Source organism: Monodelphis domestica, chromosome 1, assembly GCF_027887165.1.
Source record: "Monodelphis domestica isolate mMonDom1 chromosome 1, mMonDom1.pri, whole genome shotgun sequence".
NCBI lineage: Eukaryota > Metazoa > Chordata > Mammalia > Didelphimorphia > Didelphidae > Monodelphis > Monodelphis domestica.
Window position 1 is genome coordinate 106,682,261 of NC_077227.1, and position 144,179 is coordinate 106,826,439.

The window sequence follows — 144,179 nt, forward strand, 5'->3', positions numbered from 1 at the left end:
GAAAGAAGGAGAGGGAGAGAAGGAAAGAGAGGGAAAAGGAAAAAGGTTAACTCAACCTTCTGGCAGAGCCAGAGGGAGTTTAGGACCAAAGGCCAAGGTAGAAAGGAGAATCAGTCCTTGACTCATGTGACTGATCTGAAAGAAAGCTGTCTGCAGGCCTCCTCACTCCTCAAGTTCCTAGCACCCACTGCTGCCCAGCTCTGTCCCCAGGAAGTGCATGAACTCCAGAGGCTGTTCTCTACCTCACTTCCTCTGCCTCACAAGTACCAATGGTGGCTCAAGCTTGGCTTAGGACAGCCCAGGTGGGCAGTTAGTTATTTCTGATTTGTCATTGACTAGCACATGCCCATGTAGTGTGGGTGTGCACAATTTTGTGTGCTAGACCAAGCAAGATGGAGATTTAAAAATCACAGTACTAAGTCATAAAAAAGTGACAAACAAATGCAGAAAAACAGAAATAATCAATGCAACATTTTCAGATCATAATGCAATAAAAATAATGATCAATAAGGGTACATGGAAGGCCAAATAAAAAATTCATTGGAAATTAAATAATATGATTCTCCATAATTGGTTAGAGAACAAATCATAGAAACAATTAATAATTCCATTGAAGAAAATGACAGTGATGAGACATCCTTTCAAAATCTATGGGATGCAGCCAAAGCAGTCCTCAGGGGAAAATTTATATCCTTGAATTCATATATTAACAAATTAGGGAGGGCAGAGGTCAATGAATTAGACATGCAAATCAAAAAAATTGAAAGCAAATAAATTAAATATCCCCAGAAGAAAAATAAATTAGAGATCCTAAAAATTAAGGGAGAAATTTATAAAATTGAAAGTGAAAGAACTATTGAACTAATAAATAAGAGTAGAGACTGGGATTTTGAAAAAACAAACAAAATAGACAAAGAATTGGTCAATCTAATAAAAAAAGTAAAGAAGAAAACCAAATTAACAGTATCATAGTTGAAAAGGGAGACCTCACCTCCAATGAAGAGGAAATTAAGGCAATCATTAAAAACTATTTTGCCCAATTATATGGCAACAAATATACCAATCTAGGTGATATAGATGAATATTTATAAAAATATAAATTGTCTAGATTAACAGAAGAAGAAATGGAATTCTTAAATAATCCCATATCAGAAAAAGAAATTGAACAAGCCATCAAAGAACTCCCTAAGAAAAAATCCCCAGGGTCTGATGGATTCACAAGTGAATTGATGGATTCACAAGTGAATTCTATCAAACATTCAAAGAACAGCTAATCCCAATACTATACAAACTATTTGACATAATAAGCAAAGAGGGAGTTCTACCAAATTACTTTTATGACACAAATATTGTACTGATTCCAAAGCCAGGCAGGTCAAAAACAGAGAAAGAAAACTATAGACCGATCTCCTTAATGAACATAGATGCAAAAATCTTAAATAGGATACTAGCAAAAAGACTCCAGCAAGTGATCAGGAGGGTTATTCTCTATGATCAGGTTGGATTTATACCAGGAATGCAAGGATGGTTCAATATCATGAAAACCATCCACATAATTGACCACATCAACAAGCAAACCAACAAAAATCACATGATTATCTCAATAGACGCAGAAAAAGCCTTTGACAAAATACAACACTCATTCCTATTGAAAACACTAGAAAATATAGAAATAGAAGGATCTTTCCTAAAAATAATAAACAGTATCTATCTATAACCATCAGCCAATATCATCTGTAATGGGGATAAACTAGATGCATTCCCAATAAAATCAGGAGTGAGACAAGGATGCCCATTATCACCTCTATTATTTAACATTGTATGAGAAACACTAGCAGTAGCAATTAGAGAAGAAAAAGAAATTGAAGGTATTAAAATTGGCAATGAAGAGACCAAGCTAGCACTCTTTGTGGATGATATGATGGTCTACATAAAGAATCCTAGAGAACCAACTAACAAGCTAGTGGAAATAATCAACAACTTTAGCAAAGTTGCAGGATACAAAATAAACCCACATAAGTCATCAGCATTTTTATATATCTCCAACACATCTCAGCAGCAAAAATTAGAAAGGGAAATTCCATTTAAAATCACCTTGGACAATATAAAATATTTAGGAATCTATCTGCCAAGACAAACACAGGAACTATATGAACACAACTAGAAAACTATTTCCACACAATTAAAACTAGATCTCAGCAGCTGGACAAACATTAACTGCTCATGGGTAGGACGAGCTAACATAATAAAAATGACCATCCTACCCAAACTTATTTACTTATTTAGTGCCATACCCATCAAACTACCAAAAAACTTTTTACTGAATTAGAAAAACCATAACAAAGTTCATTTGGAAGAACAAAAGACCAAGGATATCCAGGGAAATAATGAAAAAAATGCAAAGGAAGGTGACCTTGCAGTCCCAGATCTCAAACTATACTATAAAGCAGTGGTCATCAAAACAATATGGTACTGACTAAGAGACAGAAAGGAGGATCAGTGGAATAGACTTGGGGTAAGTGACCTCAGCAAAACACTCTATGATAAGCCCAAGGATCCCAGCTTTTGGGACCAAAATCCACTATTTGATAAAAACTGCTGGGAAAATTGGAAGACAGTGTGGGAGAGATTAGGTTTGGATCAACATCTCACACCCTACACCAAGATAAACTCAGAATGGGTGAAACACTTGAAAAAAAGAAGGAAACTATAAGTAAATTATGTGAACATAGAATACTATACATGTCAGACCTTTGGGAAAGAAAAGATTTTAAAACCAAGCAAGACAGAAAAAGTCACAAAATGTAAAATAAATAATTTTGATTATATCAAATTAAAAAGGTTTTGTATAAACAAAACTAATGTAACCAAAATTAGAAGGGAAGTAATAAATTGGGAAACAATCTTTATAATAAAAACCACTGACAAAGGTCTAATTACTCAAATTTACAAAGAGCTAAATCAATTGTACAAAAAGTCAAGCCATTCTCCACTTGATAAATGGGCAAGGGACATGAATAGGCAATTTTCAGTCAAAGAAATCAAATCTATTAATAAGTACATGAAAAAGTGTTCTAAATCTCTTATAATCAGAGAGAGATGCAAATCAAAACAACTCTGAGGTATCACCTCACACCTAGCAGATTGGCCAACATGACAGCAATGGAAAATAATGAAAGCTGGAGGGGATGTGGCAAAGTTGGGACATTAATTCATTGCTGGTGGAGTTGTGAACTGATCCAACCATTCTGGAGGACAATTTGGAACTATGCCCAAAGGGCAATAAAAGACTGCCTACCTTTTGACCCAGCCATAACACTGCTGGGTTTGTATCCCAAATAGATAATAAGGAAAAAGACTTGTACAGTAATATTCACAGCTACGCTCTTTGTGGTGGCAAAAAATTGGGAAATGAGGGGATGCCCTTCAATTGGGGAATGGCTGAACAAATTGTGGTATATGTTGTCATTGGAATACTATTGTGCTCAAAGGAATAATAAAATGGAGGAATTCCATGGGAACTGCAACAACCTCCAGGAAGTGATGCAGAGCGAAAGGAGCAGAACCAGAACATTGTACACAGATACTGATACACTGTGGTACAATTGAATGTAATGGATTTCTCCATTAGTGGCAATGCAGTGATCCAGACCAACCCAGAGGGATCTATGAGAAAGAACACTATCCACATTCAAAGGGAAAACTGTGGGAGTAGAAAAACAGAAGAAAAACAACAGCTTTGTTACATTGGGTTGAGGGGGATATGATTGGGGATATAGACCCTAAGTGAACATTCTAGTGCAGACATCAACAGCATGGAAATAGGTTCTGATCAAGGACACATGTAATACCCAGTGGAATTGCGTGTAGGCAACAGGAAGGGCAAGGGGTGTGATTTTTAAATCTCCATCTGGCTTGGTCTAGCACACAAAATTGTGCACACCCACACTACACGGGTATGTGCTAGTTGATGACAAATCAGAAATAACTGACTGCCCACCTGGGCTGTCCTAAGCCAAGCTTGAGCCACCATTGGCACTTGTGAGGCACAGGAAGTGAGGTAGAGAACAGCCTCTGGAGTTCACTCACTTCCTGTGGACAGGGCTAGGTGCTAGTTTGTTCTAGGAATTCGAGCAGGGAGGAGGCCCGCAGATAGCTTTCCTCCAGATCGGTGACATGAGTCAAGGACTGATTCCCTTGTCTACCTTGGTCTTCCAGGCCTGAATTCCCTCTGGCTCTGCCAGAAGGTTGAGTTAGCCTTTTTCCTTTTCCCCTTCTTTCCTTCTCTCCCTGTCCTTCTTTCTTACTCCCATTGTAATTAAACCACAATAAAACTCCATACTGGCTTGAGTGTTCATTTAGAAATTTCATAAGTGAATTCCTTGGCAATGTTAAATTAATATTATATCAATCTTTAAAAGTGATTTCACTATCACAGAGGAGGGGAGGGAGGAATAGAATATGGTTTTTGTAACCAAGGAATAATGTTTGAAATTGACCAAATAAAATTAAAAAAAAAGAAAGAAAGAAAGCAATAGTAAACTGGAGGAATTCCATGTGAACTGGAACAACCTCCAGGAAATGATGTGGAGTGAAAGGAGCAGAACCAAAGAACATTGTACACAGAGACACATACACTGTGGTACAATCTAATGTAATGGACTTCTCTACTAGCAATAGTGTAATATTCCAGGACAATTCTGAGGGACTTATGAGAAGGGATGCTATCCACATCCAGAGAAAGAACTGTGGGAGTAGAAACACAGAAGAAAAACAACTGCTTGATCACATTGTTCAATGGGGATATGACTGGGGACATAGGATCGCCGTCATACAAATATTAATAATATCGAAATAGGTCTTGATCAATGACACATGTAAAACCCAGTTGAATTGTGTGTTGGCTCTGGGAGGGGGATGGAAGGAGGAGAGGGAAAGAACATGAATCATGCAACCATGGAAAAATATTTTAATTAATTAATTAAACTTAAAAAACTCCATGTCACCTCTACATTTATTGATACTATAATGAAAATAAAAATTAAAAGCCAGTTAAATAAAAAAAACTCATTTTAAATTACCTTCAGAGCAAAAATGATTATTATATTATATAATAACAAAATATGAACAAACTAAACTTCAAATATATAATATGTAAAAAAAAATTATTCAGGGCAACTAAATGCTCAGTGGATAGAGAGCCATGCCTAGAGATGAGAGAGGTCCTGTGTCCTTTCAGAAACTTTTTAACTGTGTGACTATGGGCAAGTCACTTAACCTCAATGGCCTTGCCTTTACTGCTTTTCTGCCTGAGAATCCATACTTATGTTGATTTTAAGACCCAAGGGCTAAAAAAAAATTAAAAAAGAGAGAAAAAGAAAGAGAAAGAGAAAAAAGAAAAAGTAAAATAAAGAATCCCACTAATAGTTGCCTGATACCTTATAGATGTTTGTTAATTTTTTTCCCTGAGTTTTGAATCAATTTGTTGAAGTTAAAGTGCTTTGTATCTAATATTGAACTGTATTAAAGGCATTGTAGGGCCTAAAAAAATTTTTGTAGCAAGATCAAGGAAGGAGAACTTCCTGACATTCTTCCTTACTTGATTTTAGTTTTGATGTAAAACAAAACAAAACAAAACAAAACAAAACAACCATATAGTAAACTAGGAGGTATGACATGAGAAATTTGTTGATATAGTGGTGTGCCTAGCAAGTGATGACTGAAAAAAATTTTTAAATCACAGAACCATAGGATGTTTGACCTAGAGGGGACCTTAGAGATAACTTATTTTATCTTTCTTTTCTTTTATAGGTGAGGAAACTGAGGACCAGTGGGGGAAATTTTAATGTCTATGCTTACAGAACTACTAATGATCAATCTGGGACTACTCAGCTCTCCTGGCTTCTCCAATCCTCTTTCTACTATAGTCTCTTTCTCCCGCTTTAATTAAAAAGTAATTCTAATCTTTAATATATTCTTATATCACCTTCATTTCCAAATATGTCCCTAATTCTTTCCCTATTCAGAGAGCCACATTGAATAAGAAAGAATAATTTCAAAAAGAACAAATCGGTTCAACAAAATGGACCAACAACTTGACTAGATCTGAAATGTATTCTCTGCTTCAAACCATAATACTTCCCTCGCCTTTGCAAAGAGAGGGAGGTACATTTTCTCATCTTTTCTCTCAGGCCACAATTAATCATCAGAATTGCATAGTGTTCAGTTTCTTCTATTTCTTTCCATTGATATTGTTGTAATCTTCATGTATATTGTTTTCCTGATTTTTTTTTAAACCCTTACCTTCCGACTTGGAATCAATACTGTGTATTGGCTTCAAGGCAGAAGAGTGGTAAGGGCTAGGCAATGGGGGTCAAGTGACTTGCCCAGGGTCACACAGCTGGGAAGTGTATGAGACCAGATTTGAACCTAGGACCTCCCATCTCTAGGCCTGGCTCTCAATCCACTGAGCTACCCAGCTGCCCCCTGTTTTCTTGATTTTGTTTACTTCACTCTGCAACTTTGCATTCTTCATAATAATTTCTTAGTCCTAGTAATATTTATTTAGTACTATATATGCTATATATAATAGTAACAAATGATCTTTGTATTAATAAGCCATAATTGGTTTTGGCTATTCCCTATTTCATAGATATCTATTTTTTTTCTTGTTCTTTGCCACCACAAAAACTGATACAATAAATGTTTTGTTGTGTGAGTCATTCTTTTTTTTTTAACTTCCTTGAGGTTTCAAATACATATTGGTGGGGGATCTCTGGGTCAAAGAGTATGAGCAAATAATTTTTTTAAAAAGCATAATATTCCTTGACCACTCAAACTCTTTTGGGATGAAATGTTGCAAAAACACATGATTCTTAAAAGTCCCTTAATCAAACTTTCCCTCTTAACATTGAAACCTTTTCTCCATTGAAATCCCAATCTAATGTTTTATTAGATTATAGAGCTGTCCTTCTGTTTTTGAAGCCTATTCTGGCAGAGCTGGAGCTTTAACAGGTCTTGCCAAATTTAAAAGGCTTTGAGTATAGTCCTGTTGATAGATTACGTCTGTCATCTTAGGACTAACCTAGTAAAGTATGGATAAGCATATCACTCCAAGGCTCACCACTTAGGTCCACACTAAAGATCATTTACTCAAGTATAGAGAAGCTGTGATCTTGTATGTTTAGAGGGAGTCCCCACATTGATAAAAAAAATGTTTTTAAAAGTACTGAAGCATGGAAATCTCTGTATTTTCAGACATTGTATGTTTTTTATTCACTTACACTTAGCTCATCAATATCCTGTTGCACAAGAATGAGTTGGTGTCCAAGAAATCTTCTGGGCCTCTTCATCTTTTATTTGAACCAGAAAGCCTGACTTTGCCAAGAGTAAATGGAACTCAGACATAAAGAGGTCCGAGTTCAATTTTCACTGAACACAAAATTTGAGTCAGTTCTTTACTAACTTTGCCAAATGCCTTTTCTCCCTCCTTAATTCATGGGACATATTTTTGGCAGAGCCTACACTCCTAAAAGTTGGCTTCTCTTCTCTCGTTCCTTCCTTGGGTGTAACTTAATAAGCCCATCCTTTAGTTAACATTTCAAAAAAGCACCCATAGGAGTTCTTCCAGGAAAGTACTAAGCTTGCAAGAGAGTATCATCACTGGGGTCTCCCCTCCATCCTTGATCTTCATCATAGATATCTTGAGAGGCTTGAAAAGCTTAATACTTTTTGTGGCTATAAAAATGTGTGCTCTCTGACAACAGTTTCTGAAAGGAAAGGTGAGTTCATCATAAAGGATGTGACAATTCACAACAAATGATCAATCATGTTACCAATTATTATCAGAGAAAGGGCAGAGGCTATTCCTTTGTTCATCCTGGAATACATGGCAAAGAAGTGACTGGTACTATAGCTCCTGGCTCTAGGTTTCCAACTTTCTCTGGAGAGGCATAAGCTAACAAATCAGTTCATATCTCCAAGACCCTGTTTCTTCATTGGTAACACTGGCTGCTCTATCTGCCTCACAGGGTTGTCATTACATATGTAATCTATTATCAAATGCAGGTCATACATAAAAATACTTTACGTCTTGCAAATGGATGTACAAATGAAATTTATGCCCATTATCTTTGTAGTACTTATAGGTCCTCTATTCATTCCTCCAAACTTCCATAGCACTGGCTAGTCAGGTCTCCATAATTTTTTTCCCCCATCATGGTGCTAGGGGCAACCCTGAAGGGATAGAGCTTTCCTCTTCTACTGCTGTTCATTCACCTCCATCTGGCTAATATCATTGCCAGTTTATATTTCTCCACAGCATCTCACCAATAATTATAATATAATTTAGCTAATTAACATCAATTAGATCTTACAAAGGGCCTTTTACTGATAAGATGTAATAAGCCCTAAAGTACAAAAACATTGACTCTGAACCAGAGCACACTCTCTCCTCTATGCACCTACTTGGTCCCTGGGAGAGTGGGCTCAAGCTTAACTGGTACTGGACATTCCTATTGCTAAGTTCACTTCTAGGTACATGAGTTATTCCCTTGTTTGTAGGATATGGTATTGTCTCTACTGTCAGAAAGATTCATAGCTATGCTGGGTCATGTGGGTCATTCCTCAGAGCTGGCTATTCACTGAGATTGTAGACACTGGTAAATTCTTGACTATAAACTCGTATCTGGACTTCTGTTGGCTTTCCAACCTTTCACAGCCCACAAAGTTGTAATCTGGTCATTTCTAACTCCAATACTTATTCCCTCACAATTAGAAAAGAATAGATGTAACAGGAATAGAACATATATAAACACTATGTGCATGGCCTCCAGGTAGTCTGAGTCAGGGGAGAGGTTGTGCCAGCTAGAGACTTACAGCAATGTTTACCTCTAGGAAAGAGAGGGAAGCTTTTCATCCGTTCAATCTTTTTGTATGTATATCCTATTCTGGCTCAATAGTCAATGAAAAGTCTTTTTAATTACTATATAGTCAGTCACCAGGATGTTTTGAAGTGAGTACAGTACTTTTTAACATGAATTTCTAAAAGCAGGCTTCCACACAAGTCAATACTAGCTAGAGCTGTGTTGGCATGTGTACCAGAGGGAACTGCTCCCCTCCCCCTCTCCATACCACTGTGGACATTTCTCACATGACTCACCCCTCTGCCCAGCAGCCCAATGGGAACACTTCCTCCCTCTCCTGTCTGGGGTAAGGGAAGGGGCTCACATGCTGTGTGAGGGTTGCAGTTTTGGGCACTTGAGCTCTAAAAGGTTTGCCATTGCTGATCTATTTTGTGTATGCTTTAAGCACTGGGCTCTCATTGGCAAATCTCCTGTTATATCTCTGACAGGGACAAAAGGTCTTCTAGGGTTCTCATTCATTCTCTTAAAAAAAATGTCTTACTACCATTAGGGTAGTCTGGCATGATTAGTCTAAAGAACACTGCGTTTGGAGTTAAAAGATCTGGATATGACAATTCTGAGAGAACAATAAGAACACCATCCACATTCAGAGGAAGAATTGTGAGAATAGAAACACAGAAGAAAAGCAACTCCTTGATCACATGGGTTGATGGAGATATGATTGGGGATATAGACTCTAAATGATCACACTAGTGCAAATATCAATAATATGAAAATAGTTCCTGATCAATGACACATGTAAAACCCAGTGGAATTGTGTTTTGGCTATGGGATGGAGGTGGAGGTAGGGGAGGGAAAGAACAACAATCTTTTAACAATGGAAAAATATTCTAAATTATTTAATTAAATAAAATTGTCCAAAACTTAAAAAAAAAGACCTGGATATGAATTCTGGTTCTAGACTTAATGTTGGTGGGAGACAAGTTCTTTAACCTCTCTGGACCTTGCTTTTATTACCTGTAAAGTTGGGGTACTTCTACTTGTCTAAGAAGTCCTACTCTGATTACTCATTGTGAAACAGAGGTGACCTTGATTTCTTAGAGGCTTTGCCAGATCATAATTTCTGGCAAGTTCTCTCAGGCTGCAGGAATAGACTCAGTGATGGTGTAAGCCTTTTGTCTGAGGAACAAGCTAAATCAGTTTGAAGAGGCCTGTTATTGGTTAGCTTCTAGATGAACTTTTTTTTTCAGACAGCAACTTCTGACAAATTCTACTAAGGTGCAGATGAGATATTATCTGCCTAGTGGAGGTTGTACTCCACTGACTAATCACAAATCCTTGAAATATGGAAATATTACTTCCACTTTGTCTTTGTGACTTTAGGGTTTGATTTGATTCAATTCATTTCAATTCAACAAGCATTAACTTTATTCTCATTTTATTCTATAGTTATTTTAATTTTGATCCTCTCATTGCTGCACTGTACTTTTCCCTATAATTAAGAAAATCATTTAATTAAAGCCAACTGCCATAGTGAACATGCCTCATACCATACACTATATTACATAGCCCTAGTCTCTACATCTCCTTGGAGAGGAGGAATGTGCTTCCACTGTAGTTCTCCAAGATTTATTACCAAGATTATTCTTGACAATTCATGTTTGCTTGCCTTTAGTGTTATCATTTCCATTATTGTTATCTTAGACAATTGTCATTTTTCTTCAATCTGCATTATTCCATATGTCTTCCCATCTTTCCTCAAGTTCCTTAATTTGCCATTTCTTATGGTACAAGAATACTGTTACATTTACATGCCATCATTTCAGCAAACATGTAGGAAGCACTTAAATAAGGCACTCTGGCCTATGTATTAGGGATACCAAGACAAAACTAACAAAGAGTTTCTGACTTCAAGGACCTTCTATTCAAAGTATCAAATGCTACAACATGTACAGAGATAATAAAACAATTGATACTTTGAGGCCAGAACCTGGGGGTGGATGGGTAAAGAGCTTCATTCAAAGGTTTATCTATGCTGAGTCCTGGAGAAAGCTAAGGTTATAGAAAGAAGAAAATGCATTATAGATATGGGGGATGCCCTGTGCAGGTACAGGATGCTGAGTTCAAGGAACAGCCAGTTGGTTAGTTTGGCTAAGATGTAGCTGTCAGTGAGGTGGTCATTGTTTGGATTTGTTATAAAGAGCTGCATTTAAATCTGGTTGCAGACACTATCTGTACAAGTCTAAGCAAGTCCTTTGACTCCCTCAGCCTCCATGCCTCATCTGTAAAATGAGGGGGCAGATTCGTTGGTCTCTTGGGTCTATTCTAGACCTAAATTATCATGTTGAGCAGTTGAGTATATGAAGCAAAATAATATAAAGTGAATTGGGAATGATAAGCTGGAGCCAGATTGTAGAGGGCTTTAGATATGAAGATGAGGAATTAGGTTTGTTTGGTTTTCTTTTTTTCAAACCTGGAAGTAAAAGGGAGCCACTGATGATTTCTGACCATGATGTAGTCAGACTTTTGCTTTAGGAAGATTCTTTTGGCAATTGTGTATAGGATAAATTGGAAAGAGGAAGAGTTATTGAAATTTATTGCAATACTTCAAATGTGAAATTCACTTAACTATACATCTCAGTTTCTTCATTTATAAAATGTGAGTATTGGATTAGATGACCCCCTGGGGTTCCTTCCAACTCTATGATCTTTTGGTTCTTTCATGTTTGATTCTGTATTGAGGCCCTGGCACTGGAGTGGGAACCATGTTAGTAGAAAGGGGAAGATAGAAGAGATATCATGGAGGAAGAATGGACAAATCTAAGCAACTGATTAAATATGGGTGAGGGATGCAGTGAAGAGTCGACAATGACAATAAAGTTAGAGAACTGGTTTACTGGAAGCAAAGTGTAGTACCTCTGACAAAAATATGGAAGGTAGGGGGAAGGAACAGTTTGGGGAACAGTAAATGTGTTTTGTTTTGGACATGATGAGTTTAAGATGCCTGGGGACATGCAAGTGTCTAGCAGGCAGCTGGTGACTTAGGTTTGGAATTCACAAGAGAGACTGGCACAGGGTAAATGGATTTGGATGTAATTGACATAGAGATAATTACTGAATCCCTGAGAACTGATGAGATCACCAAGAGAGAAGGGGTATAGAGAGAACAGGGTCTGGGAGAGACCTCTGGGGGATACCCATTATTTTGGGGAGGAAGATGGATAAAGATGTAGCCATGGATACAGACTAGTAAGATGAAAATCAAGAGAGAGTGTAAGAAAATTCAAGGGAAGAGTATATATAGGAAATGGTAACAGTCCTCTGTGTGAAAAGATAAAGAGAGATTAGAAAGAATGAAGACTGAAGCATTTATAAATACTATATCACTGATAATCTGGGAGAGAAGTTTCAGCTGAGTGGCAATCAGATTTCAAGGTAAGAAGTGAGTGGGAGGTGAGAAAATGGAGGCTGAAAAGCCCCTCCTCCCCGCCAAGCACAAGAGTTCTTAACTTATTTTAGTCATCTAGCTGCTCCCAAACTATTTTTAAAAGCAAGTTCATAGACCTCAGGTTAAAAACACCTGCCTGAAATTTTTCAGAGGAAGAAATCCCAAGCTATCAATAGACTTATAAAAAATGTTCTGATAACACTAATAATCCGAGAAAAACAAATTAAAACCATTCTGAAGTATTACCTCATACCCATCAGATTGCTAAAATGACAAAACAACAACAACAACAAAAAAAAACCACAATGAAAAACCAGAAAACAATAAATGTTGGAGGGGCTGTGGGAAAACAGGTATAACAATGCACTTTTTTTTTTTTTTGAGCTATGAACTAGACTAACCATTCTGGAAATCAATTTGGAACTACACTCTCAAAACTATTAAACTGGATATCCTTTGCCCCAGCAATATTGATTCTAGGTCTATATTCCAAAGAGATCAAAGAAAGAGGGAAAAGACATGTATGTACAAAAATATTTATAGAATCTCTTTGTGATGGTAAAGAATTAGAAACTGGGGGGGGGGATACCCATCAATTGTGGAACAACTGAATAAGTTATGGCATATGAATGAGATAAAATGCTATTGTCCTGAAGGAAATGAAGGGGATAGTTTCAGAAAGATTTGTATGAACTGATGAAAAGTAAAGTGAACAGAACCAGAACAATGTACCCAGTACAAGTACATGTAAAAATAAAAATCAACTTTGAAAGACTCTGATAACCACAAATCCAGAGTACTCATAATGAAACATGCTATCTACCTCCAGATAGACAATTGATAGATTCAGGATGTAAATTGAAGCATATTTTCTTTTTTTTCCTTTATCATCTTATTATTTTTAGACAACTCTAATATGGAAATTTGTTTTGTGAGACTATGTATATATATATATATATTTAATGAGTTTAATTTTTTTTTGCCTTCTCAACAGGTAAGGGAAAGGGAGAGGAGAATTCAGAATTGAAAATAAAATTGAATTAAAAATAATTCTTGTCCAGACTGTGACAGGGATTAAAAATATGAGAGTCTGAGGTTTTATAAAACTGAGTTTTATTTTAAGGATATGATTCTTTCCTGGTACCTCAAAAAGCAGAGCTACATTTACAGGTGGCAGGGAAGGAGCAAGAAGATAAAATTGGAGATATCAAGAGAAACAAGTTCTTAGAGAAAACAAGTATAGGGATGGGAACATGGGTCTAAGTAGCAGGATTGGACCTAATGAGGAGAATGGTCACTTTTTGGTAGAGACTAGAGTAAAAAAACAAAACAAAACAGAGAGAATGAAGAATGATGAAGAGGGCTATTTAAGTGTAGAATAGCAGAGAAGATGACAATGGACTATCTCCTTTTTCAGTTAAACAAGAGACAAAGTCCTCTGCTGAATTGGAAGTTGTGTGAATTTAAGTGTACCTCCTATTCTCCCTGATTCACCTCATTAAACAGGATGCCATCGAGCCCTATGACTAAAATGCCATATGGCTACCTGAAGTCTTGATTTGCAGAAGTCCCCTTGGGTGATGAGTCAAGACTCTAGGAATGGGGACCTGGACTGAAGTTAAGCCTGGCCAATCAGAGATGCTGGAGGAGAGATGTAAATGATATGAAAGGGGACAGGGCCAATATCAGGCTCTCTTTGGCTTAGGACTCTCTCTCACTTCTCTGTAGTGTTTGCTCAGTACTTGTCTTGTCTTCGCCAATTGCCACTTGGTTTCTTAGGCCATAGCCAGAAGCTGTAGCCAAGGAAGCATTTTCATTAGGGTGCCGGGTGCCCAAATGTTCTCTCCAGCTCTCACTCTCTCTCTCTCTCTCTCTCTCTCTCTCTCTCTCTCTCTCTCTCTCTCTCTCTCTCTCTCTCTTTTCTCTCTTTCAACTTTTACTAATAAATAATTATAAAACTATAAATTAATATATAGTCTAGAGATTTTTACTCATAACAAAGGGGAGGGTTCAGTACAGGAGGATTAAAGAGAGACTAGAAAGCTTAGAATAGCTGCTGCATGTGATCAGGAAAGAATGAAAGAAGGTTTGTCATGTAGCAATGAGAGTTCAGGTGAGAGCAGGTAACACAAATCAATTGGTATTTTCCAAAATGGCAATGAGCTTTGGGTGAGTGGAGCAGAGAGGATAGCCAATGTGGACAATCTAGGGCTAAGATTTGGCAAAGCTTAAGCAGCAGTATGATGAGGAGACAAGGGAATCAGGAGTTGAACAGATTAACTATTACCATTTCAAAGGAGGAAAGTGATGTAATATAGATATGGCATTGGACTAAATTCCACCTCAGACACTTAGTAGCTGTGTGATTCTGGGGAAATCATTTAGCCTTTCTGTGCCTTCCTTATCTTCAATATGAGGTGGTTAAACTTGATGGCTTGTAAACTCTATGCTATGATCTTATGATCCCATGAAGTCAAAGTACATATGATGAATTTGAAGAGTTAGGCAAGGGCTAGAGTGACTTAAGATCAAGATGAAGACAGGTTTAGGGAAAATGAAGCTGAGGCAGAGATAAAAGGATAGGAGGTTGTGATCAAAGACAGGAATGTTAGAAATGTAGATTGTAGAGACAGAATAATTATAGGTTAGGCTATATGATCATTCTTGTATGTGGTGAGGTCAAGTAAAGTTTCAGGAGCTGGATAGGATGATGAACCAGGGTTGTAAGGGAAGTCAGGGGAAACCATGAAGTGTTACAATGTAAATGTACATTGTGTTATTTACTTTACATGGAACTAAAATGGCATTTGTGAAATATTCATTTGTTTGTATGTATATATACACATACATGTGTTATTGTATACCATGTATATCCCTCATCAAATTTCAAATATTCAATTCAGTAAGCATTAAGTGCCTACTATGTAAATCTGTTCTAGGCATGGGAGATATGAAGACAAAGTTGAAATAGTCCTTGCCTTCAAGGAGCTTTCATTCTACCAGGGAACTAGAATACGATCAGAAGCCAAAATAAAGTATAGACAAAGTAACATCAAGGATAGAATACAAATAACTGTGGGGATTTGGTCAGGAAAGATCTTTTGTAGGAAAGGGGAATCTCTCCTATGGTAGGAAAAAACATCCCTCCACCTTTTTTGTTTTTTTTTTTGAGTTACATTTTCCTCATTTGTAAAGAGATAAGAATCCTTGTTTTCTGGCATCTATATATCTTTATACACACATATGAGATAAGTATACTTTCTCTGACTTGTTTCTTTGGTTAAAAAGGGGAAAAAAACCCCCTACCTGCCCTACCTCAAAGCAGTAAATATTTTGTCCCCAGGGTTTTAGTTAGGGCTGTTTTATGAACCGCAAAGGAGATAAATGTGGGCTTATATATATAAATAGTTAGGACCAGGGCTCCATAACTGGGGGCTGTGTCCTCCAATAGGCCCTTCCCCCAGGCCAAGGGAAGAACATACACTGAATCACCGGGTTAAAACTAGGCTGGCCTGGAAAATCCTCTAGCGACCTACAGAGAGCCAACTCCATTATAAACACATTCCAAAGTATTCATCTCCAGTGTGGGTGTATATAACAGTGCCCTGGTTTCTTTTAATCCTAGACATTATTCCCTTTTCTTTAGCCCTGAAATCGGTCTCTGAAATCCCACCATTTCAGCTCTGCATAGGGCCTCTCCTCTCCAGCCTAGCTAAACTCTCCTTTCCAAGCAGGAAGTAATTGAGAAGGCATAACCGTTCATCTTTTGTGTCCCTTTTTTTCTGATTCCTGAGCTGTAAGGAGGGCATGCATCCAGAACCTAGAAAGGTTCTTCTTTTTTCTTTTTCCTATTCTTTTTAAAAAGGGGATTAGCCTCCATTCACACTGCAGAAAAGCCAGCAGACACTCGCGTAAAGTACATCATGCAAGTTCAAGGCCGACTCTATATAAACCTTTGGATCTAGCCCTCCGCGGGGTAATTTCGGGGTAAGGCGGATAGTCACATGGATAAGGTTCGCTGACGTCACAGAGAGGGGGCGTGGCCCGGTCTTGAAGACGGGGCTAGATCCCTACGTTCCTTCCCCTCAGGCTCGATCAGCTGGTCTGCGCTTCCCTGACGTGGGCTAGGGCACGTCACTGCTGCATGGCCGCCTCCTCCGGAAAGCCGGCCCGGCAAGTGGAGAGGTGAGCGGAGCGTAAGGCGCTGTGGAATTCGGAGTCACCCAGCCTGGGTTACATTGGGGCATCAGGGGGTTGCGGTGCAGCGCGGTCGGGGCCAGGGAGAAAGGCGAGTGCAGCTGGCCTGGGGTAGAAATGCAGCGTTTGTAGCTCGGGCCTTGCGCTGTCTGCAAGCGTGCAGTCCATTTCTCAGGGAGGCCTCTAGCTGCTTTGAACGGCCCGGCTCATCTGGCAGGCTCTTTGCAATCAGATCTTGGGTGGAATGGAGGGAAGAAAGGGCAGGCTAATTGTGGACCAGCCTTACCTGGCCACTGGGGAGTAGGAAGTGCTCCACCCTTTACTTTGATGTAGGTCTAGTAGAAATGGGAGGGTCAGAGCAAGGAAGATTGGTTTCATTTGTGGCACTGTGGCACCTCTCTTCTTCGTGGGGGAATGCTAATCTTGCTGTTGAATCGCAGAATTTATTGAAACAGAATCTTAGAATTGGAAGGAGCCTTCGAAATCATCTTTACAGATGGGAAAACTGAGACAAACACTGGTGAAATGGTTTGCTCAGGGTAGCACACAGTGACATCATCATCTAGAACCCGAAACTGTTCGCTCCTCAATCCAGTGTGGTAGTTCAAACCCAGGCAATGAAATCACCCGACTTGAAAAGTCAGCCTTGTGATGGCTTTATAGGAAGAGCATAGAATGTTAGTGCTTAGGGACTTTAGAAATTTAGCCCAATTTCTTCGTTTTACAGAGGGGAAAACAGAGACCCAGAATTATGAAGTGACTTGCCTATGGCCACTCAGTGAATGAGTAGAACTTAGGTCTCTTGATACCTATTTAGTGCACTTCACATAGTATCATAAGTCATTTCAATCCTTTTCAGAACAGGAAGGGGTCAAATCAGTCAAATCAGACTGATTGTCTCCATTGAAGTAGTAGTATAGTGTGGGGGCTCTTCCTCATTAGTCCAGCTCTGTAGTTTTCTCTCAGGAGGGATGTTGTTAAAGGTGAACACAGATAATAATTCTCTAACTTTTTATTGGTAAAGAGAGTTTCGTTCTTCTCAAGGGAAGAGTTTTTTTGTTTTTTAGATTAGTGCTTTCTAAGACACATAGAAAATAGAAGATTGGGTTACAACTCCTAAAGGCAGAAAAGCTAGCTAAAGGCCTGCATAACTTGGAAAACGGGATTTTCTGCCTCCTGAATAGAGGGATTGGTTGAACCTTCTTAGATACTTGAAGGATTTCTTGGCAACTTTAGGTTGTGAACTGTGAGTCATTTTTAATAGGTCACAGGGAACTTGACCCAAACAAAGAAGGGACTTTGGAAACAGAGAATCTAATCCTTTCATTTTACAGATGACAAAACGGGCCCAGGGAGAAGTGTCTTGGTCATGTTAAGCAGAAAAGTGATTTTAACCCAGATTCTCTCCAGTGGTAAAAAAAAAAAGTGGAAATAATTTTTTAAAAAGTTTGCAATTCAGTTATTATGCAAAGACATTGAATTCTAAAGACATTGAATTCTAACCACTGAAGTTGTGTGTGTGTGTGTGTGTGTGTGTGTTTTTTTGTCATATGAGACTTCTATTATAAAACTATAGGCATTGAGTTTCTCAAGTATTGGGAAGCCAGTATGGTAACAGAGGAAAGGAATCTAGACAATGGAGTCTAGTTTCAACTTTGTCACTCAATAATGTGTTATCTTAGGTAAGTCACTTAACCTTTGGGAGTTATAAGCTCAATAAGTAGATTAAACTAGATGTCTCTGAGAGCTCTAATGTATGATTCTTACATGGTAAAAATTCATACAGTAATGATGTGGTCATTTCATTCCGTTCAGTTCTCATGTGAAGAGATTTGCAATCAATATCTAGAGCTATTTCCTTAAGAACTGATCTCTGGATTCATTTATCTAATCACAGATTGAAATCCAAAGGAGGAATTTTTCCTGACTCAGGGAAGAATATTTCCAGTTCAGATTGGTGCTGACACTGACTAAAGTTTCCCTTGCTTATCGTGGTCAAAGTCTACAAAGTGCCATTTCTCTTCCCTGGGCAAAAGTCTTCAAACCTGTCTACAAAGAAGAGTAAGGGCAGCTGAATCTAAGGCAGAGGGATTGGTGTCCAAAGAAAATCAGGTGACTATTCTAAATTTAATCAGGTATGGACCTCTTTCCAGGATTTCTGGGTTGTGTTGATTAAGAAGGAATTGGGAAAGGGGAATTACTCTTGATGACCAACATGAACCCAGGAAATTTAAAAAGTTGGTCATTGACTTTATGAATAATTGCCTGAGGTTAACAATTTTTTTTAAAGCAAATGTTGAAGGTGGAAAAATAGGTAATTGTGTCCTAGGACACAGGAAATTTAGGGCATTTGGAAGTTGCCTGACTTAAAAAAATTTATGTTGGAGAACCATGGACTTGAGTGCTGTTTTGACTATTTTAGAAAACCAGAATCCAGTGAACATTTAAAACTGGGAAGTGGTCCTGGGTTCAAATGTGGCCTCAGACACTTCCTAGCTGTATGACCTGGGCAAGTTACTTAATCTCAATTGCTTAGCCCTTACCACTTTTCTGCCTTGGAACCAATACTTGTATAGATTCTATGACAGATGGTAAAGGTTTAAAAACTATGAAGTTGGTGATGTCTCCTCTGTACACTCTTTACAAATATTTTGGTAATATATATGTGGGGGGATAGGACACAATTTAGCATTTTAGGCTTCCAAATTAGAAAAGACAAAAGAAAAAGAAATAATTTCCTTTTTCCTTGAAGACTTTCTCTAGACAGCTTTCTTAAGGTCTGCCTGGAGAATCTTTTGGGCTGTTTGCCCCATACTAAATGGCCCCAGATTTCTGTACTTGAGGAAATCTTACTCTATATTATAATTATATATTGTAAATATATATTGCTTATTATATTTTTTATCTCTTCAATGTAGGCTGTGAGTTTGTTCCTTCTATTGTCACAAAAATAGCTTTCATGCTACTTTAATTTATTGCCGATAGGAATGTCAGATAAACTGAGTTTAACTTGTCCAGAGTTGAACAGCTATTAAGTCTAAAAGGCTAGGCTGGGCTCAGGTCTTCACTGCCTCAAAAACAAACTAATGAAAATCCTAGATAGCAGGAGAGTGGTTAGATAGACTATTAGGAATGGAAAGGACCTTGAGCTCAACTGTACCATCTGCATTGGAAAATGGAAGTAGAAACGAATGCCTACAGAGATAAAGTAACTTAGGTGCCCAAAGTTTTATTCCCAGTCCCTTAAGTTTTGCATTGTATTATACTGCCTTTCAGTGATGGGGGCTTGTTTAGGGGAACCAACTACTTTTTAAAAGCTATTAAAGTTGTTCTGGAGAGAAGGCTGTTGATATACTTGTTTATTGTGCATCTGAATGGATCTCTAGCCCTTAGGGTCTGAGTAACCAGCCATCCTTTCTGCTTCAGTGGCAACCCCCAGCTAAGGCTTCCTATAACATTTCTCTTGCTGTAAAATGCACAATTTTGAGGAGGTTGAAAAGTTAGGGAATCCCATTTACAAGGAAACTTAATTAATATGATTTTTTCAAAAGGTTATCCTCTTTTAAGGCATGGCCTAAATGGCTCTCTGAACCCTATGTTAAATTTTGGATTTATCTTTTTTTTTTTGGTATTGGGCCTTTCCACTTTTGTACATTTGTCTTATTTCTTAAGAATAATGGGATTTCTTTGAGAACATGGGCAGATAGTATAACTTTCTCCACTGTGGTTTCGAGATAAATTTATATATAAAATAAATGGTAAATTTTGGGGAGTTTTGCAGAAGCTGTAGACAACATGCAAAGGCTAGCAGATGACCTAGAAAAAGTTTAGAAATTCAGAAATGGGGGGCAGCTGGGTAGCTCAGTGGATTAAGAGCCAGGCCTAGAGATGGCAGGCCTCAGACACTTCCTAGCTGTGTGACCCTGGGGCAAGTTATTTAACCCCCATTGGGTAGCCCTTACCACTCTTCTGCCTTGGAACCAATATATAGTATTGATTCTAAGAGAGAAGGTAAGGGTTGTTTTTTTTTTTAAAGAAATTTAGAAATGCATAACTTATATGTACAGTATTGTATAATATCAACATAGTTTATCTTTTAATACCATAAATATACACAACTTCTTTTTTCAAGTTAAAATAAGTAAAAAGTTAAAGTTTTTGAAAGGAACACAAAAGCCAACAGAGATATACAAAGTCTAGAAATGTTATCATTGACCTACATGTAGCCTATAACTAAATATTTAACCCTAATTTTACAATAAAGTACTGTAAACATCCCATAAAAGAAAAAAAGAAAAAACTCCAGACTTCTTCTCTGGAATGAAGGGAGAGTCAAAAAATTTTACATGGATTTTCAGATCATGGGGCCTCCGTGCCCCTAACCTTGGCCATGTGGAAAGGTTACTATAAATAAAAAATGTAACAAAGGTAGCTTCAACATGAATCTTCTCCTTTAAGTATGTGAAATTTATCTCCACAAGTAGGAGCCTGTGTCTAATTTGCTATCTTTGCTCTAAAAAGATACAGGGTTCTGGTTTTCTGATTAGATCTTTTCCTGGGCAGGCAGGGGCTAATTTTTAGTTACTATTGGAAATGGTTAGATTGAGAAGATGAGGGAGATTCACTCTTCTATTTAACCAGAAGTCTACTTTCTTTCATTCTGGCCTAACTGTACAAAGGTACTCAGCCTCAGAAACAGTATCCAAGGCTTCTAGGCTCCACCCTACCTTTATCTTTATTAGAAATAATGTAGGATACACTGAAACCAGACTGGAGTACTTTGTGTACTTGATCATAACCTGAGATTTCTTTTCTCTTAGCCTAGCTTTTCAATCATTTAATCTGTAAACATTTATTAAGTCCTTCTGCATATTAACACTGTGTTATGCTTTGAAAATACAGAAACAGAGCTAGGCCTTACTCTCAGGGAGCTTGATTTATATTCTTTATGTATATACATTTTATTTCCCCCATGAGAACAAACATAAATACATACATATATATATATATATATATATACATATATATATATATATATATATGCACACACACACACAATCTAAATACAAGGTGATTTTGGTGAGGGAGATAACTAGCATGTGGGGGAACCAGAAAGAGCTTCATGTAAACTAGAGGTTTTTTTTTGTTTTTTGTTAAATAATCTTACAATTTGTCTTAGAATCAATACTAAGTATCAATTCCATTAGTAAGGGTCAAGGAATTGCGGCTAAGTAACTTGCCCAGGATCACAAAGCTAGGAAGCATCTGAGGCTACATTTGAACATTATAACCCAAATTGAATAGCTTGCCGGACCCTTAGATGATCTAGGAATTCAGATGGGAAAAATTGGCATTTTAAAATTTATTATTTTTACAAATTACATGTGATAAAAACTTTTCACAAAAGTTTTCCAAAGTCATATATTCTAAATTGTCTTCCTCCTTCCCTTCCCACTCCTGGAGATGGCAAACTATTCAATTTGGGTTATACATGTATTATCACTCAAAAATATTTCCATATTATTCATTTTTATAAAAAACTGACATCTTTATATTTACCTCTAACTGAAATTTAACATTTAACATTTTTTCAGTTATTAATTAAACTTTATTCTGAGAAGTAGATTGTAGACATCATCAGATTACCTATAGGGTCTATGATGCAAAAGAGCAAAAGATGTAAAAGAATAAGAACCACTAATATATAAGATGGCACAGGGTGAATAGGAAAATTCCATTCCCCTTATGATTCTATAATATTTTATGTTTTCTATAATTCTGCAATACTTTATAGCTATTCTGTTCTGATATTCCCCTTTCTCCCTCAACCCCCTTATGATTTAAACTTACTAGGCTGATTAAGTTGTATACCCTTTTCATTATCTTTATTATGATCCTGTGCTTTCCCTACAATAGGCCAAAGGCCTGGGGAAAATCCACAGGTTACTGCCTTGTAACTATTCGGAACAACTTATCTTTATGCTGACCTCTGTTGGAACATCATGGCATGTTGAACATTCATGCTAAAGGCTGAGGTAAAGGACTCACATCAATGGCATGACTGGCCATTGTAGGGATCAAGATACAGGACCAAAACACACTGGCCAACTTCAGCCAGATGATATTATACTACTGATATCACCTCTGTAAAAAATACTCTATAAGGGATCCACTCTCAAGGGTAGTAATCTTTGGTTGCTAACTGGAGTCCAGCTTTATTGTGAGACCCTTCCCTCTCTCGATGAATCTATTTCTTTTTGACTTGGAGACTTTGTTTTAATTTTGGTGTCTTAGCTAATATATTTAAGCCACAGTTGAATCTTGAAGGAAACCATGTCTACCAAGAGGTAGACATGAGAAGAAGGTGCATTTTAAGTATGAAAGACAATCATTGTAAAGGCACTGAGATGAAAAATGGAGTGCTGTGAATGAGGAATTGTAAGGATAATTTAACTGGACTGTTGAATGCATGAAGCAGAGTAATAAAGCAGGAAAAGTAGTTGAGAGCCAGACAGTGAAGAGCCAAGTCAAAATGCGTTGTTATGATTAATAATAATAACTTATATTTATGTGATTCTTGCTATGTATGAGACACTGTGCTAAGCACTTTCATAATTATTATCTTATTCTGTCTTTGCAATACTCATTTTACAGATGAGGAAAACTTAGGCAAGCAGAGGTTAAGTCTTGGCCAAGGTCACACAACTAGCAAGAACTCAGGACTTACCTCTAAGCCCAGTACTCTTGTCTATTGTGGTCTCTAACTGTCTAGGCATTTTACTAGGTTTTAGATTCTGCTAGACACTGGGAATACAAATAAAAGCAGAAAGAAATACTGGTTCCTTCCCTTTGGAAGCTTACTTCTAATGGAGGAAAACAAATACATAAAAGGAAATTAGAGGTGGGTGTAGGAAGAAATTAAGAGAGGCAGGAGGACTGCCTGGAAAGGAATGAAGGAGGACATGGATGGTCTGAATATCTTCCTTAAAATGGAGGTTCTAGAAGAACTAGCTAATTAGAGGGGTTGAGGTCACTTAATATGTAAAGTCTAGAACTGGAATTGGCTTTCAGGGAGTAGGAGAGGTTTTTGGGGCAGTGCTAATAAAGTCTGGGTGAAGAGTTGGGGGCAGTGCCTTTAGAGAAAGGAATTTAATTTGGCTTTAAAATGCCAAGGGATGTCATGTCTGTTCCTACATGTCACAGGGAGACATTGGAGTTTGAGTGAGGTAAGAAAATAATTTTGGCAACTGCGTAGGGAATGGCTTCTAGTGAGGAAGAGACTTGAGTTCAGGGATACCAATTCAGGCTAATAGTCCAGATGAGAGGTGATAAAAGCCTGGTCTAGGATGGTGACTGTACATGGAGAGATGACAGATCCATGAATAGTTGCAAAGGTGGAAATAAAAATTGACTGGATATGGGGAAGTGAAGGCTAGTGAGCAATTGAGAATGATTTTGAGAAACCAGAGATCCTAAAAGAGTGTTGAGGTCTTTGATGGAAATAGGGAAGACTGGAAGGGGCAAGTTTAGGGTAAAATAAGTGAGCTCAGTTTTAGACACATCAGGTTTGAGATCCCTGTGAGATGTTCAGTTTGAAGTGTTCATTAGGCACTTGGTAAAGTGGGGCTTGAGTTTGGGAGAGAGACTAGAGCTGAATGTGTAGATCTGAGAGTAATCTGCATAGAAATGATAAACCCATGGGAATTGATGAGACTGTTGTAGAGAGAAAAGAAAAGCAGGTGTAGGACAGAGCCTTGGAGTCTTATCCACTGTTAGTGGCTGAGATATGTCTGATTACTTGGGTAAGAAGACTGATCAAAGGAGGAGGACAGTGTTGGGACAACCTGGAAAGGAGAGAGTATCTAGGAGGAGAGAGTGGTTTTTGCTCATATGGTTTCCTTCCCATGGAATGCTGCCCCTCCCCCCAACCTCTAATCTCTATTGAAATCATACCATAAGGCCCAGCTCAGATACTACCTTTGGGTAGCTTTCTTTGCTTTTCTTCCCAGCCAATCTCTTCTTCCTATGAGCTTGTATGGTACATATAGTTCACTGTCGCCATGTTTCACATTAATGTTACTTGTCTAACACCTTTAATGTAAGCTCCTGAGGTCAGGGATCATATCTAACTTAAATTTGTATTGACTGTAGTGCTTGGTTCAGTGACTTGTATCTTGGAGGTACCCAATAAATTTGTTGGATGAATTGGCCCATTTAGAATTTTGACATTTCTAGCTCACCCTCTTTAACACACACCAGGATTAAATGTAACTAACTTTGATATACATACTAAAACCATAGAATTTTACACTTTATAGTTTATCTGGTTTGATACCCTCATTTCATTAATGAGGAAAATTGAGGTCCAGAGAAGGTAAGATAACTTGTCTCTGGGTCACACAGCTAGTTAGTGGCAGTTGGGAGCAGAACCCAAGTCTCCTGACTCTCCAGTCAAAAGGAATAGTTTTCAGTTGGGCAGTATTAAAATGAATATTACGGATTAAACTTTTCTTTCTATGTAGTACCTACTAGATGTCCTTCTGACTGGCTGAGGAGATTCTAGGTCATATTTGCAGTTGGTATGTCAAAGAGGGGAGGGGACATAAGGGAGGTCACATGGTAAGAAATGTATATATATATTATACATAGATATAAATAGAGAAGGGATCAAGTGATGTTTGTTCTCATTAGTGCTTTTCAAAACTAGTCATTGGGTGTATGTGGGACAATCTGGTTTTGAAATATCCTGTCTTATGTTCTTCTAGACAACAGAATGGTTCCAAAGGTGACTTCTGAGTTACTGCGGCAGTTGAGACAGGCCATGAAGAACACTGAGTATGTGACTGAACCGATCCAAGCATACATAATCCCATCGGGTGATGCTCACCAGGTACAGGGTGGAATTTGGCTAATGGCAGAACTCCTTTCCTTTTACCAATTTTTACTTTCTTTCTACGTGTCTAATGGGATGTCTCCTCTTTGGGTGGGTTCTCCAGTCATCAGTTCTACCAGAGTACCTTCTATATATACAGCGTACCCAGCAGCTTCTATATATACCTGGTACCCAGCAAAGTACCCTCTATTACAATTTATGCTCAATAAATATGTGAAGCCCAGCTGGCCTTCCTTTTGACCAATGGCACTTATTTGTGAATTAGTATTTGCATATTGCTTTGTACTATTAGGTTGTTTTTTTATTTAGATGTGTGTGTGTGTTGGGTATCTCTAGCTAAACCGTGAACTCCTTGAGGGTCTTAGGTTTGTTTTGGCCTCAGAACTGAGCATAATGCTGGTTACTACATGGATTTGATTACATTGTTGGCTGGTTCAAGATGACCCTGGGCAAAATTGTGAAATTTGGCAAGAGTTTAGGATGCCACTTAAGGTATGCCCTGCACCTGTTAAATTCAATTTTCTCTTAAAATGTAAGTTCTTTAGGGGGCAGCTGGGTAGCTCAGTGGATTGAGAACTAGCCCTAGAGACGGGAGGTCCTAGGTTCAAAATCTGGCCTCAGACACTTCCAAGCTGTGTGACCCTGGGCAAGTCACTTGACCCCCATTGCCTAGCCCTTACCACTCTTCTGCCTTGGAGCCAATACATAGTATTGACTCCAAGACGGAAGGTAAGGGTTAAAAAAAAAAAAAAGATATAAGTTCTTTGAGGTCAGAGAGTGTTTTGTGTTCCTTGTTATATCCTCAGCATTTTGTTCAGTTCTTTGAATGCAGTAGATAAGAAATAATATACATTTATACAATACTTTCAAATTTCACAATGACTTTAAGATTTATCTCCATTTTGGATAGAGGGAAACTGAGGCTCCCTAAGATTATGTGACTTATGTTTACTATGTAGGTGATAAAGAACAAATGTGAAGGTTTGAACTCCTGGTCACCAACATAATTGTACACCACACCATGTTATCCTTTCCATTCCTATTGTCTTGAATGAGACTAAGCTAGTTATTGTGAAATTAGAAAAATTGAGATGAATTGACTTGTTTACAAGGAAAAGCCCTTTTATTAATAACTAGATTCCCTTATAGCCTCTTTTTTGTACCCTCTCACATCTATTTGAATGTGAATTTTAAGTATTCTCTCTTTTCCTCTATCCCTAGAAGTACTTATGTCTTTTCTCTAATTTTATCATGACTAGTGATTTATTTTTTTTATACCTGAAATCACACTCTAGTTAGCTCATCTTGAGTAGCTTCTTAGAATTTGCTTTGTGGTGATGTGGGGAGGAGAGTTGTAATGATAGAAGAGGCCCAACTTATATGGCCCTCTGTGGGGAAATCTTGAATGCAGAAAATACTGATGTGGTTTTTAAAGAGCTTACCTGCATCAATTTTAGCCACTTCAATTCAGCAAACATAACCAAGTGTCTTCTCTGAGACATTATATGGCTTGCTGAAAGATAGACAGGTAAAGATAGCTCTCAATGAGCTTGCTATGTGATAAAAGAGATGCAGTGAAGACACAGATCACTATAGTACCAAATAGCTAAGTGGCATAGTGGATAGAGTACTAGGCCTGGATTCAGGAAGACCTGAGTTCAGATGGGGCCTCAAACACTCACTAGCTGGGTTTGCCTCAGTTTCTTCATCTGTAAAATGAGCTGGAAAAGGAAATGGCACATCTTTTTAATATCTTTTCCAAGAAAATCCTCAGTGGGGTCACAAAGAGTCAAATATAACTGACCATTACCAATAACAACATAGTACTGGGCAGAATGGATGAAGAGCACCAGAGAGATACAAATAATGTGACTTCTGAGGAGAGAAAGATTTCTTCTTGTGAGGGCTCAGGAGAGACTTCATGAAGCTGTATTTAAAATGATCCTCAAAGGATGGGCAGAATTGCAAAGGCAGGTGCAGGTGGGAGGGGCACTGCAAGCAGAGTTTGAACAGCATGGGACAATTTCAGGAAGCAGTGGTAATGATGTAGTTTGGCAGTAGTATATGATACACATCAAGGGGAATTATTGAGGTAAGAGTATAAATGTAGATTGAAACCGTATTTTGGAAAACCTTGAATGCCAGCCTCAAGTACCTAATGTTAGCTCGTGATGATCTAGTTAGGATTTCTGGTTAATGGGACCCTAGAAATAGTTAAGGGACAAGTAAAATATAACTTCCTTACCTGGAGGAGTTATTAAAGCACTTCCACTTTCAAAGAGGGCTATTCCCTCCCTTCCTACCCCCTTAAAAAATATAATAAAATATTCCCAAAATTTTTCTCAAAGTGTTAGGAAGAAAGTGGATTACCCATCATTGGAGATCTCCAAGCAAAAGCTGGATGGTTATTTCTTTTTTTTCCCCTCCTCCAAATATATTTATTTATTTTTAATATTCTTTTCTTTTTAAATTTTGAGTTCCAAATTTTGTGTCTCCCTCTCCCATTCCAATGAGAAGGCAAGCAATATGATATCAATTATACACATGAAATCATGCCAGACATTTCCATGTTAGTCATTTTGAAAAAAACAGGCAAGAAAAATAAAGTGAGAAAATTATACTTCAGTTTGTACTCAGAGTTCATCAGTTCTGTCTCTGGAACTGGATAGCATTTTTTCATCATGAGTCCTTTGTATTTGTTTTGGATCACTGTATTAATCAGAGTAGCCAAGTCTTTCACAGTTGATCATTGTTACAACATTGCACACAATAATCTTTATATTCTCATTTCACTTTGCATCATTTCATATAGGTCTCAATATTTCCTATGGCACAGTAGTATTGCATCACAATCATACAACAACTTGTTCAGTTGTTTCTCAAATGATGAGCATCCCTTTGATTTCCAATTCTTTGACACCAGAAAAAAGAGCTGTTATCAATATTTTTGTACTTAGAAGGCCTTTTCCTTTTATCTCTTTGGGATACAGATCTACTACTTGTATCACTGAGTCAAAGGGTTGGTTTTATAGCCCTTTGGGCCTAGTTCCATATTGCTCTCCAGAATGATTGAATTAATATACTACTTCACCAACATTTCATTAGTGTACCTGTTTATCCCTCATTTCCTTCAACATTTGTAATTTCTGATTGGTGTGAGGTGATACCTCAGAGTGCATGGCTATTTCTTGAATTTGCTATGGAAGGGATTTTTTTTCCAAATATGGATTGGGCTAAATGGTAACTGAGTTCTGTTCCAACTCTGAAATCCTGAAATTCCTTAGTATATGTATGAGTGTGGTCTTTCACTGCAACTTTCTTTTGAATATCGAATGCCAAATGGCCTTTTCTTTTGAAGAGTGATTTAAAGGGACAAATGAGTGCTCTGATTTGGGAAAGGAGACATCAGTATCTCAGGGTTTTTTGCACTATGTGGTGAGCTAAAGGGCAGGTGAAAGAAACTTGCTTTCAGCATCTAGTAGTTTAAATCTATTCAATAGCCATTAAGTGATTATTATTTTTACATGTCAAAAGGGATTTAAAAATGAAAAAAGAAATTGTTCATTCTTTCAGGGACTTTACAATCTGGTCATGGTGGTGATGATGATGAGGGGATTATTAAGAAAAGATAATGTCAAGATAGGAAAATGTGACAAATGATCTGAGAATGACACAAAAGAAGGACTATAGAAAGATTTAAAGGGAGAAATACTAGTTTGGGGAAACTCTCTAGTGGATATGACAGCTAAGCTGGCCTTGAATTTGCTTCTCTAGGTTGTGTATATTCCAGCCAAGAATAAGGGACATGTTTAAAATCATCAATAGATGAAAATGAATGGAGACTATTTCAGGGAACTGATCCCTTTTCTACTTTGGCAAGAGTGTTGAGTGTGTGGTAGGGATTAGTGTGGGATTTATATAAAACAAGAAATCTCTTAGACTCTTGGAAGGGAATTGAGAGACCACTCATTGATTCTACAAACATATTAAGCACCTACTATCTTCCAGGTATTATGTTAAATACCTCTCCAATCTAGCCCAACCCTTACTTGAAGCATGTAGGCTCACTGCCAAGTGAATGGAGTTAGATTGTGGAAGACCTTGCATATTAGACTAAGGGATGTGGTTTTAATTTGGTAGGAGAAATTAAAGATTCCTAAGCATTGATTTGATTTGTGTGTAAGATGAATCCGACTTTGGAAATGAATAGAATGAAACAAGAACCATTTGGCTCATTGACTGTCATGGATTCAGGGCTAGTGAAGGGATGGATGAGGGCAGAGCATAGTTCATAGTACAGAGGCTACACATTGTCCTTATCCCAGGTGATCATAAATTTAGAGCTGGAAATGACCTTAAAGGTTCTTTAGGAGGTATCTAGGTAGCCCAGTAGATAGAAAATCAGGTTTGGAGATGGGAGTTCCTGAGTTCAAATATGGCCTCAGACACATCCTAGCTGTGTGACTCCGGGCAAGCTATTGTCTTAGCCCTTACCACTCTTCTGCTTTGGAACCAATACATAGTATTTATTCTAATATGGAAAGTAAGAGTTAAAAAAAGAAAGATTCTCTAGACTAGAGATGTAAAACACTAAGCTTTTGTGCTGCATTTGCCTAGGTACTCCAAAGTGGGCCCAAAACAGATTAACATTTAATTGAGAAGTATTTAACAAAATAAAAATACAATAAAGTATAGATAACATTATATTTTAAAGCAAAGTCAATATGTGGCTTTCAGGAATCTATGTACAGATTTGTGGCACATGTTTCTATTTGAATTCGATATTATTGTTCTACTCTTACCTTGTCATTTGAATGAAAAAATGAAAAAAAAAACCTTTTATTCATATTTTGTATGTGCAAAGCACTGTGCTAAGTGCTGAGGACCTGAGTAGAGATGAGGGAACCATGGCCACGAGAAGCTAAATGACTTGTCTAAACTCACATAGTGACATCCTTTTGTGTCCTCGTTGGGTTATCTTTTGGTCTTCTCCTTGTTGAAGTCCTTGTTCCTTCAGCTTAGATTTCATGTTCTGTGGCACTGACTTGTTACATGGTGAATCCTTTCTTTAGCTTCTGATAGTGTTTTTCATCTCCTATTTATTGACCTTTGTACAGTAGTGCCAGGTTGGTTTCAGTACAGCTCTATTGTGTGTCAGTGTTGGGCTGAACCATGGCCCTCAATCTCCTGATGATCAGCCCGTGTTTAGGCTGTTGTCCCCAGCCCCTTGAACTAACAATCTCTTCTGACTTGCTAATTTATCCTTGAGTTCCTTTTTAGTGGCCTGGGATTGGCTCTGCTTCCTTTGGAAACAAGTCATTTTTCTGGAAGGTTTCAAACAGAAATCATAATTCCAGTTAATCGCACAGGAAGATCTTTGGTCTGGGAGTTTTCCTTGAATGAGGGCCGAAGGTTTTTGGTTGTAGGCAAGGAGGAGATTTCTCCTGAGGCTTTCTTTTGCCTGATGTTGGATCTAGTCTGTGTGTTTCTAGCAGAGGATGTTCTTGTACCAAAGCCAAGGTCATCTTGATACTCAGTGGGCTTGGATTCTGTTCTGGGGCCAGTTTCTTTTGCAGTCATGAAAACCGTTTTTCATTGTCATATCCAGTGCCACATCTCTTTTGTTGGGGCTTAATTTTCCCAGAAGTTTCCAAAGGGGATGGAAGACAGTTGCTGCCTGCCAACGGCCACTTTCCTCTCTTTCCCTCCTACTTCATATTTGGTGTCATTGTGTCTTATAGTGGAGAGGCAGAGGCCTGCCATCACTTGTAGCAGTCAGGACATTTTGAGAACAAGAGTGGGAGATTTGAAGCAGAAAGATATGCATGCATCCATCAACCACAGAGGGTGGGCTTGATTAGGCTGCAATGAAATCCTCTTTAGTGCCAGAACCAAATCATTAGAAATGATTGAAAATGAGTAACTTAACTTTTGCCAGCTATGTTTTATAATGGAGGTGCATTAGATATCCTCTAGCCCAAATCCTTCATTTTACAGAAAGGAAAACTGACTTCTCTGGATATTTTTGGCACCATTCTGAAATGGGCATTCCCGAGGTAGAAGGTGTTGGAGTCGGGGATGTTGGTTATCTTTGTTCATCTGGGCCTTAAAAAGTTCTCAATCCTGCTGTCTTTAGACTTTGTTTAAAAATTTTTTAAACAGTTGTTCTTGTTGTCTCTAGCTTGACTATCTAGAATTTTGTATGAAGCCTTGATCTTAGCCTACTCATTAAAGGGAGGCTCCCTTGTATGAGGAAGGTTGTGAGCATGTTTTCAGGGGCTGAGAATACTTGGGGGAAATCATTGGCCCTGTGGCCTGTTAGACTCCCTCCTAAGAAAGGAGACTAAGGCAGTGAAAGTCGCTTTTGCTTTCTTTCCAGGGCAGTCTCCTGGCTGATGGAATTTTTCCTTAGGGGATGTAGAGGGAGTAGGGAGAGGCAATCCTCTGTCCTTTGTGTGTTTTCTGTAGCACAAATAAAACACCCACAAATTCTTCCCTGCCTGGAATCTTTCCAGAAATGATTAATGTGATTGCCTACATGGGCGTGGTGCTCTGGTGGTCTGGCTGGGGTTGTCACTGTAACTGAGAAAAAGTCTTTATCTTCTTGTGGGGTTTGTGACCTGAGGATGGGGGTGCAGCTCCTTCACTGAGGAGCCACCCTTTCTATCTCTTTTGCATCCTATTCAAGAATAATTTTGGTATTTGGGGGACCTCACTTGGGAAGGGAAGGGAAGGCATAGGGCCAAGACCTTGTTATTACTGTCCAGCAAGCAATCCTTCCAATTACTCCATTTCCCTGCCCTATGGATCCCTCTTGGGGTTTTGGACCAAGTGCAGCCCTCAGGGTCTTGCTCCATTAGTAATAATTCTGAAAAGCAGGGCTTTGGGCCCCAGCAGTGATAGTTGTTTTTTTTTTCCTCCTTCCTCCATAAAAGTGAAAGAAAACCAGAACCAGATTTTCTGGGATCCCAGTCTTCAGCAGTCCTGGGCCCTTCTGCAAGTTTTTAACAGGCAGATTGTTGGTATTGCCATTCCTCCCCTGACTCTATAGTAGAAGAGCTTCAGTCACTTCAATCTAGGCAAAATTAAAAAGCCAAAGTCCGTGTGTGACCACATAGGTTTGCAGTTGAAATCATGTGAAGCTTTGCCAGTGATAGCCAAGACATGAAAGTCATCTCCTCATTCAAAAAGTATTTTGTTGTCTACATTATTCATAGCATTCTGCAGGTGTGTTATTCGAGTTGTCAGTCCCATTAATAGAGCTCTTGTCTAGACCAATGCAATAGTTTCCTAACTGCTCTTTCCATGTTCCAACCTTTGGAGCCTTGCCAGAGGAATCTTGCTAGTGCTCTATTCTCATCCCAACATGCGCTCTATCTCTTAAACACTCTTCAGCCTGGCATTCATGCCCCTTTACAGTCTGGCATCAGTTTAAAGGAGACATCCCTTCTGGCAGAGTAGCAAAAGCATTGAATTTGGAGTCAGGGGACTTGGGTTTTGAATTCTGCCTGCCACTCGAAGATTCTTTCAGTTCTAGATTCTGTTATCTTAGATTTTCAACCTTTTTTACTACTAATCCTTTTCACATACCTTAAGTCTCCAGCCAGAGTAAATTAACTGCTTGACTATTCCCTTAGAATATCTTGTGCTGTTTGTGTTCCTTTCTCTCACCTGATGGATGTTCTCTTTTGCTTCCTGCCACCAGCAAGAATCTGGCCAGCCAGGTGATATAGTGAAAAAAAACACCAGGCCTGGAGATGAGTCCTGGGTTCAAAACAGGCCTCAGATATTTCCTAGCCCTGTGATCCAGGGCAAGTCAGTTATCCCCCATTCCTAGCCCTTACAGCTTTTCTATCTTGGAATATTTAGTATCAATTCCAAGACAGAAGGTGAACATTAAAAAAAATCTTACATATTTATCAATCCATAAACATTTATTGAGTACTTACCTGCTTTGTGCCCAAAACTGTGTTATTACCTGTAAAGGCTAAACTCCTTCTCTAAGTCCAATTAAAATCTCATTTACATTCAATAGAACATAAACTCTTTGAGGGCAAAGGACTGTTGGATTTCTTTTTGTATATCTATTACCTCCAGTGGTTCTTGTTATAAGTAGTTCATAAATATCCATTGAATTGATTGATTTGAATTCTGTGTGGCTGGAACCGGATATATGGCTGTGAGTATTCAAGTTGGAGGTAACCTCTCCTAAATTCTTATGATATTTTACTGTGTACCACTTATTTGGCACTTAGCATTTTCTGTCTTGTATTGCTAATGCTTCATAGACTTGAATCTTGATTTTCTTCTAACATAATTATAAGCTCTGTGAGGGAATAACTATCTTATACTCATTTTCATGTCACAATGAGCACATATGAAATCAGAGGGTCTTAGAACTTGAAGGGATTCTAGAGATTATCTATCCCAGAAGTTCTCAAAATATAGTCTAGAGGGGGCCTCTAAGATTCTTTTTAGGTGGGGTCTGTGAAAGGAAATTTTTTTTTATAATAATACTAAGATGTTTTATAATGTGCTAAACATTGATAGATACACCCCCTATAAACATAAACTCTTTGGGGAAGGTGAGGTCCTCAATACTTTTTTTAAGAGTATAAAGTGTCAAGTGGCAGCTAAATGGCTTATTTAGATTGAGAACCAGGTCTAGAGATAGGATGTCTTGGGTTCAAATTAAGTCACTCAATCCCCTTTGCCTAGCTCTTGCTGCTCTTGTGCCTTGGAGCCAATACACAGTTTTGAATATAAGATGAAAGGTAAGGGTTTAAAATATGTAAATATTTATAAAGGGCCCTGAATCTTTGAAGTTAGAGAATCACTAATCTAGCACAATAGTTTTTCAATTGTTTCTTACTCTTCAGGACCTCATTTAGGGGCAAAGGTACTGAGGTGGTTTGCCTTTTCCTTCTCTAGCTCATTTTACAGATGAATAAACTGAGGCAAAAGGGTTAAGAGACTTGCTGAGGGTCAGGTCACCCAGGGAGTAAATGTCTGAGGTCAACACAGTAATATCATGTTGGGAAAGATAAATCCAAAACCTTGAATTGTGAAATGATTTATTCTAAGTCATACAGCATGTGAATGTCAGAGCTCAGGCATAGAATCCTGAACTCATGACTCCAAGTTTCTCTTCATCCATTTTATCACCACTGCTTGAGTGTTTGTTGATAATGATTTGATAGTATAGAAGCTCTAACTCCATTGTCCATGAGCTTTGAAATCTTGTTCTGACTCGGGTCACACACATGGAATTACGGAATCTTAAAGTTTCTGAGAGTCTTCAGCATCTTATTAAATGCTTCCACAGGAATTGTTAGGTTTTTTTTTTTAATCCTTACCTTTCGCCTTAAAATCAATACTATGTATTTGTTCTAAGGCACAAGAGTGGTATGGGCTAGGCAATGAAGGTTAAGTGACTTGCTCAGGGTCACTCAGTTAGGAAGTGTCTGAGGCCTAGATTTGAACCTCAGATCTCCCATCTCTAAGCTTGGCTCTCAATACACTGAACTACCCACCTGCCCCTGGAACTGTTAGGCATTATTGCTTCAGGACAGGCTATAGTGTAAGGGTAAATTTAGGGTTGAGACTGAATATAAATTTAATTGGTCGCCAAGGATTTAATTCAAAATCCTACTCAAGTCAGTTTGGAAGTTTTATGGTGGTTTAATTAATATAGAGGGAAGAAATTAAGAGAGAGGGAAAAGGGTATAGGATTTCTCTGGCCTAACCTGTGCCAGGGGGAGTTCAAAGACCTCCACCACAGGCCTCCTCAGAAGATTAGAGGCTTCCTAAGAGGATAGTGTTTTGGAAGGTAAAGGAAAAAGGAATCAGTCTAAACTCCAAGAGAGCTCAGTAAAGATGCCTCACCTGAGCTAGGCTACTAAGCTTCTCCCAGTATTGTATCAAGGACACTCACCACCAAACCCAAACAATAGCTGCAGCTGTGCAAAGATGCCAAGATGCTCAGCACACTGCCACCAGCCACCTCTCTGCTGCAAGAGCCAGAGCCACCTCTCTGCGAAAAGACCTCAGAGAGAGGAAGTGATGCAAAATATATAGACCATTTTACATCACTTCCTGTGTCTCACATGTACTAATGGTAGCTTAAGCTTGACTTAGGACAGCCCAGGGGGTCTGTCAGTTGTTTCTGATTTGTCATTTGCTAGCACATGTCTGTCATAGGCCATCCTTCTCAACACTTAATCCTTAAGTAGGGGTGTAGATATTCTTATTTTATTAGACTAAGCAGGGTGGAGTAAATCTAAAATTCACAATGGTAAGTGCTGAAATTATATTTATTTTAACAAGAATTTATTAAGCACTTGCTATGTATAAGGCACTGGGGACATAAAGCCTAAAAAAACCTAAACATCTCTGCCCTCAAAGAACTTCTTTTCTATAGGGAGAAAGAGATAAGTGACAGACTGTTAGAACTTTAGATGCTTAGAGGAGATAGAATAGCGTGGGCTAGAACATTAGGGAGAGAACTGGTAGAGAAGGTGAGAGAGACCAGCTGGGCCACAAACAAAGATTTTTGGCTTTGATCTGATGGAGAGGGGACAGAAGGAAAGGATATAGCTATCCATGGTGCCACTTTTGGTTTCTAAAGAGAATTCCTGGGATTTAGGGATATGAGTTATACCAGGAGCTCTTAACCTGGAGTCTTTGGACCTTAATGGAATTTGTGGATAGATTTCATGGAGTCTGTGAACATGGATAGGAAAAAATAACATCTTTTATTTTCAGTAAACTCTAACCAAAACTTAATATTTTCTTCATTTCTGAATGTATGCAACAATGAACTGTCCCTGTATTGCCCTGGGTTGGAAGAGTTGTGGCTACTTATCCCCAATGCTAATTGGTAAGGAAGCTTTAATCATCTCTTTTCTCACCAGCTCCTCCTTAGGCATCCTGGTTCTCCTTTTCTTAACCTGGTGGCCCTCTTCTCCTAGAGGAGTCATCTTTTTAGTTTAGACTTGGTACAGACATGCAACATTATCTTTAGTCCTTCTATAGCTCCGGATTCTCAAATTTAAATAACCCACTAACCTCTGCCTCCCTAGGATTAGAGGGAGATGCCTGGGTGCCATGCTCACCAGCAAATGTTATTATCAGAAGGTCTCCTAGGCATTATCCATATGCCTAAGGAGTTGTGGGGGGGGGGGAATATTCAAGATGATAATGTTAATTGAGTCTTTAACCTCCTTGGTGATAGGAAGATTTGGCCCATGAATTTTCCTGTGTCTTTTTGTGCTATCAATAAGGAAGTGAGAGTAGTTGCCAGCTTCAATAGGTGTTGTCCCACCACATATATAGGTCATGTCTGGATAGCCTCACTGCAGACCTTGCTTGGATCTAAGGCCAAACATACATCCACATGCTTCTAATTACTCCTTCCTCTAGAGCAGCATTTATCTTGCCTCTTATTATTATCTCCAGTGTGGAGACTTGAACAGACCCTCTTCCTCTTTCACTCAGTATTGCTTTGAGAACAGGAGGCATTTTAAAGAAATCCACAGTGTTGAGGGGAAGACAACTTGACTCTGATCAGGTTGTTTATCCTTTTTAATTGCCTGAAAAGCTAAAAGCTTTTTGAGGACAACTACAAAACATTGGGAGAACTCTTTTTATGTTGTGGTTTTAAAATAGAAGATCAAATCCAAACTCTAAACCATGCAATGCAAACTTTCTGTAATTTACTGATGAATTGTATTCCAAAATTTTTTTTCAAAATTGTTGGAATTAAAGACTAGTTTCTCATAGAGATATGTTACACATGGTGGCTAGGTTCATAGGACAGCAATAAAAATCTATATAATCAGCTATGTAGCAGAGCTATTAAGCTAATGGTCCTAGGAAGTCATGTGCTATGGGAGTGAAGAACAAAAGAGAAGAGATCCCTTCACAGTATTGGAGGGTCAAAGAGTCAGCTCATGGCAATAATATTTTGAAATAGATTGTTTGTGTATGGCCTCATCCCACTTTACTTTCTAAGTCACTCCTACATCCTAGTGCCTTGATGCTGCCCCAAGCCCCCTGCTAGAATATATTTCCCTAAACCTGACATGCTTCAAAATGTTCTGAGGACCCGCCTCTGTAGATAACAGCTGCTATTCCAGCTTGTGTTTTGGTATGGGGGCCAATGGAAAGAACACCAGATTTTGAAATCAGGAGATCTAAGTTTCAATTCTAACCCCTATGTCAGATGGTCTTAATGTAGAAGAACAAATCCAAGTTCATAGCCATGTCATAATGCCTCTATAATTTACAGATTCTGTTCCCAAAGCCTCTTTTAAAGTTGTTTGGAACTTAGAGAATGGTTTCCCACAGGATAGTGATATATCCTGTTGGTTTCGGCCAAGTCACTTAAGTTTTCTCAAACTGTTTCCTTATTTGTAAAATGAGAAAATTGAAGTGGATCTGGGCTTCATAACTTTTATTATGTCAGTGGGCCACTTTGACAGACTGGAAAACCCTCGAGATGGATCTCTTTTGCAGAATGTTCTTAAATGGGAAAAAAAATACAAAACAAACCAATTCTGTTGAATTCAATTTATTGAATACATTGTATTAAAGGTATACTTTCCCCCTCCTCTATCCAATGAGATAATATTTGTTAAGCCCTTAGCATAGTGCCTAGTATATAGTAGGCATATGTAAATGCTTATTCTTTTTTTTTCTTCTCTTCCCTTGGTTCATGGAGTAACTGAACTCTCACCACAGACTCTAGGATAGGAGTGCATGGACTAGATTATATCTGAGGTTCTTTCCATCTCTATGATCTTATAATTCAGCTAGTTCACACAGTTTTGATAATGGTTGATGGTCTAGTAAACATCTTGGAGGAAGAAAGCATTTGTGTTTTTAAAAGGATGGATTTGTTAACCCACAAGTATCTCTAATTGATGAAACTTTAGGCAGTTGAAAATAGTCCATTAGTAGAAACCAAACCAAACCAAAGTCAACAATGCTGGAGAGGGGAATAAAGAGACAGCTGAGTCCTGAAGAGGAGGTTTGTGGGAACCTTCACCTTCTAGGGGACTTCTCTCCCTGACTCTGACTTAGTAGAGCTCTGTCTCAATAATCATTACCTGTCCCCCCATAAAGAGAAAAAGTAAGAAACTTTCTTTCAATGTAGGAAGATCTTTTGGGGAAGGAGCCCCAGCTGGTCAGCTAATAAACATTAATGTTTCATACTGTGCTAAGTGCTGGGGATTTAAAGTTAAGACAATTCTTGCTGCCACAGTCTAACAACATATAAACAACTATGTAGAAATAACTATATACGGGGGGTGGGGGGGGGAACATGAAATGATCAATGAGCTCTAACTTAGGAGCAATTGGGAAAGACTTCCTATAGAAGCAGCTGGGACTTGAAGGCAAGGAAGCCAGAAGGCAGAGATGAAGGAGAGGAACATTCTAGTTGGGGGAAAGTCAGTGGAAAAATGCATGCAAACTGGGATATGAATGTCATGTCCTATAAATGGTTATTCTACTTCTGAACCCACATGTTCTTTCAAGGGTCTAAGTTTGGTATTTTCCCCCTTCACAATTGTCTGCCTGGGCACCAACAGAGGGAAAGACTGAGGAAGAGATAAGGGAGCCCTTTGTGTGAGTCATTTGTAAGCCTAATGTTTTTAAGCTAGGCAGGACTACTTTATTTGTTTTGAGAAAGATGCAGTTATTTCTATATATGTATTATATTTATTAATATAATTTATTTCCAGGTATCTCAGCTCCTCTTTACTCTCCCCATGCCATATAAGGCATTATCCAGCAAACAGATATATAGATTATGTCTTTTGTATTTCCATAGCTCAGTTTGTTCTCTGAAGGTGAACAAGTTATTCTCCAAATATTAAATCTGTAGATGATTTTGTGTTTCTGCTCATTTCACTCTTCATTATCTCAAGTTATTCCTTTCAAGTTTAAAAAAATTAATCTGCTCATTGCTTCCTGTGGTGCAGTAGTATTTTTAATTTATTTTTAATTTAATGAATTAATTTAGAATATTTTTCCATGGTTACAAGATTCATATTCTTTCCCTCCCCTCTCCCCAACCCCCTCCTGTAGCCAATGTTCAATTCAACTGGGTTTTACATGTATCATTGATCAAGACCTATTTCCATATTATTAATATTTGCAATACAGTGATCATTTAGAGTCTACATCCCCAATCATATCCCCATGGGCCCATGTGATCAAGCAGTTTTTCTTTTGTGTTTCTACTCCCACAGTTCTTTCTCTGGATGTGGATAGCATTCTTTCTCTTAAGTCCCTCAGAATTGTCCTGGATCATTACACTATTGCTAGTAGAGAAGTCCATTACATTTGATTGTACAGAGACACATACACTGTGGTACAATGTTCTCTTGTTCTGATCCTCGTGCAGTAGTATTCTATCACCATCATATACCACATTTTGTTTAGCCATTTCCTAATTGATGGACATCTCATCTCCACAAAGAGAACTGCTATAAATATTTTAGAACATATAGATTCTTTCCCTTTGGGAAATAGATTCAGCAATGATATTGTTGGGTGTAAGGGAAAAGATGCAGTTATTGAAGCCTCCTTTGGAAAACAATTTCTTCTTGTATCCAGCATGGAACCTTGCACATAGCAGGTGAATAATAAATGTTAGTTGAATCAAAACCACCACAACAAAAAAGACAACATTCTATAGAATTGTTTCCTTTTGGCAAAGTCATAGTTCATGAGGGAAATTGGTGGGGCTTCTTTAGAGATATAGAGCAACAAACTTGAAAGCCTTTATGAAAAGATTTATATTAAAGAATAATTGAATCTAAATTTAAAAAGTTCTTTGCTTTCAGAAATGTGACACCTTTAAATGATATAGTATAGTATAGTGGTAGTCTCTCGGTGACCGAGAATGACTATTGTCTTTGTGCATTATCATCTATTGATGTACCCTCATGTGGCTTTGGAGTCCAAAGGCTGAGTTGCAAGGTTTGTGTCACATGGGGCATGGGACCCCAGTTGTTATGGGAGGTGCAGTTGTGGCCTGGTGTCGGCGTTCACGCGCAGCGGCAAGACGTCATCTTCAAAGGTGGTGGCGGCATGGTGAATGTGGGCTCGCCAGCTGCTTCTGTCAGAGGCAGCGAGTTCTAGTTGCTTTGGTGTAATGCCAGCCTAATTCAAGTTTGACTTTAGCTGATCCTTGAATCTTTTCTTTGGTCGGCCTTGTTTCCTGAGTCCCGCTGACAGTTCACCATAGAATACCTGTTTCGGTATTCGCTATGGGTCCATGCGGATGACGTGTCCAGACCATCGTAGCTGGGTTTTGAGGACCATGACTTCGATGCTGGTGGAGTTGGCTCTGTCGAGGACTTCTTGGTTGGTGATTCGGTCCTGCCATCTGATCCTCATGATTGACAGGAGGGAGCGTTGGTGGAATTGCTCCAGCTGTTTCATGTGCTTCCGGTACAGTGTCCATGTTTCACAACTGTACAGGAGTGAGCTGAGGACCACTGCGTTATACACTTTGAGCTTCGTCGCAGTGCTTACACCGCTGTGTTGGAGGACTTTGGAGCGCAGCCGCCCAAGTGCCTGGCTGGCCTTTTGGATCCTGGCATTAATCTCGTGGTCTAGGGACCCTTTGTTGGTGATGGTGCTGCCCAGGTACTTGAAAGTGTTGATGTAGAAAGCTGCGTGCCATTGATTGTAATGCACGGCTGGTTTGTTGGCCTCCCTGGTGCAGGTTGGAACAGCACCTCTGTTTTGCTGAGGCTGATAGTCAGGCCAAACAGCTTTGTTGCAGTGGAGAACCTGTCCACAATGGTTTGAAGATGATTTTCTTGGTGGGCCATGAGAGCACAGTCATCTGCAAGGAGAGCTTCCAGGATGAGTCTCTCTGTTGTCTTTGTTTTTGCAGTCAGGCAGCGAAGGTTAAATAGTGAGCCATCCAGTCGGTATTTGATGTAGACACCCAGGTCTAGATCCTTCACAGCATGTTGTAATACTTGGGTGAAAAATAGGTTGAATAGTACTGGAGTGAGGACACAGTCTTGTTTCATGCCATTGGAGATGTTGAAGCAATCGGAAGTCTCTCCACCAGATAGGACTTCCCCTGTCATGTCGACATGAAAGAGCTGGATTAGTTTGACGAATTTTGCTGGGCAACCGAGCTTGCTGAGGATCACCCACAATGCGTCCCTGTTCATTGTGTCGAACGCCTTCGTCAGGTCCATGAAGACAATGTAGAGACTTAGGTTCTGCTCAAGGCATTTTTCCTGCATTTGCCTCACCATGAAGACCATGTCGATGGTCCTGTGATCTGGTCGGAAGCCACATTGTGATTCAGGCAGGTTCTGCTCTGAAACAGATGACAGGAGTCTGTTGAGTATAACATGGGCAAGGATCTTTCCAGCAGTGGAGAGTAGTGAGATGCCTCTGTAGTTATCACAGGCTGCTCGTGAGCCTTTGTTCTTGTATAGGGCTACAATGGAGGCATCTCTGAGTTCTGGGGACCTTTAAATGGTAGTAGAAGGCAAAGGATGAAGATTGATCTCCATAATGAGGAAACACCAGTTCTTCATCTGTTTTATCTATTGGTCTCACTGGTCCTCCCTAAGGAAGAAGATAGAGGCTTAGGTCTGTAAACCTTAAAATTTCACGGACTTATGAATGTTAAAAATTTTACTCCACATTGAGGAATCCTCCAATTCCCTACTTGAAATAATTCCCTACCAGATAGTGAGAACTCTACTTGAATGTGAAAACTCCTTGCTATGGGAGTATCCCTACTCCACCCCTACTTAAGACTGCTTTAGGGCATAAAACTCCTTGCTAAGCAAGGAAAGTACTTGAAAACCATACTTATAAAGGAAAGGAGTTCTTTGAGCCATGCCTGTTTTTGGAATTGATACAATGGGATGCTAGGTGCCTATAAAGGTGGGGCAACTTGTAAACTACTTAGACCTAAAAGGTGAAAACTTACTCAGAGGTTTTCTCTTAATGAAATTAGTCGACACAGCAGCATTTTTTTTCTGACTTTCTAAAGAGATTAATCTACTCAGCTGTGAATTCAAAATGGGCTGTCTTTTGGAAAACATCTACAGTGATTGGTAGATGGAAGAACTTAGGGGAGGTCATTCTGAAACATTCAGATTGAGGAAGGACTGATTCTGAAACATTCAGATGGAGGAGGGAGCTGGTGAAAGCAGCTGAGATGATGCTGGCCTGGTGTCACTAGAATCCTTGCTTAGGCAGACCTTGTGGTGAGTGTTAAAAGACTGACTGACTGATCTCTCTCTTAAGACTCAGGTCTAGGCCATGTTGGCTTAAGGCCCTTCATACTTATTTCCTTTTCTCTCTTTCTCTCTTTTCTTTAATTCCATATTTGTATTAATTAAAATCTCTATAAAACCCAGTTGACTTGGGTATTTGAATAATTGGGAATATTTCCCTGGTGACCACCTTATATTTGATTTAAAAACCAAGACACTGTAGTGAAACATATTTTCTGAGGTCAATTTTACTCACCCTCTCTTATATCTATCACAATTTATATCTTCCACCATTTTAACTCACTATAGTTTATGGGCTTCACTATTTTAAATCTCACAGGTCCCAAGTATATTTAGCCCTTAATGGGAGTGCTTGTGTTATACCAAAATAGGAATTTACATCATAATTTTTATTAAACTTCTGTCTGGCTCAGTTTCTGTAACTGTAAAAGCGGCATAATAATAAGCATCTACCCTAAGAATTGTGAGGATTAAATGAGATATTTGCAAAACACTTGTCTTTTCAGTCATGTCCAACTCTTTATGAACCTTTCTTTGGGTTTTTTTGGCAAAGATACTGCAGTGATTTGCCATTTCCTTTTCCAGCTCATTGATGAGGAAACTGAGGTAAATGGGGTCTGTTGACCAGGATCACATAATTAAGTAAATGTCTTAGTACACTGTAAATTCTTAACAATTCTTTCCTTCCTTCCCTGTGATCTTAGGTATGTCTTGACTTCTCTCAGTTTTTCCACCTATAAAATGGAATAATAATTAACTTCCTAAACATATTTTAAATTTATATGTATAGTATAAAGGTCTTTATAAAAAAGAATACTATGGAGAATCAGCTATTATGTTAGAATTCTTCAGTTGATGTCATTAATTGGTTTGAGGAAACCGATTTTAGGTGAAACAATATTATGGAGGGTTGACAATTCCAAAGGTATGTTTATGCTTATTATGTACATAGAGTAAACAAACTGAATCCCAGGGAAATTAATGCCAGAATGACAAGTGCTAGCTGGCATTTTCTACTAACTTTCAAGTTTGTATCTTTGGGCCAAAGGAAGTATTATATATAGGCTATTGTAATAAGAATATTCATGATATTTTGTTGAGGCAACTCAGTTGGGACATATGTGTATTGTCCGCTATTACCTATTTGGTTCCTGTTTACTATGCTGCTTGTCTCCTTAACTAGATTGTAAACTGCTTTCTAGTGAAGGGACCTTTACATACACACACACACACATTTTCTCTCTCTCTCTCTCTCTCTCTCTCTCTCTCTCTCACTTTCTTCCTCTTTCCCTTCCCCCTTCCTTCTCTCTCTCTCTCTCTCTCTCTCTCTCTCTCTCTCTCTCTCTCTCTCTCTCTCTCTCATATATTCAATTGTTTCAGTTCTGACAGACTCTTTGTGACCCCATTTAGTGTTTTCTTGGCAAAGGTACTGGAGTGGTTTGCCATTTCCTTCTCCAGCTCATTTTACAGATAAGAAAACTAAGACAAACAGGATTAAGTGGTTTGCCCCTAGTCGCACAGCTAGTAAGTGTCTGAGGCTGGACTTGAACTCAGGAAGAGGAGTCTTTCTGACTTTAGGTCCAACTCTTTATTTATAGAACCACCCCCCATCTCTCACCCTTGACCTCATACATGCATATACATTTTTTAAAGAATTGGGGGAGGCATCTTTCATGGTGTCGTGCATAGTATTGTGCCCATAGATATAATGTCCAGTAAATATTAAATTGATTTCTTTTTATGTGTTGCTTATGGGGTGGTTGTGCTCTCTAATTACTGGCCTCTTTTATTTTCCAGAGTGAGTATATTGCCCCCTGTGACTGCAGGCGTGCTTTTGTGTCCGGATTTGATGGCTCAGCTGGTATGTTATCAGGAACTTCAGTCTGTATATGCACGTATCTTTTTTCCTCTTCCTGATAGTAATTGGACCAGGTCTCACTGTGTGTATTCGGGGTCAGAGTGGGTTGGGGGATGGGAACAGTATATCATCCAAAAGAAAAAGGACCAGACATTCCTTATTTAGTTCTTGATGTTTTGCACTGGGTCCTGAGTTTTGATGTGCCCCTTAAGCTCTGTGAATATCTTCCCTTGAGTCCCCACCCTTTGGCTCATAGAGCAGTTCTGTTAACTGTTCTGTGCAGTACTCCAAGTTCACAGATGCTTTTTGGGTCCATTTGTCTCTGAGGCACAAGCAATAAAACTTTAAGGTGGTACTGTCTGGGCCCTGCCCTTGATCTTTGTGAGCATATGTGTGCAAGAGAGTGCACACGAGCACACGTGCATGTGTGTGTGTGTGTGTGTGTGTGTGTGTGTGTGTCTCTCACATTTGGGTTATGGACTTCCAAATGGTTAAAATTGCAAGTCAGTGATTTAGACAGCCAGTGCTAATGGTCCTTTCCCTTACTGATTATCTCATTGTTTTAATTTCCAAATGTCTTGTTCATAATTATCAATTGTGCCTGATACTTTGCTGATGGCTTCAAGCCTGTTACACCCAGTGCAAGCTGGGAGCAGAGGTGGGAGAAGATTCTACATCATGGTGAATGTGATTTCCCAGTACTCTTGATAGGACTGATTTAATCCTTTGGTTCAGGTCAGATCTTCAGGAGAGGATTAAAAATTAGGGAACTGACATATGGTAGAAGAAATGGATTGGTTTCTGTGATGTAACAGTGGGGACCAGTATTGTCTCTGATGTTTGGAAGGAACAGAAGCCTCAGGAATTTCAACCTAATCTTGAAGCTTTTGAGATTTTTTCCCCCTTTCACTTTCAAAGGCCTTGGCTGGTCTTGAGAAATTAGTTCTTTTCTCTGAGGCTTTTCCTTTGAGTGTTTGGCTCCAGTGCCATTCTGTATGACCTCATGGTTCTATTTAAAAAAAAATTTTTTTTAATTTTTATATAACATGGCCCTACGGTTAAATAAGTTTCAGCCATAGGCTTATTTCTGAGTCAAAATAGTGGCACCTGCGGGTATTTAGAGGAAATGGATTTCTTTTTTTGTCACAAAATGGTATCTCATTTGTAGTGACTGGGAAGCTCTTCATGGCTGCATGGATTTATTAAAAAAAATGCTCTCTCACCTCTGCCATAGGTACAGCCATTATTACGGAGCAGCATGCGGCCATGTGGACTGATGGACGTTACTTTCTCCAAGCTGCCAAGCAGATGGACAACAACTGGACCCTCATGAAGATGGGTGGGTAGAGGCTGCTGGATGCTTGCCTAGACCCAGCAGGAGGCGAGTGGACTGTCGCTTTGTTGTCCCTGGAAAGGCTGAAGTAGGAGGTTTATCATACAGGATCACAAACATGGGAAATCCTTTCTAGACCCCAGTCTCAGAGTGACAGCAGAAACAGTTCTTTGTAGTTTGGTCTCTGATAACGTTAACATATTCTGTTATGAACCTGTTCCTTTCATCACATCATTCAGGATGCCATGCTAGGAGTTCTGAGGTATACAGAGAGGTTCTCTGTCCTCATAGAGTTTTTTTTTTTATTTTTTCCAAAATTTAATGTTGATAGTTTTTAATAATCATTTTCTGACACTTTGCAGTCCATGTTCTTTTCCTCCCTCCCACCTTCCCCAAGATGGAAGATAATGATATAAGTTGTACAAGTATTATCATACAATACACATTTCCATGTTCATCATGTTGTGAAGCAATATACATATTGCTTACACTAGAGAAAAATTCATGAAGGAAATAAAGTGAAGAGTGATATGCTTCAATTTGAATTGAGTGTGTCAGTTCCTTCCATGGCAGTAGATAGTCTTTTTCAACATAAGTCCCTTAGAGAAGACCTAGATCCTTCCCCTGTTAATAATATTTAAGCATTCACAGTTGATCATCATGTAGCATTATTGTTATCCCCTGGTTCTGCTTACTTTACATTGATTCATTTCATTCATTTCTTCTTTCCATGTTTTTTGTGATCATTTTCTCATAGTGTTCTTAAAGGAGCTAAAATAAAGCCAGAGCAACAATAGTATGAAAAGGGCTTTAGAGAAGTGCAAAATAAAATATTTTGTATGTTTGGAGGCAGTAGAGATCACTCTCAGCTGGGAGCAACCAGGAAGGCTTCATGGTGGAGGCAGAATTTAAATATAGTATTAAAGGATAGAGATTATGTGAGAGATTATGGTGGAGATGGAATCTAGGCATTGATAATAACTTGAAAATGGTACAAGGGCTAGAAAGTGCTAGATGTTTGGGGGCATAGATTGGAAACTTAACTATTAAATGGGGGTACTGTTAGTAGTATTGTGATGGTTTTTTTCATTGCGAAGTAGAGATATGAGGTCCCCCAACGAGGGTGAATAGGGTATTTTTCTTGTCAAGCAGTCATCTATCATATACTTATTGAGGACTTGAGTGGGTAGGTAGTCTCCTACTAGATATACAGGCCTAAACTTAGTCTAATAGATTCTATCAAGTGGCAGACCCTATGACAATCATGGAATATCAGAAGCAGAGGTGTGATGGGCTGTTTCCCTTCTCTGCCTCAAGCAATGTATTCAAAGCCCATTTGATTTAACTGAAAACAAATTAGTGTTAAGGTTTGAAAGTTTTCCTTTGTCTCTCTGTGTACAGTTATAGCTATTTTTACCAATGAGACCAGGGGAGTAGGAAGAGAGAATCCCTCTTTAGCTATAGGATATGTGATGGTGGGGGCTGAAAGTAGGAAAAGATGGGGAAAGTAAAAGCCAGGAGTGCTTGATACTTTTTGTTCCTTAGAGGAAAATGAGGGAGAATAAATTTTTATGCAAAACATTGTTGAGTAAAAAGTCTTGAGAATTCAGTGACTAGACAATGACAGCTGGGTTTCCACCAGAATTATCGTGATCTGTCTGTGGGTGTCAGGAGAGAGAAGGAATCTAAATTTTCTGCTTCCTTTTGGGGCCAAATCTTTGAGCTTTTAGGTGTCCTTACTCCTTTGAAGTGGGAACTGGCAGTAGTAATCATTCAGCAGTGGGGTTCACAGGTACCTTCTTTCCTTCTTGCTCTCTTTGTTCAGTCTGTCCTTTCCTGGATTTGTTTGTGTAGGTAGAGCTGTGTAGGTTGGCCTTGGCTAGCCAATGAGGGTGAGTTTCCTCTGGGGCTTGCCCAAAAAAGAAATTTCTTGTCCACTATTTCTGGAAATCACATGATTTTTCCTAATGAATTAAGAGAAAGTTGGCTAATAAATGGCTTGGTGATTTAAGAAAAGGCGGAGATAGAGAGCAAAGGAAAAAGTAGGAGACTGAAGCATTAACCTTGAGCACTCTAGGGTTGTTTTTTTTTTTAAGAACTTTGATGCTCTATTTTTTTTACAGCTCATTCCTTAGAAATAAAGCCTTTTTCCCCAACTTTCTGAGAGAGGTGTGAATCTTAGTAAGTTGTTAAGGGTGCTACTTGGGCTCAAATTATCTTGGCCATTAGAACAGTCTTCAGTAGTTTCTATGACTCTGCTGGCTTTAAAAATATTTCTTTGCTATTCAGGTCCTTGTATTATGTCTTTAAGGTGTAAAGAATAGTTATCCTTAGCCCTTCTCTATCTAGAATTCCTTTCAGAAAAGTAATAGTACCCAGTTGTTACTACTCAGAAGTTTCTTATCCTTTATGAAATAGGTTCCTGATGGATGCTCATCCTTCTTCAATGTAGAAGTAGATGAATTAGGATTGCTGAGATTATGGGCCTTACTATTTACCCATATCCCTAAGAATTTCCCTTATAATTAGGTTGACATTTGTCAGGGAGAATTTCATGGGAGTAGGATTTGTCATTTAACTGAATTCTCTTATGCTCCATATCTATCTTAATGACTTTCTTTGGAGCCATCTCATGATCATCTTCTTTGATTTAATGAGGTTCAAATATCCTAAAGCATTCCAATTATTCTTAGTGAGGAGGATGCTTAAGACCTTGCCATAGGCTCACCAGAGTCACCATTTAGTCTCTTTTTAGGTGAAAAGGACCATCTTAGTTCTGATTGTGAATTATTTTTGTTTGTCTTTCCAGGTCTGAAGGACACACCAACTCAGGAGGACTGGTTGGTGAGTGTACTTTCTGAAGGATCCAGGGTTGGTGTGGATCCTTCAATCATTCCATCAGGTTAGTAAATATGATGCTTTTCTACCTTGAGTAATGAAATGCTTGTTGGAATCTCAACTCCTAAGATTTTTTTAAATAGAATTATAGAATTCTAAAACTGAAGGGGACCTTAGAGATCACCTAATTGCTTTACTCATTTTATAGCTGTGGAATTAAGGTCTGGAGAGGAAGACTCATGACAAAAATTTTGGTTCTTGGTCTCTATGCAGTAGTCTTTTGTCCATATCGTATGCAATGCTATGTATGCAAAGACCAAAACAAAAAAAAGCAACTTTATAATGGAAGAGGGTGGGTGGCATCCAACCCTGGCCATGTGTTTGGTTCCTTCTCTGTACCTGTTTATCTGGTTTTAGATAGAGTGAAAGAAGAACTCACTGGGGATATCTTCGAAAGGGAATTTGTCTGCCTTTGCTCTAATATGTTTTCGTGACTGTACTGTTGGTTTCCTTAGATCAATGGAAAAAGATGGCTAAGGTCCTGAGAGGTGCAGGTCACCATCTCGTCCCTGTCAAAGAGAATCTTGTTGACAAGATCTGGACAGATCGTCCCCAGCGCCCCTGTAAACCTCTTCTAACCCTGGACCTGAATTATACAGGTTAGTGCTTGGATTTTTCTGTTTCACATTTCCCCCTCTCTCATCATCTTTATTAAAAGTCCTCAGAATCAACTTTGAGCTGATGTGAGATTTTCCTCTCTCTTGGCATGATGTGGCATTTGATTAAAGTAATGGTCTCATTCAGCTTGTAATGCCACTTAATGAGGGTTAGTTTATTCCTACAAAACTCTTTTCAATAGCTCTTTTATTCCTTGTTGTTCTGAAGGCAATGTTCTTTAGTTCTGAGTTGCTAACAGTTGCCCCTCTAATTTACTCTTTGGAGCAGAGCTGAATTTTCCCTGCCTCTTTTAAGGTGGTATTTACTTACTTTCTATTTTTCTACCTTTAAATTTCAGATTATGAGCTCGAGACCCTGTGTGCATGTGGGGCTGGAGGGGCAGGGGAAAGTAGTCTTTACAGCCAACCAGTAGTGGTAACTGTAGGTTGTGTGTGATGAATTTTTAGGTAAAGTTAAGATATCAGATTGCACAAAGGGAGTGAGATTCATACTGCAGGGGAGGGAATTTTAGCTATAAAATTTAAGGGATGGGGTGGTTTGTGGAATTTAGGCAAACTGCCCAGAAGGGGTCTTGGGAAGATAGTATGGAAGAACAGTCTCTTGGCTAGTGTTTTAAAAAGCATTCCAGAGGTGATCTTCAAAGTATTCTTTTGTTGGGGAGGTAGAAACCCTTGGCTTCTTCTGCCCTTCACCCTTGGAGGGCATTATAGTGTCTTCCTTAGGCACTTGCTGTACAAGCCCAGTGACATAAGGTTAGGTTGACATTTCCTCCCTGCATATTTTGAATTTTTTCTGAAGCCTTGGCTTTATCAGTGGCCCTGCTGCTTAGGGGAGGGAGAGGGGGTAATATAGTGAGCTTTGTTCGCCAAATGGCTGCCTCACTGAAAAACACCAAACTTATTGGCAAGTAGTGACAGATGCCAGGAATTGACCTTTCTTTCAGAACTGTCAGATGCCCCAAATCCCAATGCTAGTGACTGGTAGGAAACTTCTTGCATAGGAATGGAATCTTTTAGGGAATTGTTATTGTTTTGTTGCAGCTAATCCTTTTGAGAGGCACAGTTGCCTGCAATGTCTTACAGTGTATTTGGTTAATAGGAACAGAAATTATTTTAACAGAATAGTTCACCATAAATTAACTGTAGTTACTCATCAGTTTCTTTCTCAAACTGTTGCTGTCTCTCTTTTTCATAGCCAAACTCCCAAAGAAAACAGCATTCTCTGTTTGTCTCTACTTCCTCTCCCCTTCTTAACCTTTTGTAGTCTGGCTTCTAACCTCATCACTTATTTCAAACTGTTCTCTCTAAAGTTACCACTTCACTCCTAATTGCCAAACATGATGGCCTTTTTCTAGTCCTCAACCTTCTTGACTTCTCTCTGGCACTTGACATTGCAGACCATTCTCTCCTCTTGGATTGTCTCTCTTCTCTAGGTTTTCAGAACATTGTTCTCTCTTCTCTTCCTAATCAGTTTGACTACTCCTCAGGCTCTTTGGTGGTTCTTCATCATTATCACACCTCCTAAATAGGGGTATACCCCTAGTCTTCTGTACTAGGACCTCTTTTTTTTTCTCTGTAATCCCATTAGTTTATTTGGAGTCTTAATAGCACTTTAAGTAAATAATTCCTTGATCTATCATGCACCCTTAGTCTCTCCCAAGCTCCAGTATTACATCTCTAACTGACTATTGGATATTTCTAACTAGATGTCCTGTAGCCATCTCAAACTTAATATGTCAGAAAACCAAACTCAATATCCTTCTTTCTTGGACTTTTCCCCTTCCAAATTTCCCTATTTCCTGTGAGGTACCACTAAATCTTCCAGTCACTCAATGTGAGCCATCATCAACTTCTAATTCCCCATCCTTCCATGTGTCTAATCAGTTACATCTAGTTTCTACCTTTATACTTTTTGTTTCCATTTTCCTTTCTCAAATGCTGATGCCTATTTCATGTCCTTTTCTGATACTCTCCTAATTGGGCTTCCTGCATCAGTTCTTTCCCTTCTCCAATCCTTCCACATTGCTATTGAGGTGATTTTTTTCCTAAAGTAAAAGCCTGATCATGTCATTCTCTCTACTCACTGAAAATTTCAATTTCCTTAGTTCTCTTATTTGGAAATAAATGTTTGGATTATATGTCTTTTAAGACCTCTTTCTAATGATGAAATCAAGGTTCCTATATATATATATATTCCTTGTATAAAGATGATCATAGTTGGTGTGTATATCATATGTAAGTAAGGGTTATTTTATCCCTCTCCTCTCTCTGTGTATATCATCCCTACTTTGGTTTCATAGTTGGGCAATAAACATTTATTAAAAACTCTGTGCCAGGTATTGTTCTTTAGTGCTGAGGATACAACAAACGGTGAAAGATAATTGCTGCCCTTGAAGAGCTCACACTCTATTGGGGGAGATAAAGTATCATTAGGATTTCACTGATCCAGAGATAGGAGGGCCTTCAGGGGACATCTTGTCCAACCTTCTTATTTTATAGATGAGGAAAATGAGACACAAGGAGGCTAATTGACCTAAGGTAAAATACATAGAAGATAGAATTGAGATTTAAGCTCAGGTCCACTGGCTAAAAAGTTACTGTTCTTTCCTGAGTGGTGCTGTTGCCTCACTACAGTTGTATATGAGGCCTCTCATTTTTTTTCCAGCCTCAGAAACTTAAAAAAATTAAATTGTTTTTATTATTATCCAAAACACTTCAGTATTGGCCATTATTATAGGAGCACACTAATACAAAACCATAACCCCAAAATACAACCATAAATACATTGATGTGAAAGACAACTCTAATAGTTCTTTCTCTGGAGGTATATTACATTCTCTGTCATAAGTCTTTCAGGTATGTCCCAGTGTTGTGGTGAAAATTTCACCTTTTAAGATTATTATAATATTGAACAATGGCTGCCAAGGAATTTACTTATGAAATTCCTAAAATGAAACACTCAAGTCAGAATGGAGTTTATGGAGGTTTAATCACAATGGAAGTAGGGAAAAGGAGAGGGAGAAAAGGAGAGAGGAGAAAAGGGAAAGGGGTTACTCAACCTCTGACCAAGGCAGAGGGAGTTTAGGCCCAAAGGGACAAGGTGGAAGGAATCAGTCCTTGACTCACGTGACTGATCTGAAGGGAAGCTGTCTGCGGGCCTCCTCTCTGTTCAAGCTTCTAACTGAACTGGCGTCTAGCCCTGTCTACAGGAAGTGAGAGAATTTCCGAGGCTGCTCTCTCCGTCACTTCCTGTGCCTCACAAGTGCCAGTGGTGGCTCTAGCTTGGCTTAGGACAGCCCAGGTGGGCAGTTAGTTATTTCTGATTTGTCATTGACTAGCACATGCCCATGTAGTGTGGGTGTGCACAATTTTTGGGTGCTATACCAAGATGGAGACTTTTAAAATTCACACCAGATCATTACATTGCTTCGAAAAGCCAAGTTTTCACAGTTGATCATTGTACAATATTGCTATAACTGTATGTAATGTTCTCCCAGTTCTTCTTATTTCACTCTGCATCCAGTTCATGTAGGTCTTTCCAGCTTTTTCTGAAATCATCTTGCTTATCATTTCTTTTAGCACAATAGTATTTCATCAGTAACATGTACCACAATTTGTTCATTCATTCTCCAATTGATGGACATCCTCTCAATTTCCAAGTCTGTCATCATAAAAAGCACTGCTATCAATATTTTTGCAGGGTTTCTCTAAAGTAAAAGCCTGATCATTTCAAGCAGGGTTTCTCCTTTTAAATTATCGCTTTGAGATACACACTCAGTGGTGGTATTACAGGATCAAAGGGTATGCACAGTTTTATGGCCCTTTGAGGGGGCCCCCCATTTTTAAGGCTCAGCAATTTTAAGTAACAGCCATAGCCAAAGCCATCTTTTCTGACTCTAGCTCCACCATACCACTATTGCCTTTCCTTCCCAAAACCAGTGACCTCTGCTTGAGAGGCCTACAATGTGTTATCATTAGTAGCAGTCTGAAGGAATCAGAGACTGTTAGAGGTAGGTAGGACCTGGATTTGTCATCTGACCTTCAAGACTTCTAGATAGTCCCCCGATTTTATGGATGTTTAGGTGAGTATCGTAGAATTTAGGTGATTTATCCAAGATTATACAGATAGTTAGTGATGGAAGGGGAATGGGATGACTAGAATTCATGTATCCTGCCTCCTTGGACAAAAAAAAAATCTAAATCATTAAAATTCAGATTTTGCTAGATGTTGGTGGAGTTGTGAAGATCCAATATGACTCCCCATGGAATTTATAATCTAGTAGATTGTATTGGTCTATGGCAGTACTTTTGCTATGAAATGATTTCCTGGAAGAATGGATCTGAAGTCTAGGGAAGCAACTTCCTTTGTTTGTTTTAGGTATAGCCTGGAAGGATAAGGTTGCTGACCTTCGATTGAAAATGGTGGAGAGAAAAGTGGTGTGGTTTGTGGTCACCGCCCTGGACGAGATAGCATGTGAGTACTCTGATTTCACTGTTTGGGTATGTTACCTGATCTCATTGTAGGTTCCCTAGCTTCTCTTTAAGGCTCACATCATTTTACTTACTGAGAGGCTGTAGAAAGAAGAGTGGTTTAGTTACAGTGCCAAATGCATACAAGAGATGTCTATTAAGATTGGATAGTAGGGGAGACCTGAGAGAATCCTTTTGAAGGATTAATATTACAATTCAGAGATGAAGAATAACCAGGTGAATGATACCTACTACTAGTAAACATTCATTAAAAACTGCTTCGATGAAGGGTCCAAAGATGAAAAAGTATAGCTTAAGTGGCCTAAATCATTCTTCATCCTCTCTGTAGGTCACATTAAACTATCCCTCTCCAGTGTTATAGGCAGTTATTCCCCCCACAGGAAATAGAGATCTCTGACTGAATATATAAGCTCTAATAGGAATTTGTCATTTTTCATTTCTGAAGTGGTCTTTGCCTGATCTTGGAGTCTACTCTTACTGAAACCTAGGTTGTGACATGGAGGGATCTCATAAGGTCCATTTGTTTTCTTTCTGGCTCTCTACCAAATGGGAGGATAGCTTACTTTTTATCTTTGTCTCAAGAGAAAATTCCCCTTTCATCTCTGGAACACATATATATGTTTTCCATCTGCTGCAGTTAAGTGGTTCTTACAAAATTGCCAGCCTAGTAAGAGTACTGTTAGAATAATGGTGGAAATTGTAAAGAGAAGTTGAGAAAAGCTTCCTAATAATTAGAGCCATCTCCAAGTGGAATGGGCTGCCTGCATAGGGGCTAGATTCCTTCTCTTTGGTGGTCTTCAAGCAAAGGCTGGATGGTCACTTGTTGGGTATGTTATAGCTGCTCCAGTCAGCTTATGACTCAGGATATCTTCCATCTATTGATTTCTTTAATTCTCTGAGATGGAACTCATGTGCAAATCGAGCTTACCACAGGATCATCATTTCGATTATGGAGAGCTGGAAGGAACCTCAAAGTTCATTTAGTCCAGGCTCCTCATATTTTAGGAGTATGATGCTGTAGAGTGGAAGGAGACCTTGGAGAACATCTCTTCCATGCTCTTCATTTTATAAAAAAAAGAAACTGAGGCTCAAAGTGCCCTGCCTGGAGAGGTGGAAGGTGGGGCAGGAGAGCAGACTGGCTAGTAGTCAGTGCCATGACAGGCTCCTGGAGGGCTCTTCTTGGTTCTAGTTCCATTTATATGCTTCAATAGAGACTCACTGTTTTGAGGGAAGCATTTCTAATTAGGACTCATTGAAACTTACAGGAAAGCCCTTATTTGGCTTCACTTGAGAGTAGCTTTGTTTCCTTGTTGTCTTCGGAGGTTGTTTATGGCCTCATTGCACCAGGCTGGAGCCTTTCTCCTTATGACTTCACCCTTCTGCTAGTGGGAGAAAACTTCTATCTCCTTGTGGGGATTTCTTGGTTAGTTTTCTGATATGAGCCTGTGTAGCAAAGAAAGGAGCTTGGGGTGAAGGTACCACCAAGCAGAGCAAGGAAGGAAGTTAGTCATTATAGCTGTCTTTGTTCCTCAGGCATTTGGCAGGGTTTCCTCACCAGTGCTCCATCCCTCTCTCCCCTGGAGCCTGTGAACTTTCTGGCCTGAGACACAGTATGGGCGCCATCGTGTGGTAAAAACAAAACCTCTATGTATCACAATGAGTTGACAATATGCTCTTGACCTGTGCATTTATTTTTCTGTGGACTTTGGCTGCCAGTCCCTTGAACCCTTTTCTCTTCCCAGTACCTGGCACTGGCTTCGGAGCTCATGCTAGGTAAGTAATGGGGGGCCCTCTGTTTTATTTTCCAGGGCTGTTCAATCTCCGAGGATCAGACGTGGAGCACAACCCAGTATTTTTTTCCTATGCTATCATAGGAATAGACACAATCAGGTGAATACAGCAAATGGCTACTCACTTTTCTTTCCTGTTTTCCTCCTGGATCTTCCCTTCCTGCCTCCCTGTTTGCTTTAGCGCTCAATTTGATAAACACTGCCTAGGGACATGCCAAATATGGCCAGATAAAATGGTCAGAGTTCTTCTTTGAGGAACTAGGTTACCTGGCTCTTCTCTCCATATCACTTTCTCCCTGCTAGCCACACTCAACTCTGGCTGCTGCCTATTTGGGATGGCTTCCTTCTGCCCCAGGCTGTATAAAACCATCTGTGACTTCACTCTGATTGTCAAGAAGATAAAGTCTCTTAAGCCATAAACAGTAATAAGTACAAAAGGAAGTGATATATTATAATACTCTTTGTCTGGATGTGCTCTCTGTTTGCTCATGGCTTTTCTCTTTTCTTCCTCTCCTTCTTTCCCTGTGTCCCTCTTTCCATCTCCCGGCCCCACCTCTCCTCAGGCTTTTTATTGATGGAGAACGCACCAATGCACCTGATGTGAAGGAACATTTACTGTTCAACTCCAGCCTGGCAGATGAATTCAAAGTTCAGGTGCTTCCTTACAAGTCCATTTTGACTGAGCTCAAGGCCATCTGCTCTGACCTTTCCCCAAAGGACAAGGTGTGGGTCAGTGACAAAGCCAGCCATGCTATGAGTGAAGCTATTCCCAAGGTAGGTGTGATTTGCTTCCAAGCTGGGATCTATTCAAGTTAAACCACTGTGTTTAGGTTACTGATTTCCAATAGTTTCTATTGGAACTGAGGTTGCAGTGAGCCCCATTGCCTTTTTTCTGCTACCGTCTAGTCATTTTCTTTGGAGACTATTCTCAGATCAGAATGGTGGTTTTTCTAGAAACAAACTCAGAGAAAAAAGTATGTCTCTGTGTGTGTGTGTGTGTGTGAGAAACCTGGAAGACTGGGTTTGTAACAATCTCCTTCCTCACCCCCCAGAACAAGAGCTTGTGTCTAGGGATAGAGAAACCCTGCAAAGGATTCACTTGCAAAACTATAGCTTTTCCTTTGAAAAGGACCAGGGTCCAGAGTAGGGATGTGCCAGATCCCTATTATCTGAATGACTGTAGGAGAGGATGTAGGAGTGTGCTGCTTATAGGCCAAGCGAGCAGAATAATAGAACCTGAGCAGTGAGGGAATTCTACATGTTAGGTTGGGGCCCATTCATTAGGTCCTCAAGTAGAAGAGATATTGCAGTATCAGTCCTTCTAATTAGAAAGGTATTCTGATAGTCTAGGCAAAAATGATGAAGGTCTTTAACGAGGGTCATTATGAATGGGGAACAAAGAGGGGTGAGAGAAATCTAGGCTGAATGGACAAAACTTAGCAACTAGTTGGATGCAGAGGAGTGAGGGAGAATAAGAAGTGATGATGAGTCTAACTTTGCAAATTTAGGTGAATGGAAGGACCAGAAGGAGAGAAATAGAGAAGTTAGGAAGAAGAATGAATTTAGAGGAAAAAATAATGAATTCCATTTAGGACATAATAAGTTTGAGATGTCTATGGGACATCTAGGAGTTGTTTAGTTGGCAGTTGTTAATGAAGGAGCTCTATAGAAAGAGATGAGAGCCAAATGAATGAATGGTCATTTCATAGTCATCTGCATTAAGATGCTAATTGAGTCTTTGGAAGGTGAAAAAGGTACTGAGGGAGCCCAGAAAGAGAAGAGAAGGGACCCTGGGAAAGATCTATGAGAATACCCACCCAAAGAGGATGAAACTTGGATGATGATCCTGCAGAGGAGATTGAGGGGATCAGGCATGTAGGAAGGAAACCACAGAGCAATGTCACAAAAACCCAACAAGGGGAGACTATACTCCCCAACAAGGGGAGTAGGGTAATTAATACTCTTAAATTTGAAGAGGTCTAAAAGGATGAAGAATAGGAAAAAGGTATTTAGATTGATGAGTAAAAAGGATCATTGGAAACTCAGAGGAGGAGGAAGGAGGAAGCCAGATTACAAAGGGTCAAGAATTGAGTGAGAATGAGAAAGTAGAGGGCACCAAATATTGGTGCAGTTTTTTTTCTCTAGGACTTTGGCTGTGAAAGGGAGGAAAGATAACAGGCAATAGTTTCCAGGGGATGATAGGATCAAAATAATTTTTTAAGGGTAGGAGATGTTTGAAAGTATAAGGAAAAGCATCTATGGATAAATGAGGTTGAAAATAGGATCAAGCACAGAAATTGAGAAATTGGATTATTTCATCCTCTGAGATTGGAGCAAAAGGGGGAAGGTTTGGAATGAGACTGAGTTGATTCATAATGAAAGATTGGGAGGAGAGACAGCTAAGCTAACAAAGGATAACCAGTTTGTTTTCAGTGAAGTTTGAGATCAAATTCTTTGCTTAAAGGAGCAAATGGTATTTTGAGAAGATATTTGGAATTGGTCACTATGGAAAGTTCAATAGAGAGTTTATCAGGAAAGAGAAAAAGGATTGGAATGGAGCAATTGAAGGCTCAGATGAGAGTGAAAATGTAACTTTGCAACGATGATTCTATTTCCTGTAGAAGTGGTTAGTCGCTTAGAAGCAGGAGTGGTGAAGATGGAAGGAAAGAAATTCAGGTTTGGAGAGGGATGAGAGGTAATAGGATAATGAGGTAGGGAATTCTAGGGCTCAGAATATTATAAGCAATGTGATATAGTGGAAGGAGGAGCTTTGGGAAAGTACGTTAACTGCTTAAACCTGTGGGTTTTTTCCTTTAAAAAAAATCTTTATTGTGGCATATACTCTGCCCCTGATCCCTTTTGTGACTAAGTTTTTTTTTTCCTGTTGTAATAGTGACACCTACTGTGCTAACTAAATATCTTAATCCACTCTAATGTGTAAGACTCCTTGAACCTAATTTCCTTTTGTTGAAGATTAAAAAAATAATGATTCAGATTTAATAATGTCAGTTAAAGTTTTTTTTTTTTTAATGGAGGTAATTCTTTGTCTTGCTTGGGTAAGTAGTGGTGCTGGCATGCACCACTTAGGGATATGAGACAGATAATTCCTTCAGGTTTATATAGCATTTTGGAAAATTGAAAGAAGTATAGTGATTTTGGTGGAAGGTATAATGAATTGATATTGAGAGATTTGGTTCTTGTGTTACTTTGGGCAAGCCCTCAAAATGAGGATGTGGAGTGAGGTGATTTTTGGATACCTTGAAGTCTTTGAAGTGCTAACATTCTGTTATTGACTTTGAACAATGTAAAAGTGGAATTTTAATTCTTTTCACAATTTACATAGGCCTAATTTTTTATTTCCCCCCTAAATTATAATGATCTGTTTTTAATAATCAAATATCTGATGGGTTCTCTAATTATAGTGCCATTCCTGGGAAAGAAAGGGAAGGCAAACAGAGGCCTTGCTGGCAAACCCCATCAACACTGGGCTCCTGAGACTGGGGAGAATATTTTGTTCTGTGCAGTAATAAAAAGGATCAAAGTAGTAGAGAAATTACCATCAAATGTGGTCTTTCATTGAATTGATCAGCAATTGTTTTCAGGATATTCTTTTGGGTTAGCTAAACGATTAGCTTAGTCCACTTAGTTCACTGTGCCCATCTGGCAGCCATAGTTATCAGTAGTTATTCAGACCTCTATGTCAAGGTGTGAGGAACCCAACCCCACTCCCTTCCTGGGCCTTAGGTGTGCCCAGCCCCTCATTTCTTTTTCCCTTGCAACACCCACTCCTAGTTCTCACCTCCTCACAGTACTCACCCTGTAATATTCCTAGAACCAGAGAATCAAAATTTCAAAGTTGGATGGAACTGTAAAGATTAAGTCATAAAATAAGTTAGTAGCAGGAAACCAGGTATCTTGTATGCCCAATAAATATTCTCACTAGCCACATTGACCACTAATCCTCTGTGTCCAGCCCTCCTATATAAACTCTAGGCATTTGTGCTCCATCTTTAGTTCATTGGCCTAGATAAACTATTAGCAACCAGAAATCTAGCATAGTGCTGGTGTTAGGGTAAATAACTTCCTCCTCTCTGCCTCTAATGGAAACTAAACTCCTTCAGGGTGAAGACTATTGCTTTTTTTTTTTTTGGTAGTCATACTTCCAGTGCTTAGGACAGTGCCTGGCACATGTAGGTATTTATGAGCCTTTTGATAGATCATTTAAAGAGGGATTGAGTTGAGAGATTTTCAGAATTGGAAGTGACCTTATCAACCATTTAGTTCAAACCATATGCCAAAAAGAATTCCCACTATAACATACTTAATTAGGGTTCATCCAGATTTAATTAAATAACTTCACTGGGATGGAATTGACTCTCTCTTGAGGAAGCCCATTTTACCTCAGATAGCTCTGGTTGTTTCAAAGATTTTCTTTATTAACATAAAGCCTAAATCTGCTTTTTTTGTGATTGCAACATCTCTAGTTTGCATTCTGAGGCCCAGTAGAACAAATCTATTTCTGATTAAGACTTGAAGGCAATTACCATGTTTCTCCTTAGCTTACTTTTTTTTAGGCTAAACATCCTTCGTTCCTTCACTGTTTACTTCATAGAGCATGGGCTTTAGGTCCTTCATCATTTTTGTTGTGTGTCTCTGGGTACTCTCAAGCTTTTTAAAGACCTTCTTAAATAGCACTCAGAACTGAACTCAAGAGTCCAGGAATGGTTTGGTCAAGGTAGAGTGTAGAGAAACTATCACCTTATTCCTAGAAGTTATGCTCTCACTACAGTTCAAGATCTTAAAATTTTTTTCTGACATTTTTTTCTGAATATATCCCTCCTCATTTCCCCTATCTCCAGCAAGCTATCTCTTTAACAAGGATTTTAAAAGAAAGGGAAAAAAGTTTTGTTCCTTTTTTGTTTTGTTTAGGCTTGGCTTTATGACTTCTATTGAATTTGCAATACACTAAGATGCCACTTTTTTGTTTGTTTTTTCCAGTTGAACTGCTATCTGGCTCAGTTTTCTACCTCCTAGATTTTTCATCTAAAGATTAGAAAAGAATACAATCTATGTTTTTATCCAAGTCATTGATAGAAATGTAGTTATACTTTCAGGCTTAAGGATAGCTCTCTTGTTCACTTTACTGGAGACTCCTTTTCAATCTGACATCAAACTATCAATGATGCCTCTAGGAGTCTGCCTATTCAGTGATTCTGAAATCCATCTGATTGTATGGGCACCTTCTTCCATCTTTTACATAAGAGTAGTTTGAGATAGTTTGTCAAATGCTTTGCTAAATCCTAGATTAACTGTTACACTTTACCCTGATGTACCAGTTTTAATAGCTTTGCCAAAAAAAGGGAAATGATTAGTCTGGTATGACCTGTTCTTGATAGAGCCATGTAAGCTCTTTTGGAATCACTGTTTCCTTTTCTTGATGCTTACTAATTGTATCATTCTAGAATATATAAAATACATATATACATGTATGTATATATGTATGCATTTTATTATTATATACTCATTTCTGAATATCCCTCCTCTCCTCTGTCTCTAGCAAACTCTCTTTTTTAACAAAGATTTAAAAAGAAAAGAGAAAACAGTTTAGCAAAACCAAGTTATACATTGATGATGACTGACATCATATGCAACATTCTGCCCTCAGTAGCTCTTCACCTCAATAATAAAGGAGAAGGAGAGGCACATTTTCCTAACTTTTATCCAGGGACAACTTGATTATCATAATTGCACAGTGTCTAGTTTCACTTTTATTTTTACATTGTTTTGTGTATGTTGTTTTTCTGATTGTGCTTGTGTCACTCTATATATTTCTTGTGGTGGTATAATATTCTGTTACATTTATGTATTACTATGTAGTTATGTAATTAGTTATTCCCCAAATCAGTGGATACTTATTTTGTTGGTTGCCAGTTTTTTGCATATTCTCTTCTCTCCCTCTCCCCTCCCCCCATACGGGATTTTACTTGGTGCCTTTGTCTTCCTTCGGGTACATGCTTAGTAGCATTAGGATCTCTGGTCAAAGGTTATAGACATAGTAGGGATTTTTTTAAAGCATACTTTTCAATTTGCTTTATGGAGTAGTTGGATGAGTTCAAAGAATTACTAGGCAAATTTTTATCTCATAGCCCTTCAGTGTTGATTATTTCCATCTTCTGTCATTTTTGCTGTCAGTTTGAGGGGTACGAGGTGAATCTTTAGAGCTGTTTTTATATGAATTTCTCTTTTTATGAGTGATCTGAAGCAGTCTTTCATATGTGATAGTTTGAAATAGGCTAGTAGTTTGAAATTCTTCCTTTGAAAACTGTTTGTTGCCAAACAGAGGCTAGGCATCTCTTTAATAATGTATTCTAGAATTTTCTCAGAAATTGCAATCAAGCTCATTGGCTTTTGGTTTACAGATTCATTCTTTCTTCTTTTTTGAAAATCAAGACAATATTCAAGGTTTGCAGTATCTTTTTTATTTTTCATGATCTTTCATCTGCCAGTCTTTGGTTTAACAGTCACATAACACCATTAAAAATTTTTTTTTTTAGAACTTTGAGATGTATTTTATTTGGTTCACAGGGCCTGGTTCATTAAAAGCAGCTATCTGTTCTCTTACTATTTATCCTGGATATCAACTTCCTATTGCATGTTTTTGTTCTGTTCTGGTTCTGTTGAGGGGTCATTATCTTTGACACAGAAAAGAGAAGCCAAATAAGAATTAAGTGACTCTATCTTCTCTCTTGCTCCATTGTTAGTTATTATTGTTCCATCTTCTCTGAAACAGAAGAATTATTTCTTCTGTGAGCATAGGAATAGGCCATGCTTTTGTATCCATCCCATTGCCCACTTTTCCCTTTTATCTTCCATACATGTTTTTTTAAAAAGTTGATTGATGAGTGGATTGGTGAGTATTTTTGTATTTGCACTAGTCCTTTCAGATAATGCTTCTTTTTATTCTCCTGTCACAAACACTAGAGTTTATGAATTCCTATAACCAACTCTCTCAGTGAGAATCAGATTTATAATCAAATTTCTCCTTCTTGGATCCTCCACCATTTAAGGATGAAATTTTCAATAAGGCAATTTACGAAATTGTTATTGCTGATTTGGGGCAAGTACCACCCAGCAGATGTTTGGAAAACTGAAGTCTCTCATTGTTACCATCTGATAGTATAGTATATTTCTTAAAATTCTCATGGTTTCTTCCTGTTTGGTCTGTAGGCACAAGATTAGGACCTGAACCTCTGATTTTTAAAAAGGATTTTTAAGGAACTTCTGGATGATGAAATACCTTTTGCTAGTATAGTTCCACAACTTATAATTTTAGAGAATTATCTTGAAATTGAGAGGTTATGCCATTTGCTCAGTGTCATATAACCAGTTGTGTCAGAGGAAGGCTTTGAACTGAGTGAAGTCTTCCTGGCTTTGAGGCCAGCTCTAGATATGATATGCATATATTATAGTATACTATGATGATAGAAAACAGTTTGATTTATTCTGCCATTGATCTTCATCTGAATGTTTTCTACCATGCTTCCTTTCTTTTTCCTGGTTTTCCTTGTAGGAGTAATCTTAGAATTGGAAGGAACTTTAGACATCGTCTGCCTCCCCATCTTGCCCAATGCAGGAATTAAGTGCTTCCACAGCATCCTTAACTGGGCCCAGTCTTTGTTGGTGTCTCATTTTATTTTATGTTATTTTCTTCTTATGAACAAAAGACTAGTCACTTACTTGGATTTTGAACAAAAGACTAGTGTCTTCCCTATCAAATGTTAGAGTAATAGCCTCTTGTAACTACAAAAAGGCAAGAATTACAGCGTCAGCAAGGGTTCTTCACCAAAGTGCTTCTTTGGAGCATGACTGTTCTCTAGAGGTCATTTCTGGTGTCCCTTCTGTTTAGGAGTAGAGAGATGATCCTGATGGGTTCTAACCAAAAGGTATCTTCTGTGCTGTAGGAACACCGATGCTGTTTACCATATACCCCCATATGTATCTCGAAGGCTGTGAAGAATTCAGCAGAGTCAGAAGGCATGAGAAGAGCCCATGTGAGTAAAGGATGTTTCAGATGTTTCTCCAGACCCATAAAAGGGCTCTCCTGCTCCCAGGTTTAGTATTCTTTATACTGAACCTGAATCAGCAAGGCCTCAATAGAGATAGCCTATGGCTGCCTGCTGTTCCTTGGTTGTCATGGTACATGTTGGTCCAGGGTCTGAAATTATTACTTTTTGTTTACTTTCTTTATTGAGGAGATGGCCAGGAAGCCAAGGAGACTTGGGATCCTAATGGCCCTTTTCTGATTATCTTTCCTATAGAACTGTTATTCCTCTCCTCTAGGAACACTGAAAAATGAGATGGGCTTTGCATATTCAGGCACAAATTTTGTAGCACTGCTGATACATTTCAGAGGAGGGTATTTCCTATGTGGTCCATTTGTTGCCCAAGATGCCTCATGGAATGCTAGGAATTCTCCTCTATTCTTTCCCTGTTGCTAAATCTCAGCATTAATTATACATGTTGGGGGAGGGGGGAGGAAAAGAAAATGATCTTTGTCTCCAATGAATAATGTTCGGAAATGACCAAATAAAAAAATGTTTAAAAAAATATATACATGTTGAGTTTTTTTTTCTTTTATCATTCTTTGTACAGATCAAAGATGCTGTTGCCCTCTGTGAGCTCTTTAACTGGCTGGAAAAAGAGGTTTGTTCTTTATTTTTCCTGTAACATATTTTTGTAGTGCCCATGATCAATCTGTATTTAACATCCATAAACCTGGTATTCTTTTCCTGACATCTAAACCAGGGATTCATTTCTAGGGCAGAACTCTACCTGTTCATTGTACTTTCTAGGATTGATCTAGGCAATGGGACTCTACAATTAAAAAAAAAAATCTTTGTTTCAACTCCAAATATTTCATTAAGGGAATTCAGAGAAAGGATAGTTTGCCAGTCATTTTTCCTTGGAAAGAATTTGTCTTGGAGCTCTCACAATTGTGAGATTGTGTTTGCCCTTGTAAAATCCCTTTTTCCATGTGTTTTTCAAAGTGAAGCCCAGGAAGCTAATTTCTTGCCATTTTTGTTTATAATTTACTTTTGAATTTGACTGTCCTTTTATGTGGTAAAAATTTCAGGTAGCTAATCATGGAAAGAACCTTGAATTTTGGGACAAGAATTTTGGGGTTATTTGAATGGGAGTTCACTGAGAACAAGAAGTGCCTTTTTTTTTCCCTTTCTTTGTAACTTCAGCACTTGGCACAGTGCTTTGCACAAACTAAACACTTAATCAGTACTTACTGACTGATTGACTGTCTCTGCCCATTTGCTACTCAGGTGACCTTGGATGAATCCCAGAAATTCTCTTAAGCTTTTTCCTCCATCTGCATTTTAAACATGATAATCCCTGATTTGCCTTATGCAAAGTTGTTTGAAAATTAAGTGAAATAGGATATATGAAAGTGCTTTGAAAACTATAAAGCACCTTATGCTTTGGATATTTTCAGGAGCTGAGATTTAATGGTGTGAATCTGCCCTCTTCTGATGCAGATCACACCTTCATCCCTTAGCAGATTACTTCATGAGTTGCCAAGACCAGAAACTTCAGCCTTCTTAGGATGAACACCTCCACATTGAGCTAGGTTGATATCTAGATAATGGTTTGTCATTGGGCCCACCCTTGAAACCTTTCCATATTGGGAGGGCCTATTAGAGCTTGTGTTCTTGTGACATAATCTAGAACTCAGGCTAACTATCTTACTTGATGTTGATAGGACTTTACTGGAAGTATTTAGTATTTTTCAAAAGAATTCATTGTTGAAAAATTAAAATGGGAACATGTGAGGTGGAATCCTAGTGATTTTATTCTAATAGTTCTTGACCTAAGCTTCTTGAACTTACTAAAAAAAATTTTTATAATTATATTTGACAGAGATTGATTTCCCCCTTGTAATCCTATGTATTAAAAATGCATTAAAAACATTCTGATAAGGGGCCTAGGGGCTTTATCAGACTTCCCAAAGGGGGTCCAGGTCACAAAAAACAGCCCCTGATTTATAGCTAGGCTGATTAGTGGGAATAATGAGGTCCTTGAACTGGTTGCTTTATTTATACTGCATATTTCCATTGGGCTGGAACCAATGACCATGTTTTATATAATTGTAACTTTGAATAAGGCAAATTCAAAAACATGAAATCATTTCAGGGGACTCATTAGTCTCATTACTTTGGACTTAACTGTAGTCCAATCCCCACATTTTATAGGTGAAACGGAGAACTCAGATTTGGGGAATGATTTACTCATGGGTCATTAGATGATTCAGAATTAGAATCCAGGTCTCCTAGCTCCCAGTTCTGGTGCTTTTTTGCCATCATACCCTAGAAATGCTTCAGTTCAAGCAATTTAGGTAAATTAGATTCTTTAAAAATCATTCCACACCGAACTGAAAAGGGTGCATGCTATATATTCTTTGGAGTTGTATCTGAGATCTGAGACTTCAGAATGAATTAAACTTTTAGCTTGCCCCTCTTCCTAGGATGTGTAAGGTAATTAAATTAAGTTTTAATTTACCAGATGATTTACTTCCTACTTCCTTGTCAGGTTCCCAAAGGCACTGTGACAGAGATCTCAGCAGCAGACAAGGCAGAAGAATTTCGTAGGTGAGAAATTCCAGTGTTTTCCATCCCTGATCTCCTATTGGCTTCTGGGATAGACAAACTGAGAGACTGGCAGGCTGGATATGGGGTATAAGCTCTAAAATGAGCTACCACCAGTTATTTCCTGAAGGGCATTGAGGTGTCTGGTTGCTATCAGTGGGGTTTTGACACAGTTTTTCCGTTTCAGGCAGCAGGCTGACTTTGTGGACCTCAGCTTTCCAACAATTTCAAGCACTGGACCCAATGGCGCCATCATTCACTACTCGTAAGGGATATGGAGGAGCCTGCCAGTGGCCTTGTTGCTGCTTCCATAGCGGAGTTTTATCAGGGGAGAAAAGTTACTTTGTGGGAGGCTGTTAGCACCCAGTGCTGGATGTTCATCCAGTATGTTAGATTAGAGGAATTACATTATTCCCTCCTTGCACCCAGCCCATTTAGTGGAGAGAGAAGGTACTTTTGATGACTGAAAAATTGATTTCCTTTTTTCCCCTCCTAAATCTAATTTTCTATGTTAGTAATAACTCTAAATCAGGACAAGGGGCTAGGCAAATGGGGTTAAGTGACTTGCCCAGGGTCATACAACTTGAAATGTTTGAGACTAAATTTGAACCCAAGACCTCCTGATTCTAGGTCTGGTGTTCTATCCATTGTGCAACCTACCCACCCCTCATTGATTTCCTTTTAACCTGTCTCTTTTTCGTCCTTGTGTATACGTGATAGCATGGGAAGGGCATTGACTCTGGAGCCAGAGGACTTGGATTCAAATCCAGGCTCTGACCCTACATGTGTGACCTTAGGTAATTCACTGCATCTCCCTGAACCTCAGTTTCCTTCTCTCTAAAGTGAGGGGTGTTCTATTCAAAAGGGGCAGCTGGGTGACTCAGTGGATAGAGATCCAGGCCTAGATATGGGAGATCTGGGTTCAAATGTAGCCTTAGACACTTCCAAGTTGTGTGACCTTGGGCAAGTCACTTAACCTTGATTGCCTAGCCCTTACCATTTGTGTCTGCTTTGGAACTGATACTTAGTATTGATTCTAAGACAGAAGGTAAGAATTTTAAAAAATAAAATAAAACCAAGTGAGGGACTTAATGGCCTCTTCCAGTTGTAAGTCTATGATCTGATGATCAAACTGAGAAACAGTTTCCATTCCTCAACACCCAGTTGAACAGGGTTGCCCAATCTTTTGGTGGGCCCAGGAGCTTCACAAAAGGTACTTTTAGGGGCCAACTGTGAGCCCTCCCTATGCCAGCACATTAATTTCAAATGATTTTGTCCTCAGTATAAATGTGATTTAATTTAATGCACATTTATTAGTTCAATTCAGGATCACTTGTTAAGCACCTACTATGTTCCTAGTACTAAGGTACTGGAATATGGAGAGGAGTAAGACACAACTCCTACTCTTAAGGAGCTTACCATCTTGCTGGGAGTGATACGATGCATATGCAGATAACAATACTACAAGCTAAACTGGCATAAGCTTAGAAGGAAGGTATAACATGTTGGCACAAAGTCTGAGGAAGAAAATGCCATCTCAGAAATAGAGGTGTTAGCCTTAGACTTCCATTATTGCTAATTAGTGTCAGGTCATGCTCTTCCTTTTTTTTTTTATGATGCTTGTTTTTTATATCACAGGCATTTCTGGTTATCTATCTCATAGATTGGATAGAATCATTACATTATAATCATATATTGATTTCATTAATCATTAATTTATTAGTAATTATTAATTTCATTAATCCATTCTTCATTAGTGATATTTGTAAATGAGCTTAGCACAATGCCAGGCACAAGAAGTGCCTTTTTTTTTGCCTTTCTTTGTAACTTCAGCCAGATGCTTACATGCTTAATAAATGCTTATTCCCTTCCCTTGCCCCTTGCCCACTATGCTATGGAAATGAGCCTTCTTTTGTAATGAGAAACCATTAATTGAGCAAAACTAACCCAGTGACTCTCTTGGACAGTGTTTTGCTCAGTTGTGTCTGACTCTTTGTGACCCCCATAAACAATATCATGTCCATGGAGTTTTCTTGGCAAAAGATACTGGAATGGTTTACCATTTCCTTCTCCAGTGGAATAAGCTAGACAAAGGTTAAATGACTTGTCCAGGGTCACACAACTAGTAAATGTCTCAGGTCTCCCTGGCTTCAGGACCAACACTATCCACTGAGCCAACTAGCTGTCTCTAGGTCAGGATATAGGACATGAGAAATGGGTAACCCTGATCTGTTTTTTCCCAACTTTATGGAAAGGTATAATGTCATGTTAGTAGTTTGTTAAATATCTGAAAGAATGACATCTGTTCTGTTGTGTTGCCTTATGTATATACTGTATATTTGGCATTGTCATTTTTTGGAATCCGTTCTAAACTTTGTAGCCAGTATAAAAAGCTTCAGATGCTGTTTAGGGGATATGAGCCATGAAAGTTAAATTCTCCTTCCCTCTCCCCAAAATTAAAAAGCCACTTTAGTTTCTATTCCTAGTTCAACTCAGATGGCAAATTTTCCTAGCAGACATGACCTGAAAATTGTGTTTAATTGTAACACACTATTAAAATGACTTTAGAATTCTGCATCATCCCAAAGTTCCATGATGTTACCGAAATGACAACATTGAAATAACATGGATGGTAATTTTTTTTTTCAATTCACATCTCAATTCTGCTTTCCAAATATATTCTGTGATTCCATTGTTTATCAGCAGAAATACACAAAACACACACACACACACACACACACACACACACACACACACACACACAGTTCTTTTAGACATGGAAAAATGAACAGTGCTTGCCTCATGACCTTGGAAAGAAGTGTCGAGGACTGAGAATGGGTGTGTGTGTGTGTGTGTGTGTGTGTGTGTGTGTGTGTGTGTGTGTGATGAGACTGGGCTAATGGAAAGATAAAGATCACTCAGAGCAATGGACCCCTCTGGTGGTGGACCCATCAGAAACTATCCTTCTTTACCCAGATATGGATAATATAGAGAGGAAATACTGGGTGACTATCAGATTGAGTTCTACTTCTCAGTAGATCTAGAATGTTGCCCTTTTTGATGCTGAAGGCAAAGCAAGTGCAACCAATGGAATATGGTTTTAGGACTTCTCAACACATTTCAGTTCTAATTGCCACATATTTGAGCAAATATAATGTTGTTCAGAAACTTTCCAGTCCTAGTGAGTGATCCAAAGAGGGTATAAATACATGATTTCTCACCTTGAGATGGTTATAGTCTAGTTGGGGACAGGTATTGGTCCTCCAGTTGATAGGATAAGAATAGCTGGAATAATTAACTTTTGTTTACTTTCTTAGGCCAGTCCCAGAGACGAATAGGATGTTATCCCTGAATGAAGTATACCTTATAGACTCGGGAGCCCAATACAAGTAAGTGACTTAGAAAACTTGAGTCGGTCAATACTAGGGGGATTTATGACCCAGTAACCTAACTCCAGTTGAAGCTCCAGGTTTTTGTCATTCTGTATTTCCTCCCTTTCCCTCAAAATGTCACAGTTGTGTTTCTATTCCCACAGAGGACAGTTTGGTGAGAATATTAATCATCAACAAGAAACTTTTCACTATTCATAAACAACCAAGCTTCTAGGAATCATTTGAAACTTCTCTGGTCCAGGACATAAATAGTGGGCAACAGCTCTCCTGGAGTCCTCGAGAAATGAGGAGGGATGCTTCTGCACCTCTGATGGTTCATTCTTGGGACCTGTTATATACACAATTGGCCTTCATGCAGGGCTTCTAGAAGAGAATTTGCTGAGAGTCAGAGTCAGCTCTTGGTGTGGGAGGATGAGAGGGAGAGAGAGAGCATATGTATAAATTAAGGAGCATATGTGTGTGTGACTAATTAGTGGTGATTTGAGACACACCCCAGAGCAGTAACTTTTAATGCCTCATTCCCAAATGAAATGGGGGTTGATGATAATGGAAAACTTAATTAAGAAACCATCTCTTTATCCTTTTAACTTGGAAAATACAATTTTCTAGTTGAATGAATGGACTAGCTATTAGTAATAATATCTTATGATTGAAGGTGTGGGGCTGGCATAGGTAATGGCATAGTTAATGAGTTCTCTCAGCATATGAAACATGTATTTTGTCTATTACAATATATGAGGGTTATATATGGGGTGGGGATAGTGGGATAGGAAGTCTTAGTTCTTTTCTTAAGACTCCTGTTAACTGAGCTTGTGGCCTTGGGCAATTTTTTTTCCTCTCTTAGAGTCTCATTATCCTGATTTATAAAACGAGGGAAGCCAGACCAAATGATAATTCAACAGGTCCCTTTTATCTCTGGTTTTTAATTCATTGAAAGATGGTACTTTCAGCCATCCAGGGTCTCTCCTTCATGTGTACCTGCATATTTTAGGTTAAGGCATTGAACCTTTAGTCCTGATTCACCTTGGCCATAAGTGAACCTCTGCTTTCCCTTAACTTGGTCCTGGTCCATTTGGGATATCTGCATTCTGCCTGTTGCTGGATGCAAGCTTCTCCCTCACTAGGGGCATCTTCCAGCAAATAGATAATTCATCCTGGGCCAGATCTGTTTCAGGATGCTGCCTGAGCACATTCCACTTTGGGGACATTGTAGATATGCTTCCTCTTCCTTTTCAACAAAGGGTTGGACTGATTTCAAGCTTCTTTTTGTCCTTCCTTTTGGAAAGGGATGGAACAACGGATGTGACGAGGACCATGCACTTTGGGACCCCATCGGACTATGAAAAGGTAGGGCCTTTCAGGATAGAGACAAGTTTAAAAAGCTTCTGATTCTTCTCTTCCTCTCTTCCTTTGTCCATTTCTCTCTCTCTCACTCTCTCTCTCTTTCACTCTCTCTCTCTCTCTCTCTCTCACTCTCTCTCTCTCTCTCTTTCATATGTAGGTCAGTGAAATAAATAGCTTGTTACCATGGATTCAGGATTACCAGTTTTATGAGGGTGTTTGATTATTAAAGCCCAGAAATTTGCAGAAATTTCAAAGGTACATTCTTAAGGTTATGGTGATAGACTCTACTTTGTTTCTACCAGGTAACCTTGACATATTGGATCATTGAGAACAATGTATCCTTCTAGTGATGAATGCAGCAGACTGAGGGTTGTTTTTGCTTTTGTTTTCAATTGAGTCTTGAAATTTCCTGACTTTATATATAATTTTGTTTTATGATACATTTTGTTTCTACATTGCTTTCATTTCTTGATATATTTCTTCCCTTCTCATCCAGCCTTCTTGCATAATAGAGATTAAAAAAAAAGAAAAAGTAGAAGCATATGTGCTATCCCACATTCATAGTACTCTCTCTTTGCAAGGAAAGGAGGAAAAAGTACATTTTCTTATTTCTCATTGGCTAAATAGGACTGATTTTTGAAAACTCCTTTGGTTACAAATTCAAGTACATCTTACCTGACTAGGTCCTGCCCCACAATTTGTAGTCAGGTATTGTTGTGTTTCTGAAACAGTGTGTATGATTCTTTACAAAAGCAAATACTTTCCTAGACCAAGGTGAATAGTGGGATGGGATTCTCCTAGAGCCTGGTCCACAAAATACAGATTTTGGAGCACTAAGGAAACAATGAACACTTACCAATTACCTATTGTTTGCCAGGCATTGAGCTAAATGCTTTAAAAGTATTATTTTATTTGATCCAGGACTGATTTTACTTGTCTATAGCTCCTTTCCATGTTTTATTTTGAAAACTGGCCCTTTGGAAACAACTCTGCTTTAGCACTGAGCTGTTGGTATGGCTTTCTGAAATGAGATATTGTTGGAGGCCATGAAAAGGTCATTAAAGTAAGAGAAGATGTGGGTTCAAGCTTGGTCCCGTTTTTACAGAGGTGGGAGCCCATTGTGCTTATCAAACTAGGTTGGTAGTCTGGGCTTCTTTTTTCTCCCTCTTATTCTGTATTATAAGGTCTGGGTGATGAGGTAGGAGAAGGGGAGTAGAATACATTCAGAAATGAAGTCATTATTGAAAGATATGACTATAATTTTTCAAAGACCTATCTGGCTTCTAGTTTGGGTTTTACCACTCAATAAGTCATTTCCCCTCAACTGGAAAAGGGCACTGAAGCTGATCCATTACAGTAATTTCATCATACCTGTCTGTGTTCCCTTCTCAGAATATTGTTGTGAGACTCAAGTGAAAATTAAAGTGTGCTACACCTATTAAGGGTTGCTCTTGTTGTTTTCTCTCTGTAGCATTACTTTTATAAGTTCATTTTTTAAAAGGATTCTGGAAAATCAGTTTGATGACCTAAGTCTCCCCTTTGCCACTTTCTTCTGGTTTTCTGCAGGCTATTATCAATGTCCAAACCCAGAGAACAGGAGAAGCTTGATCTTTCTCCTCATCTCTGCCTAAAGCTGATGCCATGATTGCTCACTCTGTCCCCCACTTCCCAAGGTTATACCAGTGCTATCATGCCATATATATTTCCATAATCTTTATATTGTAAAAGAAGACATATCACATATACAATAAAAAACATATGACATGCTTTGATCTTCAATCAGACTCCAACAGTTCCTTCTTTTGCTGGCTCATTAGACTTTCTCTTCTGTAGGAATGCTTTACATATGTCCTCAAGGGCCACATAGCTGTGAGTGCTGCCATTTTCCCAACTGGAACCAAAGGTAAGTGATTGTATTTGCAGTGGTGTATGAACACTGAAGGCTTTATTCTCCTATGGGATTGTGGGACAGACCAATGAATGGCCTTTCACTGTATTGGCAAATACTGGACTTTCCAAGTTCAAATGGAAAGAGGTTCGTTTTCTTTCTTTTTTTTTTTTAACACCAGTCAGGTTCATGTTTTAAGTGCTTTCTTAATTAGAAGATATATTAAATTGAAAATGGAATCAGAAGACCTAGGTTCAAGGTCTGCTCTGATACTGTATGTTGCCTTGGACAGATCACTTAAACTCTCTGAGTCTTAACTTTTCCTTCTACCATGCTGAAATAATTAGTTCTTTGGGTGAAAAGAGGGCAAAAAACAAAATAGAATCCATCACTATTTTATGTTGTTGTTTACATGTGCTTTGTGATGGGATGGAGGCAGAGTAATGTGGAAAGGTTACTAGGCTTTGAGGTCAAAAGATGGAATGGGTTCAAAACTTGATTCTGTAACTTAGCAAGTAATTTCACTTTTATAGGCCCTATTTCCTTCATCTGACAAGAGGATAATGTTTGCATTATTTTTCAGCACTTAGAACAGTGCTTGGCACCTAGTTTGTGTTTAATAAATCCTTGACTGACCACTATTACTTGTTATTGGGTTGTTGGGAGGATTAGATAAGATTTCCATAAAGGACTAATCTCAGGGTCAGAAGACTTGGGTTCAGATCACAGCTCTCATTGGCTATTCATGATTGTGATTTCTGAAAGCCTTAGTTTTCTCATCTGAAAAGAGTATGAAAATGGTTGCCCATTTTTTTGGAATGAGGAAAGCACTTTGCAAATCATAAAGTGCTAAGTATTATAAAGGTTAATTATTGTTACTTTGTAATCAAATCTATAGCACTATTCAAGTCAGCAAATTTAAAAAATTAAATCTTTTTTTCTCAATTACATGTAAACAGAAATTTTTAACATTTAAAAAAAATGAGTTCCAAATTTTCTTAATCCATTTCTCCTCCAGAAGGCAAGTGATTTGAGGTAGATCATATGTATGTAGTCATGCTGATTATAGTTAGCCATGTTTCAGTAAATATTTTTAAAAGTATATTTTATTTTGAGATCTTTTGTCTTAACATAACATTCATTCATTGCTTATCTCTCTCTTTATCAACTTCTCTCACCCTTAAAACTTACCATGTGGCAGAGAGAAATATTTTATTTTTTGAAAAAAAGAAGCTAAAATATATGCTATGGTAACAATATCAGACAATGTATAACAACATTGTTATAGTAAACTCCTAACCCTTTGATATGAGGGGGAAGTGTAAGCTTCAATATCTACTCTGGGACTGCCATTGCTTTTAGGGTTTCTGAAGTTGAAACTTCATTTTCACTATCTTTGTCATTTGCACAGAAAACATTTGTTAAACCTCTACTATATTGTATGAGGCTCTGGAGAGATGAATAAGACATCATGCCTACCCTTTTGGAGCTTATAGGTCTAGTAAGGGGAAAAAAAGGACATAACAAATTAGTTTGAAGTAGAACAAGAAAAGCACAAAATAGAATTACAAAGCACTATGGCAGACCTGATCATTTTGAAATAGGAGGATCAGGAAAAATTTTATGGAGAAGGGGTGTCTGAGTTTGAAAGAGGTTTAGAAGGTTGAGATGGACAACTGTGGTTTCAAATGGGTGAAGATGCCATTTTCTTTCAAGAGCATTAGTGATTTTGGAGGGTGGGAAATTGTAATCTAAAATTGTATTGCTGCCTATATTTTAGATGTGGTATAAGTATGCTATGTTAAAATAACTAGTAATTGACTTTGATTTAATGTAGTACTTTTAGTTTTACAAAAAAACTTTCTTTTAACTCAGTGATGTATTTATGCAGATAGTACTCTCTATTTCAAAGGTAGGGAAATTGAGGTTCATGGAGGTTCAAGTAATTTATCACACAGCTAGTAAGGAAGTAGACCTGGGACTAGAAGTCAGGAATCTGGATAAGTCCAGTATTCTATCCATTCTTACACATTGCCTCTCAATCATGTTGTGCCATTATGCTATAGTAAAGAGATTCTTTGTGATTTCCCAGGCCACCTCCTTGATTCCTTTGCTCGTTCAGCCTTATGGGACTCTGGCTTGGATTATCTGCATGGGACAGGTCATGGTGTGGGCTCCTTCCTGAATGTTCATGAGGGTCCTTGTGGCATCAGTTATAAAACTTTCTCTGATGAACCGCTAGAGGCAGGCATGATCGTTACTGATGGTAGGTAATGTGTGACCCTTTCCCCACAGTTTCCCTCTGTGTTAATGGTGCTTGTGGATTGCTCTGAGAATTTATGAGTAACCTGGTTTGATCAGGAGTTGGATACAGGAGGATGACCTGATAGTTGTAAACTCTAGTCACTTTCTTAGCTCTTAGAAGAGATGACTGAACCGTAGAGAATGGCACTATGATTTCTGTTTTCTCAAAAGTTTTGCCTGTGTTATCTATTTTTGAAAAAATTGACACTGAATTTTTTTCAATTACTTGTAAAAACAATATTTTACAATTGTTTTCTGATGTTTTGTGATTCAGATTCTCTCCCTTTCCCCCTCCCCCTTCTCCCTCAAGTGGCAAATCATCTGATACATGCTTATATTAGTGCTTTCATGCAATACATATTTCCATATTCCTCATGCCATGACAGAAGACACATTTCACACATACAGTAAAAAACACGTGAAGAAAATAAAGTGGAAGATGGTGTGCTTTGATCTGCAATGAGACTCCAACAATTCCTATTTTTTTGTTATGAGTCCCTTGTGATTATCTTGGGACCTTGTTTTACTGATAATAGTTTAGTCCTTCATAGCTGATGATTCTATAATATTTGTTACTGTATACAGTGTTCTTTCTGCTTGCTTCACTTTGCATCAGTTCATATAACTATGTTTTTCTGAACTTATCATATCCTATTTTTTGACATAATAGTATTCCATTGCAACTATATGCCACAGTGTTTTCAGCCATTCCCCAACTGATGACACTCCCCTCAGTTTTCATTTCTTTGCCACTACAAAAATTGCTGCTAAAAATATTTCTATATAAATAGGTCCTTTTTCCTTATCTCTGATCTCATTGCTATATAGACCCAGTAGTGGTATGGCTTGATCAAAGGGTATGTATAGTTTTATGGCCTTTTTGTCATAGTTCTGTATTACTTTCCAGAATGGTTTTATCAGTTCACAGTTCTACTAACAGTGTATTAATGTCCCAATTTTTCCATATCCCCCCTCCAACATTTATCATTTTCTTTTTGGTCCTATCGGCCAATCTTGTAGGTATGAGGAGGCATCTCAGAGTTGTTTTAATTTGCATTTCTCTAATCAATAATGATTTGGAGCACTTTTTACTATGACTGTAGTTTTAATTTCTTCCTTTGAGAACTACCCATTTATCTTCTTTGACCATTTTTCAATTGGGGAATACTTTGCATTCTTACGAATTTGACTCAGTTCTCTATATATTTGAGAAATAAAGCCTTTGTCAGAGATACTTGCTATAATTACCCCTCCGAATTTGTTGTTTCACTTTTAATCTTGGTTGCATTGGTTTTGTTTGTACTAAACCTTTTAAAATTTAATATTATCAAAGTTATCCATCTAATTTTTGTTATCTATATCTTATCATAAATTCTTCCTTTATTGATAAGACTGACAGGCAAAAATTTTGATGCTCTCCTAATTTGTTTATGGTATCAACCCTTATTTCTAGATCAAGTATACATTTTGACTTTATCTTAATGTATGGTATGAGATGTTGGTCCATGCCTAATTTCTGCCCTATTGTTTTTCAGTTTCTGCAGCAGTTTTTTTCAAATAATGAGTTCTTTGCCAATAGGCTGGATCTTTGGGTTTATCAAATACTAGGTTACCATGGTCATTAATTACTGTATGTTAATTACCTAATCTATTCCATTGATCACTACTCCATTTCTTAGCCAGTGCCAGATGACCTCAGAACTCCTAGAACAGAGTCTAAAGGTAGGATCCTAGAGGAGATTGCTGATCCTACAGATCAATACTAGCTTATTATCTTGTGTCTCTGCAGAACCTGGATATTATGAAGATGGATCTTTTGGAATCCGGATTGAGAATGTTGTACTGGTGGTTTCAACAAAGACCAAGGTGAGTTTATTTGTAAAACTCTCTTGTCTTTTCTATTCCTAGCCCCTTGAAGGTCTAAAACCTTTCATGCTATCAGAACCCTGAAGAGAGAAAGCATGTTCATTTGTGTGTTTTGGACTGGGAGTATCTTAGTCATTGAGCTTTCAGGGTTTTTTTTTTAAAATCCTTACCTTTTGTCTTATAATCAATACTGTGTATTGGTTTCAAGGCAGAAGAGTGGTAGCTGTCTTTTGAAGCATCCTTTAGATTTAATTAATTAGAGTTCTGTTAAACCTGAAATGCAATGACCACAGATATGTTTATTCCTTCTGTCCCTGTATCAGTGCCTAATTTGATAGGTAGGAGTTAGTTTTGTCTATAATACTTGCATTTTAAAGGGATTCATGTATGTTAAGGAAACCTTAATCAAAGGACTTGGTTACTCTCAGAAGTTTGATGATACTTCTGGAAAATGCCACATTGTAGGGAAGGGTCTTTACAATCCCATGTTCCTAAGTCCTGTAAAAATTAAATTTAAATCTCAAATAATAAAAATATTATATTTTATGAGGTTTATTAAATGATCATTAGAAATCAAGTAATGAAGAGGATACAAATTCAAATCACATGCCCATGGTTGGTTAGCCATTTTCAAAATCCCTACTTATCACCGTCACTGCTGATTGCTATATCATGCTCAAAAGGAGGATGTGGGAGGAGTTACAGCCAGTTAAATACTAATAATGTGATTCTGCTAATGTGGAAACACAAGAGAGATTATAGGGAATTTTGGGAAATACTAAGGACTTCTGGGGAATGAAGTCAAAGGTTTAAAATCTCCATTTATACATTTCCCCTGAGAGCCGAGGAAGACTAGTCTCTCCGATGGGTCTTGTAAACATACTAACTTTGAAATTACAATAATTTGAGCATAAGAGGAAAAGAGAACAAAACTAATAATTGACAAAAAGCCAATTAGGGGGCGGTCCCCTTCAGCATAAGAGTATCCACCCAAAACAAATGCATTTAAACCCCACACAGTTCAAATCACATCCCAAAGTTCACTTTGGATCTTCTGGTGTAGCTTGTGGTCTGTGGAGGCATCTTCATGGTGCCTTTTCCAAAGAGTTCATTTTCTGGATTTGGAGAGGTAACATGTTTCTTAACCTAAAATTACTTTCAAGAAGAATTTAAACCTTGCAGTTTAAAATAATACAATTTATACATACTCCCCTGAAGAGGGTGATTGAAAAAACATAGGGATCACTTAGGGATGCATGGCTGAAATATGAGATATATGAATCAATTGGCAAGAGAAATAAAAATATTAAAAAAATCCAAACAAAAAATAATTTCCAGATGAAATATAGACTATCAAAGTCTTATGTGTAAAAATTTCAAGTAAAGGAAAAATAAATCCATAACAGGTCCTTGAATCAGGGCCCAACCAAAGTGATTTCTATCCCACAAGTCTGTAGGATAAAATGTAGTAATATTTCACTTACCCATTTGCAGCCAAGACTATAAGAAGTTGCCGTACTATAAGAGAGAATAAAGGACTGATAGGGAAGTGTCATTGCCTGTTCTGATTTTACCTTCACTCTCAGGGATAGGGGAGCCAGAATGGCCAATTGTTAGCTACTTTCATATTTTTCAAAAGGGGTGTGGTTCAAGGAGTCCTGCATCTTAACATATGTCAAGCACCACAACATTAAGTCTCACATTAGGCTCAAGTCCTTGTGCTCTTTGGGCAGAATGTCATCAGTTTATGTAGGATTTTTTTGGTCTCTTTGACCTTGTGCTCTTTGTCACTATGCAAGTAGCTTTGTGCTTCTTTGACACTATTCAATAGCTTTCTTTGTATTCCCTTTTCCTGGAATCAGACAGAATCATGAACCAAAGTCCCCTAATATTTATCAATAAATGGCAGGTTTCCATATTCTAAAGCTTTTGGGTATGCATTAAACTTATATTGCTGCAAATTCAAAATAAGTTAAAGAAAATCTTCTCAATACTGGTGACATGTGCTTCAAATACAAATAGAGAAAAAATAAAAAACTGAAATCATATATTGTACATGTAGGAAAAAAATAAGAGTTTTAAAAATAAAAAAATATAGCTTATAATCAGTGACACACTGAGTCAGCCATGTGTGAGTACAAAATGAATTTCAGAATAAAACAGTAACACAGTAGATAATGCACATTCAAAGAAGTACCTAAGTCCTCAAAATTCACAATAGCCTAGTTAATTACAATAGCAAACAAACCGACTATCATATTTTACATGAGTCTGCTGTATGACATTTAAAGAAAATGGATACTTGTCACAAGTTTTTCAGGTGTAGCAATGTTTCAAGCTTGGCTGAGATATTTAAAAAAAATCTTTTACTGCCATCATTACAAAAATGTGGCAGAGGGTTCTAGAAAAATCAAAACCTCTATACTGTTTATGTTGGGTCTAAGAATGTCACCAAGAATCTAGAGATCATCCTGGTGAAAGGGTAAAGTGAGTTGAGGAGTTATAAATGAGAGATGCCCCTCTTTTGGGAACCATCCAGGGGTACCATGCAGTGGGATCAACTTCCCAGCTCCTTTGGTATGATACTATAATGCCCCATCAGGAGGTGGGAATTATAATTGTACTTCACTTCAGCTATTAAAATGGACCTTACCTCTTGTTACAAATAACTAAGAGGCAGTCAAAATGATCAGAGTTGAGGGAAAAAAATCTAAAATTCATGTTTGAAGACTCCTTAAAAATCAGTTTGAGATATTTAGTTCATTAAATTTACCAAAGGTTGTTATACAATTGTAACCAGTTTTTGATAAAGTCCATCCATCCTCTATGTGACAGTTTACAAAGCCAAAATGAAAAAAAAAAAGCTGATTTTTATATGGGCTTATTCAATAATATTTGTTCAGTGTAGTTATAGGGGAAAAGCAACAGAATATAACAGTAGTTAAAACCCAGTACATTAAAATGATTCAGTGTAGCAAAATAGTATTGAATGCATTAATATATGAACTTAAAACCACAAAATTAAATCTTAAACAAAACAATCAGCAAAATACAATAAAATACAGTCTTTCATAAAAAAAATGGAGTCTGGAAAAGCTTAAAATTTTTACCTCCGGACTCTTTAAATTTTCTTTTTCTATCCATTCAGATCCCCTTTGTCAGTACTGTGGGATCTCCCATAGCGAGGGAGAACATGGGTTTTAGGAATCTCAAACTGGGCATAAAGGGTTGTAGGGATTTCTTCCCTGAGTCTCAGGCAAGATAAGTAAAAGAATCAGTGCACTCAGGAATGGTAGAAACTGTTTGAAATAGGTAAGGTACTGTTCTGTCATATAGTACGCCATGCTTGTAATCAACTTCCTGTTTGGAAGAGTCTCTTCCTTCTCCTTGTTCCCTCCCCCCCGCCCCCCCAGTCCCCTGCCATGTGGAGGCTAGTTGTTGTCTAAGGAAAGAACACCCCAGTTTTTTACCATCTGCCCCAACTCCTAGCTTCTCGGTGGCAGCAATCAGCAACAGTGGTAGGTAGGGGTCCTCATCCAGTTGGAGGCTGATTTTAGGAGCAGAGCCAGAGACCAGGAGGAGGATTTCTGGAGGTTGGGGCCTGGAGCCTGGGCCCAGTTGGGCCGAATGAGTGATCAGAGTTAGGGTCTGGAGGAAGCAGTATAAGCAATGCCAGAGTCAGCAGTGAGGAATTGAGGAACTCAAACAGATGGGCAAGAGTCCTCAAACTGAAAGCATCCAGGCCTTTAGGGAGAGCAAGCAACTGGGCAAAAAGTAGGAAAAGAAAAAAGGCAGCAGTTCCAAAGAGGGTTTGAGTTCTCTTGCAGTTTGCAAGGGTGGGTGAAAAGCCTTGGCAGGAGAAATGTGGCTTAAAAAAATTATCTAGGCTATCTTTTAAAAAAATTGAGTATTTCTGGTCCCTTCTGGTCACCAACTATAAAAGTTAAATTCATATCTCAAATAATAAAAATATATTTTATGAAGTTTATTAAATGATCATTAGAAATCAAGGAATGAAGAAGATACAAATTCAAATCACATGCCCATGGTTGGTTAGCTATTTTCAAAATCCCTACTTACCACCATCACTGCTGATTGCTGTATCATGCTCAAAAGGAGGATGTGGGAGGAGTTACAGCTAGTTAAATACTGATAACGTGATTCCACTAATGAGATACAAGAGAGATTATAGGGAATTTTGGGAAATACTAAGGACTTCTGGGGAATGAAGTCAAAGGTTCAGAATCTCCATTTATACAGTCCAGGCTCATTGGGAACCCTAAAGCTCAAAGGCTATTTGAAATGTATCTACCTCTGAAGGTACTGGTACACATCCATTATCATATCAGGCACTGTACTGTGCAAAACAAGGAAAAGAGGCACTTTGCTTTAGGTGACTTGCTTTATAGATGCAACTGCAGTATCTTTTGGGGAATTAACTTTTCCTACATCCTCCTGAATCAAAGCTGAATATAGCCATTACCATGGAATGACCCCCATATTCTTTCCCTTTCCCTCTTCCACTGTCCTTTATCTTACCTTTGTGCAGTTATAAAACTATCTCGGATGTGGTGTGTTGATAATCCTTCATTTCAAAACAAGAATTTGGAATCCTGGGTCTAGAATATGAGGGTATGCTTTAGTTCAAACCTTTCATTTTATAGCTGTCAAGACTGAGTCTTAGAACTTGTAACACTGGTAGTCAGCATCAAGTGTTGGATTTGAATCTAGATATTCTTATCTCTGGAGACACTGACAAAATTGGCTAGTTGAGATTTCTCTAGGACACAAAACCAGGGTGACTCTTTGCCTAGATAGTTGTATATGGATACTCTTAAAGCAGTCTAGGGCTTTGTGGGAAGAGATCAATCAGTCAACAAACATCTTCAAATACTTTGCTTTTAATAAGGAAGAGCTTGACTTGGATTCTGGTTGAGAGAGTCATCAGCTTTTGACTGTGTGGTCCTGGGCAGGACACTTTAACTGTTCTTTCAGCCTTAGTTTACTCACCTATGAAATGAGGACAATGATAGTATCTATTATATTGGATTCTTATGAGGATCAAATGAGATCATACATATTAAGAACTTCACAAACCTGAAAACATGGGAATTGGCTGACTGCACGTTTCTTCCTGGTCATATCTACTCTGAGCTGAGCCTGCTGAGGCATTCTCATGATGTTATTTATCAGAAAGTACATCATGATAGTGGCACTCTGGCTTAAGGGATTAAAAGTTCCTGTTTCCTTCCTTCCTTCCCTCTCTCCCTCCACAGCATAACTTCAATAATCGGGGAAGCTTGACCTTTGAACCCCTGACATTGGTTCCGATACAGACCAAGATGATAGATGTGGATTCACTGACGCAGAAAGAGGTAAGGTCAAGGGCACTGGGAGTTTCTGGTAGGGATTTTTTCTCACTCTCCTATCTTCCAATTTTTAAATTGAGGGGACAAATCTTGGTTTTTATCAAGACTGAATATTTTAGGTTTTTTAGGGTCAAGAGTTTAAAGAACGTATGGTTGGAAATGGGAAGACCTGCAAATTGTATTGAGACTCACCTTGGGAAATCTTTTTTTCTCTTTAGGTCTTAGTTTCTCCCTACCAATGAGACAGTTGGACCAGATGACCTCTGTGGTCCCCAGGGTCTCCCATTTCCTTTTGTCTGCTGGGCCATTGGCAAATGGATGTTTTGGCCTCATTAGTGTCCTTGTATGTTGGATTGGCTGCCTGTGGTTTGTGAACCACAGAGAAAATGAAGTCCTGAGGATTTTTCTTGGGCTATTGACTCTCTGGTAGTCTCCTCCCATTTAGGAGGAGGACAAACTGTTAGTAGTTGTCATCATATTTGTACAGAGTGTCTGCCCACATGGTGACAAATTTGATATTCCTGTTCTGGAATGTGATTATCAAAATACCTTGTCATCTTAGCATGGGCCTGGCAGGCAGGAGAGGAATACTAGGAAAGGTGCCAGTACCTGGAGCAACACTTGAAAGATCAGATGGCATCAGATGTCATAGTAGGCAATGAGTCCAGAGTTTACAGCCTCATGTGAAGCTGGAGAAGAGTTAAGTAGGTATGAAAGGGCCAGAGTGAGGACCAGCTGGAGTCAGGACATGTAGAACCATGCAGGCTATGACAAACACTGGGTGAAAAGCTGAGCCAATAAGATGGAAACGTAGAGAGTCTAGATCCCAGGGGGGAAAGCAGAGTAGATGCTCTTGGCAAATGCTTCATCTCTATGAGATTTGTCAAGTGCACAAAACCAGGGTGACCATTTGCCTCAAAACTTGCATATGAATATTGTTAAAGCAGTATACTTCACTATAGTCAGTCTAGGGCTTCATGGGGAGAGATCAGTTGGTCATCAAGCATATGCCAGCATTGTCCTAAGTGCTATGGATACAACTACAAGCAGAAGGAAGGAAATTTTGCCTTTGAGGATCTTCCATCCTAATGAGGAAGATGATGTGAAAAGCTGAAAGGGAATAGGTTGAGATTAAAGGTACCCCCTGATAGTGAAAGGGACAGGAATAAAGACATGGTTTGACTGGAAATCCTCTTAAATGGAAATTCTGGGAGGAGTCAGAGTGGTACCACTTCCAGCCTGTGAATTCCAGGGCTGGAATGAACTTTCTAGGATGAAACTTCTGAGGCATGGTAGAGAAAGTCTTGAGAGCAGCCTAGAGAGGAAAATAAGGACATTTAGCTTTAAGAGGGGAGTATGGGTTGGAGAAAACTTGCCACAGATCACCCCCCCCCCATTGTAATGGCCTTATGTCCTTGGAAAGCTCTGTAGTGTGTCTTGGGATGGGGGCCAGAGATCCTCTCAGACCAAGAAATTTACACTATCATATAGTAGAAGGAGTTAGCCCAGAACTAACCAGAACTTTGCAGCTCTTCATGTATGACTACATTTTCCCGTTTCCCTCCTTTTCTTTCCAAGTGAGTGCAGAGTTAGGAAGGTGGAAATGAGTATTCCTGATTTAAAATAGTAGCTATGTGACTCTGGCCAAGTCACTTAAATCTGCCTTAGCTCCTCATCTGTCAAATGAACTGGAGAAGGAAATGGCAAACCACTCTAGTATCTTTGCCAAGAAAACCCCCAAAAGGGGTCATGCAGTCAAAAATGGTTAAAATAGTTTCCACACACTAGATGGGAAGTCCCTCTTTTCCTTGCTTACATGTGTGGAGAGATAGTTTGGCATTAGACTTGGAATCAGGAAGCCTTGAGCCCAAATTCTGTGCCAGAGATTACTAACAGTGTCACCCATGACAATTCACTTAATCAGTTTTCTTGTCTGTAAAATTAATAATAATTGCATTTATATAGTGCTATAAGGTTTACAAAGCATTTTGAAATATCTCATTTTCTCTCACAACTACCTTGGGAGAGAGGTATTTTTATTTCTGTTTTACAAATGGGGAAACTGAGGCATATTAGCATTGAATAACTAGCCTTGGGCATTACAACTAGTAAGTTTTTGAGGATGGCTTTGAACTAGGTCCTTCTTGACTCCAGGTTTAGTTCTGTGACCTCTGTTGCCACCTACTTGCTGCTTATGCTGCTGAATATCTGCTATATTATAATATTCTACCAATAATAATAATAATTTGCTGTCCCTCTCTCATTGGGTTGCTGGGATCAAAAGAGATAACATATGTAAATAACAATTTTTTTGTTGTTTATATGCTCATTGAAGGCAGGTGCCACAGGGGGGAGAAAGACTGTTTTACTCCCAAATTACTGACCTTGACCAGTGTGCTCTCTCCTCAATTGCTTGAATTCATCACCTTTTCTACTTTGCTACTTTTAGTTCCTTCCTTTTGTGATGGATTTATCTTTCCTTAGAGACTCTCTTCTGACTCCTGTGCCCATGATTCCCAGCTCAGAGCCTTTGCCCGTAGTAAGTGTTTAGCTGTATATTCATTGAACATAGGAATGAATAAGCTTTTATGTTTCTTCTCCCCCTCCCCCCTTTTTTTTTGCAGTGTGACTGGCTCAACAATTATCACAAAACCTGCAGGGAAGTGATTGGGAAGGAGCTGCAGAAGCAGGGGCGGCAGGAGGCCCTGGAGTGGCTCATCAGAGAAACAAACCCAATTTCCATACGGCACTAACGCCACTTGATTTTTTTTTTAATTTGCGTTTGGGAATGAAGTAAATATGGCACGTTCCTGACACCTTTCAACTTCCTCTTTCCTCCCTTTGCCCTGTTTTCTCCTATTCCAAGAAGAACTGAAAAATCTTCTTTGATAGCCACTTGGAAAAAATACTTTGGTTTTTTTTTCTTTTCTTTTTAAAAAGAAATTGTCAAGAATAAGCCAAGAGTAAAACTGCTGCACCAATGAGTTTAGGTGCCTCAAAACCAAACACATGGTCAGGGTTGCCTTCAGGAAGCCCCTGTGTGCTGGCCGGTCACCATGAAACAATCACTGTTCTTTGACAGGATCCGGTTCCAGGTTCCAGGTGCTAGCATGTTTTTCGTGATAACTGTAATGCTCATGAAGATATATTTATGATCAATGAATAAAAAAATAGCAAAGTTGTGACTAAGCTTCTGTTGTCTTCCCCCAACTCCTGTCACTGTGCCTTTTGATTCCTAATTCACAAAGACTATTTTCTGATATGGTCTTCCAAACAAAACCTCTGTGGAGAGAGACCTTGGGTAGGAAGCTGCCATGAAAGCTTAGTAGGCCAGATCAGTACCATTCACCAATTCATTTGATGCATTGTCCCTACTAGATAACATAATATTTTGACTGTTCCCTGAAGCAATCTTAGAAGAGTCTGGCTCTTGGAGCAGCTGGAGAATTTTGAAGGGGAATCATTAATAGAAGACACAATTGCTCCACATTTACTGAGCAGTAATGGTGTGGGTCCCACAGCCACTAGGATTAAATGGCAACAAATCAGATCTATGAATGACCACATGATAGTGTGGTACTAACTTGGATTAAATTACCCCAAACTACACTCAGCCTAAAGACTTTTCTCAAAGATCACCAAATCCCTTTAGCCTCCAGTGTTGCATGGAAGAAGTATAAGCCATTGATCTCTCAAAGATCCAATGTTGGATGGCCTTGTTTTAAAATTGCTCTCTCAAGTCCAGGCTTTGCAGAACAGTGGCCATTTTCTGCTTGAATGGTTAGAAGTGTATTCATTTTGCTATTTTCTGTTTCCATCCTTTCCTCCTACTCAAGGCCTTAGGCCTTCCTTGGGGACTCAGGCAATTGCCTGTGATACTCTTCAGTTTCTCCTCTCTTAGGATCTGGGAGTAGTGAGATGCAGCCGATTTCGATTTTAAACAGACCGTAACTCAAGTGTAACGGTAACTCCAATATTTGTCCACAAGGCTATTAAACCTGTCACTTCACAAGGAAGCCTTCAGAGTGAAGTTTGATTTAATTGGATCAAGCCAGGAAAACAAAAAGTGTTCAGGTGTGCTGACATTGGGAGCTTCCTGCCAGAGACCTACGTCAGCTTGGTATTTCAAGCTAAGAGAAATAAACTGGGTGAGATGGCCCCATAAAGATTGAGGACAAGAATAAAACTGTAATGTGCAGGAGCCCAGAGAGAAGATTGGGTGATAAAAACATAGCTCAAATGAGATGTTCTTTTTCAGTTTTATATAAATGATAAAAATATTTGGTCAGATGAAAGGCAAAATAGATGTAAGCACAGGTTTAGCCCAAAGGGAGGACACCTTATTCCTTATTTTCAATTTATTCTTCCAATGAAATTACATTGACAAAGCAGGGAAGTTCCAAGGAGAAGAGAGATTGATGTGGGGTCCTCACTTTGCCCCAAAGATTGAATTTATCTGAGATAATTCAGACCCTAATAATACATCCATTTAAAGTCATTGAGATTTGTGTGTATGTAGGAAATCATGCCTCCTTACATCATACATAACTACAACCACATGAAGGTTATAATCAACAATTATTGCATCACTAGTTAAGCAGTATTTCATCAAATATCAAAATTTCCCCTTCATTTGGAGCTAGTAGCAGGTGTTGGTTTGAAAAGTGGGACTGTCAGCCCAATAGTCTGGCATCTGGATGCTCCACTTCGAAAATTTTAAAAAGAAAATGAGATTGTTATCCTTAGCCAAGAGAGTGCTCTCAATTCTCATGTTCCCTGTGCTTAGCTTCTAGATCCCACAGAGGGGAGCCACTGGATAGCTTAACAAAACAAGCTGAGGTGTGATCCTTGATACTCTCCAAGCAGGAATTCTGCAATTTTTTTCTTTTTCCAACTCTTCCCAGAAATATTTGAAGTTGTGAGCATGAAGCCTGCTGAAATCTGGGATCAAGAGCTATAAAGGGCTCTAAGAAAATAAGCAAGTAAAAGAAGCCCTTGCAAAACTTTCCCTTTGAAAACGCCTAGCTTATCCTTCCATCCCACACACCACTGTCCCCCCCCCCAAAAAAAAGCCTGAAAGATTCCATGAATCAGACACAATGTTTTCCCTCATGAAGTTCTTGTCTTAAACCTAACTGTGACCTGTATTTCAAAGGACCTTCCATCTTGTAAGGGACTCCAGCTCTAGATTCACAGGAAACCAAGATCATCTTGTCATTGGACTTTCTCTCTCTCTCTCTCTCTCTCTCTCTCTCTCTCTCTCTCTCTCTCTCTCTCTCTCTCTCTCTCTTTCTCTCTCTCTCTCTCTCTCTCTCTCTCTCCCCCCCCCCTTCTCCCTTCTAGAGTGAAATTTCTATTTCTAGAAAGGGGTAGACTTAAAAATGGAGGATTAGATCATAAAATTTTAAAGATAAGATTCATGAGACCAGCAGCTGCTATATTTGATACCCCCTTTGTACTGCCCACCTCTTCTATCCCCACTCCCCCTCCAGGGCCAAGCACATAACCTTATACATGGTAAATCCTTAATCAACGTTGAATTCATGATTAGATCTCTTCAAAGGGTGACTACAAATTGATAAGTTTTTATTAATTGTTTATTATGTACCAGACACTGAGGGAAGTGATAATAGGCAGTTAAGAGGCTAAGCCTAAGGTGGTAGAGAGAGTACTAGTAGAATTTCTCCCTTAAAGGAGCTTTATTATGCCAGGTTATTTTACATTACAGGGCACAGTGCTTTTTTCTCAAACTAAAATAATTTGCATCCTGATGGATATGGTTGAGTCCATCTGACCCTATGAATTCCCTCTGTGCTAGCGAGAGTGGTTGACTGTTCCTAAATGCATCAGACTCATTTATCTGTCTTGTTACCTTGACACACAGTCTTCTCACTCCCTGGATTAGCTGGTATAGTGCTTAGAGAGCTAGTTTAGGGAAATTGGATGGAAAATTAGCCTTGAAGACATGGGTTCAAGTAATGACTGACATTCAGGCTGTGTAACAACCCCACAGTGATCTAGGAATTTAAGTTCTGTTGCAAAAAACAATTCTTGCCTTGTTTTGGTAGAGGTTTTTTTGTTTTTTTCTGATGTGGGAGATCCCTGTACCAAATAAATCACAGATTCAGTCATTATCCTCCAGTTATCTATTTACTACCCTTCCTTCAATGCTAGCACAAGTCCCCACGTCTTTCATGAAGCCTTTACCCTTGACTATTTCAGTCTAAACCGATTAATTCCTTATCTAAATTTATGCCACTTGTCAGTATCCTTTATTTGGTCCTGGATCAGATCCATTGCTATTTATTATTGCTCTTATTGCTCTTTAACCTTTCATGTATCCTCTCTACAAGAAGAGCAGAAATCATGTATCAAAATGTTTAATACAAGTGTTGTGCTTATAGGTATTTAATAAATATTTAATGAATGAATGCACATTGCTATGGAAAGTTGTGAAAAAAAAGCCAATGTAGAACCAGAAAAAGAAGATGCCCATCTTATTTTTTTCCTCCCAGTGCTAGCCATATGTTCAATAAAATCAACATTCAACATTTGCTAAGCAATTACTGTGTGTAAAACACTGTTAGGTGCTGGGAGATACAAAGTTACAGGGGGAAGACAGGTAGAGAGGGAGTTAACTAGGCATTTTAAGGTAACAAACATTAAAAAAAAAAAAGCAGTGCTTGCCTGCAAGGAACTTTTATTCATCATGAGGGATGAAACAAACTAGCTATATGATAATTTGAAAAAATGGGGAGAATGTTAACAAGGTAATTCAGACAGGCTTCTTCAGGAAATGACTTATGAATTGATTTTTGAAGGAAAAAAGAGATTCTAAAAGGGGGAAGTGAGGAGGGGATGCATCCTAGTTATGGAGCAGCTTATGTAAAAGCCTTGGGTTGCAAGATAAAGTGCCAAGTTAGGGGAAAGATGAATAGGCTATTTGGGGGGACGGAGTACTATAATTTGCAACACTGAGAAAGGCTGGAGACAGATTGTGAAGAATTTTCTCTAAATGTAATAGGGAGTCATTGAATAATTTTAAAATAAGGAAGTGACATGACTAGACATCTACACCTACATGCTTAGATTTGCAAAGAGTCCACCAGTGTTACTTGTTCTTTACTAAATGATCCAAGGGTAAGGTATTCCAAAGTAAATACTTTTCACTGAAAAATCTAATGATATGGTTGATGTTATTTTAAAACAAAGCATGATTTTTAAAAACCCTTACCTTATTGGTTCCAAGGCAGAAGAGTGGTAAGGGCTAGGCAATGAGGGTTAACTGATTTGCCCAGGATCACACAGCTGGGAAGTGTCTGAGGCCAGATTTGAACCTAGGATCTTCCATCTTCTAGGCCTGACTCTGAATCCACTGAGCTACCCAGCTGCCCCCAAAGCATGATATTTGCAAATAAAATCATGGCTGCTTTAAACTGGAAGAAAAAAGCTGAAATTCAGAAAATAACAGGTAAATATTCCCACCCTGGGCACAATGTGATGGTGCTTTCCATGCCACCCGGGAACAGGATCTTAATTTTTGGTGAGAGGGAGAATAGGTAGCAGGGAAGTCTGTGATTTCATTGGTATTGAAACATTGTTTAGTCATTTGTCTGACCCTTTCTGACCTGATGAACCATAGCATACCAATACTTTTCATGGGATTTTCTTGCAGAAATACCAGAGTTGTTTGCCATTTCCTTCTCTAGTGGATTAAGGCAAACAGAGGTGAAATGACTTGCCCAGTGTCACATATGATTGATGCCTAAGACCAAATTTGAACTCAGGTCTTGCTGACTCCAGACTCCAAGCTCTATCCACTGAGCAATCTCACTGCCTCCTAATATCTCATTGATCCTCACACTCTGGGAGATAGATGCTATAATTTCCACTTAACAGTCAGGAAACTGAAGCAAAAAGAGGCAAATAAGATTAAATTACTTGGCCAGTCACATAGCAAGTGCCTAAGGCTGAATTTGAACTCAGAACTCCTTAAGTCTAGATTCGATGCTCTAGCTACTTGCTACCAGCTGCCTATGTCATTAGGATCTACCAATGAGTAAAATCCATCAACTCATGAAGATTGACAAATCATCTGTACCTTAAGAGCATTCAAGAGTTAGGTTAAATGACCCACCATAATCACATGGCCAATAGATATAAGCTGAGTGGTTCAGTGGGTATAGCACTGGGCCTGGAGTTAGGAAGACCTGAGTTTAAATTTTGACTTCAGATAATAGTTGTGTGACTGTGGGGAAATCATTTTAACCTCTGCCTCCATTTCTTGCCCTAAAATAGGGATGGTAATTGCTCTTAACTCCCAGGTGTGAGGATCACATTAGATAATAACTGTAAAATACTTGACACATTAACTAGTACATAGTAAGTACTGTGGAAATATTTGCTATTATTATTCAGTTTCTATGTGACTCCCTGGCTTGCCTTCTATCCAATCCACCAGGCTGACTATGAGAGCAACAGGTTAGTCTAATAGATCTATCTCTAGATGGGCTGTGCCACTGGCATATCAGGAAATCCCCAAATACAGTCTTGCCAACTCTTCACTAATAAAAAGAACTAGTAATTGAGGTTATCTCATAGGAAGACCATTAAACTCAGGTCCAAGAGTCCAGAATTCTGGGTTCAGTTTGGCTACTTCCACAGTGTGATCTTGGGCAAATCTGTAACTAAGACTCAGACTCAATAGTCTTTGAGGTCCTTTTCAGCGTTAACATCTTATGATACTTATTTTGTTTCATTGGTGCTAGATTTTTTGGCACTGGCTGGCTTAGATGAAAGGCATTGAGGAAGGGCTTAGCTGATATGGGGATCAAGTTTAAGGCAATAGCTGGAAAGAGTCTCACATGAATTCTAACCTGTGACTCAGAGGTCAGTCAGAATTCTATCCAGTCAGAACCTCGTGATCTCCACCCCTTTAGGAGACTTACAGAACATACAGAGAGCTCACTGTACATTCTGGCTGCCTTCTTTATCATAAGGACAAAATCTGCAGGCTTTGGGCTTTCACATGTCATGCTAGGAGAAAATTGTAAGTGGGTCCCTCCAGGGGATCCTGACAGAGAACTGGGTTAGTGTTTAATTAAGCTGCCTATAAACTGTGCTGGGGTGGCTGGGAAAGAGCTTGAATGTTGCAATTAGAGCGCGTGGCTATATTTTTGTCTTATAATCACTATAGAGATTTTTTAAGGTAGAGTCAAGTTTGCATTTTGTTTGGATTTTGCTGTCTTTCTTTCTTGGGTTTTCCATCCTTCTTAGATCACTTTATAGAAGAAGCACAAAGTGGCTAGAACTGGATAAAATGGATTGAATACCTCCCTTTCATGTCCTCTCTCAGAGAAGGGAAGGAAATTTGTCACTGGATGGGAGACTTATAGAAATGCTGAATGTTAGCATTGACAATATTATAATGATAATGATAAAAACAATAACATATACGGCTTTGATTATTTTCTGGATAACAATCCTTTTCTCTACTTTACAGTTAATGAAACTAAAACTTAGCTATGAACCAGGAACACCCAATTTAGTTAGTAAGACAGCTAGGTGGTGCAATGGTTAAAGTGCTGACCCGAAGGCAGGAAGATATGAGTTTAAGCTTAAGTTCAGGCTTTAGCTAGCTAACTCTGTGACCCAGAGCAATCCATCTTTGTTTGTCTGTTTCCTTATCTATAAAACAGGGATGTAAGAGCACCAACTTTATAGGGTTGTTGTGAGGATTTGTAAAGTACAAACCTTAAAGCAGTATGTAAATACTGTTATTGGGGCCAGTAGGTGATAATGTGGACAAAGCACTGGAATTGGAATCAGGAACACTCGATTTTCATGAATTCAAATCTGGCCCTAGAAACTTAATAGCTGTGTGACCCTGGCTAAGTCACTTATCCCTTTTACCTTAGTTTCCTCATCTGTAAAATGAGCTGGAGAAGGAAATGGCAAACCAGCCTAATATCTTTGTCAAGAAAACCCCAAATGGGGTCACAAAGAGTTGGACACTTGACTGAAATGACTCAACAACAATAAAATATTAAATATCAGGGCTGAGGTCTTCTGATAAGACTGTAAAGGACCTTTGCTATCATCAAGTCCAACCCTCTCAGAATATAGATACAGTGATACTTCAGTTTTCCTCAATAATCCATCTGAAAATAAGTGGTGAAATCCGAAACCAGCAAAAACTAAGGCAATTATTTCCACATGAATCGATGTAAATACAATTAATTCATCCTAGACAGTCCAAAATACATCCTAAGAACACATTTTATAGAGAATAAATAGTGCTTAATACTAAAAACAATAAGAAATTAATATAAAATGAATATAAAAGACTAATGTAAAGAATAAATGAACATTTAACATAAGTTTTACCTTTCTGAAGACTTCTTAGTTTATGGAAGGCAGTGAGAAAGGGAGAGAGAGGTTATTGTTTGGAAGGGGAATCCAACTCTATAAGGACCTTAAGTATCAAGGCACTATCTGAAAAGACTTTGGAAAGAAGCTGACCTGTAGAGGAGTTGTTACCTTGATTATGCCCCTCTTCTCAGCTGGGATACCATGGGAGAATTTCTACTTGACTGAGATGAGATATCTCATTCCGAATGAGAGAGCTCATTCATTTTATATATTATTAGGTATACATATTCTCCTCTGTATGCTTTATTTGATTTTCATTTGCTATCTGTATGGATAAATGGATTTATTTGCTTTTCAATACATGTGTTGCTCACACTGAGCAGGAGAACAAGTGGGTCACCCTTTGTTTTCTCAAAATTTGCATCAAGGTCAAGTGGGCATGTCAAAATCCGAGGCAACTGAGGAAAATAGAGACAAATTTTTCACAGAAAAAAATCAACGAAAACTGAAACTGATGATAACCGATGTTGATGAAAACCGAGGTGTTACTGTACTTTAGAAACTGGATTTTTCTGGGCAGTGTTACAAGGGAATCACTTTAAAAGACTGATATATATTAATTTAAGGTCGCCAAGGAATCAGCTATGTAATTCCTAAATGAAAAACTCAAGTCAGCCGTCAGCCTTTTTTGGAGTTTAATTACAATAGGAGCAAGAAAGGAATTAGAGATATATATAGAGAGAGAAAGGGGAGAGAAGGGAATAGGGCTTAAATACCCCTTCTGTTTAGGCTGGGCCAAAAGGCCCAAGCCCTTAGATAGCTGGGGCAAAGAAAAGAGATCAGTCCCTATTACTCACGTGTCCAAAATGGAGAAACAGTCTCAGAGGCCCCCACCTTCAGCTTCCTTCAGAGCAAGCTTCCTCAGAGCCCAGGAACCACACCGACCAAAAACTCAATCCTCCTTTCCCTCTAGTCTCCAGACCCTCCTATCTTTAAGGACACCATCCAAGTTGCCTCCCCTCAGTCCTCACATCTACCAATCACTCTTCATCAATTTCCCTGTCAATGGAGGCTCTCGCTTAACCCAGGACCGCCCAGAGGTTTCTGGCTTTTGCACATGTCTGTTGAAGGTCATATTTTCAAATGATTAAATCTATACTCTTTTGTTACAGCCCTTTCTAAATCCTGTTAACTTGAGTATGGTAGAGATTGGAATAATTAAATTTTGATCTAGGCTGCAGCCCTTACTCAATCCTATTAGGACTGAATAGGGTGGAGATTTATTCCAAGTATCTCCATTGTATCAATTCTAAAATCAATCAAGACTCAAAGAAATTCCTGTTCTATGCTTAAGCATAGATCAAAGTCCTTTCCATTGTTCAGCAAAGGGTCTCTGTCCTAAAGTAATCTTAAGAAGGGAAGAGAAAGAACCTCCCATGCCAATGGGGTTCCCATTCCAATAGACTATCAGTAAGAAATTTTCCAAGTATGAAATATCCCAATGGTGAAATTTTCAACAATTATAAGTCTAAGGAAATTTGAGGTTTACAATCCCCCCTGATGATCATTGGGAGACTAGTCTCCCCATTGATCATTTAACATAATCATTTTGTAGTTCTAAATTCACTTCTAACTAAAGATATACACAATATTCAATTTTCTAAGAGAAATTAGAATAGTGAGAGAGGAAATAGAAAAGAAAAGAAAGCAAAACCAATGTTTGCTAGGCGCATTGACAGAAAGCCAAATTAGGGGCAGTCCCTTTTGGCATAAATGTTACAATAAATGTTCAATCAAAAGTTCAGTCCAATCAATCACATCCAAAGTTCATTCTTGATCTTCTTGATGAAGTGTAGGTTTTTGGCATCTTTCTGCAACAGTTCATTCTCTGGATATAAAAGTTTCAAGCTTCTTTCTTGAAGATCTTTTCTTGAACAAAATCAAAATCTTTGAATTTTTTATAAAAGTAAAATCTTAAACAAAAGTCTTGGATTTTTATAAAAATAAAATCTCAAACAAAAAAAATTCAAAAATTCTTAGATTTTAAATTAAAATACAATCCCCCCTGAAGTAAGTATTAAAAAAAATATCAAGTTTATCTCAGAATGCAATGTTCAGTTATGGGGGTGTATGTGTCAATTATCAAAAGAATAGAAAAATAATCAAAAACATAAGAAAAATTCAAAATAGACCTTGTATAGGTCCAGTTTAAAGTAATTTCTATCCCACAAGTATGTAGGACAGAATGCAGTAATATTTCACTTAGCCATTTGTAGCCAAGACTACAGGAAGTTGCCATAATATAAGAAGGAAAGAATTAGAATTCTATTTTGATGGGGAAATGTCATTCCCTTGTCTGATTTTTTTTCCTTCAGAGATATAGGGAGCCAGCATGATAGTCAAGCTTTGTACTTGTTTGAGTACTTCAAAAGGAGTGTAGATACAAGGAAGTCCTACGACTTAAACATAAGTTAAGCGTCGCAACCTTGAGTCTCACTTTAATATTTCATGTGTGCTCTATTGGCACTATTCAGGTTTAGTCTGTGCTCCTTGTTTTTATCCCTTTTCCTGGAATCAGACACAAACATTAATCACAGTCCTATAATATTTTATCAATAAATGGCAGGTTCCCATAGTTTAAAGCTTTTAGGCATATATTGATATTATAGCAAGAGTATATATATTAACTTGTATTACTGCAGGGAAAAAATATTAATATTAATTATGTGTACCTTCAGTACAAAAAATGAGAAAAAAAATCAAATATTCTGATAAAAAATAAAAAAAAGAAATAAGAAAAAATAAGAAAAAAATCAGTAATTCAATATATTCTTGAAAGAAAAAAAAACCAGCATCCATTTGTCTATGGATTATTATCTCCAATTCTTATGATAAGATAGAGTCAATCAGTCTCAGCAGAAGATGCTTTCTTCACATGTGAGCAGTGAATCCAAGAGTCTCTTTCTCCAATCTTTATAGATGTTGGAGTAGTTAATAATATTTGGAATGGTCCTTCCCAGGAAGGTTCAGTTGCTCCAGTTCGCTTGAAATTCTTGATATAAACTTTATCTCCTGGGTTCAGGTCATGCAGAGAAAAGTCTAATGGTCCAGCTTGTACTGCAGCTCCGGATTCATGAAGTTCACGTAGTTTGTGCTGTAACTCCTGTATATAGGAAGCAATAGTAATATCTCCCCCTAATAGCGATGTATAAGCCGGGGAGGAAGGCTTAGCCTGTATAGGCGGATGTCCAAAAAGCATCTCAAATGGTGAAGTTCTTTATTCATCTTTCCTACTATTTGGAGAGGAGAAAAAAAAAACTGAAAAAGGTTAATTAATATCAACAAAATCAATACAATCTAAGAAGAATCATCTTTATTATACTGGGAAGTTCCCTGTCAATGGAGGCTCTCGCTTAACCCAGGACCGCCCAGAGGTTTCTGGCTTTTGCACATGTCTGTTGAAGGTCATATTTTCAAATGATTAAATCTATACTCTTTTGTTACAGCCCTTTCTAAATCCTGTTAACTTGAGTATGGTAGAGATTGGAATAATTAAATTTTGATCTAGGCTGCAGCCCTTACTCAATCCTATTAGGACTGAATAGGGTGGAGATTTATTCCAAGTATCTCCATTGTATCAATTCTAAAATCAATCAAGACTCAAAGAAATTCCTGTTCTATGCTTAAGCATAGATCAAAGTCCTTTCCATTGTTCAGCAAAGGGTTTCTGTCCTAAAGTAATCTTAAGAAGGGAAGAGAAAGAACCTCCCATGCCAATGGGGTTCCCATTCCAATAGACTATCAGTAAGAAATTTTCCAAGTATGAAATATCCCAATGGTGAAATTTTCAACAATTATAAGTCTAAGGAAATTTGAGGTTTACAGCAGATGATTGACATAACAAAACATTATTAAAGAGACAGACCAGAAGTTATCCATCTAAGTATTTGCCTTTATAATCACCAACTTGGGTTTCCTGGTAACTTATGACAGACAAACTAGTACTCAAATAATGTTTGAAATTTCCTTAGTATAGTGGATTTACAGCCAAGAGCCAGGCCTGAATTCTAGTCCCAAAAGAATGAATTTTAAATACCTGATATAGTAACTGTAAAGAGCCAGATAGCTTATCAATCATTATTATTCATAGATTTCTCATGAGCAATATAAGAATGCATTACGTAACTGTCACATTACCTTTTAACCCAAATAATATCACCGGATGTTTTTTTCCCCACCAGATCTGCTCCCCAAAGGACTCGGCAGTTTCCATAAAATCAAATGTGTTCTCAGGGGTGAAGATTTGTCATCTCTAGTGAGATTCAAAAGAATGTGCCACAGGCTCTGAAAGTTGTTCCTAAAGAGGCATTCCAAATGTGTTCTAAGGCTAGCAATGTCAGCCCCTTTGGAATAAGGAAGTACAGGCTTTCAGGGTGATTACTTTGAAGGAGCAACATTCACCTGATTGTATACATTTGGGGAGATTTGCTACACAATCAGCATTATTACAGTATCATCCATACCTTTTGCTGCTTATTCTCCAAATCCCCTTACTCTGGTGTCTTTCTTTTCTCCAGAAATGTTCTCAGATGGCACCTTCTGTTGTGAATTTGGTGAGGCAGGTTGACTGAAAACTGATTTTGTTCCATTTTCCTATAAATCATGATATTCTGGCTAAAGCGAATAGGGCAGTGTAGAAAAAAGATCCCCTTCTTAGTTCTAGCCCCGCCCCCAAATTGAAAGGAGGAAAGATACTTCCATGAGAATTATCTCTTGTTCCAAAAAAGGAACTTATAACTAAGGTCAGGACCTGGGCTAGAAGAGTAGTCAAGAGAGAAAAGACAAGAAGGCAATGGGTCATTTAATTGTAATGGCACTTTAAAATATTTTTGTGAGTATTTCACCATGTGAAATAGGGCAGGTGGCAAGTAGTCCTATTTTACAGGTGCAAAATTGGAGTCAGAGATGTCAATGACTCGTCCATGGCCATTTAGCTATTTATTGGCAGAGCTGGGACTAGAACCAAGACTTTCTGACTTCTAAGTCAATGCTATTTTCCCATTACTCTTCTTGGGGCCCCTTTTGAATTTTCCAGTGGCTGAAAGGGTGGCTGTGTTCATTTGACTCAAGACAATCCCAGGAACCTGCAATCCCAGGCATTTGAGGAGCATCTCATTTGGTTACAAAAGCTTGTTTAGTTTGTATCTCTCTACTGAATCACTCATAAGTTTCTTTTTTTTTTTAAACATTTAAAGTTTATTTTACTTTTCCCCAATTACATGTAAACAAACATTATTAACATTTGATTAAAAAATTGGGGAGGTTTCATATTCTTTCCCTTCTTCTCTTCCCTCTCCCCTTCTGCTCATATTTTTCTATCAGCTATTATAAGAAGTTGAAGTTTATTTCAAAATACCCTTGTTAAGAAAAAGAGCTTTTTGAAAGAAAGGATGAACATGGGGAAATCCTTGGGAACTCTTCAATTCCCTGGGGCTTCAGAAGCTCAAGCATATGGAAATAGGATGCAGGATATCTCCATACAAATCAGAAGTCGAATTTCTAGTAAAACACTGAATTGCCTCATGCAATCTGCCTGACTAAGGCTGCATGGGTAATTTTAGTCAGTAGATGGCAATACTTGTTCCCCTGTTGACAACATCCTAGTAAACACTTCTGAGGAAGTTGAAAAGGAGCTTAGCCAGTTCCTCAGGTAGCTTGGGGAAAGAAGATACAACAGTCACTGACAGTGAGGCGTTTGGGCTTATAGAACAATCTAGGTCACATAGAATTCTAAAGTTTATCTGGAGCATTCCCCCTATGAGTCCTTACTTTCCCTCAAAACAGGGTCCTTATTCTCACACGGCTGCAGATCTAGAGCTAGAAGGGACCTTAGTGAATATCTAATCAAGGGATTCTTATCCAAAAGGGCACCAACTACTGATGAGTCTGTCAAGAGATTTCAGGGGGGTCCGAGAATTTACTTTAAAAATGTTTTGATAACTGTATTTTAATATAATTGGTTTCCCTTATAATACTACATGTTTTGAGCTATGTACATAAAGCCATTATTCCTAGAAAGGGTCCAGCGATTTCACCAGACAGCAAAAGGAATCCACAACACATAAAAAAAAGTTTGTATGGATTCTGTCTCATTTAACAGATGAGAAAAATTAAGGTTAAATGAAGGTTAAGTGACTAGTGCAAATTCAAACCAATTGTAAGTAGTAGAGTCAAATTTGAACCCAGATCTTCTGATTCCAGTTCCAGGTTTTTCTATTCCATCATAGTCTGGTAGGGAAGATTAAGCTCATAAGAGGTCCTAAAAAGCTTCCTGAACTTTTGTTCAGAAAACATTTAAATAGCTGCAATTTAAATCAGTATACAGAAAAAGTAGTATGCATAGGTTGTCATAAGATCTCCAAGAGACTCTCCATCCTGAAGCCTTCCAAAGAATCTTTGAACTTTGTGAAGGAGCTTAGAGATTTCTGAATTCAGTTGCTCCATTTTATAGATTTGGAAATTGAGCTCAAGGGAGGGGAAATGACTACTTTAATTCAGTGAATTAGTAGAATTGCTATTTTCCAATGAACATTGTTGTATTTTGCTCTACTCATGTACCATATATTGAGCTCACTTCTGGACACAATTCAAGAATGACATTGAGGGAGTAAAGCGGAAAGAAAATAGGAAAGGTAGGAGTGGGTTAGGTTAGGTTAGGTATCATGTGCCGAGAAGAGCATGACCAGGATTGAGAGGGGACCTTAGACCTTTTCTGTGATAATTAGTTGAAGAAATTGAGAATGTTTAGCCTGAAGAAATAATTGAGGGGAATTGGCTTTAAAATTTTTTATGTCTTTCTCAGAAGGAAAAATGGGTGGAAATTACAGTCAGGGTTAAATGGCTTGCCAATTTAACATACAGCTAGGAAGTATCTGAGGTCAAATTTGAACTCAGGTCTTCCTGACTCAGGCCTTGCACTCTATCTACTGTGCTTTCTAGCTTCCCCATATCTTCTTAATATAAGATCAAAATACAATTCAGACAGTCCTGGGAGAGTGGGGATTTGACTGGTTGGGATATAATAGCTTCTGTTAACCCTGACACAGTGACACTACATCAGCAATAATACATCAAACTCTGAGGTCCCTCTGGCCTTGCCTTGAGGACAGGGAACAAGAAAAGCTCTGAGGAAATAATTGGTGAAATGTTCCCAGATGTCCAGTCAGCCACTGAGCAGCATTTATTAAATACTTGCCATATTCCATTTACTCAGTTAAGCATTTGATTTACAAAAAGAGGCAAAAGACAGCCCAGCCCCTACCCTCAAGGAGTTCACAGTCTAATGGAGGAGAGAAGAGGCAGAAAAATATATACAAACAAGGTATATACAGGATAAATAGAATATAATGAAGAGAGGAGAGGTACTGGAACTAAGAGGGCCTGGGAAAGGGTTCCTGTAGAAGAGAGAATTTTAATTGAGACTTGAAGGAAACCAGGGAAGCCAACAGGCAGAGATGAGGAGGAAGAACCAGAGAACAACCAGAGGACAACCAGAGAAAATGTCTGGAGCCAAAAAGATGCAGTATTTTGTTACTGGAACAGCAAGGAGGCCAGTTTCACTGGTTAAAAAAGTATTTGGCAGGGAATAAGGTGGAAGGAAAATGGGAATGGTAGGAGAGGACTACGTTAGATCTTGGATGTCAATCCTTCACGTCCCAGTGGATAAGGAGCATTGGAATTTATTGAGGGCAAGATATGATAAAACCTGGGCTTTAAGAACATCATTTTGCTGGCTGAATGGAGGATGGATTGGAGTGGGATGAAGTTTGAGGCAGAAACACCAGTAGGCTATTACAATAGTAAGAGTCCCTTTATATTCTCAATTTCAATTTCTTTACCTATAAATTAGGGATAATAATACTTCATAAGGTTACTATAAGGAAGTTTCTTTACAAGTCCTAAAGTATTACATTTTTTTTCCCCAAAGGAAAATTCCCAGAAGATGAAATGATTTGTCACTAAAGAAGAGTAGACTCTCCCTCAATCCCTTCATTGTGTTGAGTTTGAATGGGATAAAACGGTGATAAGAGAGAAAACTGATGCCTACTGGGAGAAATGTTTCTTATTTGCATTGTGAAGATAAAGTTTGCTAATTAAAACATGATGCTCCACCCAAGTTAAAAATTAAAATCCCAGGACAAAGCTTCTCATGAGCATACATGCTCATGAGATATATCATATTCCTATGATGTCAAATCCAATCCTCTACTGGGAGTTTTAAGATGCATCTAATTCTTTCTTTTTCAGTGAATTAGGCAGAATAATGGATAGAATGGAGAACTTAAAATTTTAAATTAATTAATTAATTAGTTTGTGACATTAAAAGTTCCAGGTATCCCCTTCCCTCCCTTCCCATTCCTCATTAAAGATAGCACCATTGACAAAAAGATATGTGTCTATATGAAACTATGTTTTTCTTATTTCTATTTATCAATTCTTTCTCTGGAGGTGGACAGACACAGGTTATTCTTCAAACAATATTTCTGTTGCTGTATATAATGTTCTCTTGGTTCTGCTCATTTTATTCTTCATAATTCCATGTAGGTTTTTCCATGTTTTCCCCCCTTTAAATTAACCTGCTCATCATTTCTTATGGTGCAGTAGTATTCCATCACAATCTTATGCCACAACCTGTTTAGCCATTCCTCAATTTCTAGTTCTTTGCCACCACAAAGAAAGTTGCTATAAATATTTTAGAACATATAGGTTTTTTCCCCACCCCCACCCCTGATTATCTTAGGAAACAAACCTAATAGTGGTATTGCCAGGTGGAAAGGCATATAATTTTATGTCCTTGGGCATAATTTCAGATTGCTCTCCAAAATGGTTGGATCAGATCACAGTGTAGTAGTGTCCACATTTTTCCACATCCCCTCCAACATTTGTCTTTTTGCCCTTAATCATTTTAGTCAATCTGATAGATATGAAATGATATCCTAGAATTGCTTTTATTTACATTTCTCCAATCAATAATGATTTAGATTTTTTTGTATGTTTACATATAGCAGTGATTTCTTTATCCAGAAATTGTCGGTTCTTGTCTTTATCCCCATAAATTGGGGAATGCCTCATATTTGTAAAAATTTGACAGAATCCTCTACATATTTTAGATATGAGGCCTCTATCTGAGAAACTGTTCATGACATTTTCTTCAATTTTGTGTTTTCCTTCTAATCTTGACTACATTAATTTTATTTGTACAAAACTTTTTGAATTTAATGTAATCAAAGTTATCCATTATACATTTCACAAAGATGTCTATCTCTTGTTTATTCATCAGTTCTTCTCCCACCCATAAATCTGATAGGTATGTGTTCTTTGTTCTTTTAATTTGCTTATATTATACATCCCTTTATTTCTAGGTCATATCCTCATTTTGATCTTATCTTGGTAAACAGTATATGACATTGCTGCTCTACATTTAGTTTCTGCCAAACTGCTTTCCAGTTTTCCCAACAATTTTTACCAAATTGTGAATTCTTATCCCCAAAGTTTGTATCTTTACTTTTGTTTAACACAAGGTTACTATGATCTTTTACTACTATTGTATGTCTGTTCTATTCCACTGAATCTACTTTTCTTAGCCAGTTCCAGATAGTTTTGATGATTATTACTTTATATAATACAGTTTAAGATCTGTTACTGCTAAACCTCCTTCCTTTACATTGTCCATTAATTCGTTTGATATTAGTCAAGTTTTGTTCTTCCAAATGGATTTTGTTATTTTTTTCTAGCTTAATAAAATAATAGCTAAACTGGAATGACATTGAGTAAGCAGATTAATTTAGGTATAATTGTCATTGACTTGAGACATTTTTTGTCTAAGTTTACAGAGTGTGAGGTGAAATCTCAGGGTTATTTTGATTTCCCTTATTATTAGTGATGTTAGTTATTTATATATTCTGGATACCAAACCCTTATTAGAGAGACCTGATATAAAGATTTTTTTCCCCATTCCACCTCTTTCCTTCTTATCGTACGTACAATTAATTTTGTCTGTATGGAAGCTTTTCATTTTCACGTAATCAATTATCTATTTTATCTTTTGGAATTAACTTTATATCTTGTTAGTTAGGAATATATATCTTCTTCATAGCAGTTAGAGGTATACAATATTTCTTTTCTAATTTATTAAGATCTTTAATATTAAAGATTTAATAAGATCTTTAATATTAAAGTTTTCTTTTCATTCAGAATGTAATGTGTAATATGGTATAAGGTGTTGGTTTAAGCCTAATTTCTGTCAAATTGCTTTTCAGTTTTCCCAAGGGATTTTTTGTCAAATAAGGAGTTTTTTCCTAGGTAATTTATAATTGTCCACTTTATCAAACACTGAGTAATCGAGTTTTATTGTTCCCAATTCTCCATTGTTGTTTGTTCCACTGATCTCTCTATTCTTTAACTAAAACCAGATGGTTTCAGTGATTGCTACTTTATAGCATAGATTTAGGTCTCAAGGTGCTATTTCCCCCTTATCCCTATTTCTTTTTCATTATTTGCCTTGTTATTCTATATTATTTGTTTTTCTAAATGAATTTTGTTATTATTTTGCCAGGCTCTACTTAAAGAATTGCCAGGTTCCAGTGAATTTTTTAAAATAGAGGAATTTATTGAGTGAATGACCAGGAGGCAGGTGCAAGTGGTCTGCCTTTTCTGGGGAGGAAGGGGTTCTGGATTTTTATACCTAACAGGAACAGAGACCAAGTGACCTGAAAAGGAAAGTGGAGAGGGGCACAAACAAGGAGTATTAGGGGACATTCCTGGGTGAGGTGCCTTGGTGTCAGGGTAGAAGCACAGGTATACATTGTTTATGACATATTAAGCCCTCATCATAAAGGAAAGTGGGTTGCATATCTCAGATAATCTAGTGAGGTTTGAGGTGCAAACAGAAGGTATACATCTGTGCTAAAACCCTCATCATAAAATTAGAGGAAATACATCTAAAACAGAAGGAAATCTATCTCTCAGAGAAGCCTTTGTTTTTGTAGTTGCCACCAGGGTCAGCTTTCTTGTACCACCAGCATTACTGGGATCCAGAATTGAGGAATTCCTCACATATATACTCTTTTGATCTGGGATTCCTGTAGAGATTTGGGGTGTCTAGGGGACCCTGCACACCAATTCCACTTGTATTTTCTAAGTAAATCTTTATAACATCAGCAAATAGAGATTGTTTATCTCCTTTTTACCTGTCTCTATTCCCTTTAATTTCTTTCTTTTTTTCTTGTTACTGTTGCTAATGTTTTCAGACTCATATCAAATAATAGTAGAGAGAGTAGACATCTTTCCTTTACTTCTGCTATTTATTGGAAAAGGTTCTGGTGTATCCCCCTGGTTTTAGAGAGATGATTTTTATGATATTAAAAACATTCCCTCTATGCCTACACTTTCTGGTGTTTTTAGCATAAAAGTATTGTACTTTGTCAAAGGCCTTTTCTGCATCTACGGGGATGATAACTTAGTTCTCGATATTTTGTTATTTAATAAAATTATGTTGATTGTTTTCCTCATGTTGAAACATCCTTGTATCCTTGGTATAAATCACACTTGTTCACAATGAATGACTACTTATAGAAATTGCTGTAGTTTTATAGGATTTTGTTGAAAAATGCCGTCAATGTTTATTGTGATATTGGTCTTTAATTTTCTTTCTGTGTTTTATCTTTCCTTGGTTTAGGTAGTATGACTATATATGTCTCATGAAAAGATTCTGGTAGGGTGCTTCCCTCCCTCAATTTTTGAGGACAATATGCAAAGTATATGAATTCTTTAAAAGTTCTCCTGTAAATCCATCAGGATCAGGGATCTTCTCTTCTCCCTACATTTGGTAGCCCCTTGCAGCTGGATCTATTTCCTATTCTGAAATTTCTTTATTTAAGATCTCTATCTGGTTTCTGATAGTGTAAGTATTTTAAATATTTTTGAAGGTATTTCTCTATTTCTTTCGTGTTCTCAGTTTTGTTAGCATATAACTGTACATAATATGTTCTATTATTCTTTTTATTTCTTATTATTTTGCTGTAATTTCACCATGATCATTTGTTATTTTATTGATTTGATTTTATGCTCACTTTAAAAAAAAAAAAACCCTTATCTTCCATCTTGGAATCAATACTGTATTGGTTCCAAGGCAGAAGAGTGGTAAGGGCTAGGCAATGGGGGTCAAGTGACTTGTCCAGGGTCACACAGCTGGGAAGTGTCTGAGGCCAGATTTGAACCTAGGACCTCTTCTCTCTAGGCCTGGTTCTCAATCCACTGAGTTACCCAGCTGCACCTCTGTTCACTTTTTAATCAGATTGGCTAATTATCAGTTTTATTGGTCTTTTCCAAGAACTAGCTTTTACTTTATTCACTTTCTATGATTTTAGTCACCAATTTATCTATTTCCTTCTAATTTTTAATATTTTCTTTTTTGTACTTATGTTAAGTTTATTTGTTAGTTTTATAATTGTTTTAAATATATATTCACTTCATAATCCTTTTTTCCTATTTTATTAATGTATATAAGGACATGCTTTTTCTCTGAGGATGCTTTATCTAGAAATTTTCTTGGGTTGTTTCACTATTATAATTTTTCTTTATATGGTTATTGTTGCTATAATTAATCTTTGGCCCATCATTTTATTGTTTTGTCTCTACTTGGTTCTATATCTTTTGTTTGAATGAATTACTATTTCTATTGCATTATAGTTGGTAAAGAATGTATAACTTTTTAACATATGCTTATTTGAAATATTTCTGTGCTCCAGTATGCCATCAATCTTTGTAAAAGTTCTATATAGTGTTGAGAAATATGTATAATCTTTTGCTGTCCCACTTAGAAGATGCCATCAGTCTTTTGTCTCAAGTTTCTCTAGGAATTTCCTTAATTTCATATTTTCTCTTTTGCTTATTTTTCTGTTAGATTTTTCCAAAGCTGAAAGTGACATTGAAGTCTGCTGTCACTATTGTTTTAATATCTTGGTCTTCTTAAAGCACAGGTAATGATTCCTTTCTGAATTTGGTTTTTAAGGCATTTGAGGCAAATCATTTATTACTGATAGTTGTTTTCCATGGTTCCTTTCAGCACATATAGTTTTCTTGTTTATCCCTTATTTTTTAAATGTATTTACTTTGTCAGATGGTCTGATTTCAACTGCTGCTTTCCTGGATTCACTTAACACATAGTAACTATTTGTTTCTTCCTCTCAGTTTTTTGGGGTATGTCTTTTTTTTAAAAATGTGTTTCTTTTAAGTAACAGTTTGTAGAGTTTTGATTTCTTATCCAATCTGTCACTTTTTTGTATTTTATTTGATTGTTTTATCCATTCTTATTTAAACCTATGAAAGTTAGGTTTAGATTGTTTCTCCATTTCTAATATTTTTCAAGTTATGGATCCCCCCCCCCCTTCTGCTATAAACATGATACTATGTTCATTCAGTTATTTTTATGTTACTATTTTAATGTGGATCTTTTCTTATCTTACCTCCTCATTTCTCTTATCCTTTTCCCTTTTGGTACTAGAGGGCTGTGGCCCTTAGCAGACACTGATGCTCGAAGGGCTGCTGCCTGGCAGCTGGCGCCTCTTTGGTACTGGAAGGATGGAAGAATTACTGGAGTTTGGAGTTAAGTTTTGTTCTAAGCCCCAACCAGTATGTGGGATCCTTGGGTCTCCTAGTGCAGCCTTGTTGCTGATAGCATGGGAAGTGAGCTTAGGGACAGTGAGGGTCAGTTCCTGTTTTTTTTTTTTAACTGTCTTTTGGATTCTAGGTGTCCTAGACTATGGAAATGGCTAAAATTGCTTTATGTTTAGCACATAACTGGTGTTTTGGAAAGGTTTGAGAGGGGGTGGGGATCAGAGAAAATGTCTAATCCTCCACACTTTGTTGCTCATGTGACCCAGAAGTCCAGCAGTGAATAGTTCTAACTGCTGAAATTTATTCAAGGTCATCAAGTGAATTAATGACAGAGCTGGTACTAGGCCCTGGGTCTGCTGACATCTAGTTTGGTGCTCATTAGTTAGTTACTAACTTTCTTAGTTTTTGCTTTACTTCGGCTTTGTTTTCACATATTATTCACATCAAGTTCAGTCCCTCACTCCCTAAGTCTCTACGATTTTCCCATCCATTCCTCTAATTTTTTCCCATGAGTCTTATTTCTTTCTGTGCAAGTTAAAAAGACTCATGAAAAAGAACACCTTGATTTTAAGAAGGGGCTATTAGAATCAGGCAGTGGTATGCCTGCTGTCAATTAGCCTAATTAATGGCAAAATCTAATTATATCCTGGGAGGGAGAGGCTTATCCCCAGGGTGAGGTCTATGAGGGAAAGAGAAGAAAGAAAGCAGAGAGGGGAGACAGACTTGTTCCAGAGGCCCAACTGAGAAATGTGGACAAGAGCAGAGCTTTTCTTTAAGCTGTCTGATTTCAGCAGAAGAAACTGTTCATTTTGGTTTAATTCAGAAGTCCAGGAAAGGTTGTAGAAGTGTTTATCCAGGGGTACCCTTTGATGGCCTCTTCATTTATGAGCAATTTGAAAGAGCTGGTGCAAACTTGCTAAGTACATCATTGCACAAGTGCCCTTCTGGTTGGCAGTGAGCCTTTGTTTTATGGCCAGGCTAGTATGATCATAGGATTGCAGAAGAAACCTCAGAGGCCATGTGGTCTGACCCCTTCATTTCACCGATGAAGAAACTGAAGTCTAGGAAGGTGATAGGTTTTGCCCAGTGGTTACCTGGCAAAATGTGACAGTGCAAAGTCCTGTGCATACAATATGCCTCCTCTAGACTTTTGTTTGCCATTTTCTTCTTAAAATATTTCATGAAAAACAACATTGAGCATCAATGCATGTTAGTTAACTTGCTAAAGTGATTATTTATATTGAAATTAATTTCTCAATGAATCAAGAATTATAATAATATTTTAGGTGCTCCCTCTAGTTTCCCACTATTCATTCTCATCTACTTTCCTGGGGCCATGAACTCCAAACCTCTACTTAAAAAGAGATCTCAGATTAGATTTCTTATTTTTTACTACCTTGCACTACCTTGGGAATTCTCTGTCTAAGGCAAGGGTTAGCTTTTTTTTTTCCCATTTGTTTCCGTGGGGCTTAATATAGTGTTTGGCACATAGTAGATGCTTAATCAGTGTTCATTGACTATTGACTATATGATCATAGTTGGCCAGTACTCCCTCTGTTCTTTGAATCCTTTGATTTTTCATTTATTTTCACAAAGTTCTTTCCAGATTTCTCTTACATTCCTTATACTTGCTGGTCTTAACTTTATTATTGTCTTCTGTTCAAAAAAGGCAGCTTAGCCAAAAGGAGAGGCTGAAAGATTTGGGTTCAGATCTCACCTCTGACACATGCTGTGTGACTGGGAAAGTTTCATTTAATTCTCAGAACCCCATGGATCTTGGTAAAGTTATAATTTGCAAATAAGATGACATTTATGCTAATAGAGGGAGTTATTTCACAAGAATTCTCCATGTCAGTGAAAACACAGACTCAGTCCTATGTCTATTCCAGTTAAGAAGTCTTTATTAATTATCTGGTATGGGTCCAGCTCCAGGCTAGGTAATCTGGGGATACAAAGATGAAAACATGATTATCTTCCTCTTGGGGAGATTATGTTTCAATTGAGCATGGAGCTGAACTTTCAGACTTTAAGATCGTTCTGATTTAGAAGATGTCATGAAGGTCCCCATTCCCTTAATGAAAACTATATCCCTTATCCAGATGTTATATTGCCTAGAATTCTACCATTAAAACTTCATTCTAATGAATGAATGATAGCAGCCTGGAGTCTGAAAGGTCTGGGTTCAGATCCCACATCTGACACAGTATAAACATGGGGAAAGTCACTAGACCTTTTTGTGTGTCCGTTTCTTCCTCTGCAAAATGTAGATAATAATACCTATGACATCTATCTGCCAGAGTATTTGTGATAGCCACACAAGATTAATGTAACCCAACAGACTCTAAAGCATTATATAAATTTCAGCTTTAGTGTAAATGAAATGTGAATTACTTGGGAATAGAGGCTGATTTTTTTTGGATAGAGACCAGCCTTATGATTTTATTACTATAGGGAATTATAGGATGAGGAAATTTCTTCTACCTATAAAGTTTGGAATCTTCTCTGCAACTCAGAGCTTTAGAAGTTTGGCTCTGTGTATTATACACATTTTTAAAAAAATCTCTTTGGGTTAAGCATTGTCTTCTCTTTAAAAATACTCTCTATATTAAAAAAAATCAAGAAGCATTCATTTTCTCTCCATTTGTCCCCTGGGTTAAAAAACAGAAGAAATTGAAATCTTCATGACAAATATTCATAGGAAAGCAAAAACCAAAATTCCCACCTTGGCCCTGTCCCCAAATGTCTGTTTCATTCTTCTTGAGTCTATTACAGCTGAGAGTAGTTTTTCATTCTGTGTTACCTGGAATCATGCTTGGTCAGTTTTATTGACCAGAGTTCTTAAGTCTCTCAAAGTTAAATACATACTGTTATGTACAGTATGTACATACTTAAAATACATACTGTTGGACTGTTATTTTATAAATTGTTTTCCTCGTTCTGCTCAATCAACTTGCATCAATTCATACAAGTTTTCTCAGGTTTCTCTGAAGCCCTCCCTCTTGTCAACTTTTATGGCACAACCTTATTCTATTATCTTCACATATCATAATTTGTTCATGGTGTTCAGTTCTTTGCAACCAGAATAATATTTTCTAGTTTTGGAAACTGTTATAAATACTTTTTATATACAAGCCTAAGCCTATATCCTAAAGAGATCAAAGCCCTTTAAAAAATGCAATTACTCTGGGGCAAAGGAACAAATTAAGTCAATTAAGATCTTCATATGAACTACTTTGTCATTATTAGTATCAATGTACAAAAATACAACGTGTAAAGCCTTGTGTTAGGGAAAAGGCAAAGTTCTATATAAGAGAGTCCTACAGGCTTTCCTGAGTCATACAATCTATCAGATGTTTCCTTCATTCCTTCAGAGCAGAATATTGGGTGCCTGAGGGGAATAGAAGCTGAAGGAAAGTGGGTGGTGGAGAATAGGGAAGGTGGAGTTGGAGGCAAAGATTGACTTTTCACTTTTTCTAAGATTCTGCTCTCTTGGGGAGATAAGATCTAGATTTGTGAAATGATGAGAGGGGATACAAGGCAAATGTGGAAATTTAGAGAACAGAAATAATCTAGGCTGAGATTAGTCAGGGAAAACTCTTCATGGAAGAGGAGGTCTTAAACCAACTCTTGAAGCTTGAGAAGGATGGTTTGGGATTATATAAATAAAGAAAAAAGGGATAGGTCTCCAGAGAGGGAATCACATGAGCAAAGGCTCAGTGGTGAGAAAGAGCATAATGTTATGTAGTATGTTATTACAGTGAGGAGAATAATTTGATTGGATCAAAAAACAAAGTTTGGGAAGCAATGATGCATAAACGTAAAAGTATATAGTGGGGTCTAACAGTATCTAATGTTAAGCTGAATTTGGAATCTATCCCATAGGTATTGGGGAACCATGGTAGCAAGGGAAAAAAGGAAAAAAAATTGAATGAAAAAAACATTTTAAAAAGAGTATGTTCTAGGAACACAGATTCTCTTTTCCCCAACTCCTCTTAATTCTAGTGCCTTCCCTCTGTTAATTCTTTCTTATATATCCTGTATATAGTTTGCTTTTTACATATCTATTTGCATGTTATTTCTCCCATTAGATTATAAGTTCCTTGAAGGCAGGGACTGTCTTTGGCCTCTTTTTATATTGCTTACCTTGTGCCTGGAACAAAGTAGGCATTTAATAAATGTTGATTGGTTGATTGATTGATTGATGAGTCTGGTGGTATCTATGGACTGGGAGACCACCAATTTTCCTTGTCTGAGCTTGCTGGCAGAGTGTGAAAGAAAGCACCCTGGACTTGGAATCTGAAGATCTGGGTTTGAAACTTGGATAAGCTTCAACACAGCTATGTGAGCCTGGGCAGTGAAACATGATGAGGACACAATTACCCTTCTAGTCACCCAGCTTTGCAACTTTGGAGTTTGTCTTTAAAAAAGAAAAAAAAGATAATGAGGGCAGCTGAGTAGTTCAGTGGATTGAGAGTCAGGTCTAGAGATGGGAAGTCCAAGGTTCAAATCTGGCCTTGGACACTTCCTAGCTGTGTGACCCTGAGCAAGTCACTTAACCCCCATTGCCTAGCCCTTACCACTCTTCTGTATTTGAACCAATACATAGTATTGATTCTAGGGTGGAAGGTAAGGGCTTAAAAAAATTTCCCCCATATTTCATGTTAATACAATTTTAAGAATATTTGCTTTCTGACATTTTGCAATCTGTCCCCCACTCCTTCTCCTCCTCCTCCCCCCCTCTCTCCCTCATACCCTTATGTTATCATACAATACATATTTCCATATTCATCATATTGTGACACTCATTGCCTACACTAGAGAAAAACTCATAGAGGAAATAAGTAAAGAATGGTATGTTTCATTGTGCATTTGGACTCCTAGAGCCATTCTTGACTCTTCCTTTTCCCTTAACTCCTATGTCTAATCTGTTGTCAAGACTTGACAATGTCTCTACTTGTCTTACATCTGCCCCTAAACTTTCCTCTGGTTATCACCCTGATTTAGGCCCTTATTACCTCTCACCTGAACTGTTATTACGAGGGTCTTCTAACTGAACTCCTTGCTTTCACTCTCTCCCTTCCCTAATCCATCATCCACACAGCTGTCAAACCAATATGCTAAAAAGAGAAATCTAGCCATGCCATTCCCCCGCATCTGAAGTTTTTGTAGTTTCTATTTCTTTAAAGATAAAATATAAACTCCCTTGTTTGCCTCTAAACCAAGGATTTTAAATCTAGAGTCCCTGACCTTATACATAAAATATACATATACACAACATATATAACACGTACACACGTATTGTGTGTATACATAGGGCACATATTATATTTACATATGCATTGATCATCAATTTTTGGTAAAATCGACTTTCTTTGTTATGCTACCAATTTTATTTTGTGCATTTTAAAACATTATTCTGAGAAATGGTCCATAGATTTTACTCAGCTGCCAAATAGATCCATGACACAAAAAAGATCAAGGTGCCCTGCTTTTGCTTTATCTTTTTGATAATGTGAGAAAGCTTACAGCACTCTCTCTCATATGCTCTATATTCCTGCCAAATTGGCCTCATTTTTAATGTTTCTTCTTGCAATCCCAACTTCCTTGAGGGCTTAGTTCTAGGGCCACCTCCAACAAGGATTCAAACATTGATTAAGCACCGACTGTGTGCCAGGAATTGGTGCTAAGCATTGGAGCTATTAAGAAAGGCAAAAACCAATTCCTGCTCTCAAGAAAGAACTTGGGGGAGACAACTTATAAACAACTAAAGAAGATACAGACAGGATCAATTGGAGCTTATCTCAGCTAGAAGGCATGAAGATGTCGGCAGCCTTCTTGAAAAAAATGTGGGACTTTGAGCCTTAGTGGAAGCCAGAGAAGCCAGGTGGTAGAGATGAGCGGGGAGAGAGTTAGTAATTTGAAGGACAGTTGATGAGAATGTTTTGTCAGGAGATGGAGAATCTTGTTCCAGGAATATTGAGGCCAAAGTCACTGAGTCAAAGCTAAGCCACACAGAGGAAGGTAAATCGTGCAGTGAATAGAGTGCTGGATGTAGGGTCAGGAAGACCTGAGCTCAAACACAACTTCAGACACTTACTAGCTGTGTGATCTTAGGCAAGTAACTTAATCTCCTCCCTGATTCAGTTTCCTCATCTGTAAAATGGGGATTAAACAATACTACCTACCCCCCAGGATTGTTAGAATTAAATGAGATAATATTTGTAAAGCTCTTTGTAATGAAAGAAGATAAAGAAACTATCGGTGCAGATCAGCACATGTTTTTTTTTTTTTTTTTTTGGCAGTTTATAATCTTGGATAATTGCCTGTGGATACTGAGAAGTTTAGAGATTTGCCCAAGGATCTCACATCCAGTATAAGTCAGAGGCAGGATTCATCCCAGGTCTTCCTCTCTCTGGTTCAACTTTCTATTGTTTCATACTTGTGCCCAGTAAGCAATTAATACACGAGTTTTGAATAAAAATTGAATAGAAAGCCTTGAGCACTATATCACTGTGAGCTATTATTAGTAGCACAACAATGAAGGTGTTGATTTTCTCAGGATTTCCTGCCGACATCCTGGGCCTGGCTCTTTCTTTGTCCTGTATTGATTTATCTTGTCAGCTATCCCTAACACTGGCCCTTACTCGCCCTTCGATTTGTTCTGAGAGTCTTGGGGGACTGAAGAGGAAGAAAGAAGACTCCTTGCTCCTAGGAAGTTTGAGGTCTAAAGCAAGATGTCTTGACTTTCAAGCTGTGAATTTATTTAAAAAATGTTTTGATAATTATATTTCTTTTTTTAAAATTTTATTTAGTCAATTTAGAATATTTAGTTTTTGTGGTCCACATGAAGTCTTTCTGATCCAATTCAGCTGTTAGATCATTTCCTCCCCAAATCTGAGGTGATTTGAAGCTATCCCATGCCAAGCCAATTGTTAAATTTTCTTTTTTTTCTTTTTATTTATTTTGTCAATTTAGAACATTACTCCTTGGTTACAAGAATCATATTCTTTCCCTCTCTCCCCACTCCCACCCTTCCCATAGCCAATGCAAAATTTCACTGGGTATTATATGTGTCCTTGACCAGAATCTATTTTAATGTTGTTGATATTTGCACTAAGATGTTCATTTAGAGTCTATATCCCCAATCATATCCTCCTCAACTCATGTAATCAAGCAATTATTTTTCTTTGGTGTTTCTACTCCCACAGTTTTTCCTCTGAATGTGGAAAATGTTCTTTCTTGTAGATCCCTCCAGGTTGTTTGGGATCACTACGCTGCCACTAATGGAAAAGTTCATTACATTTGATTGTCCCACAGTGTATCAGTCTCTGTGTACAGTGTTCTCCTGATTCTGTTCCTTTCACTCTGCATCAATTCCTGGAGGTTGTTCCAGTCCCCGTGGAATTCCTCCACTTTATTATTCCTTTGAGCACAATAGTATTCCATCACCATCATATACCACAATTTGTTCAGCCATTCCCCAATTGAAGGGCATTCCCTCATTTTCCATTTTTTTACCACCACAAAGAGTGCAGCTATGAATATTCTTGTACATGTCTTTTTCCTTATTATCTCTTTGGGATACAAACCCAGCAGTGGTATGGCTGGATCAAAGGGCAGACAGTCTTTTAGCACCCTTTGGGCATAATCCCAAATTGCCCTTCAGACTTTGGATCAGGTTTGGATCAGTTCACAACTCCACCAGCATTGCATTAATGTCCCAACTTTGCCACATCCCTTCCAGCATTCATTACTTTCTGTTGCTATCATGTGAGCCAATCTGCTAGGTTTGAGGTGATACCTCAGAGTTGTTTTGATTCGAATCTCTCTGATTATAAGAGATTTAGAACACTTTTTCCATGTACTTATTAATAGTTTTGATTTCTTTAACTGAAAATTGCCTATTCATATCCCTTGCCCATTTATCAATTGGAGAATGGCTTGGTTTTTTGTACATTTGGTTTAGCTCTTTATAAAGTTGAGCAATTAGATCTTTGTTGGAGGTTTTTTTTTTTAATAAAGATTTTTCCCATTTTTTTGCTTTCCTTATAATTTTGGTTGCATTGGTTTTGTTTATTAAATTAATGTAATCAAAATTATTATTTTTTATATTTTGTAATTTTTCTGACTCTTACCTGGTCTTAAAATCTTTCCTTTCCTGAAGATCTGACAAGTATACTATTCTGTGTTCACCTAATTTACTTATAGTTTCCTTCTTTATATTCAAGTCAATCATCTATTCTGAATTTATCTTGGTGTAGAGTATGAGATGTTGATCCAAACCCAATTTTGCCCATATTGTCTTCCAATTTTCCTAGCAGTTTTTATCAAATAGTGGATTTTGGTCCCAAAACCTGGGATCTTTGGGTTTATCATAGACAGTCTTGCTGAGGTCACTTATCCTGAGTCTATCCCACAGATCTTTCTTTCTGTCTTTTAGTCAGTACCATTTTGTTTTGATGACCACTGTGTTATAGTATAGTTTGAGATCTGGTACTGCTAGGCTACCTTCCTTCAAATTTTTTTTTCATTATTTCCCTGGATATCCTTGATTTTTTTTTCCAAATGAACTTTGTTATTTTTTTCTAATTCAGTAAAAAAGTTTCTTGGTAGTTTAATGCATATGGCACTAAATAAGTAAATAAGTTTGGGTAAGATTGTCATTTTTATTATGTTAGCTCATCCTACCCATGAGCAATTAATGTTTTTCCAATTATTTAGATCTAGTTTTAAATGTGAGGAAAGTGTTTTGTAGTTGTGTTCATATAGATCCTGTGTTTGTCTTGGCAGATAGATTCCTGAGTATTTTATAATTTCTAGGGTGGTTGTAAATGGAATTTATCTGTCTAATTCTTGCTGTTAAGATGTGTTGGAAATATATAGACATGCTGATGACTTATGTGGGTTTATTATATATCCTGCAACTTTTCTAAAGTTATTGATTATTTCAACTAGCTTTTTAGTTGATTCTCTAGGATTCTTTAAGTAGACCATCATATCATCCACAAAAAGTGATAGCTTGGTTTCCTCATTGCCTATTTTAATTCCTTCAATTTATTTTTCTTCTCTAATTGCTACTGCTAGTGTTTCTAATACAATGTTAAATAATAGAGGTGATAATGGACATTCTTGTTTCACTCCTAATCTTATTGGGAAGGCTTCTAGTTTATCCCCATTGCAGGTGATATTTGCTTATGGTTTTAGATATACACTCCTTCTTATTTTTTAGGAAAGGCCCTTCTATTCCTATACTTTCTAGTGTTTCAATAGGAATGAGTGTTGTATTTTGTCAAAGGCTTTTTCTGCATTTTTTTGAGATAAATATATGATTTTTCTTGGTTTGCTTGTTGATATGGTCAATTATGTGGATGGTTTTCCTAATATTGAACTAGCCTTGCATTCCTGGTATAAATCCCACCTGATCATAATGAATAACTCTTGTGATCACTTGTTGGAGTCTTTTTGCTAGTATTCTATTTAAGATTTTTGCATTTATGTTCATTAAGGAGATTGGTCTTTTCTTTCTGTTTTTGACCTGCTTGGCTTTGGAATCAGTACCGTATTTGTGTCATAAAAGGAATTTGGTAGAACTCCTTCTTTGCTTATTCTGTTAATATTGGGATTAATTGTTCTTTGAATGTTGATAGAATTCACTTGTGAATCCATCAGGCCCTGTGTTTTTTTTTTCCTTAGGGAATTCTTTGATGGCTTGTTCAATTTCTTTTTCTTATACAGTATCATTTAAGTATTTTATTTCTTCTGTTAATCTAGGCAATTTATATTTTTGTAAATATTCATCCATATCATCTAGATTGCCATATTAGTTGCCATATGATTGGGAAAAATACTTTTTAATGATTGCCTTAATTTCTTTTTCATTAGAGGTGAGGTCTCCCTTTTCATCTTTGATACTGTTAATTTGGTTTTCTTCTTTCCTTTTTTTTTTATTAGATTGACCAATACTTTGTCTATTTTATTTGTTTTTTCAAAATACAAGCTTCTAGTCTTATTTATTAATTCCATAGTTCTTTCACATTCAGTTTTATTAATTTCTCCTTTAATTTTTAGGATTTCTAATTTAGTTTTCATCTGGGGATTTTTAATTTGTTCACTTTCAAGTTTTTTGATTTGCATGTCCAATTAGTTGACCTCTGCCCTCCCTAAGTTGTTAATATATAAACTCAAGTATATAAATTTCCCCCTGAGTATTGCTTTGGCTACATCCCACAGATTTTGAAAGGACATCTCATCATTGTAATTTTCTTCAATGAAATTATTAATTGTTTCTGTGATTTGTTCTTTAACTAAATGATTTTGGAGAATCATATTATTTAATTTCCTATTAATTTTTTATTTGGCTGTCCACGTACCCTTACTAATTATTATTTTTATTTCATTATGATCTGAAAAAGTTTCACTTATTTCTGCTTTTTTTTGCACTTGTTTGCCATGTTTTTATGCCCTAGTTCAAGGTCAATCTTTGTGAATGTACCATGTGCTGCTGAATAGGAGGTGTATTCCTTTTTTTTCCTATTTATTTTTCTCCATATATCTACTAACTCTAATTTTTCTAAGATTTCATTCACATCTTTACCTCTTATTTATTTTTTGGTTTGATTTATCTAGATCTTATAGAGGAAGGTTTAGGTCTCCCACTAGTATAGTTTACTATCCATTTCCTCCTTCAACTTTGCTAATTTCTCCTTTAGAAATTTGGATGTTATACCATTTGGTGCATACATGTTGATTAGTGATATTTCCTCATTGTTAATATATATATATATATATATATATATATATATATATATATATATAATATGTTTTATCAGGATGTAATTATTTTCCCTATCTCTTTTAATCAGATCTATTTTTTTACTTTGGCTTTGTCAGATATCATGATTGCAACTCCTGTCTTCTTTTTCTCAGTTGAAGCCCAATAGATTTTGTTCTAACCTTTAATTCTAACCCTGTGAGTGTCTACCCACCTCATGTGTGTTTCTTGTAGACAACATATGGTAGGATTTTGATTTCTAATAAACTCTGCTATTTGCTTTTGTTTTATGGGTGATTCCATCCCATTCATGTTCAAAGTTATGATTGCCACCTGTGTATTCCACAACATTTTGATATCCTCTCCTAGTTCTGCCCTTTCTACTTTGGTATATCCTTTAAATCAGTGGTTTGCTTTTATTCAATCCCCCTAATCCCCACCCATAATATGCTTCCCTTTCTGCCTCCTCCCTTTTTTTCCCTTCTTTTTTTTTAGGGTCTGTTAAGCTCCCTCCCCCCTCTCTTTCCCTCCCTTTTTTTACTCCCCAGGCCACTCCCCACCTTGGTTTTCCCTTCTCACTTTCCCTGTAGGGTAAGATATAATCCAATACCCCAATAGGTCTAGATGCTCTTCCCTCTCAGAATCGATTTCACTGAGAGTAAGGTTTAAGTATTACCTATTAGCATTCTCTTCTTCTCCTTCTTATGATAGTATTCTTACTCTCCCATTCCCAATGGTCTCTTTGTATGATATAGTTTATCCTATTTATGTTATTCCTTCAAGTTTCTCTTGGTATCATCTTCTATTCCTCTCTCCCTTTTTCTTTTTTTGCATACAACTGTATACCACTTATTACCCCAATCTCTACCTGTGAATTATTCTTCTAATTACTATAATAGTGAATATAATTTTGAGAGTTACAAATAACATTTTCCCATATATTAATATAAACAATTTGATCTTATTGAAGCCCTTAAAAAGGAAATTAAATTAAAAAAAATTCCCTCTTTCCCTCTCTTTCTTGTTTACCTTTTCATGGTTCTCTTGATTTTTGTGTTTGGATATCAAACTTTCCACTTAGTTCTGGTCTTTACAAATACTTGCAAATCTTCTATTTTGTTGAATGCCCATACTTTTCTTCAGACATCTGCAGTCAGTTTTGATGGGCAGATGATCCTTGGTTGAAGACCCAATTCTCTTGCCTTTTTGAATATCATATTCCAAACCTTGTGGTCCTTTAGTGTGGAAGCTACCACATCCTGTGTAATCCTGATTGGTGCTCCTTGATATCTGAATTGTCTCTTTTTGGCTTCTTGTAAAATTTTCTCCTTAGCTTGGAAGCTCTTGAAATTTGGCAATTACATTCCTGGGAGTTGTCTTTTGAGGATTTAGTGTTGAGGGTATTCTATGAACTTTTTCAATGTCTATTTTGCCCACTTGTTCAAGAACATCAGGGCAGTTTTCTTAGATAATTTCTTGTAGTATGATGTCAAGATTTCTGTTTATGTCTGGTTTTTAAGGTAGACCAATGATTCTCAAATTGTCTCTTCATGATTGGTTTTCCTGATCTGTCATCTTGTCAGTGAGATATTTTATGTTTTCTTCTTGCTTTATTAATTCTTGCTGCTTTGCAAGATCATTGGCTTCCAATTGCCCAGTTCTGGTCTTTGAGGCATGGTTTTCTGCTATAATCTTTTGATTTTCCTTTTCAGTTTGCTCTATCCTGCTTTTTGTGGCTTCAAGCTATTTCTCCAATTGAAAGTTCTGGTCCTTTAAACTGTTATTTTCTCTTTGGACTATTTCCCACTTTTCTTGCCAGAAGGCTTCCATCTTTTTGATAAGCTTCAATTTAAATTCTTCAAGAGTTTGTGGCCAATTTCCATTTTTGGGGGAAGGTTTTGGTACATTTATTTGTATTTCCTCTTATGCTATTTCCTCAGCAGTCTGGAATTTTCCTCCATAAAAATTATCCAGGGTCAACCCCTTCTTCTTGTTTTTCTTGGTGTTGGGAAGTTGTTCTTGGGCACTGTTTGCCATCACTATGGTGTTTTTTCCTTCCCTTTCCAGTCACAAATCTAAGTGAGGAGGGCAGGATTTTTGTGTATGGAGCTAAGGAGCAAGGATTTTGCCTGAGGCCACCTCTCAATTCAAGCTTCTTCTATTTGCTTCCCTTCTCTGTGCTATCTCCTGGCAGGTGCCCATAGTCTGCACTTTTCAGCTTGCTGGGGTTTCAGGTTTAGCTGCTTTCAGGAATAGATCTTTGGTGGTCTTAGTCAGCTGCCAAGGACCTAGAGGTGCCCCTTGATCACTCACTGATTCTAGTGATCACTGGCTCTGACTCTGGCTCCGTAGGTGGGGTGGGTGAGGGTAGATCAGCTTGCATTTTGGTGTAAGCTTTTTCACCCCCTTATAGTGTGGAAATTCACAAATCCCATGTACCTTCAATGTTGCTCCCTTCTTTAGAGTCCCTTCATTCATATGAATTTGGGATTTTTTGGCCTTTTGAGGTAGTCTATATCAGTAGGTGGTGAGGAGGGTAAGAGTCCTGTGTCTAGACTGCCGCCATGTTTTCCAGATGTCCTTGATAATTATATTTCAAAATTATTGTTTTCCTTTTTAATCCTATATATTTTATGTATTTAAAAACATTATTATGAGAAAAGGTCTTTAAAAAGACTAAGAATCCTTAGGCTAAGGGGAGAATAAGGGTAAATACAGTTAAAGCCCACAGACAGGCCTTAGTTAGGTGGCACAGCAGATAGAGACTCAGACCTGGAGTCAGGAAGATTCATCTTCATGAGTTACAAACTGGTATCAGAGTTTTACTAACTGTGTGACCCCCAAACAGGTCACTAAATTTCATATGCCTCAGTTCCTCATATGTAAAATGAACTGGAGAAGGAAATGGTGAACCACTGCAGTACCTTTGCCAAGAAAACTTCAAATGGCATCATGAAGAGTTGGATACAAATGAAATAATTGAAAAACAAAGGAAAAACACACACAGGTCTGTGTAAATCCAACAAAATTGTGCAAGGTATTAAAGCTTTTCTGACTTAATAATGGTCCTTTCCTACCCCTCAAAGGTTTGATATTCCCAAATCTCTCCTCAGATCTTTCTGGCAAAATCTGCCCCAAATCTCATGTTCTGGGCCAACTAGGTGATTCAGTGGATAGAGAGCTAGGCTTGGATATGGGAGGTCCTGGGTTCAAATGTAACCTCAGACTATTCTTATCTGTGTGTGATCCTGGGCAAATCACTTAACCCCAATTGTCTAGCCCTTGCTAAAAAAATCCCATCTTCTACAAGAGGTATTACTTAGTTCTACCTCCTTCTTTATTTCTACACATTACTAGTGCCTTCTCTCTGAGATTTTCTATTTATACCACATGCATCTCATTTAGGCATAGTTTTTTTTGCATGCTGTCTCCCATTAGAATTTGAGTATCATGATGTGAGAGACTGTGCTTTTGCCTGCCTTTGTATCCCCAGCATTTAGCACAATGCCTGATAGGTAGCATGTGCTTAATAAATTCATATTCATTGGCATACTCATTCACACTAAAGTGTCTCTGATTGATAAGAGTTTAGTGTCAGAGATATTTTCATTTTATCTAGGATCAAATCTTTCAGTTAATGGAAGTTTGGGGGTCAGCCAGAAGCTGGAGAAAAATTTATTTTAGGTCACGGGCCTTCCCTGCACTCCTGATTCCATGCTAAAGTTTTTCTTGTGTGTGAGACTGACCTTGTAAATATATATATAGTATTCCTAAATAACTGTATTCCTAAAAAGTTGTCAAAATAAAATCTTTGTATATCAGCCTCATTTTTCTGTTTAGCTGTATTAGCAAGAAGCATTTTTACTGATTGCAAGTAGTGCTGGGATTTCATTTAAAGGACCAGGGCTAAAACCTGTGTGATTTAGGGCAGATTATTTTATCTTTCTTGGTCTGATTTTATTCAATTGTGAGTGAGGATTTGTTAAGTCCAAGCAGGACTTGGTGATGTATAAGTTGGTTTAAAAATAATTTATTCATTTTTTACAGCTCTATGTCCTATGATCTGCTTTTATTAACACTAAAACAGGAGTTCACTATTTAAAGGCACCTTGCAGTGGGCTCTTTTGATGTCTGCCAGTTAGGGATATGCTTAATCACATTCAGGGGGCATTTACCAAGGGCCATCTATGTGCAAGGTCTAATCAATTGGCCAACAATCAAATGAAAAGCATTTATTAAAAACAACTAATATGTGCTAAGTGCTGTAGATATCACAAAGAGAAACAGCCTTTATTGTCAAGGAGTTTACATTCTACAAGAGAAATAATGCCAGCATATATGTGAATACAAAACAAAAACAATGGAAGATTTAGGAGATTTCCTGGGATGCTAGTAGCTGGGATGGGTCATGGTAAGAGGAAAAGGAAACCTCACAAATGGCATTAATTTAAACCCTTTCCTTCCATCTTAGAATAAATATTGTATATTGATTCCAAGGCATAAGGCAATAGGGGTTAAGTGACTTGTCCAGGGTCATACTACTATAGTTTCCAGATTCAAGATGGCATGCCTGGGACCTTTAATTTTTAGCTTTTACAGTCAAGCCTTCAGGTCTTATTTACCATGCTGTTCTTGGTATAATTTTGTCTTTCTATTTCTCCATTAAGATCTTTTAAAAATATGACTTTTAATGTAGCACTAAGGCATACTTGAACATTTTATACACTGTATGAAAGCCCTCTCCTGAGTCCATATTTGAACCCAGGATGTTCTGTCTCTAAGACTGGCTCCCAATCCATCAAACCACCTCACTACCTCATTAAGTGGTATTTCAACTGAGCTTTAAAGGAGTGTAGGAATTTTGAGAGACCAAGGGAGAAGAATGCCTCCTAGGCATGAGGGACAGCTTGTGAATAGGCAAGATCAGAGAAGGGATATTATAGATGGGGATCAGGAAGTAAGTCAGTTTAGTTTAGCATTAGTTTAGAGGAGAAAGCATATCATAAACCTGGAAAAAAAACTGGAAACATACTGCCAAAGTCTTGAAAGGGGGAAAAACAGGAGTTTGTACTTAATCCTGGAGACAATAGGGAACGAGAAGAAATTTTTGAGCAGGGGAGTGACATGACCAAATCCATGGTTTAGAAATATTAGTTTGGCATCTGTGTGGAAGATGGATAGGAGAAAAGAGGCTGGGAGATCAATTAGGAGAATACTGCAATAATCCAGGCTAGTCTGAACAAGGGTAGTTGGCTGTGTAAGTGGACAGAAGGGGACATTTGGGAGAGACATTGTGGAGTCAATGGGACAAGACTTGGCAGTTGATTGGATGTAGATGGGGAGGGGAAAAGGAAGAGTAAAGAATGGCTCTGAGGTTGTGAAACTAAGCACCTAGAAACACGAGGTGCATTAATAGGAATGAAGAAGGTTAGAAGCCCGGGTAAGAAGGAAGAGAATTAAGAAATTAATGTCATGAAAACCCAGCAAGGATAGCATATTTATGAGGAAAGGGTGATCAACAGTGTCCAATTGCTTTGGTGACTATGGGGGGGTATGAAGGTGACAGACTCAGTTTCTGCCTTTTTTAGTTTAGTAGAGGAGATAAGAAACTGCCAGAGATATTTCTATACTAGAGACACTCATATTATAGTAGTGTAAATTTTAGATTTACTCCACCCTGCTTAGTCTATCAACAAGGAATGTATACACCCCTACTTAAGCATTAAGTGTTGAGGAGGTTGGCCTATGACAGACATGTGCTAGCAAGTGACAAATAAGAAACAATTGACAGACCCCCTGGGCTGTCCTAAGTCAAGCTTAAACTACCATTGGTACATGAGATGCAGAAAGTGATGGAAAAAAAGAGTCTATATATTAACGTCATTTCCTCTCTCCAGCCTCTCTTTTCAAGGAGAGGTGGCTTTGACTCTCTTGCGGAGATGTGGCTCTTGCTCTGGCAGGTGTGGCTCTTGGCAGCATGCTGGGTGTCCTGGCAGTTTGGTGGTTTGTGGTTTGCTGGTGAGGTAAGTGGAAGAAGCTCTGTATCCTGGGTTAGGTGAGGAATCTTCCCTAAGAGACCTGGGCGAGTGTTTAGGCTGATTCCTTTTTCCTTTACCTCCTAAAATGCTATCCTCCTAGGAGACCTCTCATCTCGGAGGTGGCCTTGTGGCCGGAAGCCCAGCTAGATTAGATCTTCTGAGGAGGTCTTGTGGCTGAGTTCTCTGAACTTCCCTTGGCTTAAGCTAGGCTGGAGAAATCTTATACCCCTTTCTCTCTCTCTTCTTCTTAATTACTTCCCTCTATATTAATTAAACCACCATAAAATTCCCAAACTGACTTGAGTATTTTTATTGGGATTTGAATTAATCCCTGGTGACCACTAGTATAGTATATTCAGTCAAAACCCCCTAAATTTATCCCCAACAGTAACTCTACTATTAGATATAATTCAGTAGTAGCAGAATTCTGTTATAACAGCAATAGTAGTACAATATTCTAATAATAGAAGAATATAGTCAATCCCCCCTAAAGACAATAGAGTACTATAAAGGTTCAGAGGGGTAGAGATCACTTTCCACTAGGACAAAGCTTCTTACCCTGGTGTCTATGAATCTTGTGTTTTAATTTTTAATTTTTTCACATTTTATTTATTTATTTTTAGAATGTTTTTCCATGGATACCTGATTCATGATTTTCCCACCCCTTTTTCCTCCCCCTCTCCTGGAGCTTGCAAGTAATTCTACTGGTTTATAAATGTCTTATTACTCAAAACCCATTTCTATGTTATTCATATTTGTAATAGAGTAATCTTTTAAAACCACAACCCCAAATCATATATCAATACAACCACGTGATAAACCATATGTTTTTCTTCTGCATTTCTATTCCGGTAGTTCTTTTTCTAGATACGAATAGTATTCTTTTTCATAAGTTCCACAGGATTGTTCTTGATCATTGCATTGCTTTTAGTAGCAGTCTATTACATTTGATTGTCCCACAACGTTTTAGTTACTATTGTAAACCTCAAAATTTCTCAGACTTATGAATGTTAGGGGTTTCCCCCATTGGGGAATCTTCTACTTAAAAAAATTCCCTAGCAGATGGTGAGAACTCTACTTGAGTGTGGGGGCTCCTAGCCTTGGGAATATCCCTACTCCACCCTACTTAAGACTGTGTTAGGCCTTGCTGAACAATGAAAGTGCTTTGATCCATGCTTATGGAAGGGACAGGAAGTTCATTGAATCATGACTGTTTTAGAATTGATACAATGGGATACTAAGTACCTATAAAGGTGGGGCAACTTGTAAACTACTTAAACCTAAAAGGGTGATAACTTATTCAGAGGTTTTTTTGTAATGAAATTTGTCGACAAAGCAGCATTTTTTTCTGACTTACTAAAGAGATTAAAACTGCTCAGCTGTGAATTCAAAATGGGCGGTCCTTTAGAAACATCTACAGTGATTGGTAGATGTAAGGACTTAGGGGAGGTGACAGAGGAAATTTTGCCGTTAAAAATAAGAGCTCAGGGAAGTGCTGAGAAGTCATTCTGAAACATTCAGATTGGAGAGACTCATTCTGAGGAGACTGATTCTGAAACATTCAGATGGAGGAGGGAGCTGGTGAAAGCAGCTGAGATGCTGCTGGCCTGGTGTCATTAGAAATCCTTACTTAGATCTTATGGTGAGTTATAAAAAACTGACTGATTTCTCTTTTAAGACTCAAGTCTAGGCCATATTGGCTTTGAGGCCCTTCATACTTATTCCTTTCTCATTCTCTCTTTCTTTGATTACTCATTGTATTGTTAATTAAAATCTCTATAAAACCCAATTGACTTGGGTATTTGAATAATTGGGAATATTTCCTTGGCGACCACCTTATATTTGATTTTAAACCCAAGACACTGTAGTGAAACATATTTCTGCGGTCAAACTTACTCCCCTTCTCTTATATCTATCACAATTTATATCTTCCACTATTTTAACCACTACAGTTTAAGACCTCAACCATTTTAAATCTCACTCTATGTACAATGTTCTGGTTCTGCTCATTTCACTCTGTATCAGTTCAGGGAGGTCTTTCCAGTTCTTATAGAAATCAAGGGGTTCATCATTCCTCATAACACAATAGTATTCCATCCTCCTCCTTATGAAATTGTTTTTAAAAAATAATATTTAAAACATTTTAATGGAATTGATTTCCTTTGTAATCCTATGTATTCTATTTTAGGAATTTAAATATATTCTAAGAAGAGGTCTCTATGCTTTCCCAGACTGACCAAGGGGATTAAAGACCTTGAACTAGGATAATCAGAAATCACAGATTTAGAATAGGAAGGGATTAAAGAGATGTCTTGCCTTAATCCCCTCATTTTACACATAATGAAACTGAGGCTGACCTCCAAGGTCCCAGTCAGATCTAATTATGTTCCTTTAAGTTACCTTGTCCAAGTCCAAGTCCAAGTCCAAGGTCACAAATTTAGACTACAAGTCTCCAAGGAAGTAACCCATGAACAAAGATGGATGGGATTTCAATACACAGAGGGCATTTTTTGTCCAACTGAAAAGTCCACTGAATCTGATTATGTAGCTAATGGTTAATAGAAAAAGTCAATCAGTGTGGCTTCTAAGTTTGCAGTAACCAATCAGATGGGTTATCAGGGTCTCATTGTCTCTGAAACTTTCTCTTTTTCTTCACTCCTGCCTCTTCTTCTCTAAGTTGGAGAAGTTGCTCAGTGAATGGTACCCAGGTATATATGAGCACGATTCTCAGGCAATTGGACTGGAAAAGGTGGGAATCCTCTCTTTTAATGAAAACAGAATCTCTTTGTCAGGCACACAGGCCAAGTGGGGAAAAGGCCAGATGTAAATGGTCTAGTTCCTGTTTAGCAATTAGATCATGTTCAAGACCATTCTATCTGATCCCCTCTGGTCAGGACCTTAGGGGATTGTCAACTTTCTCATTAATGAGGCAACTGGAAGGACAGAAACAGAGCATCTGCTGAGCTTTCAAAAATCTTTTGGCATGATGAGCTAGAAGCTAAACTGACATTAGCTCTGCCAAACAGCAGGCCAGGGCCATGGTAAGGAATAGAACTTACAGGTGAAGGTACACAGACCTTAGAGGGCTCCCTGCCTGGCAATACTTCCCCCAGTCCCTGGCTGATATGGAAAATTTCTTTTCCAGGGGTTAAAGGCTTTCATTCAACAAGTTATCTTAACTGGGAAATTTCCCTGGTTGAGGAGGTGAGGAAGTTTGGATGGGAGAATTGGACCATACATAATTATCACCTGTTCACCCTGTAGTGTGAAGGAATTTATTTTGACCTTCCTGAATCCCAGTTTTGCCTGAAAATAAAATGGGAGAAAGATAAGGAAGTTAGTGGAGTCAGGAAGACTTGAATTCAAATCCAGCATCCGATATTCACTAGCTGTATGATCCTGGTGAAGTCACTTAACCCTGTTTACCTCAATTTCTTTAACTGTAAAATGGGAATTAGAGCAACTAGCTTATAGGATTGCTGAGAGGAACAAATGAGATATTTGTACAAAGGTCTTAGCAAAATGCCTGCTCTATATAAATGCTTTTCCTTTTCTTTCACCTTCCTCAAGGGAAACATAGACAAAAGGAAAATAGACAAGCTTTTTTAGGACTGTTGAGAAATGTCCATGAATCTTTTTTTTGCTGACTTCAGCTTCTCTTGAAACAGAGATCCCCAGCTTTGGTTGGACCCAGTGGATGAAGTTTAACCTGAGGGTTAGCCCTAAAGAAAACTGTTTCTTATTTTCAAGGTAGTTTTATTTCCATGGGCTTGGAGAAAGCTTTTTACATCTTGCTGAATTTTCTACCTGTCGTGAAAGAGAAACTAAGTAAGAATCATGAAATAGGAATATGAAAACAGACCCAGGTGACAGATATGGCCAAAATGGAGGCAAGTACCTGTTGCTTCTCCTTTTTAGATCTTTTGCTCCTTTAAATTCCTGTTCCAGGTAGCTAGAATATTATGTTTTCTAACACAATGGACTCAATTCCCTATCTCCCATCCTTAGCAAACTGCCTTTTTTGGGGTTATTTTTTAGTCATATCCAACACTTTGTAACCAGATATGCGATATTTTTTTTTTGGCTGGGATATTGGAGTGAGTTTGCAATTTCCATTCTCCAACTCATTTTGCAGATGAGGAAACGGAGGCAAACAAGGTTAAGTGACTTGCCCAGGGTCACCCAGCTAGTAAGTGGCTGAGGCCAGATTTGATCTTTAGAAGATGAATCTTCCAGACTTAACAACCTGCACTCTATCTACTTTGCCACCTTAATGCCCCCAAAACCTGCCCTTAGGAAAGCAACTAACACCAACCATTCACCACACAATATGAATGAGTATAAGGTCAAAGAATTTAATATATTCACCTTCCATGCATGATTGAGAGAATAAGGTATTGAAGGCAAATAAAACTGATATGTGTTTTAGCTTTAAATTTTGCAAAGCACTTTATTTACAATATCTCCTTTGATCCTCATAACAATACAGAGAGGGAGGAACTAGTCTTAGCACAGGGGATGGTCTTAGATCTCATCAAAAGAGCTGAGTTCAAATGGAACCTCAGATATTTAGATAGTTCCTGGACAAGTCATTTTACCTGTCTGTCTCAATTTCCTTATCTCTAAAATGGAGATAAGAATAACACTAACTTTAGAGTTGTGGGGATTGTGAGACAACAGATATAAAGTACTTTGTAAGGTGCTATGCAAATGCTTGCTATTATTATTATTTTGTGGGGCAGCTAGATGGTGAAGCAGATAGAGTGCTGGACCTGGAGTAAGGAAGACCTTAGTTCAAATGTGGTATCAGACACTTGTTAGCTAGATGACCCAAGGCAAGTCATCTAACCCTTTTTGCCTCTGTTTCCTCATCTGTAAAATAAGTTGGGAAAGTAAATGACAAATCACTCCAGTATCCTTGTTAAGAAAACCCCAAATGGGTTCAGTAACAGTGAGACATGGCTGAACAACAAAAATTACTATTTTTTCAGAGGACTATATTATCAGTATTCTCTTTCTAGTTTTTACAAAGGAACCTGAGACTTGGAGAAACAAAATGAGTTGTATTCTCTATAGTCATGTAGCTAGTAAGTGTCAAAGGTGGGTTTGAAACTGTGGTCTTCTTGACTCCAAGGTTAGTACTTTATCTACTATGCCAATGGCAGATTTTTATTGGTGGGAAAGATTTTCTGGCATTCCTATAATAATAAAAAGTGTAATCCAAGAGTAATTGATTTTTCAAAATAGAAACACTCTAATATCACTCTGATACTGTCCTTAGGGGCCATCCCAGGGGACTGTCTTATGTGGGAAATCCAGATAAGACTTGCTTTATGCCAGATAACACCCTGCTGTGATCAGGTTTTGTTTTGAGACTTCTCTTAGTCCTAATTTCCTAATTACAATTTCTCAACCCCTGTGAAACAACTATAGGCACTATGGGGTGTCCCAGAACACACTTGAGGGTTAATGTTCAAGACAGTAGGAATTATGTCTGTGACCAGTGTGGAGCCTTGAGTCACATGCAGATAAATGGGCATTTATCAAAGGCTTCTGAGGCTCATGTTAGTGCCAGTATATCAAAAATAGAAAGAAAATTCCCTGTCTAGGTGGTCCCTAATCTTTGTACCCAAATGACTTTGTTAGTCAAGCCTCATTGGTGGGACAAAGTTACTGATGCTATTAGCTACAGTCTTCTGCTGGGTGTAGAGTGAGGAAATACCCTAGTTCAAATCCTGCCTTTGACACTGTCTGGTCATGAGCAAGCGCCTTAATCTTTCTGAGCATTGATGATTTTCTCATCTGCAAAATGTGACTACTTTGCAGGGCTGGGTGAGACTCAAATGAAATATTTTTACAACTGCAAAGCTTGAAGAACCGTATCCTAGTTCTTTCCTAGTTCATTCCAATTATCCTAAGAGTTGTCAAGCCTCCAGCAGGGCAGCAAGGTTTTCCCCTCCACTCCACTCTCCCCTTTGGTGGGGTTAATGAGGAGACAAGGGAAAAAAGGCATCACTGATTCAGATGGTCCCAGACACCATTTCCCTTATATAGCTGAGAGAACATTTTTAAGACTTGAAATATTGTTCTCATTGTCCTTTTCTTGGAATAATTCTCCCTGCTCCCTTTCAGGGACTAGATTATAGGTTTTTCTTTGCAGTTCATTAATTATTGTGGTAGAAATCCATTTCAAGCTATATCTTGTAGGTCCCTTCCTGAGAGAGTCTGACCAGGATGCTTCCTTCCTGTGGTAGCAAGAGCAGGAGTTCTTAATCCTGATTCCTGATAGATTTCAGGAGGTCTGAAAACTTGGCTGGAAAACGAATTACATCTTATTTTTATTCACCCCTAGTTAATATTTAACATTTCCTTCACTCATTTTAACATTATTGTGAGGAGTCTGTAGGCTCCATCATATGGCCAAAGGGGTCTATGACAACACAAAAGAAGGCTAAGAACCTCTGCTATAGAGGGTCCTGCTTCCCCTGGGAATGACTATCTTGGGCCCTATTTTACCAAATATTTCTATGCTGTTAAAATCATATTAAAAGATACATTTGGGGCAGCCTTGAAGGTGAAGCAGGGAGGGAAAGAAGTTCCAAAAGAGAGATGTATTTATCATTTCAGAGAGGGGAAATCCCATTAGTTTTTCTGGTCCACATGAAGTCTTTCTGATCCAATTCAGTTGTTAGATCATTTCCTCCCCAAATCTGAGGTGTTTTGAAGCTATCCCATGCCAAGCCAATTGTTAAATTTTCAATGTGAACATCTATATCTCAAAAACGAGTAAATGTAATTCAGGCTTGATTTACTGTTTCTTTAATTGCACAGTGATGGAGAAAATATTAACAATGCTTAAAATTGTGTCTGTGTACATTTTGTTTTCTGGAAAGCTACATCGACTAGCATAACTCTGAAAAGATTTATCTTGTATTACGTTCTGTATATCCTTCTACATACCTGTTGTTTCCTCCGTTAGGATGGTAAACTCCTTGAGGGCAGTGATTGCCTTCACAGTATTGGGTTTCCCAAACCTAGAGGACCAGGGCAGTTGCTCAGAGATTTTTTGTTTTGTTTTTGTATCCCCAGTACTTAGGATGTACCCAGTACCTGGCACATTGCTAAATGCTTAATAAATATCTCTTGACTGACAATGATTGATAGTAATTTGGTGAGGAGGCATTTCGTGGGCTAATGATATGTGTGTGTATATATATATATATATATATATATGCATTCTTTATTTTTATTTTTTTCCTTAATAATCCACTAGTCAAACTCCACTCCCCAACCTGCTGTGTGTGTGTGTAGAGAAGAGGGAGTGTTAACTCTGGCAAAAGCAGGGTAATGACTTGATAGAATACAGATGTATTTAATGTAGATTAATCCAAGTGTGAATTCTGGGGAAGCTGGAACTCTCCAGTGATTTATAATCATTACTGTGACAAGCCCAGGGTGCTGAGGCCTCTGCTTGAACTGAGGCTGCCCAATTGGTCATTTGATATGAATGATGACCTACTCTGGATTTCCTTTTCCAGGGCCTGGGTGTTTAGTCACCTGTTTTCCTGATGGAAAATCTGAAGCATTAGATTCCAGGGTAGAAAAACATGGAAAAAAATGTGGAAATATAAACCTCTTCTGGTCCTCTGGGTACAAAATTAGGAAAAAAATTGAGGTTTAATAACTCACTTTGGGACACATTAACATACAAAAACTTGACTTTATATCCAAATGTATTGTTTTAACTGGTACGTGTAGCCTTCAGAAATCCTTGCCTGTGCCAAAAACAAATAAAACCACCACCAAAGACCATTAAAATAAATAGAGTGTTATCATTTGTCATTTCATAGAAGCAGTTGGGGGGAAGGGAGGGAAGATTTTGATGTTTATTAGAATTTTCATAGGATTATAGATTTACATCTGGATAGGACCTTAAAGTTATTCTATCCATCATTTTGCAGATAAGAAAACTGAGGCCCTTTTACTTTTCTAATGTATTAGTAGGGTAAGTAGCAGAGTCAAGATTTGAACTCAGATCCTCTGACTTCAAAACAGTTAACTCCTGTTGTATCACTGTGCTCATCAGTAGTTGAGAGAGGAATACAAGGAGAAATGGAAGATAGGGCATCTTTTTATCAAAAATAAAACAAATGGAGAAGGTTGAGTAGGACTGTTATCTCCCAAATTCCAACTCCTTTTCTGAAATGTTTGTACACCTGACTGGGTTGTTTTCATGGTGGCTGGTGAGATTTATTTTTAATACCGACTGAATTATTTCTATATTTGGATTTAAAAACTCAAATCAATTCCTTTATGCCCCACCCAAAGAATTTTTCCAATTGTGGAAGAGATAACAAAACGAGATTGTGGGAGGGATGTGAGATCTGTCTTACTCAGTAAACAGAACTAGCTCATGACAGATGTAACTCACATGTAGCCTAAATGGATGTTCAACTTCTCTTTGGGAATCATAGAGGAGGTCAATCATAATCAAGCAGAACTTGATTTCTATCTTGGGCAGTTGGAAAATTTGAAACTTGAACTTGCTAATGGATGGATAGTGGGGAATTAGATATGTAAAGATTGGGAATTCTGCTACATAAGGATTGTTGGCATATTGAAACCCCCACGTTTTACTTCTTCCCCACAATATCTGTCATCTGTGGTGTCTGTGATCTAATTCTCAGAATTCAACCTTGGATTATTTTCAAGAGAAAAATAACACTTTCTCTTGACAGTACTTGAGTAAAGCTATGTTCACTGCTTCAAAAGTAGGCTTGACTTTGTAGAGTTTCCCTTCAAGACTGTTAGCCATACCTGAATTTAATCTATAAGAAACCAAAAGAACTGGAACACCCTAAAATTAAATCCCCTTCCTTTCTCTTTCCTTGCCCTCACCTTTCCCCCACCTTCTTCCTCTCTATCTTCCTACCTTTTTTCTTCTTTCTTTCCAGAATCTTCTTTTCAGTGGTGAGGGGTCGAAGGATAGGTTTGACCTCTGGAAGCTGAAAATCCACCTTTGTACAAAACTCTGATAGACTTATTTCTGGAGCTCTAGTTGTCACATCTTGAGGGACACATAGTAGAACTGGTCAGAAGGCTAATAAAATGATTATCGAAGGAAGCATTGCATAAAATACCGGATTCATAGAATCAAAATACTTAAAGCATTTGGAAGGGCCTTAGGAGTCACCTAGTTGAATCTTCCACCTTGTAAAGGAATTCCTTCTAGGGTATCTTCACCTTATCACCATTCCTAGTTTGCCTGAGCACTTACAATGACAGGGAACTCTATCTTTGGAGGCAGCTTATTAGTTCTGTCAAGAAGTTCCTCCTCACACTAAGCTGAAACCTTCCATCCTATAGCATTGAGTCATTGGTCTGAGTTCAGCTCCCTGTAATCATGTGGAAAAAAGATTCCCTGTGAAGTGATTTCCTTAAAGAAAGAGAATGATCTCTCTTGTTTCATGGGGAACGGGAAGCAAATCTTTTCTGTCTTTGTGTCTCCTGAGAGGCTGCTTCCACCCCTTTTCACGTTTCCCCTAAAGGCAGCTGTGGATCTCTCATTTCTGCTCTTTTCCCTTCATCCTTCCCCTCACTTTCCACCCTTTTCTTTCTTCCTGACACGTTGGCATATAGACCATTAGCTTTCTCTTAGAGCCCGGCAGGTACTATTGAATTTCTTCCCTAGCCAACCAGAGGAAGAATTGTCATCTCCTGGCCTGGGCGTTTTTCCCACTTCCAAGTGCATCTTTCCTGTTGACAGGAACGGGTGTTTGATGCAGTTTGATTGCTGGTGTTAGAGTGAAGTGGTTAAGCTTGTATTCAGAAGTAATTGGTGAAATAACAATTGACAGAAAAGCTTTTTAAAGATCACATTTTCTTTGTGTTCCCTACTGCTCTAGCTCTTAGTCAGCAACTAGGGGCCATTATGAGCTGAAGGGTGGGGAAGAGGGAGCAACTAAGGCAGCTCCGAGCAGACTGGTATTTTCATTTTTAATGTCATTCCATTCATAGGGAGGCACAGGACCTTTTTGGGGATTCAGGGGACTGATTTTTCTTGTTAATGTTTCCTTTTTATTCTCAGATTAGGTAAATGGTTAGATATGAGACCGGGACACATGAAGGCAGGGGAAGAGTCAAGGATGATTTTTTTGAACCTGTGAAGCTGGATGACTGGAAAGATGGCATCCTCAGTAGTAATGGGAAAACTGGGAAGAGCAGTGGGTATAGAGGATGAGTTCTGTTTTGTACATGCTCAGTTTGAGCTGCCGATGGGACATCCAGGTAGAAAAGTCCAATTGGCAGTTGGTAATGTAAAATAGGAGATCAGGGCTGAGATTAGGGCTGGGCATAGAGATTTGAGAGTCATTTATGATAAAAAGACAAATCGAACCCAAGAAAGGAAAGCTGATGAGATTATAAAGAGAAAATAGAAGAGGTTTTTGGACAGAATCTTAGAGTCAGGACTCATAGGGGGCAGGTGACAGATGATGATGGTTCTAGCAAAGGATACTTACTAGGGGAGAACAAGTGGGAGAATTTGGAGAGAGCAAGCATGATATAAGCTAAAGGAAGAGAGATTTAGACCAGTCACCAAAAAATAGGACAAGTAAGATGAGGAGCTGTTTTTCCTTGAGGTTTTGCCTATAGGTGTTCCAGAGTCAGTCTCTTGTCCTGGGTTTGTATCTTGGGAATCTCTGGAATTCTGAGCTCCTTGTTTTTTTTTTTAAATTCTTTTTTTTTCACTTTGTTTCCTAGATTGGAATTTTGAACTAGGATAAAGTTTTGGTAATTCTGACAAAACTATCTTGGCTTTGTGTGGTCCTAGTCTCTCTTATCTAGGGTTCTGCCATTATATTTAAAGATTGAGTGTTATGGTGTTCTAGGATCACAGGGGTAGCTTGAGCCAGGAAGCTACAAACTTTCAGTGGGCCCTGTGTGGTCAGATAAAGGGCATGGTCTGATCTTTGTCCTTCTGTACTCTCTAGACTCTGATTTGGGTATAAGTAACACAGACATAGACAGCTAGGTGGTTCAGTGGATAGAACATTGGGATGGAGTCAGCAAGATCCATTTTCAAATCTGGCCTCACTCACTAGCTGTGAGATCCTGGGCAAATTATTTAACTTCTGTTTGTCTTAATTCACTAGAGAAGGAAATGGAAAATTGTATTTGCCAAGAAAAACTCATATGGGGGCCATGAAAAATCAGAAATGTCTGAAGGACTGGAAAACAGCATAGCTATAGACTTGTTCCCAGTAGATAGTAGTTGGCTCCAGTCCTTTTTTGCTAGTTTGAAGGCTCAGCAGGTTCATAGCTTTCTATAATGTTCCTGATTTGTTCTAGAGATGCTGCTGAATTAGTGATGTTCTAGTCTTAAGGCTGAATCTATGATCTTCTCTGTGGACAGACAGAGAACCTAGACCTAGAACATCCTAACCTAGACCTGTTTGGATCCAGTGATAAGTCTCAGATCTTCTCTGTATGATTTTGTATGACTTTTTTTTTCTAATGCCAATAATCAATTTATTTTCTTCATTAAAATAATATACACAGAATGTATTTGTTAGTTCAGTTCCTTCAAATTTCATGCATATTTACGTTCCATTAACAAAGATAAAGATAAAATGGGTTTGAAGAGCTAAAGCTATTGAGCACAAGAACAAAGATAAATGGATGTTTTCCCTATGCTAGGCTAAGACAGAAGTAAATGTACATACCCCTGTAAGACCTAGTTGGGAGCTCTGGGGTCCAAGACTACCATCCTGGTCTGAGACCTTCTGAGAGATTTTATACTAAAATCATCCTTGACTCCAAAGTCTACATTTTGGTCTGTATCACCTCTTATTATACAGCTGGCCCAGCTCTGTTTGGAGTCTGGAGACTGAATTCTTGATCCTGGCTTACCCAATATTTTATAGTTCCTCTTCTACTCATTTATGAGTCCAGTTTATGATCTTGTGCTGGAAAGATCTCTCATATTGGTATCTCCTTTAATTTTCTGATCATTCTTCATCCAGCATTCTCAGAACTTTGTTGGAGTAGTTTTTGGTGGAACTGGACCATATACTTCCTGCCACTCTGTCATCTTGGCTGTTTTTCTTGTTATGGGGAATGGGAGAAGGACAGTCTAGTGCTGGAGAAAGGGTCACATAATCAATGTTTTCTGGAGGGAGTCAGGTGTCTCTGAGTACAAGAAGATGGAGATTATGAGAGGAAAAGGTCTAGAAAGATTGAAAGCTCATTGATGATAGAATTGAAATTCCAGAAATCATAATGGAAAGGAAAGAGAATATTAGGAGTGAGGAGAGAGAGTTAAAAAAGAATAGATGAGAAAACAGAAGTACTAGAAGAAGAGAGTTTTCACTTTAGCATATGAAAACTGAATCATAGGGATTGGGAAGAAGGGGAGAATTTGATAGCTAAGTAATGAGGATAGTCGCAATAGAAGAAATTCTCAACCTTCAGGGGCCTGTGCTGATGAAGGATGGTGTTAGATTATATCTTCTTAAATTCCAGGAAGGAAAGTGTTCAGCCAGTAGGGAGATATACCAAGGGTGAGACCAGGATTATGGCCCCCATTCTGTGTTGTTGTTATCACTACCACTACCACTACTACTATTACTATTGTTATTATTCCAGGTACCAAGCACAGAGACTTTAGATCTTCAAATTGTATCATATTCATTTTCCTCCTGAGGACTCTAGAACTTGGGGCTTCATGACTTGCCTTCTATCTTCTCAGACAGGACTCTTTCTGACCCTTAAATCAATTTGGAGAAGTTGATTTTGAAATCATGGTGGGAAAATGTTGCTCAGAAGGATTTTGGTGGCTTAGCTTTGACTAGAACAAAGAGAGAAGCCAAGACAAAATCTTGTTGGTATGTTAATGAGAGGAAAGACACAATTGTACCCTTTGTTTTCATTTTCTCTGTTCTTTTATCTGAAAGATGAAATATACTGGTATCAGTTATAGCCATATCAACTGAGCTTTTAGTAATTTTTTTTTTTGCATTTACAGAATAGTTTAAACAGTGGTAAATTCCTTGTAGTAATGACCATTGGAGAGAAATCCCTTCCAATCAAGACTTTTTGCTGCCCCCTCACCCCCCACCATTGATTTTACCGCTTTACACAGAATGGGGTCCATAATCCTGGCCTCTCCCTTGGTCTATCTACTGCTGAGACCTGTGAGTATGGTCTGAAATTTTTTTTTCCTTTTTGTAGTCAACTTAAAGAGGGGTCTAGTGGACTGGCTGGTTAGGACCATAGGATAATCAAATTTAGAAATGAGAGAGACCTTGGAAATCATCTAGTCTAGCCCCTCCCCCCAACTTTATAGATCAGGAAACTGAGGCTCGGAGAGAGACTAAGATTTGTACAATGTCACTCAGGCAAAGGACAGGAATTTGAATTGGGTGTTCTGATTTAAAATTCACTGTTCCTTTCACTATACCAGGTAATGGTCCTTTTTGTCAGAGGTGGATTTCTCCCAACCCCACCTCACTTCCTCATTTAAAAAAAAAAAGAAATTAAAAATATTGAAGCATAGTCCCAGCAAAGGTCAGGAGCTGAGTCTTGAAGAATTCTATTGTCTCTTCAATATCAGGCAGTAAAATCTTGCATATTCGAAATGGAAGCAACTGAGGGGCAATCAATATTCCAATAAACTTACATTTAACTCATTCAACCCAATCTTGTTTGATTAGTATCAGATAATAGTTGGGAATCTAGCCTCTTGGCAACTATTCAGTGATTTTGTCAGTGATTTCACTGATGCCATTTTGAATAAGCCCATACTGGATTAATGAACTTTCTTGAAGTCCTAGAAGTGATTAAATAAACTTACAAGTATAACCAAATACCAGATATTGGGAATTCAAAGACAAAAGTTAAACTATCCCTGATATCAAGAAGCTTATCCTCTATGGGAATGGGGATGGGAGAGGAGGGCATGCGAAGAGCATGCTTAAAGATAAGTGAGGACAAAATATGTGCAAAGTAAATCTTGAGTGGGAGATAGTTGTGTGAAACGTGGTCAGAAGACCATTTTAAGATAATCATATTGGCTGCTAAGTGGAGAATGGATTAGAATGAGGAGATACTTGAGATTTTTGAGCTTGAAGACACTGAGAGATTATCCCTTAATTTATAACTAGGGATATTGAGACCGTGCCTTGCCTAAGGTCACACCAGTTGGCTGTAGAACCAGGGTTAAAATTAAAATCTTAATTCAGCTCAGTACTTTTTCTTTCTTATTCCTCTTCCTTTTTTTCTTCCTTTCTCTGCCCCCCCCCCCTTTCTCCTTCTTTCCTTCCTTTCTTTTTTTCCTTATCTTTTCAGGAAGCCTAGGGGAGCTATAATGAGAGCCCTGAGCTCTTCTTTTTTTCTTGCCCTCTTATTTCAAGCAGTGCTTACACCTGTAATCTAATAATTTCTCAGTGAGATTCAGGTTTCACATTCTGAGTCCTGAGATTCTCTCCATGGGAGGAAAATTCCCAGGCTTTTCCCAGTGGTGGTGCCTTTTCCCTGGCTTAGGTTCTAGACTCTCACTCAGAATTATGACATTTATGTTATAAATTCACATTATGATTTGCAAAGGACTATACATTTGTTACTTTATTTGATTCTTGCAACAGCCTTGAGAAATAGACATAAAAGTATTATATACTTACTTTAAAGATAAAGGAACTTAGGCTCATGGTTGCATGGCTAATAAAAGTTGAGGAAGAATTAGAACTCAGGTCTTTTTTTTAATAATATGGACAAGTCGATTAATCTTTGTTGGCCTCAATTTTCACATCTGTAAAATGGGGAAAATAGTGGCATTTATCTGTCAGCATCATTGTGAGGATAAGTTGATATTTGTGAAGTGCTTGGTAAATCTTAAAGCACCACACAAATGCTAGCTATCATTATCTAGTTTGAAGCACCTCATTGCTTTGAGTGATTTGAGTGCTGAGTCTGGAATTAGGAAGATTCCTCTTCTTGAGTTCAAATCTGATTTCAGAAACTTCCTATACTGGTGACTTTAGGCAAGCTGCTTAACCCTATATGCTTCAGTTTCCTCATCTGTAAAATGACCTGGAGAAGGAAATGGCAAACCACCCCAATAGCTTTGTCAAGAAAACTCCAAATGAGTGGAATTTTTTTTTGAAAAAGATTAAACAGTTATCTAGTTCAATACCCTTATTTTTTAGATATAAGAAAAATGGAACTCAAGAAAGTAAATTGCCTACCACCATATAGTTAGAAAGTGGCAGGATAAGGATTTGATCTCAGGTCTTTGGGCTCTGAAATGCAGAGCTGTTTCTGCTACCGTACCTGGTCGTTTTTTAGAGCATTGGCTTTCTCATCTGGGAAATGGAAGTAATTATACCTGCCCCTTCATAGAGTTGGGTTTGGAGGCAGATTGTGGAGTATTGTACAAATGTAAGTGATTATTACGAATCCATGTTGATTATAAAGGATATAGCATTCTGATCAGAAAAGAAACTTCCCTGCCAATAGCCTGATTCCCCTTCTTAATAAGAACAAGAGTTGGTGCTTTCCCTCAGCAGTCTCAGAGGGGAGGAATGGCCTCTCGTTTTGTATTTTTTATTGGGATATCTATCCTCAGCCTGCGGTTTATGAGCAGTGCTCCCTCAGTAGGCGGGAGCCATGGCTCATGTTAATTAATTCTCTTCCTACCCTGGCGCCATGGAGAGTGAGGAATGGGTTTGCATTAAGGCCAGGGTGGTTACAGTCCAAGAAGGGACCGTATAAGAGTGGCATGTTCTCACTCAAATTAAGTACTTACTCCCTTCTGTCTCCCTAACACCCTCCCCCAACTAAGCCCAGCATAGGGCTTTTTTTGTGGCAAAGGATCCTGAGTCTTGGATTCTAGGCTCTTGGAGAGGGACCTTTGTTGGTTGATGCTAAAATCCTTCTCTCACTTTCAAGTACAGAGCATGATGGGAGGGCTGGTTTCTCTCTCTCCATCTCTATAAATCATCACTGCATCCTTTGGCCTTCTTTTCCTTCTGGTGAGACAAACCAAAGGAACAAGGCAAAGGAAATAAATTCATTCCTTGCAAATTGACCAAATGATTTGAACATTCTATAACTTGCTGTTAAATATCAGAGCCACAACTTGATGATAGACTTTCTGCTTTCAAGCCCTGTGTTCTCATCACTCCCTTCCCTGGCTTTTTACCTCTTCTGAGAACAATGATCAGATCAGTCCATCCACTGTTGCTAGAAAAGGGGTGACAATGGGCAGATCAGATCCTTGAGTCAGGTCCTATGTCCCTTCTGTCTTTGAAACTCCAGTACTTAGGCCAGTCCCCATCATTTAGAAAAGCTTGATACCTCCAACTGTAGAGAAGTAGCTTAAAAAATCAGGTGCCTGTATGACTTTATTATGGGTAAAGGTCACTATTTACTGAGTTTTAAAGAAATCTCAGCAGGACTTTCTTTGAACATATAACAAATGGAAAAATGGAAAAGCCAAATGGTACAATGGACAAAGGGATCTACCTTAGGGTCCCCAAAACCTAAGTTGGAATCCTACCTCTGGTACAGACAAAGTCTCTTTCCCTGAGCTGTCAATAAGTATTGGTAAAGGATGTTTCCCTTTGGGGATCTAGAAGTTTCCCAAATTATGTTTCATTTACATTTTAATTTTTACCAGTTGTTTTCACAACCAACAACCCTGAAGTGGGCAGGGCAGGTGCAATTTATCAGTTAAGAAATTAGGAAGGCCAAGCTTCAGGCAGAGATGATATAATTTGCCTGATTTAATATGATTTATAAGTCTCAGTCAGTACAGGGATCCAGGTCTTGACTCCCAGGCTTATGCATTTCTTTTTATATTATTAAAAATATAAATAATAAAATAAAACAATATAATAAAACAAATAATAAAAATAAAATTATTTAAAATATATAGAATATATATAGTTTGTTTTTTTTTTTAAAACCCTTACCTTCCGTCTTGGAGTCAATACTGTGTATTGGCTCCAAGGCAGAAGAGTGGTAAGGGCTAGGCAATGGGGGTCAAGTGACTTGCCCAGGGTCACACAGCTGGGAAGTGGCTGAAGCCAGATTTGAACCTAGGACCTCCCGTCTCCAGGACTGGTTCTCAATCCACTATGCTACCCAGCTGCCCCCAGATTTTTTCTTTTTTATATAGGTCATGTAGGTAGTAGAGTGGATAGCATGTCAGATCTGGAATTAGGAAGACCTGAGTTCAAATTCAGTCTCAGACATTTACTGGCTATGTGACCCTTGGCAATTCCCTTAATTTCTCTCTGCCTCAATTTCCTCCTGTCTGCTTCAATTTCCCCAACTATAAACTAGGGGAAATGATAACACCTATCTCCCAAGGTTGTTGTGTGAAGATTATATTTTTTAAAAGTTCTTAGCACAGTGCCTAGTACATAGAGCCTCCAGGGAAGATAGACTCTGGTTGTGATTTCCATATTCTCTTCCTTTCTCTAGTTGATTCTGTAATTCTTTTGGAAAGTTTTATCCTTTTAACAGAAATCACTGATCCCTGTTAACCTGCCCATCCTCTCCTCCCTCTAAGGAGAGTCATACTTTTAGCTGTTGACAGTTAGAGACATATGGGGGCAGATTTTGAGAAGGCAGGAAAGGGAGGTGCAGGGATGACCTGAAGACCCTGGACCTTGTGAGGAAGGGACAGATGGAGAGAGCCAGAGGTTTGGGAACATGAGGGACCATCAGAGCAAGAGCAAATGCTCAGAGCAGTGAGGCTTGGCCCTCAAGATTTGGCCCTAGTTTCCAAATTCTTCCAAGGCAGTTCTGTGTATGTGTGTGTGTGTGATTTTCCTCTACTAAGGGAATCAGACTTGTTGAAAAGCTTTATTTTGTCTTCTCCATAAATTGGCCAGCAGGGGGTGGACAAACACAACCATCTATCTTACCTTCTTCTCTGCATTGTACTGCTCAGGTGGGAATGGAAAGAGCCATGCCTAGGATCTCATTGTACAGGGGGATGCTGTGGAAATCCTGACAGCCCTGACTTCCCGAGAATCACAGGAGATGGGAATAAAGGGCTGGAATAGAACGTAAGGATACAAGAAGCCAGGTGTCCATACTGTATTCATCTGCTCAGCAAACAATGACCAACCTCCTGGGGGGGGGGGCAGGGAATGATGGATTTTAGTAAGGGGTCATCCTACTTGGAAGATACAATATGGTCATGGCATTGTCGAAAAAAAACAACAACACTATATTAAAGTCAGGAATTCTGGATTCTCAAACCTAACTTTGCTCTCTCCTTGCTGTAAAACCGGGTGAAAAAATATGTGTCCCTGGGCCCCATTTTCCAAATCTATAAAATAGTTGTTAATACTTCACCTGCTTCCTTGAAAGGGCTGTGGTAAGGCCCAAACAAGAGATATACTAATATACAATATACTAAAAGTGCATTGTAAATAGCAAAGTTATACACAAATGTAGTGGTTTTTATTATATGGCCAGAGAGGTTGATGTAGGAATCCCAAGTAGGTAGGTGAGCTGTTAAACAAAGGGGGCAATCCCAAAAGAATCGCTTTAATTTTTTGGATCTCAGTTTTCTCACTGAATTTGACAAATATTTATCAAATACCTATCATATTCAAAGGCATAGAGGTCATGTGATATAGTGGATAGTGTCTTAGAATGAGGAAGAATTGAGTTCAAGTCTTGCCTCCTGACATGCATCATTGGTAGATCCTTTTTTCTTTCTTTGTGTCCCTGGCAACCTCATCACAGGTTTTGATTACAAAACGAATCTAGGCATTTGGGATACCAAGATGAAAAATGGTTCAATCATACATTAGAAAGTGAAAGGAAACTTGAAGGCTATTTAATTCAGTTTTCTTATTAAATAAATGAAGAAATCAAGACAAAGTGATAAAATAATTCACTTGAGATGACAAAGATAGTAAGAGGCAATGCTTGAAAGGTGGTTACAATTAAATAGAGAAATATGTATGTGTTTAAGTGTGACACAAGGAGGGATATAACAGCATCAAAGCCAAGGGTTCCAAGGATATTTGAAGATGGCAAAATCAAATTCTGCCAAATATTTGAAGGAAGACTTCATAGAAGAGATGACCCTTAGGATGAACTTTGTAGGATTTCAACAGACAGAGTTGAGGAAGGAGTGAATTCTGGGCTTGTTGGGCTGAACCTAGGCAATCAGTATAAGATGGGATTGGGGAATTTCTTAGGATTTCAGTTTGGTTGAAACCTGAGGAACTAATCTAGGAGGCTGACACTAATGTGGAAAAGAAGGGAAAGGAAAACATGAGAGAGGTTATGATGATAGAATCAATATGGTTTGACAGCTGATCAGATATAGGACATATCAGAGTGAAAGACAACCCCAAGATTTTGAACCTGAGTAAGTTGGATAAACTGATACCATCAACAGAAATAGGGAAATTGAGGGTAGGGGAGAGAGAATTTTGGGGGGAAGATGACTTAAAAAGATACATTGAAAATGAAGAGGCTAGTTGGACTAAATGGTTTCCAAGGCTATTCCCATCTCTAATAAGCTATGGATGCATTTCTTTTTGTAAAACAGTTTTTTGCTGGAAGGAGGAAGACGATAGCTTTGTATCCAGGGTTTAGTTTTGGTCCCATAACTTTTGCCTTTTTCTATTCATTTCCATTGAATGCCAAAATTCTGTATTTATTGGAGAGCTACCTAGCAAAAACCCTACACCCAATGGATTCTGTAGTGATCCCATGTGATCAACAGGGAGAAATCTTGGGCAAATACTACAATTGTCGTGTCTCTTTAACTGGAAATGACTGCATATACAGCAAAGACTCCATGCACACTGAGAAGCAAGTTCATGGCAAAGGGCCTGTTGTTATTACCAGTGGAAGATGGGGGTATGAGGTACTCCTCAATGCATATGCCCTGGCCACATGTGCTTTTTACATGTGTTCCTCTCCACATATTTTGCACGTGTGTTTACTGTTCCTACTGATGTTGCATGTATTTGTGGGATAATGTACTCTATCTAGGTTTATGAAAGGAAATGTATTGATGCTTTTTTATTATGCTATTTGTTTTGAACTAGTTTTGTCCTTTGTCTGACTATAAGAGGTAAACACTTCAGTGGGGGTTCATCAACTATGATTTTTTGAGTGGATGCATGCTTACAGAGTATCTTGGTGAACCATGGTTATTCTTGTTTAGGATTCTCCCTCCTCCAGGTGCCAATTTTAATAGAGTGAGATATTTTATTTTATTTTTTAGAAAATTTTATTTAGTCAATTTAGAAAATTATTCCTTGGTTACAAGAATCATATTCTTTCCCTCCCTCCTCCCCCCCCCCCCCCCTTTCCTGTAGCTGATGCACAATTCCACTGGGTTTTACATGTGTCCTTGATCAGAACCTATTTCCATGTTGTTGATGTTAGCATTAGGATTATCATTTAGAGTCTATATCCCCAATCATATCCTCCTCAAATCATGTAATCAAGCAGTTGCTTTTCTTCTGTGTTTCTACTCCCACAGTTTTCCCTCTGAATGTGGATAGTGTTTTTTCTTGTAGATCCCTCCAGGTTGTTCAGGGTCACTGAATTGCCACTAATGGAGAAGTCCATTACATTTGATTGTACTACAATGTATCAGTCTCTGTGTACAATGTTCTCCTGGTTCTGCTCCTTTCACTCTGCATCACTTCCTGGAGGTTGTTCCAGTCCCCATGGAATACCTCCAGTTTATTATTCCTTTGAGCACAATAGTATTCCATCACCGACAGATGCCATAATTTGTTCAGTCATTCCTCAATTGAGGGGCATCCCCTCATTTTCCATTTTT

The 144,179-nt window shown here is 38.1% G+C and overlaps 1 protein-coding gene across 4 annotated transcripts; it reads left to right on the forward strand.

The window, feature by feature from the left end:
* Window positions 1–16,340: 16,340 nt before the first annotated feature.
* Window positions 16,341–85,681, forward strand: XPNPEP1 (X-prolyl aminopeptidase 1). Of its 4 annotated transcripts, none has more exons than XM_007479037.3 (21): window positions 16,341–16,497; window positions 18,407–18,644; window positions 25,275–25,399; window positions 44,488–44,551; window positions 45,783–45,887; window positions 48,691–48,783; window positions 49,235–49,378; window positions 53,775–53,870; window positions 55,696–55,777; window positions 56,241–56,451; window positions 63,639–63,728; window positions 64,330–64,380; window positions 66,274–66,332; window positions 66,517–66,594; window positions 69,647–69,718; window positions 71,008–71,068; window positions 72,899–72,968; window positions 75,046–75,219; window positions 77,047–77,123; window positions 82,400–82,498; window positions 85,117–85,681. In XM_007479037.3, the coding sequence occupies exons 3-21, from the start codon at window positions 25,283–25,285 to the stop codon at window positions 85,243–85,245; spliced, it is 1,872 nt and encodes a 623-aa protein (XP_007479099.1). In that variant the 5' UTR covers window positions 16,341–16,497; window positions 18,407–18,644; window positions 25,275–25,282; the 3' UTR covers window positions 85,246–85,681. The 4 variants fall into 4 exon arrangements, with proteins under 4 accessions (XP_007479099.1, XP_007479100.1, XP_001378244.2 ...); XM_007479038.3 differs by having other exon boundaries at window positions 18,407–18,621; XM_001378207.5 differs by lacking the exon at window positions 18,407–18,644 and having other exon boundaries at window positions 16,372–16,497.
* The last annotated feature ends 58,498 nt before the right edge of the window (window positions 85,682–144,179 follow it).

Coding starts and splice junctions, on each gene's coding strand:
- XPNPEP1 (XM_007479037.3), top strand. CDS start 25,283: ATGGTTCCAAAGGTGACTTCTGAGTTACTGCGGCAGTTGAGACAGGCC. Junction 44,552..45,782: donor CGGATTTGATGGCTCAGCTG/GTATGTTATCAG, acceptor CCTCTGCCATAG/GTACAGCCATTATTACGGAG. Junction 69,719..71,007: donor GACTCGGGAGCCCAATACAA/GTAAGTGACTTA, acceptor CCTTTTGGAAAG/GGATGGAACAACGGATGTGA.